Source organism: Papaver somniferum, chromosome 2 (assembly GCF_003573695.1).
Source record: "Papaver somniferum cultivar HN1 chromosome 2, ASM357369v1, whole genome shotgun sequence".
NCBI lineage: Eukaryota > Viridiplantae > Streptophyta > Magnoliopsida > Ranunculales > Papaveraceae > Papaver > Papaver somniferum.
Window position 1 is genome coordinate 203,151,851 of NC_039359.1, and position 144,179 is coordinate 203,296,029.

At 36.3% G+C, this 144,179-nt stretch overlaps 5 protein-coding genes and 2 long non-coding RNA genes across 7 annotated transcripts; 2 read left to right on the plus strand and 5 right to left on the minus strand.

Moving 5' to 3' along the window:
• Positions 1 to 7,085: 7,085 nt before the first annotated feature.
• LOC113352600 lies at positions 7,086 to 7,976 on the minus strand. Its single transcript, XM_026596407.1, has one exon. The coding sequence runs from the start codon at positions 7,974 to 7,976 to the stop codon at positions 7,086 to 7,088; it is 891 nt and encodes a 296-aa protein (XP_026452192.1).
• Positions 7,977 to 21,439: 13,463 nt separating this feature from the next.
• Positions 21,440 to 24,241, minus strand: LOC113350267. The gene is made up of 2 exons (XR_003360688.1): positions 22,888 to 24,241; positions 21,440 to 21,629 (listed from the first exon to the last, which is right to left on the minus strand). It is a non-coding gene; the product is annotated as an uncharacterized LOC113350267 (long non-coding RNA).
• An 11,999-nt stretch (positions 24,242 to 36,240) lies between these two features.
• LOC113354397 (nucleolar protein 16-like) lies at positions 36,241 to 38,083 on the plus strand. The gene is made up of 3 exons (XM_026597739.1): positions 36,241 to 36,604; positions 37,486 to 37,607; positions 37,699 to 38,083. Exons 1-3 carry the CDS (start codon positions 36,265 to 36,267, stop codon positions 37,813 to 37,815), a joined length of 579 nt encoding a protein of 192 aa, XP_026453524.1. The 5' UTR covers positions 36,241 to 36,264; the 3' UTR covers positions 37,816 to 38,083.
• A 931-nt stretch (positions 38,084 to 39,014) lies between these two features.
• On the minus strand, positions 39,015 to 41,480 carry LOC113352601 (purple acid phosphatase 17-like). Its single transcript, XM_026596408.1, has 7 exons — positions 41,306 to 41,480; positions 40,152 to 40,268; positions 39,956 to 40,063; positions 39,729 to 39,856; positions 39,506 to 39,634; positions 39,337 to 39,407; positions 39,015 to 39,231 (listed from the first exon to the last, which is right to left on the minus strand). The coding sequence occupies exons 1-7, from the start codon at positions 41,478 to 41,480 to the stop codon at positions 39,015 to 39,017; spliced, it is 945 nt and encodes a 314-aa protein (XP_026452193.1).
• Positions 41,481 to 41,860: 380 nt separating this feature from the next.
• On the plus strand, positions 41,861 to 44,780 carry LOC113352602. The gene is made up of 4 exons (XM_026596409.1): positions 41,861 to 41,993; positions 42,135 to 42,311; positions 42,393 to 42,758; positions 44,758 to 44,780. Exons 1-4 carry the CDS (start codon positions 41,861 to 41,863, stop codon positions 44,778 to 44,780), a joined length of 699 nt encoding a protein of 232 aa, XP_026452194.1.
• A 9,989-nt stretch (positions 44,781 to 54,769) lies between these two features.
• LOC113354398 lies at positions 54,770 to 56,072 on the minus strand. The gene is made up of 3 exons (XR_003361855.1): positions 55,806 to 56,072; positions 55,613 to 55,696; positions 54,770 to 55,514 (listed from the first exon to the last, which is right to left on the minus strand). It is a non-coding gene; the product is annotated as an uncharacterized LOC113354398 (long non-coding RNA).
• Positions 56,073 to 108,608: 52,536 nt separating this feature from the next.
• Positions 108,609 to 112,395, minus strand: LOC113350268 (purple acid phosphatase 7-like). Its single transcript, XM_026594387.1, has 7 exons — positions 112,135 to 112,395; positions 110,068 to 110,224; positions 109,863 to 109,970; positions 109,648 to 109,775; positions 109,425 to 109,553; positions 109,237 to 109,304; positions 108,609 to 109,146 (listed from the first exon to the last, which is right to left on the minus strand). Exons 1-7 carry the CDS (start codon positions 112,351 to 112,353, stop codon positions 108,924 to 108,926), a joined length of 1,032 nt encoding a protein of 343 aa, XP_026450172.1. The 5' UTR covers positions 112,354 to 112,395; the 3' UTR covers positions 108,609 to 108,923.
• Positions 112,396 to 144,179: the final 31,784 nt, after the last annotated feature.

The following is a 144,179-nucleotide window of genomic DNA, read 5'->3' on the forward strand; positions in this document are numbered from 1 at the left end:
TGTTCTGCTTTGTGTGATCTACCCATCTGTATCTACTATACCTTATAATCCATTGAATGAAAGCTATGCATATTGATCCGTAATTTGATATTGTTGATTTGTAATCAAGAGGTCGCATGATTTGAGAATGTAAAAAATAAAAAATATTCTATAAACATCGGAGGCGAAATTTAGATTTATGATTTAGAGTTTTTTATGATGATTATGATGAACAAACATAATTTTCAAAATAATATCTTAGAATGCAAATACATTTTCCCGGTCAATAAGGTTTTATATCGGGAATTGAGTGAAAGTTGTTGTCTTTGTAGGTAGTTGTCGCGAAACAACCCGACATTGATGGTCTTTTAGGAAAAAGAATGTAATAGTACTTGATAGAGCGATAATATTCTCTTACGCGGGTACATTAATTGCCTTTATATAATACGGATACCCTTTCGGTGATCCAACAGTCATGATCATATTGTCTTATACGTTCCGGGTATCATCCTCGAAATATCTTGTTTTTGTCCTTATAAAGCGTGCTAAAAACAATCAATTACATCTTTCACAATACAATGTTGCATGTTTTGTGAAGTTTATTTTTTTACTCGGTCAATAAAACTCACTAAAAAGCAAAAACTATTATTATCCACTACTATTACCAACACCCACCACCATAAAAACCATCCACCGCCACTATTTCTTCCATCAATAATAATGTTACCACCCCCACCATTTACAAACACCCGCCACCGTTTATACTAACCCTACTTCCACTACCACCATAAGAATTAATATAGTTTTTAGTAAAATTATTTATTAATAAAATTATGTATTTATTGTTAGATTATTAAAGGGACATTTATAATAGAAATTTAATTAATCATTATGAACAATCGATGAGACACTAATTAATAAAACATTTAAAAATGGTTAAGTTGAACAATTCCCAACGGTAAATTTATCTTTGCCAAGGACAAATCCTGACCATTCTTTACATAGACAAATCGATAATAAATAATTTCATATGTTATGATCTTGATTCGTGTCATTCGTTTAGTTATTACATAACATGGCAATTGATTGCACCAATTTTTTAAAATGGACATGTGTTTTATCGAGTTTATTTTAACATTAGAATGATCAACCATGTTTTATACTTATAATATATAATGTTACATATTTTGTGGCGTTACGAAATTAGCATTATATGTTTTTGTTCACCAATACCCGCCACCACCATAAAACCATATGAATCCATTTTTTTTATCCACCACGACCTAGTGGCAGAGCCAAAGGTTGACTAACCTGGCTCTAACCCCTTAAATTTTTAATAACTACATAAATTTTTTAGTTTATTTTATAAATAATACTTTGTCCATATATATTTATGGTTTAGTCCACCAAAGTTTACATGTTTCTTTAAAAAAAGAGAGTAGGCCTCCTCAATTTCAATTTTTGACTCCACCACTGCCACCATCACTGCCGCCCACCCCATGTAGGTTGTTGGATGTAATTCTAATTTTCAATCACAAATGCCATGTATGAGGTTTAGATTGAACAAAATGTCGTCAATTGATTAGTTTCATAAAACAAAATTCCGTGTATATATTCTTTTTTGTATTGCAGTCAATTTTATTTTAACATTAAAAAATCATGATTTATACGATATAGTACCAAAGATAACATGAGTGCCATTTGGGTGATCCAACTACGATCATGAAAATATTGTCTTGTACATCTTCCACACTACGATGTTATCGATGTTGTAACGACAACATAAAATTAATGTTGTCCATCACTACTCACCAGCACTCACCGTCACTACTTCTTCCACCACAAACCAGGGGCGGAGCCAGGATTTTGAGGAAAGAGGGAGAAAAATTCTTGGCAAGTTGGATACATGTGAAAAATGGACTTTGTATCCCATTTTACGATAAAAGAACAAAAATAAATATAATTGTGCTTGGCTCTGCCCTTAACCACCACTAATCTTTCGACCTCCACCTCTTCTACTACTTTTTCCACCACAAACCAAAGGCGGAGCCAGGATTTTGAGGAAAGAGGGAGAAAAAATTATTGGCAAGTTGGATACATGTGAAAAATGGACTTTGTATCCCATTTTACGATAAAAGAACAAAAATAAATATAATTGTGTTTGGCTCCGCCCTTAACCACCACTAATCTTTCGGCCTCCACCTCTTCTACTACTCATTGTCGCCAAAAATGTCTATTTATATTATTTATCAAAATTACTTATTAATAGAAATAAATATTATAATTAATTAAGAAAACATTTATAATTAAAAAATAATTAGTCATTTATTATGAGCAATTAGTGAACACTAATTGAAGAACGCTCGAATAGATTATTTATTATGTGAAATTAGTGAAACACTAATTAATAAAGCAATTATGATATTTAAGTTGAACAAACCACCACCGTTAATTAATCTTTTCTATTAATTCAAACCAAGGTGGAACACTTGTTAGAGGCCACTCTCATGACACAATAGGTCATGAGTTCGACCTCCCCATTATAATTTTTGAAAATCCATATCTTGACTTGAGTATTCATTTTTCATTCATAATATTGGAATTAATGCCACGTGTGCGAGTTGTAGGAGGTGATCAGGAGAATCACAACCCTTGATTTATCTTTGTCTGGACAAATCCTGACCACCACTAATAAAGGCAAACTTAGCCTAGCTTTGTTTTGTATTAATGATGAGAAACCAATGGTTCTGACGTCTATGTAGAGATACTAATAGATATAATTTAAAAAAAAATATTATACACAGCAAATCAGCAAACTAAATCATGAGAAAAAGTTTAGTTTTTAGTATTACGAGAAACCCCTACATGTTTCGCAAATCCAAGAGAAAAATCTCAAATCCTAGCAATAGCAATCCAAGCAGCACGTAATCCAAACAGGTGAAGCAGTCATTTTTTTTTTTGGTAAAGCGGCAGAGATGAAAAAGGAAGGAATAGATATAATGACATCTAGGTTTTTTTCTAGGGTTCTAGAAAATGACAACACAATATATATAATAATATCCTAAAAGTAAATCCAAAGAGAGAGAGGAAGACTTATTCTTCTTCTCACCCGTATTACCAAGAGGAAATCACATGCACTAATAGATAGTGACCCTACCATTCCATATACTAACCAATTGGTTATCTGCACCCAAAACACACAACTACTTGTATCAAAAGAGCAAAGATATGTACACCCCACAATGCACATTTTCAATATCCCATATTCATGGGTTGGGTACGGGTTAAACCCCGAATCCAAAATTTACGGGTATCACATTATCAACCACTAAGAAAAAGAATTTCTCCCGAAATTCAAAAATCTGAGTAAGATTATTTTATTTTAATTAAAAAAAATCAAAATTTACCTTGCACAGCCGCATCCTCTGTATGCACTTCATAAGTTTCCAAATGGTTTAGTTTTCCTTGCGACTGTTGTTGTCTAGGCGCAAATGATCGTAAATTGATATGGTTGTTTCTCACGATCATTCTGCCTTGGCCCAGTCTGGTATTGATGCTGGTTTGCATTCATATGCTGATAAACTCATGGCGTAGGACAGTCCTTGATAAAGTGATCGCTACTGCCACAACGGTGGCACACATAGTTTGCGTATGGTTTTGCAGGCAACCTTAAGGACAATCCCTAACAAAGTGACCCTCTACTCTGCAGTGATAGCATACCTTTGGTTCAACTATTTTCCCAATATCATCAATATGCCGACGCTTTTCGTTCCTCTCAATATCATCAATACGTTGACGTTTCTGGCTCCTCTTTTGATCTCTCGGCTCCCTTTTAATCTGGTTTTTATTCCAGTCTGCTTCTACATCTAATGCAGTGTCAAGAACATCATTGTAAGTGGTGAGGCGGCGTGGAACTAACCTAGCATGAATGGCAAGTTTCAGTGCATCCTGAAGTTTTCTTGATTTTCATAACGGCGTATTGATCAAGTTATCCCCAAAACATTCCAATTCACTGAACTTCTTGTCCAGTTGAGAAACCGTCATGTCTCCCTGAGTTAAGGTTGCAAATTCAGCACACATCTGAGCTTTGGCTATCTCCGTAAAATACTTTTCAAGGAACAATGTTTCAAACTCTGCCTAAACAGTAACATTTCGGACTCGTATTATCGAGTCCCACCCAAAGTCAGCAGCTCCACTAAATAGATATGTAGCAAAACGAACCTTGTCATTCTCTTCCACATGTAAGGCTATGAACTCCTTATGTATCCCCATTAACCACCTTTCAGCCTCAAGAGGTTCTTCAGTCCCCTTAAATTCTTTTCTTCCAACCACCTTTAAGAACTTTTCTAAGTCCACTCTACCCTCAAGTTGGGTCCCGACAACCTGGACCAGTGTCCCCAATGTCCCAGCAACTCGGTTTAGGGTAGCTTCCATGCGTTCCTTTCTGTCCTTTCCTTCTTCTCCATTTGATTGAGGACCGTTGGTGTTATCACGTCGAGGAGGCATCTTCAAAAGAAAGAGACACGTGCACTAAGGTTAATATCTAATTCGAATCCTAATTTAACTAATACACACAACATTTTATAGTATAAGTTTTTTTTTAGTTATTTACCCCAACCCCAATGTAAATTAAATATGTAAAAACTTGATAAAAACCAGATAAATTCAATTTTCCAAAAAGAATAAACAAAACATAACATAACACAATTTTCAAAATCATTTCGAATCATAAGTCGCAAAAATAAATTAGAGTGCAAACTTTTTTTTTAAAGACCAAACTTTCCACAACTAGTAAGTCCACACGATAGTCATAGTAAATCGGAACCATGCTCTGATACCAATTCTCACGACCGCAAAAATTCGGGCTTCTATTGAGCCGGATTTGACCTGATGGATCAAGTCCAACCAACTAGCAAGTCCGGATTCTTGAGTCATGACTATGGAACAGGCTAATTTTTTTTTTAGAATAATAATAAAACAAAATAAGAGTACAAGATGAATAAAGACGACATAACCAAATTAAATCCCAATAAAAGAGATTCCAAATAATATATCACCAAAAATATTTCAAAAGTCATAAAGTAAGAACAATTGTTTAAAACTGTTAAACTGAAATGATGTCTCTTAATAAAATAATTGAAGCAAAAACCAAGAAAATGATAAAATGATAATCAATAAAATACCCAACATCCCTGTGATATCATATAGTAGTGTCTTGCGAGAATACTAACATCTGAGTACTATGTTGTAAGCTTTCAAGTCTGCTTACTGCGTAACTGTTCCTCGAACTCTGTGGGGAGAGGAAAAGGAATTTGGGGTGAGCAACCACAACTCAGTAGGAATTTCAAAAAATAATATAGTGCATCAAAAAATTAAAGCATGCAGCAAAATAAAAAAAATAAATAATAATAAAACCCATGCAAGCCAAAATCTTCTGAAATTACTCGCACATCTTACTCACATAACCAACCTAAAATCTCAGGTTCCTAATCTAGTGTCAGAGTTATTCCGGTAACAAATCATATTGTTCCCCGAACAGTCTTTCCAAGGTACCCACCAGTGGTGGGATGCCATAAAGGCCTGACATTTCAGCAGCGGCAGAGATTGCATATCTAAATTTTATTTTCTTACTAGTACACCCAATTCCGTACAAAACTCAAATACGCCCATAATCCGATAAAATCATCAATGCATTTATATAATATATTATATATGATAACGGACAAAATGCAATTATACTCCAAAAACGAAAAGAACCATCCATATTCCCAGATCATTTGCGGCGTCTCCATACCTAACAGACAGATCATCAACGTAATCCCAAACACAGTGCCATAAAATTAATTCACTGAACACAATTAGGAATGAACAAAAATCATTTAATTTTTTTAATCATGTAGAACGAGGAGAAATGTTGATTCAATGTAAAACATTAGTAGTATCCAACCTTTCTTTTTTTTCTTTTTAAAATAAAAATAAGAGAAAGATGACTTAATTGATTAAATTTTTGGTATAAGGCAGACCATAACAAGATTATAAAATCATATAAAAGAATAAGAAAAGGAGCTTAATAATGACTGAGATGTGCAGTAAGAGATCAGGCATCTCATGGGAATAAGACTCTTAATTTCTAAAATGGAAGTATGATTACTCTTGGTTTCAAATGAGAAAACAGATAGAGGAGTGAATTTGGCTTTAATTTAAAAAGGAATCACCAGTACTCAATCAAAAGGAAGTAGTATAAATTAAGGGAGTGTGGATGTACTTAAAATTCCAAAAAGTAGTTGAATCTTTTAGGGGTCGGTAATCATTTTTCTTCTTTTCCAAATGTTTTCTTCCATGAAGCAGTGGACAAAGCAGTTATCATTTTTTTAAGGGTTTAAACATTAAAACACTGACTGGGTTCAGAAAACAGTGAACTTTGTTTATAAATGAGAAACCAATGGATCTGACATCTATGTACGAGATACTAATAGATATAATTTAAAAAAATAATATTATACAAAGCAAATCAGCAAACTAAATCATGAGAAAAAGTTTAGCTTTTAGTATTACGAGAAATCCCTGCCTGTTTCGCAAATCCAAGAGAAAAATCTCAAATCCTAGCAATAGCAATCCTAGCAGCACGCAATCCAAACAGGTGAAGCAGTAATATATATTATTTTTTTTGGTAAAGCGGCAGGGATGAAAGAGGAAGGAATAGATATAATGACGTCTAGGTTTTCTTCTAGGGTTCTAAAAAATGACAACACAATACATATAATAATATCCCTAAAAGTAAATCCAAAGAGAGAGGGGAAGACTTATTCTTCTTCTCACACGTATTACCAAGAGGAAATCACATGCACTAATAGATAGTGACCCTACAATTCCATATACTAACCAATTGGTTATTTGCACCCCAAAACACACAACTACTTGTATCAAAAGAGCAAAGATATGTACACCCATATGCCCATATTGTTATACCCCATATTTATTGGTCGGGAACGGGTTAGAGGCCGAATCCAAAATTTCCGGGTATCACACTATCAACCACTAAGAAAAAGAATTTCTCCCGAAATTCAAAAATCTAAGTATGATTATTTTATTTTATTTAAAAAAAATCAAAATTTACCTTGCACAACCGCATCCTCCTTACGCACTTCAGAAGTTTCCAAATGGTTTAGTTTCCCTTGCATCTGTTGTTGTCTATGCGCAAATAGTCGTAAATCGTTTCTCGGTTGATATGGTTCTTTCTCACGATAATTCTGCCTTGGTCCAGTCTGGTATTGAGGCTGGTTTGCATTCATATACTGATAAACTCGTGGCATAGGACAGTCCTTGATAAAGTGATCGCTACTGCCACAACGGTGGCACACATAATTTGCGTATGGTTTTGCAGGCAACCCTAAATTAGGACAATCCCTAACAAAGTGACACTCTACTCTGCAGTGATAGCATACCTTTGGTTCAACTATTTTCCCAATATCATCAATATGCTGACGCTTTTCGTTCCTCTCAATATCATCAATATGTTGACGTTTCTGGCTCCTCTTTTGATCTCTCGGCTCCCTTTTATTCTGGTTTTTATTCCAGTCTGCTTCTACAGCTAATGCAGTGTCAAGAACATCATTGTAAGTGGTGAGGCGACATGGAACTAACCTAGCACGAATGGCAGGTTTCAGTGCATTCTGAAGTTTTCTTGCTTTTCGTAATGGTGTATTTATCAAGTTATCCCCAAAACGTTCCAATTCACCGAAATTCTTGTCCAGTTGAGAAACCGTCATGTCTCCCTGAGTTAAGGTTGCAAATTCAGCACACATCTGATCTTTGGATGTCTTAAGAAAATACTTTTCAATGAACAATGTTTCATACTCTACCCAAACAGTAACATTTCGGAATCGTCTTATCGAGTCCCACCAAAAGTCAGCAGCTCCACTAAAAAGATATGTAGCAAAACGAACCTTGTCATTCTCTTCCGCACGTAAGGCTATGAACTCCTTATGTATCCCCATTAACCACCTTTCAGCCTCAAGAGGTTCTTGAGTCCTCTTAAATTATTTTCTTCCAACCACCTTTAAGAAATTTTCTAAGTCCACTCTACCCTCATGTTGGGTCCCTACAACCTGGACCAGTGTTCCCAATGTCCCAAAAACTCGGTCTAGGATAGCTTCCATGCGTTCCCTTTCTATCCTCTCCTTCTTCTCCATTTGGTTGAGGACCGTTGGTGTTACCACATCGAGGAGGCATCTTTAAAATAAAGAGACACGCGCACTAAGGATAATATCTAATTCGAATCCTAATTTAACTAATACACACAACATTTTATAGTATAAGTTTTTTTTTTAGTTATTTACCCCAACCCCAATGTAAATTAAATATGCAAAAACTTGATAAAAATTAGATAAATTCAATTTCCAAAAAGAATAAACAAAACATAACACAATTTTCAAAATCATTTCGAATCATAAGTCACAAAAATAAATTAGAGTGCAAACTTTTTTTTTTCGAATCATAAGTGACTTCATTTTGATATGAGTAACTGTACCTAAACGTGTGCACCTTGTTGGATCAACAATAGTGAACCGAAGTTAGCCATATGAACACTTTCATATCAAACTTATTCATCGTAACCATAACTAGTTCAAATAACTCAAATGAAACTAGTTCTAAAGTTGTTCAATTGTTTATATTCTCGTAGAAGTATACAAGACACACTTGAAGCAAAATCGATTTTGATTCACTATGGTTCCCGGACTTGGAATATCATGCAACAGTTTAGCATACAAGTACGCATACTGTATTATATCCAACCATGGTTAATTGTTCTAAACTCCTATTTCAATCATTGAAACATTCTTAGAAGACGGCAATAGTTGTCTCACACAAACTATTAGCTTCAAAGTATGCGTACTTGGAGGGTATGCGTACCCGTCCGCATACTGGTGAACCCAAACTTAGTCCAGGTACCTAGGTATGCGTATCGTATGCATACCAGAGTGGGTTAAGTTCTAAAATCGATTTGTTTATGAACTAATACATTTATATAATAAGGAATGCAATATTTTCCAAACAGTGACTATAATGTTCATGACTTGATTCGAATAAATCAAAATTGATTTTGCTTCAATTGTGTCTTGTATACTTTTATGAGAATATAAACAATTGAATAATTGTAGAACTAGTTTCATTTGAACTAGTTATGGTTAAGATGAATGAGGTTGATATGAAAGTGTTCATATGGCTAACTTCGTTTAACTATTGTTAAGCCAACAAGGTGTACACGTTTAGGTACGATTACTCATATCTAAATGAAGTCACTTTTCATTTGTGTATGTTGATGGTGGATTTTCAACAAAGGTCAAAACCGTAAAATCATGATATTTCATGTTTCTGACACGGCTTCAGGAATCCATGTGACGATTCATCTTTTACGAAGTATGATGCATATGTCGCTCAAAAGGCCTCTCTGGAGCGTTCGACACCGGGAATTTCATCATAGCCTCTATGTAGAATAACGTAATTGGGCGGTTCTCCATAAGATTGAGGTCTTAACGCCTTCAGGATGTCAGTGACACTCACTGTTCCCTGACTACATAGAGGAATTCACTCTACATAGAAGAACGATTGGGCGGTTCTCCGTACGATTGAGAGCAATAATGCCTTCAAGAGGCCGGCTACATTCACTGTTCTCTGACTATGTAGAGTGTCCGTGTATAGACTCAGGCAGTCCTCCATACATGAAATGTTTAGAGGGAAAAACATTTTCGGGCCATTGGCAACACTCGCTGATTCACTGACTATACGCAAGATATTAAATTCTACGTCATATTCACCATTGAATTCCTAGAAGATAATCTATCTTATCTTATTGCTCCTATTCCATGGTCAAACTCACGACTGTTTCTATGGAATGGTAATAGATAAATGTATTACTCTGATTTCATGATCGAATCCACGGCTGATCTCATGAAATGGTAATAGATATTACTCCGGTTTCATGGTCGAATTCACGGCTGATCTCATGAAATGGTAATATCACCACCTATCTTATTACTCAGATTTCATGGTTAAATCTACGATTCCATGAGATGGTAATAAAATTATCATTTTATTATTCCGAATCCATGGTTAAATCCACAGCTGATTCTATGGATTGATAATAAATGACCACTCACTTTATTGCTCAGTTTTATGAATCATTCTCCATTGAATTTCATAAATCAGTAATAAGTACTCAACAACCAGGCATCTGGACCATCATTGAGTAAGCCCCAATAAAATGGTGCAAGTGTACTCGACGATGATGCACGACCGAGCACCCGAATGCGCGAACGAGCATCCAAAATATGGACGAATGGGGAATCCTACACGGAATGGGAGAGATAAAATAATAACATTAAAATAATGAAGAGGCGCCCATGGGCCGGACCCACCGGCCGGCCGGCCGTGCCTTAGTCGTGGTCGGTCCCATGCCTCTTCCATTATTTTCCTTATTTTTGTTATTTTCATGAACTCATGAAAACTCCTCTATTCTAGCAACTTTCCTTGTTTGCACAAAACTCATGGTTTCTCCATATTTTCATGGTTTCATGAAAAACAATAATATAAAATAGGGAAAGGTGTCGCGGGACCGGGAAACTTAGCAGGACAACCATGCCCTAGCCATGGCCGGTCCCATACCTTGCAATCCATAATCTTTTATAAATTTTCATTTCTCTCATCTCATGAAACTTCCCTGTTTCAGCAAAAATCATGGTATCTCAAATATTGCGCAAACCATGAAAAGGCCAAAAGTCAATGTGGTCACATGACCGACTAGGCTACTCACGAAAATATATTAAAATATTATTATTTTAATATCCACGAAATTTTAATCAAGCGGGCAAGGTTCTACTTGCTCATTCGAGCAAAATCGAGAATTTCAGTCAAAGATCGAACTCTTCTGAAAATCCAAGATATTGCTCAAACGCACATCAAAAAATGCCGAAAACTCTCAGGACCGAGACACAGGCATTATGGCGACACGAGCATGCTCCCTTGACCGACCAAGGGCGGCTCTAAGGCTTGCAACGAGCCGGTCCCACACGTTTCCACATTTTTGACCTAATTTGTGCAATTGCTCATATTTAGTCCAAACTATTTCCAACCAACTTGGGATTTTCTCAACCGACCATCAGCTGGTCCCACACTCTCAAGGGCCGTTTCCATGCCTTCTTGGCCGGTCCCTCACTCCTCCATATATTAAGTTTTATTACCTAATGCTCAGACGAGCACTATTTCAGTAAATGATGAAACCAGCATTTAATCATCATTCTTTCACCAACTCTGGTGCACGCTCACTCAAGCGCTCGAGCACCACATGGACGTCCATAATTCCATGTGGTCAGTCCTCTCTCACTTGACCTATTTTCAGCGATCCACCAATTAACGAACAATTGATCAAAAATTAGGATTTTGAACAAACGCTCAACAAATCATCATTCTGAGCATGTTCACACACTGAATAAATTTATGCTGATCCAGCAAACAACACGCGGATTAATTATATAATATTTGGTAATCTACCAATATTTTACTGGGTCACGTCACCAATAAATAATTCGCCGAATTGAGCAATACTTGCTCAATTGCTCGAATATTGATCCAATTATCAATATTCAGTAATTTATCAGTAATCCGTCGAATTGAGCAATACTTGCTCAACTGCTCGAATTTTGATCCAACTATGAATATTCAGTAATTCGTCGAATTGAGCAATACTTTCTCAATTTCCCAACTATCAAGATTCAGTAATTCACAATACTTGCTCAATTGCTCCAATATTGATCCAACCATCGATATCCAGTAATTCGTCGAGCAATACTTGCTCAGTTACTCGAATGTTCCACTGAGCAATTCGTCATTCATGCTCAATTCAACAAAACCTAGACTCATTGTCTAAATCAGTAAACGTGACTAATTTAATACACGTCTATCATGCAGACTCCATGATTCGTGAGACATCAATCACGTCACAAATGGGGGATATCAATTAGGGTTTTGGTCTGGCGGCCTACAGCACGTGGATTCATCCACGATGATAATGTGAGTAAGTCGTGCAATGGTTGAAGGAGTTAGCAAAGTAGTGGGTGTACGGTTAACCAAGTCTCCGCACGACATGGAACTGGTTTCACCATGATCTTCCCCTTTCCCACTCTTTCGCTCGATAAACCGTCACACTTATAGGGATAAGAATGTTCCTCATTCTTGCAATATAAATAAGTCCAAATCGAGGACAACCGATCATTATCATCATTCGTCAATAACTCGATTAAAACTTATTCACATAACTCAACTTAAACAGTTCATCAATTTGCAGAAACCTTCAACACATCCAAAATCCTTGATCATCATTGATCCCACACAATTCTCAGCTTCCCTCCTACAGATCAACCCATATCCCTCTTTGTGACCGAATTGACTCTAGAACGGCCATTGACTTTGTTTAAGCCGGAGTCCTACAGATTGATCTCTCGAATCTAAGCACTCCCTTTGCAGTGCATCTATGTGAGGTTCAACAGTTTGATCGGTTGAGGAGTCTCGTCCACACGCTCGACTCCTCACTTTCCTAAAAAACCAGCAAACCGTTTTTCCCATCCACAGATTGGCGACCACAGTGGGAGATTAACCTCTCGGTTGCAATCTCATATTTTCGCAAAATGGTTGATCTTAGGTCAGGTTCAGTTACAAATCCTAACAAGAATATTGCTAGCGCCAGCAACAATGGTGGTATTCCAGAAACCATTCCTGCTTCCAACAATGGTGGTGACACTACTCCTCCTCGAACCAATGTCGAAAATCATCCTCTTTTCGGCCGACATCCCGAGGAAGTCATAGAAAATCCACCCACCATCGCTGATCTCATGAAAGTGCAAGAAACTCTTGCCAAAAATCAGACCGACATGGCCGCGACCCAGAAAGATCTATGCAACTATCTCAAAACCCTCACTGACAAAGAGATGTGCGTCTGGGGACTGCTCACCACTGTGCATCTCAAGGGAAATGAATTCAAGCGAGTATTGGTCGATGTTGGCACCGCTGTCAACATCATTCCTTTGAAAACTCTCAGAGCTGCAGACATCACCCGGCAAGAAGCCACTCATGCTCCGGTTTCAGTCAGAGACCATGAAGGGATCTCCAGGGATGCACACGATTACATTGTTCTCAAGACAAAAGCTGATTTAACTTGGACGGAAACCAAATTTCACATAATAAGAGAATATCCATGGTATGACATGATTCTTGGATGATCATGGATTCATGATGGAAAGGTAACTCCAACACATTCAATTACACATTTCTCTATTGAGGAAAGCTCTGATTCAGAAGAAAAGGAGTACGATCCATCGTTTGAACATCTGGAGAAAGACGAAGCCTTGATGGAGCTCACACAAAAACCTGAGAAGAGCGTACATAATTTCTTCAAGAGGTTCCGCACTCAGGAAAGTCTTATTCCTCCTCATGTGCTTGTATTATCAACTTTCAAACATGTTACCCTGGTCCGAGGACTCAATTATGCTCTTAACTTGGCTGTCACCAAACGCTATGAATGGATGGCTTCGCCTCAACAATATTACACCAAGTGATTAGATGTAGAGCCTCTACGGATCCAACATCTCACAAACACGATCATTGATAAAATAATGACCTAGTTTGACAACCAATATTCTGGGTACTCTCCCTTGCATGAGTGTCCACACATGTCGCAGAGAGATTCTCAGACCTGGGATCCTAACGTACGAGGAATCCTTAACCAGCAGAAGATATTCAAGGCACGAGCAACCTAACCCAACAAATTTCATGGAGGATATTTAGTTCTCAAAGCAGTTAAACTCAAAGAGCGTTCAAGGAGGAAGCCTAACTGGGAAGGGCCTTTCAGGATCACCAAATCCGTGATCGGTGGGTACTACAAGTTGATCGACATGGATGATAAAGCCATTGTACCAGTGATTCGTGAGAAATGGATCCAAGATTTTTGAAGCCTAAGACATGTACATTTGAGGTATTGGAGTTCAAGACATGAACGTCCAAAACATCTGGATTTGGCATTTAGGATTTTCTTTCATTGTCTTTTCAATCCCTCTAAAACATTTGCAATACTTGCATTCAGTATTTGAATTCAGCAACTTATCAAAGTTCTTTTACTTGAAGAAAAAATCCCTATCAAGTCCAAAAGAAAATCCTCAATCAATCACCTATCCAAAACCGATCAAAAAACCAAAACCAAAATAAAACTTCACATCTCTCAGAAGTTCAAAGTTCAAGAGATCATGGAAAATGAACTAAAGGAAGCCATCAAAGTAAGATTTCTTCTCCTCTGCAACTTTCAAGACTTGCAAAGCTGCCTTGGCCGACTTCAGCTCTTTCGTCAATATAGCAACCTCCATCTCCTGCTTTGTCACATAATCAATTGTCAGAGGTACATTCTCCTTGACTGCTGATTTGATAGCTTTCATTCTTTCACGAAGTCATCTCACGTTGAAGCCCATATTCTCAGCATGATCCAGATTGTGCTCCCAATCAAAGAGTACACCTGGAGTTACGGTATTTCTGGCCCTGGTTCGCATGTCATCTATAACTCGCAAAAGAGCTCATACCTGATTAGTGGAGAAATAAATCTTTTCTGGATCTATGGCGACGACAATGTGACCATACCTCTCCCATATTTATGTATACATGACCGCATATGCACTGGGAATGCTGAATCCACCGACAAATTCATGGTGTGGGAATGACTCACCAAATAGAGTAACAAGAACGACCCTTGAAGTAGGATACTTGTATAACACCATACGATTCTCAACAACTGCTACCGTTGCTGGAACGGTTTTTCCCATCTCTAGAATGATCTCTTTTACGCTGGAGAAACCTCTTCTATTTCCATTGAAGCAGTGGAGTCAATTTGGTCGTTTCTTCCGCGACTGGCATGGTTTCTTCTACCTCTGAAGTGGTGGAAATTGGAATCATCTCCTCCTCGACAACTTCAGTAGCAACATCCTCATGACTTTGAGGTGCAGAGATGGTAGCATCGTCATTTGGATTCACCATATTGCTCGAATCTTCGTCATTGGCTCTATCATTCCCAACTTCAATAATTGGCACCTATAATGAAGATTACATGAGATTAGACCAATCCAAGCAAAGGAAATAAAATCAATTGTAAACCTAAGGTGTAAGTAATCTAACATCATCAAGGTTCATTATTATGCATTCACAACATGATCAAATAAAATGGAAGTCATGAAAACACGTTTTACGGCGGAGCTCATCTGAAAAGTTTTCCACTGCCTTGTATAAGACGATGAACTGGGAACAATTGGTGACGAATCTAAGGTTGAGTTATAATTCTTTTAGTACGGATGTCCTCTACAGTATATCAAAATTTCATGGCATTTGGATAAACGAGCAAAACGATGTGGCCGAAACATCCAACCACATGCCAGCTGAGAAATTTCTGAAGGTCTCCTGAAAGTTCACTGTTTCGTCGATCTCGGCCTCTAAAAGTGCTCAAAACCCTAAAAGCTTTTGCGCTAAAGCTTGGAAATTTCCTGGAGATGAGGATTCATCGGTGGATTGCGAAAATCCGACATCAGATGAAGATTTTATGACGTTTTTGCTAAAATATGAGTTCTGAATTTTCTGATGACGTATTTCGGCAAAAAATTTCATTTATGCATTGGGATTCTCATTATTCATCAACAAATCAGCAATATTATACTTCTATGAAGAGAAAGAAGAGTGTATGCTTACTCTAGGATTTTCTAAAGTGCTCGGAAGATTAGTTTGGTCGACATCAACGTCAGAAGCATTATTACTTTTTTCCGATCCTGATACTTGGAAACTCTCTTGCACACTACCACTTGATGGAGAATGGATGGTATGACCGTGTTGATTCTCCAAAACAATGTCCTCCTGGATACATCCATGATTATTATTATTCTTACTCAAGAAATATCATGATCGATTATGTGAAGAAATACTTACATCGATTTCTTCATCACTAGATTCATGAGCCGCTTGCCCAGCAGCAGTAAATCAAAGACCGTCAATACTTGACGGAGCAAAATTCTGTAACGAAGTAACAAACATTTGTTTCATGATCCTGGTTTCACGGATAAGAAGAAATCACTGGGAAGGAAGTTTCGACATCTCACCAATGAAACGACTGGAGACTTGACAGCGTTGAACAACATTTTACAGTTTTCTCTCATGCCTTCTCCACCATCGAAAATTGCTTCTGTTTCCAAGAAATTTGCATCGATTCGAGGTCTCACAACACGACCATCATGTGAAAAATTCATGAAACAGTGTGAATGCAATTATTATAATTTTATGAAGGTTATGAAAAAGATACGTTCTCGTGAACACCCTGGAGGTGTTTTTCTCTTATCACTGTCAGGGAGAGGCTTCAATCTCGGTCGAGTGGCAATCATCTCAGCAGAAGGAGGATCTTCCAACGAAGTTTGGGTAGCCATAGCAAAATCATATAAACGTTCAAGCTGCTGAGACCAAAAGTCTATGTAACATAGAGTTACATATGTCATCGAGTAGAGCAAGGGAACCAGTAACTACTTCATTCTTCATGGGTACGATCTAAGCAAGTCCTAAGTTTCTCAACTGATGGTATATTACTTCGGAAAGTTGGAACACACTGATCCATACCCATTTTCCGAGTTGCTCTATCAATGTTATACTCTTCTATCGAAAGGTCTCCATGAATTGTTGATATCAAGTAACCAGGAGTGCAACTCAGTATAAAAGACCTTTCGTCGTTACTCAGTAAGAACATGGCGAGAATCAGCATTTGGCCCTTGTAAGATAGTACGAGGAACCGATGCATAATCTTGGAAGCGTTCCCACAATAAAGCTTGAATGAACATCATGTTAGCATAACACTCAATTTTCATGAAGCTGTTCGAGACACATGAATCCATAACCAAAGAATCCAGGTTCGAATATAAAGTTCCCATGAAAAGACTACCGATCGGGAGCTTCTCACCTTGGGCCATCTTAATAGCAAAAGGGATCACGAACGGCTTCAACAAATTTCCACTATCTTCAAAGACATCTCTGGACAACCACAAACACAAAAATGCGGCAATAGACAACGTACCGTCAGTAGGCCTGTCAGGATCAGCATCTCTCGGCCACTAGTGTGTCAACCAATGAGCATAACAACATTTACTGAACACCTTGTTAATTTCTTCCATCTTGGCTGCCAAGATGTTAGAAATTTCCATCTCTTCCGCTGAAATACCTTCGGGAAGATTGTCGGTAACTGGAAGGTGCAACAAAGCAACAACATCCTATAAGGTGATGGTGAACTCTCCTCATCTACATATGAAAGTGTGAGTTGGAATGTACCATCGATCCATCACAGCCACTATACCTCGCGCGTAATGATAAATAAACAGGTCTCCAGATGGCTGAATAGCTCTTGTCACTTGTGCACGGTCCAGCATACCTCGAACGTGGGGAAAACTCAGTATATGTCTTGCCCATCCAGAGAACTTTTCTAAGGGTCGACAAGAAATCTTAAATTCTATGATCGAGTGATGAGTGCTAAAAAGTGCATATTTCTATATATTTTTCTTGGCATTTAACTCATCTTTTGTGCATTAATTCTACATTTTATCCCATATTCTGTATTTTCATTGTTTTCAAGAATAAATACTTTTCTTAATTAATTTTGCATTTTTAGGTACTAAATAAAGCCTGGTTATCTCACGGAGCGAAAAGAGCAAAGGAACGGCAAAGACTCCCGCTAGGAGGAAGCGAAGAATGATGTTTGCAAGAGCCGGATCAACTAGAAGTGGGCTTGAAGAGGAAGAATTGTTCTTAAAGAAGATATGGGCTTGGCATACCCAAGGCCCAAAACCCTTACCCAAATCCATTTCCATTATCCATACCCATTTCCATGAGAGCCGTCAGATTGGATCCATCTTGTCATCCAACGGTCGCCTCATCATTGTGCATCAAAATCCAAAGCTCCTGTCAAACACCATAGTACCTAACTCCATCTGGAGCCGTCAGCTTCGTTGTATCACTTAATCCAACGGTCGCTCAAATCCTTCTTCTATCTTGCCGTTAGATTCAATCTGAAGTTGATGATCCAACGCCTTCCACTCGTTGTTCATCAAACTCCGCTGCACCTGACCAACACCTAAACATCAAACCCATCGACCCAAAACAAACACCCACCTTCTTCTTCCCCAAAATTCCATTCCCCCAAAAACCTCTTCCTCCCCCCACAGTTGCAGACCTCACCTCACCCATCGCCACCATCACCTCCCCAGCCGACCATCATCAGAACAACCATACCCTAGTTACTCTCCTTCTTGTTCTTAGCACCCACCACTCTTAGGTGCTACATCCAAGACAGAGATGGAACTAGGGTTTCACAGTGGAGAGAAGAAGGAAATTGGAGCATCGTTCGAGTAGCAGAAGAAAGTTGAAGCATGGGTCAGCGCTCAATTACAGAGGGGACAGCAAATTCAGAGGGTATGGTGAGTTTTTCCCAAATTCCTATAAACCCTAATTTTGTTAAATTTGGGGGTTTGGTGTAAAAACCCTAATTGGATGTTCTGATTATAAATAGGAAGTGAGGGTGTAATGTTTTGGGTATGCCTGGGCTAGCCAGAGCTTCACTCAAGAGGACTGGACTAGCCAGTTCCTCAACTGTGTTATCTTCAGTTCATGTTTTGTTTGAATGCAATGTTGTTTCAAGTGTAATTTCCATGTTCTAAGCTCATAGATAGGGTGATGAGGAAACCCTTTGAGCCATTGCTAAGTTTCATTCAGTTATAAACATAATTCTTGTTGTGCTTGAAATGTTTAGGATAGTCTTAATCAAAGCACTTTACATTTTGCTCTCACAGTGCATATCATGTATGCATTGTAGTTAGAACACCACTATGTGATTGTGCTACAGCTCATGCTTAATTGTCTATTATGAATCCTCTGACTAGTTGTACTCTAAATCAGACAATTAGTACTTAGGATGAATACTTTAGTTGTGATTAGAACATCCTTTAGGTTGTTAAAACATCTAAGTGGCTTCTCTGTGGGTAGTTGCATTGTGAGAAGGCAGCTACTACTAGGATTAGAATTATCTTAGTGACATTAACCTTCCTCCTGAAACCACCCTTTGATGAGCAGCAGGCATAGAACCTCCACTGCCATCTAGTTAGTCAGTTGAGCCAAGAAGCTCACTGATAACTATACAAGGGACAAGATTTATGTGGAACTAGGATAACTTAGTCTAGGTGAAATGGTGGAATCTAATCCCTAGTCTTCACCCAAAATCCCTCTTTCCTTTATTGTTTCTTGTTTTTATTTGATTCCCTTTACTTCCATTCCCACTGTTTTCATTTTCTTCACTACTTTTTCCACTGTCATTCTTAGTCACTTGCTTTGCTTCCTGCCAACATCTCACAGTTATCTTTTGTCACTGCCTTGCATATAGAATTAGCTAGGAAAACTTCATAACACCCCAAGTCCCTGTGGATTCGACCCGTACTTGTGCACTCACTGCAACAACACCGTGCACTTGCGGTATCACTGTAGGCATCCATTTATTCATCTTATTTACACATCTATATTCGCCTACCATCGAGGCAGAAAATTATCTCCGCTGAAGACAGAAACGAATAATTGCTAGAAGAGTCACCAATTTCTTCTGAGTAACACCCCTGGTATTTATCAAGACGAAATGTTGGGGACTGAAGACGTTTTTCACGATGAATATGCTGAATCACGAAGAAAGAAGCCTCTGTATTTGGAATGTTTTTGGTTCCAGGTGCTCCCTCCTCCCGTTCTTCATCAACGGAGACCTCATCCATACTTGCGTCGTCTCTGAAGGCATCATTATTCGGAGAACCAGGCATTCTTGCAAAATTGCTGCGACATCCACATTCAGATTTTGTTAACACAACAAAATCAAAGCATAGTTCAGATGCTCGCAATCACAAAAATGGTAATCCTCAACTCTTACCTATTTTACGATTTCACTAGACTTTATTGATCACTCTTTCAAACCTGCGAAGACGAGCAAAACTTATCATTCTAGAGTCAACACTGACTTTTCACAAAACTATGAACAGTTTACATAACTTCTTCGTGTGAACGTCCCATGATTTTATGTCACAAATTCATAAAATCATAGCATATAATTGTTTATCTCTAACAATTGCTCAAAATTGCTTTTTGATTTTTTATCAAAAAAAAAAAAAAACTCACGTGCGGTTCAAAAAAAAATAAAAAAAAATTTACGCGAGTTTTTCTATAAAAAAAAAACCTTTATTTTTGCTCAAACGAGCATTTTTCTATGAGACGAGCATCTTTTCTATTTTTGAGAAATTCCACATATTCCAAATAAGATTTCAAAGGTTCACAAATAAAAATTTTATTATAAGGTGGTATGTTCCAATAATCTCTTTTATACTATGGGTTATTGTTTATTGCTTTAAACTAGCGAACGCACGAGCATTCCTAAAATATTTGGAACCTTGTGCTTTGAAAAATAAATTTTGTTTTCATGAAAACTTCATAAACAAAATTTTATCTACTGCAATTAAACCTCATCTATTCACAATATATATATCTTTCATACTAGGGATTTTTGCTCGTTTCTTAAACTATCGAACGAACGTGCATACATATTTCCAAAACAAAAAATTCATAAAACCTACGCATGCATGCAAGTATGGGTCCCTGGAAACAACTCATCAAACATATAGCAAAAAAATATAATAAATTTTTTAGGGTTTTCTTCCCTTTTATATGAATTTATTTCCAAGAACCTAATAAGATAAGAATTTCCTTTTTTGGTCCCGGACCCGTAAATCCTAAACCGACCAAAACTAGACCTTCGGTCACTCAAATCAGCAGTACCTAATCTCTCCGTGCTCACGAAATGACGCTCTATCACATTACCAGGGTTTCCACCCGAACATTTGCTCGCATATGGCGTCATTGGACTAAATTGGAGATTATGAGAATGCCTTTGTAGACTGAGTTCAACCACTGATCTCTCGTCGATTGAAAATCACCATCTAGTGCTTACTGCGGAACATGATTGTCCCTCACGAAGCAGGGGACTTAATGTTGATGGTGGATTTTCAACAAAGGTCAAAATCGTAAAATCATGATACTGCGTGTTTCTGACACGGCTTCAGGAATCCATGTGACGTTTCGTGTTTTACGAAGTATGATGCGTACGTCGCTCGAAAGTCCTCTCCGGAGAGTTCGACACCGGGCATTTCATCAAAGCCTCTATATAGAATAACGTAATTGGGCGGTTCTCCGTAAGATTGACAGCTTAACTGTAGCTCCCCCAAAGCTAGCAGCTGACTAATCCAAAAGATTAACTATAAAAAGAATCACTAAGGATCTAAAACATCTGTTTAAACAACAAGAAAGAAGTTCTAACCAAAGATTAACCCGAATCTAAACCCGCTCTGAAATAAAAACAAGAACTCCTCTTAAATGATACATATTCAATAGTGAGTTGATTTACAAATAAAATATAAACACAAAATAAACATAGCGGAAGCAATCTAAATAACGTAATCAACTCCCCGAAGCTTTCGCTGCGCAACTCTACACATCTTGATCTGTCTCTGAAACTGAAAATGGGAATGGGTGAGCACATCATACCTAAAAGGAGTTCCCCGTAGGAATAACATTTAAATTTTAAGTAATCATTGAAAATGATTTGAAAACAATTCATATTTTCCCTAAACACTAAAACGCAACCAATTTCACATAGGTAAACAATCACGTATATGGAACTAACTCCTTTCAAACAATATATAATATGGTGACTCGTCCCGCACCTATTAAGCATAGCTCGAAAGTGAGTAGTATAAATGAAGGAGCAGTATCCTATATACCACAGATGGAAATTCTCATTTCCAAACCAATCAAATGGAAATTCTTATTTCCCAAACAATTCATAAAGACAAACAAAGCATTACAATTCCTTTCCAAGCAATGGAAAGATTAAAAGAAATAAAAGAACTTTCGGAAGTTAAAATAATCAATGCATGGAATACGCAATCAGATAATGCATGAGCTTGTTAAACATAAACTTTGGTAAAAGAAAACAACAATAATCACAAAAGAATCAAAAATATTCCCACCTTTTTTGCTGACAAGCCACGCCTACCTCGAGAACCATGATCCACCGGTTCATCCCTTGAATCGATCGTTGTTAATATAGTCTAACTGGTAATCATACAAGAAGTCTAAGAATCTAGTCAAAATGCTCACACAAGAATCATACAAGTCTAACTAATAGTTCTAAGCCCATTTATGATTCTACACCTTTTCATTCTCTATCCTTAGCATATTAAAGGTTAACTAATTGAATTAGGTTGGTTCTATAATACATCAGTTAAGTCTTATGAATATTTACAACTTTGTAAAAAGAAACAAAAGCTAAATCGGACCTTAAGGGTCCAATACATCAAAATAGGAACACTAAACCTAAGCCCAAGTTCAACAAACCCATTACAAAGGCCTGGTCCACTAGGGTCAATTAACGGTCTCTAACAGTCAAACTAACAACCAAAGTCAACTAATAGTCAATGTCAGTCAAAGGTCAACGCCCAGGGTCAATGGTCAAAGAAACCAACTCAGTCAAGGTTCACTGAGTCAAGTATGGTCAGGTCTAGTTACTGAGTTAACTCAGTCATTAACACTAAGTCAGCTAAACAATTGAGTTAGCTAAACTGACTGTGATGACTAATAGGTCTAACTATTGATTCAACAATGGACTCCCATTACCAGATTTGGTGTAACACTTTCACTAAACAAAACAACACTCAAACATTTATCTTAAATAAACTTCAGAACCCAATTACAATATTAAACTAAGCTTACCTGCAACATCAGATACAAGCCTTCATTGAAGCTTCCATCTACAACCATACAGTTACCACTATCTATATCTTTACTATCCCATTCTTCTTACACTAGTTCACTCACTACCCATCTCAGTTCAAGTCTAACTCCAACACCCATGCTCTGTACTTGCACCTCCCCTGCAACAACAAGATTCCACTAATATATGCAACAACTCATTTATATAAACTTACTCCATACACAACTTTCTTACAAGAAGTTCACCAGCACAATCAGACTTCAACAACTGCAACCCAGAATACAGTACATAATAATCTGCAACTCCATTTCACTGCATCACTGAATCCTCATTCACCACAGACCCAATAAACTTCAACACCAACAATCATAACATCCAACCATAACAACTCCAATTCTAACATACTGAACTTCAATTCAACATACATACATCCCGATTCTCAATTCAATTATCAAACACAAATATTCATACAATAAAACTTAACTGAGCTAAATCATCTAAGGAAATAATTACCTCAAATGTGTTACTCAGGCAATTGGAATTCATTTCCTTCTTTACTTGACTATGTTCATCCACTCATCTCAAGACTAACAACAGCCCAACAATCTTCATCACCCTAACTGGTTCTCTAGAACAAAACAATCTCCCTGGTTCTTAATCAATTCAACCTACCTCTTCCTCTGAGTTAACCTCAAAGCTCAAATCAACACCCATAACAACCTCATCACCTTCTCATAAACACAATCAAATAACTCCATTAACAACTTCAAACTATCAATCTCAAAACCATAACTATCGATTCGAGTTATATTTAAACCTTATCTCCAAACTCATAACAAACCCACCTTTAATCATACTTCCAAAGTATCAATTTCATCTTCTGGTTCTTCTTTGAACTCTTATGAACCCTAGTTTCCCATTTTCCAATTCATCATCAAAACGACTTCGCAACAACAATTTAACACCAACCCATATCCAATCTTTCCCTTAACACCTTAATTTCATCTTCTAATTCTTCTATGAGTCTCTTATTATGAAACCCTAACTCCTGATTCAATCCTCAAACAACTCTACAGGTTCAATCAAACCTCAAACCTTCCAATTTTCAACTAACAACATCCCAAATAACCCACAAATTCACCTGAGAACTCAATCGAATTCCAATTCCATTTACAGAAATCCTAATTTGATCTTCTTAAATCCCTGACAGTTTCCTTCCCCGATTGATAACAACACCACATATATCCTCGTTTAAACATCTTCACTGATTAATCTTACTCGATAAATCTTCATGCACGACTCACAAATTATCGGCAGAAAAGAAAACAGAGAAAAGGGAGAGAAGAAGAAAGAAAATAAGAAGAGTTTTATCTCCTCGAGTGGGAGATAAGGATGGCCAGATTTATAAAAGCACCCAGCAAATTGATAAGGGCAGCCAAGCGGTTGATAGCAAAAAGGTTACTTTGCCTTACATACCAATATGGAGATATCTTTTTCATCCGGTATCCGAACGACACGTTCGAGTAATCCATCTCGCATAACTTTTCAATATCTATCTAACGGTACTAGTTTCATTTCTAGATTATTGTTACATTAATTTCTAATAATTAACGTTCGTGTTAAACTAATCGAGTTATTATCGACTAATTCGTCACTTGACTGGTCTGATAGCATTGACAAGCTTGTGGTTCCTCACATTAAAGCTTTCAGGATATCAGTGACACTCACTGTTCCCTGACTACATAGAGGAATTCTCCTCTACATAGAAAAACGATTGGGCGGTTCTCCGTAAGATTGAGAGCAATAACGCCTTCAGGAAGCCGATGACATTCACTGTTCCCTGATTATGTAGAGTGTCCGTGTATAGACTCAGGCGGTCCTACATACATGAAATGTTGAGAGGGAAAAATGTCTTCGGGACATTGTCAACACTCGCTAATTCACTGACTATACGCAAGAGATTAAATTCTACGTCATGTTCACCACTGAATTCCTAGAAGATAATATATCTTATCTTATTGCTCTTATTCCATGGTCAAACTCACGACTGGTTCTATGCAATGGTAATAGATAAATGTATTACCCCGATTTCATGATCGAATCCACTGATGATCTCATGAAATGGTAATAGATATTACTCCGATTTCATGGTCGAATCCACGGCTGATCTCATGAAATGGTAATATCACCACCTATCTTATTACTCTGATTTCATGGTTAAATCTACGATTCCATGAGATGGTAATAAAATTATCGTTTTATTATTCCGAATCCATGGTCAAATCCACAGCTGATTCTATGGATTGATAATAAATGACTACTCACTTTATTGCTCAGTTTTATGAATCATTCTCCATTGAATTTCATAAATCAGTAATAAATACTCAACAACCGGGCATCTGGACCATCATTGAGTAATCCCCAATAAAATGGTGCAAGTGTACTCGACGATGATGCACGACTGAGCACCCGAATGCGCGTACGAGCATCCAAATATGGACGAATGGGGAATCCTACACGGAATGGGAGAGATAAAATAATGAAGAGGCGCCCATGGGTCGGGCCCACCGGCCGGCCGACCGTTCCTTAGCCGTGAACGGTCCCATGCCTCTTCCATTAGTTTCCTTATTTTTGTTATTTTCATGAACTCATGAAAACTCCTCTATTCTAGCAACTTTCCTTGTTTGCACAAAACTCATGGTTTCTCCATATTTTCATGGTTTCATGAAAAATAATAATATAAAATAGGGAAAGGTGTCGCGGGACCGGGAAACTTAGCCGGCCGGCCATCCCTAGCCATGGCCGGTCCCACACTTTGCAATCCATGATCTTTCATAAATTTTTATTTCTCTCATCTCATGAAACTTCCCTGTTTCAGCAAAAACCATATTTTCTCAAATATTGCGCAAACCATGAAAATGCCAAAAGTTAACGTGGTCACATGACCGACAAAGCTAATCACAAAAATATATTAAAATATTATTATTTTAATATCCACGAAATTTTAATCAAGCGGGCAAGGTTCTACTTGCTCATTCGAGCAAAATCGAGAATTTCAGTCAAAGATCGAACTCTTCTGAAAATCCAAGATATTGCTCGAAAACACATCAAAAAATGTCGAAAACTCTCAGGACTGAGACAAGGGTACTATGGTGACACGAGCATGCTCCCTTGACAGACCAAGGTCGGCTCTAAGGCTTGTAACGAGCCGGTCCCACACGTTTTCACAATTTTTACTTAATTTGTGCAATTGCTCATATTGGGTCCAAAATATTTCCAAACAACTTGGGATTTGCTCAATCGACCATCATCTGGTACCACACCCTCAAGGGACGGTTCCATGCCTTCTTGGCCGGTCCCTCACTCCTCCATAAATTAGGTTTTATTACCTAATGCTCATACGAGCACTATTTCACTAAATGATGAAACCATCATTTAATCATCATTATTTCACCAACTCTGTTGCATGCTCACTCAAGCGCTCGAGGACCACATGGACGTCCATAATTCCATGTGGTCGGTCCTCTCTCACTTGACCTATTTTCAGCGATCCACCAATTAACGAACAATTGATCAAAAACTAGGGTTTTGAACAAACGCTCAACAAATCATCATTCTGAGCATGTTCAAACACTGAATAAATTTATGCTGATCCAGCAAACAACACGCGGATTAATTATATAATATTTGGTGATATACCAATATTTTAATTAATATTTTATTGGGTCACGTCACCAATAAATAATTCGTCGAATTGAGCAATACTTGCTCAATTGCTCGAATATTGATCCAATTATCAATATTCAGTAATTTATCAGTAATCCGTCGAATTGAGCAATACTTGCTCAACAGCTCGAATATTGATCCAATTATGAATATTCAGTAATTCGTCGAATTGAGCAATACTTTCTCAATTTCCCAACTATCAATATTCAGTAATTCACAATACTTGCTCAATTGCTCCAATATTGATCCAACCATCGATATCCAGTAATTCGTCGAGCAATACTTGCTCAGTTACTCGAATGTTCCACTGAGCAATTCGTCATTCATGCTCAATTCAACAAAACCTAGACTCATTGTCTAAATCAGTCAACGTGGCTAATTTAATACACGTCTATCATGCAGACTCCACGATTCGTGGGACATCAATCACGTCACAAATGGGGGATATCAATTAGGATTTTGGTCTGGCGGCCTACAACACGTGGATTCATCCACGATGAGAATGTGAGTAAGTCGTGCAATGGTTGAAGGAGTTAGCAAAGTAGTGGGTGTACGGTTAACCAAGTCTTCACACGACATGTAACTGGTTTCACCACGATCTTCCACTTTCCCACTCTTTCACTCAAGAAACCGTCACACTTACAGGGATCAGGATGTTCATCATTCTTGCAATATAAATAAGTCCAAATCGAGGACAACCGATCATTATCATCATTCGTCAATAACTCGATTAAAACTTAATCACGGAACTCAACTTCAGCAGTTCATCAATTTGCAGAAACCTTCAACGCATCCACAATTCTTGATCATCATTGATCCATACAATTCTCAGCTTCCCTCCTACAGATCAACCAATCTCCCTCTTTGTGACCGAATTGACTCTGGAACATCCATTGACTTGGTTTAGGCCGGAGTCCTACAGATTGATCTCTCGAATCTAAGCACTCCCTTTGAAGTGCATCTGTGTGAGGTTCAACAGTTTGCTCGGCCGAGGAGTCACGTCCGCACGCTCGACTCTTCATTTTCCTAAAAAACCAGCAAACCGTTTTTCCTCATCCACAGTGTATAACAACCTAAGTTCGATCTAACAGTTGAAAGATATTAGCTTGAGTCTAATCATGTTTTCATATAACTGTGAGTATTGAATGCTTTATTACCAAGGTAGCATTTATTGCAAACCCTGATTTGAAGACTATATAAAGGAGAACTCTAGCAACTGAGAAACCTAATCTCCACACCTAGCTCCTATGTGATACTAGTTGCAACTATAGTCGATTTTCCTTTAACCTTAGGTTTTTCACGAAACCCTGTAGGTTAACGACTTAAAGACTTCATTGGGATTGTGAAGCCAGACCCAACTATTTTCTCTGTAGTTGCGTGATATGATCTTGTTGTTTTCTATCATGATTGAGTATAATCGTAAGATTGGCTTGAGATTTATATCTCTGATAGGCAAGATATAAAAGTAGTCACAAACACTTTTGTCTCATCGTTTGTGATTCCACAATATCTTGTTTCGTTAATCGATTAATATTATTGTGAGGTGATTGAAAATACTAGGATGTTCTTCGGGAATATAAGTCCGATATACCAATTGGTTCCTGTTCACATTTATTTATCAAAAGACGGAACAAAACTTATAGGTTTATCCGTGGGAGGCAAATTTATCTAATCAATAGACTTTTCTGTGTGAGACAGATTGGTTTATCAAGTCTTCGACTTTGGGTCGTAAAAACTCTTAGTTGTAGGTGAGATCAGCTAAGGGAATCAAGTGCGCATAATCCAGCATGGTTCTAGAGGCGTAAGGAACGCGATTGTACCTTGATCAGTGTGATATTAATTAGGGCTCAACTACATTCCAGTCTGAAGTTAACTTGGAGTAGGCTAGTGTCTGTAGCTGCTTAATACAGTGTGGTGTTCAAATCTGGACTAGATCCTAAGGTTTTTCTGCATTTGCGGTTCCTCGTTAACAAAACTTCTGGTGTCTGTGTTTTTTCTTTTTCGCATTATATTTGTTTATATAATTGAAATATCACAGGTTGTGTGTAAGTTCAATCAATTGTGAATCCAACCTTTGGTCAATCGGGCTCGCAAATTCCTATTTGTTTGATTGCAGATTGAATTGAGAAATGGAGATATAACTCTTTGATATACTTTTCTTAAGATGAGTCTGACTGACTAGTTGATTCTCTTGAAAGTATATTTGAGTTAGTCCATACAGATTGCTAAGAGAAATATTGAGTGTGGTTGATAGACCCTCACTTTTTCTAACTTGACATACAAAAAATTGTGAGTTTGACCGAGTGATGCTTTAATACTGTCTAAGATCCCTTATATGCTAAAATACCTCATCCGGAGAGCCATTCAAGAGAACAGAAGTTGAAATAGTAGAAACTCATTCATATATGATGTTGCACCAATCATCATGAAATCCAAACCTCCTAAGAATAATACCAGAAAATCCCATTAATTCTACCAAATATCTCTGACAGATCAACTCTGATACCCATAAGACATTTCTTAGCTTTAACCTTCCTCATATCCATAACTTCATGAGAAAGAATAATGTTATTTTTTATTTTCCTACAAGATAATAAGGAAACTTGACATAGGCTAATGATCATCCATTACTTTATAGTTTATTTGTTAAACGCTTAGTTATGATCTTGTAGGGTTCATTACTAAGGATAATAAAAAACACAAATGCAGTTCGTGGAATAATGAAAATTGCAACAATTTGTGAATAACAATTATTACAAAGGGAAAATTAAAATAATTTGTATTACTAGAGACCTGAATTGCAGCGCTCCTTTACTTACCAGGGTTAGGATCATGAGGTGCAAAAGCTCTATCTCCAGTCACGTCCGTCTCTACCCCTTATATATCCTTAGATGCGCGTATATTCAATGACCTTATTAATCATATTGGGAATATATTCAGTTTCCTTAAAAGAGCTCGCATCAAAATTATTGTGATACTTAGTAGAAATAAGATTCTGGGATTGGAAATTATTTTAGGAGTGGTATTTGGAATAAGATTCTGGGATTGGAAATTATTTTGGTAGTGGTATTTGTAATTGGAGAAAATTTGGTTTGATTCTGCATTACCATTAACATCTTGTTCTAGATTGCATAGTTTCCAATTAACTCCATAATCCCTAATTGAAAAAAATTATACTACTAGAGTACATATGAACTGCAACCTTCCTCTGATTACTAGGGTTAGGATCATGAGCTGCAATAGCTCTATCTTGAATCACATCAATCTCTACCCCTTTCATATCCTCAGACGCACATATATTTAGTGACCTTATTAATCAGATTGGGAAGATATCTAGTTTCCTGAGAAGAGTTCGCATCACAATTATTGTGATCCTTAACATGATTAAGATTTTGGGATTGGAAATTATTTTGGAAGTGATTTTGGGAGTTATGACAAAAATGATTTGACTCCCTGTTACCATTTATTAACATTCTTTCTTAATTTGTTCCCACTTGACTCATTAAGTCCAAATCATGAAGATTATTATTATTGGTATTTTTTAGAATCCTTTTACCATCAATATTACCATCCTCTCCTATATTGTCATGTGCTCTATTCAAAGCACTTTCCACTTTTTGATCACGGTCTAATTCGAAATTATCAGATTCCTACTTAGTCATTTCATCCAATCCAAGATGGTATGCGTCTTTTATAAGTATTATTATTATGGTTAATATAAAACCTTGAGTGTAATTTTGAAATGACATATTTTCAAAATAATATTCGAACGCATACCTCTTAGATCACATATGTTCATAATCATGCACCTCTTTTCAAAGTTGCAATTGATTTCAATTTATGGCTTTACCATTTTATTTATTTTTTATTTTATAGAGAATTTGTCTTTTTTTTTCTTCATAAAAGATGAAAAACCTAAAAGTGGTACACAATATAACTGATTTTGAAAATCGAAAAAACTTACAAGATCATTATACGATCATCAAATCCGTTGTATCTCAACCAATTATTGACTATCTATCCTAATTTTACAGAGTTACGAGTCATTCCATAATTTCGAGAGGACCATATCGTATCACATGGCCTAAATATTTTGAAACGAAACTAATTTGTCTGACTGCACAAAGCAGTGGTTGGAACAGATCCAACCTCAAGATTTCAGAAACATATTAGCCTAGCTTACATGAACTAAGGTTTTCATAGTAACAAATCCTTATAACTAAATCTGAAAAGCAGTATTTTGAGTAGTAGCTAGAGTAAAGTGGCTTTCTGAATCAGTCTCTTGTGGTCTGGATAGGGATGAAACTGTCTGAATTGACGTTGAAGTCTTTGTCACATTTGTTGTAGTTGATGTACTTGTTGATGATCTTGATGTTGATGTTGTTTCCTCCGTTTCCTTAGCTATGATTGATACTAGAATCAACCTCTTAATTATAGAACAAAACAAGTAAGTATTAATCCTAAAGCTAAAACAATTTTTTGAAATCTATCTGAAGAGATGCTAAATAACCAAATTTGCTCCAGAGTATACGTCATAACTTAATTACCCACCGGAAAAAGATATGGTCGAATTTGTTGTTACTAAGAGCATTACCAATGAGCAAAGATACACCACACCATAACAATACTAAAATATCATCGCTAGAGAAAGGATCACATGATATAGTTAACAGAGATTCATATCTAGACTCAACCTCCTATATTTGGTACTGAAAAGAGACGTTGCTAAAATTAGAACAAGTAGATAAACCTAATACATAAATATAGTTGAAATCAGAACAAATAGTTGCCGGAGAAGATGTTGTTGTTGTGACTTGGTAGGAAATCAGAACTGAAAAATATTTAATGCCTTAATTCCCTCTCTTCATCAGATCACAATGCATAAACTAATCATGCAAAGATGCAACCAACCAAACCTAGAAAATATAAGAACAATACCGACGATTAATAAAAACTAAGAAAAATTGCAAAAACAAGTGAAACAAGGTTATAAGGTATGAAATGGTGGTTGGTCTGCTCAGATCTGAGTTTAAGTTTTTTTGGGAGAAAGAAATTTCATTTTCTAAGGCGGGCATTAGGAGAATCACAAGAATTTTCTTACCAATATTAGGGTGAGCAGAGAATGGGTGGATGAGGATTCGGTATCAATGTCTAGTCCATCTAAATGACGAATTTGAGATTTTCACCCACGTCAAATACATTATTTATTGGGTTTGACACCCACGGATAAGCGAATGAGCGGATTGGATACAAGTGGATTTGTAGATTTAAGATAATAAAATAAGTAAATATTTAACAAGAGTAATGTAACTTAATTTTGAAACATAGATTACATAAGTTTAAGCAATTACAACTTAACAAGATTGTAAAGTAACCTCATTCTGACGATCGATAAAATATTCAAATTATAACGACGTTCGTCAATCCAAATTTGATACTTATAGTATATCTTCGAGGACTTCCAACGAAATAAATGAAGATCTAATATAGGATTAACAAAAAAAATCATAAAAAAAAGCATGGGAAGGAAATGGTGAATAAGGAAAGTAGAGAACAGAATAAAAGACTACGCCCTTATCAATAGGAAAGTATATGAATCAATAAATATAATACCAACAATATTTTTAGGGTTGAGTGTTCAACATATGGGTGATATTCCACTCTCCTCTAACCCGTTAAGACGACGGGTTTTAAAAATTCTCCCGCATCCACTCTTCTGTGAGTCGGATCGAGTGTCCTCCCGTCAAAATACAGGTTGGTCCAGGTAGAATTCACAGCTTTGGATGTTTTTCTCACCCCTGGTCAAATGTCCCGGATGTGACAGACATTTTGTTTGTCACATAGATTAGGGGTGAGAAAAAAGTCTGGAATCGCAGATTTCATCCGTAAAATTGCGGGTGAAACCCAATCCACAAGATCTATGGGCCGGACACGGGTGAAATTCTCAAATCCGCATTTTTAGGGGTTTGGTTGTGGTTGGACTTTGAAATACGCGGATTCACCCGTACCGTAGGGCAGTAAAAAAAATAGTAGAATTATTAAGGATAAATAGAACCTTGATGAAATGGTACTGGGTTCAAATGAGATACAAGAACATGGTACTACCTTATTGCCTCTATGAAAATTACGATTAGAAAATCTTACTATCACAACTACATGGAAGCATGTAATCTTCAGCCTTGGAAATTTGGTTTCAGTAGATCCGTTGTCATAAACAAAAATATTAATTTGTTTACTCCATCTAATGTGACTGCTCTTCAACAGTTAGAGACAATTCATGAATAATCATTTCCAAAGAGTATCGATATTCCCAACTATCGGGATTCAGGACCTTGAAAATCCAAAGTAGTTACATTCTGAAAAAGAAAATGTTAGTGCCAGAAGCAGAAGAAGAAGTTTATCGTGATGAGTTTTTTTCTTTTTTCTTTTTTGTGAACAAAGAAAATTTTATTAACAAAAGATCAGGAAACTGTTACATGATGAGCATCCCCGTACAGAGGAGGTAAAATTTCATATGGAAGATAGTCATCCCAAATCTGGTTAAGCTTATTTACTCTACCTAGCTTGGAAATTGCATCAGCTACGTTATTTCTTTCCTTTGGCACATAATAACATTGCCAGGAAGAATTTTCTTTAAAAAACAACCTAATATCTTTAACAAAATTTAGGAGTCTCCATTCTATGGAGTAGTCTTCCTTATTAACATCATCAGCTACAACTTTGCAATCCAATTCAAATAGCACTTTCTCCAGCTTTTGGTTTTCTGCCCACTTGACTGCCTCCCAAAGTCCATAGCATTCTTCTTGTTCCGCAATTTCCATCGCTCCTAGGTGGATTCACTTTGCTGAGAGATTGGTACCTGCACAATTTCGAAGAATTAAACCAATGCCACCAGTTTAATCAAAGTTTTGGAAATAGCCATCGCAGTTATCGTGATGAATTTCATTATGGTGGTTTTCCGAATGAATTTCATTATGGTGCCAGAAGTATAGGAAGAAGTTTATCCGCGATTAATCTCCCATCCGGTCCGTATCACCCGTTGATCAGCGAATGTCAAATCCGCGGGTGATTGGGCCGGACACGGTTGGATTTTTCAAATCCGCAACCTTAACGGATTGGACGCGGGTAACCCTAATTCGCATCCGTCCGTCCATTGCTCACCCCTACTTGATAGATATGAACAAGGGAAAATTAGGCGCAGGCCCAAAAAAAAAAAATTCTCATTGTCAGGCCCACAATTAATTTTTAGTTCCGTCACACCCACAATTATATGAAATTATTAAAAATGTCTGCATCACGGATTATGCATCCGCATGACGGGTTATGCATCAGGGGTATACTTGGCAACGCAACTTGGATATAATATATCTAAAAAACCGCGCCTTGGAATTCTACAAATTTTATATCGTTGGAAATCTTTTAAATAGGGCTACGCAACGAGTACAAACAACAATATCAAATTTTTGATTTTTCACGAAAAAATCGGAGGTGATCATCATTTTAGGCAAAATTTTCGAAAACTTGATACATAACCATTATGCTGCCACCAAAAAAGATGCATAACACATCCTGCAGACGCATAACGAATTATGCAACCATTTTCTAGGCTGCATAACAAAATTATGCATCTATAACAAGTTATGTAGCCATTGTTTTGGTCGATTTTAGTGCGTACATAAAAAATTGATGCATAATGCATTATGCATCCATATTTACGAATGCATATCAGATTATGCATCTGTTTTCTCGATGCATAAAAGATTGTGCAACAATTTTCTCGATGCATACTACATTATGCAGCCATCTTTTCGGATGCATAACAGGTTATGCATCCATTTTCACGACTGCATAACATGTTATGCTGATATTATTATAGGTGCATGACAAGTTATACAACCTTTTTTTTTGTTGGTTTCAATACTAACAAAAAAGTAGATGCATAACATGTTACGCAACCGTTCTTTGGACTACATAGCAAGTTATGCAAAAAAACAAATGCTGCATAACTTGTCGTACACCTACAATAATAACCGCATAACGTGTTATGCAACCATTTTCGGGACCCATCAACCCATTGAACAACACCACTGCCAATTATCGAGTATCTCTGTCATCCGACTCAAAACTCGCAGGCGTAAAATCTTGGCAACAAGAGCTTGCTTTACTGATTCCTTGGCTTGTTCTCTCCCATAGTGTCGTGTTCTTCTAAACTTGTAAATCGAGTCGTACCCTCCTAAAATACCTCACAGACTCTCCTAAATTCGATCACAAGAGCCCTGTCAAGCTTGGAGCAGTAGACCAGTCACGGCTGAACTTGCAGTGAAAAGTTGCTCGTTCAGGCATTCTGTCAAACAGTGGGTGTGCCATTTGCAATTTGATAATGGCTGTGTACTGGCTGTATATTGAAAATTGCACAATCTCCTTCCCTGCACAATTCAATTCCATATACAAACCACATTCATTCAAGACACTATATACTCCGTTCTTCCACAATCAATCAATGGCAGTGAACTCGTCTTCTTCACTGGCTTCTCTTGGCAGCATAAACGAATTCAAACCCGAACCAAACTCTCCAAAATCGACTACCAAATCTTCATTTCCTTCTCAGCTTCAATTTCTCTGTCTTAACCCTTCAGTCATCTCCTCCATTAAACTGATGAAAATGTCACCTGCGTGACTCAAAAAATTGTTGAACTTTAATAAAAAATGGATTCTGTATTTGATATGTGACAAAACACGAATACCAACGGACTCAGAGATGTTCTTAGACTTATAGGGTGGATCATTAGATGGATTCACCATCTTTAATCCTCCGGAGAAGATCAAAAAACGGTGAAACCAAAAAAGCTTTCTCAAGCCCTAGAAAAACCGTGAAAACTGGAGCTCTATGAGATACGAGAAGAAGGAGAAGAAGAAGAAGAAAAGAAATTCACAGTAGAGAAGAAGAAGAAAAAGAAAAGAAACCGAAGAAGAAATCGTGAAGAAATGTAATTTTATAAACTATCATGGTGTTAGTCTTCAAGGGAGTTTGGGGAGTTGGGTGTAGTTGAGTCTCCCAGACTCCCTAGAAAACCCTGTTAGTCGTGGGGGAGTTTGAAAGAAGTTCTTAAACTCCCTGTTAGTGGTAAAAAATAGAATGCTAGGGAGTTGGGTTTTTTTGGGGAGTTCTAAGAAGTTTACAGTGTATTTTTGCCTGACTTCAAATCTCTCGAAAGAGTAGAGATTTTGGGAGTCTCTCAAAACACCAAACTCTCTCAAACTCCCTAAACTCTCTTACACTCCCTCAAAATCCCCAAGATCTAAAATACATTAAACTCCCCCAAACTCACTCGTGGACTAACCCCTGTATGGGTTTGGGAGAAATTTTCTCACGAAAATTGAGTGCGTGTCTGAACTTTTCTGTGCGTGGGTTTCACGGTGAAGAAAAACTGAAAAATGGGTCTATATAGGTTTCACTATGAACAACCGAACCCCCTAAAAGATAATGCAGCCCAAGAAAGACGTTCTCGTTGAACTAACTGGGCTTTGATTTTAGTTTTATACTGTAATAAATCCACCCGGCCCGAATAATACTGTTCTTCTAACTAGGGTTTATAAAGATTTAGCAATTGAAGAGTGTGAAAAACCATAGAGAAAAACAGAAACGAAACATGGGAGGCTCAAGAAGAAAATTCAAAGCATCAAGAAAATCAAAAGTACGTGTTGGATTACCAAAGAAAAACCCAAATGTATTCAAACCAGCATTTAATTTACCACCAAAGTTACGGTCTATAATTGATTCAACCAATTCAAAGTGGGATGATAAAGCTAGTGTTATTAAGAATTACAAAGCTTTTGGGTTTGTATCAAACCCTAATATTTTAGGTAAACGTAGTCGTACACCTCATCAGATTCAAAGTTCTCAACTTCAACTGCCGATATCATTGAGAGATGAACCGTTGGATGAATTTGAGGTTCCTGTTGATACTGGTAGTGACCTTGAAGAAGATGGTCAGTTTTTTCTCTACTCTAATTTGATTATGATTTTTTATAATTAAATTAAATTAGGGTTTATGTTGATCAGTGAATGAGTAACTTATATATTGATTAGATAATGAAGTTTTGGTTATACGGACTTTTTTTTTTTAATTTAGTTGTCGGAAATTTGATGTCTTGGTTTAGGAGAGGTGAAATTTTGCTACTGTTGAATAATGGGTTTGATTGTTGAAGCTGATTTTATTTTACTTTGGACAGAACTTCGATTTGTATGCTGTTTTAGTAGTGCTAACAATAGGTAGCATTGTGTAGAGGTAGATAGGGTGTTGTATAGCATTGGTAAGTGATATAACTGTGTGCTAAGTACCAACGACGTAAACAATATGAAACTCTAAGCTTATTTGATTCATTGACATGAAAGCAACAACTGTAATGTAGGATATTTAACAATTAGTATTATAGAAGAAGGAAAAGTATTGTTGGATCCTATAGCAAGACTTCACCAGGTTCATTTATAAATGCAAGTTAGGTCTCGTGATGATGTAGTTGTTAGGCCAGTCATTTATTGTGGAATGTATCACACAGATGTGATTACTGGAAAATGAACACAATGGTTATGATACCTTGGTTTCAGAACTTGCATTTTTGTAACAAGTGTAATGGTTTGGATTAGACTTTAATGCACTTTTATTTTTCACAACAACATACATGCTCTGCCCATGTTGTAATGGTTACTGCAGTCATTTTGTGTGTTTTGGTAGGAAAAGATAGACTGATGTATGAGATGTTTCAATTTATGGGTCGATAGTTATTTTTACTTCTACTTCTGCAATCAGATTAGTTTGTTTTTCTCGTTAGTAGTTAATAACATTTGCTATATGGTTTATTCCTCACAGACTTGAAATCTGCACTAGGGAAGAAGCGTAGAGATGGAACATCTGGTCAGTTGCAGCCATTGACTAACATACAGAGGATTCATATTGGTCGGCTGATTGAGAAACATGGGGAGGACTACCAGGTATTATACAATTGTTCCTTATTATATACCCTTAGATTGTAATGATTATCACTCAAGTAATCTGCCCCTGATGAAACTTTGCATCTTACAGAGCATGTTCATGGATACGAAGTTGAACTCAATGCAGCACTCTGTTGCAACATTGGAGAAGTTATGCAAACGATATCACGTCTCTAAAGATAAGAATCCTAGGATCTTGACCCGCTGATAAAAATTTAAAATGGAGCAGAAAGTGTTTGGAAAAAATACTCTTGTAGCTGTGCCAGTTCCTCATATCATTGATGAGAAACAACTTCTGAGTAGGGAAAGAATGTATTGAAATTTTGTCCGAGTTACTTATGCTTCTAAATGTCATATGAATATGTATTATGATTATGATCATCAAGGCAATATATGCTAGTTTCTTTAATTGGATGCTTCATGTAAACTATTGAATTTATGAGCTGCCTCTAGCCGAACCGGATTTTTTTTTTGCACCATAAGAGCTAACCAGTCTGGAATTTTCACACTTAAAGATGCTTAGAGCATCCACAATCACCAAGTGCAAAAGCTATCTTGGTATATACCATTTTTGTGTTCACTGACTACAGTGGTTCTTCAACTAATGTCAGGAGGTATGTATACCATTTTAACATCATGATAGTGGATGCTCTTACTTACAATCTCATTGCTTATAATGCTCCTGTTGACTGGCCAAGTCTCATAAGCATCTAAAGGCTAGGAAAAAAAATGAGACGATGTGGTACTACCGGAAGGTCCATGTAATCCGAAACTCAGGATGCTTAACTGTTGGATTCCCCAAATGCTATGGCTATATGTCAAAAACAGGAATGTGTTTATCTTCAAAAATCAAGTGCAGGGAAACGCAATTGAAAGAAACCAGATGATGAACTCATGGTTGATTCTGTAGGGTCAAAATGAAATGACTCAGGGGGTTATGCAACCGTTATTTCGTAATGAGGTGGGTGATTGTTTAGCCGCTGCAGCTGTGTCCAGTTCTTCTGCCACTGTTCTTAAAATCAGCAGCCTAAAAACCACCGTGGAGTGTTGCTCACATGGAAGAGGATTATTACCCTTCAGAGGAAATTTTGATCGAATCAGGCCATCTCACATATATAAAGACACTAACAGGGATGCGGATCACTTATTAGCGGGCCTGCACCTAGATTGCCAACACAGAAAGTATGATCCTAGAGATTTTAGTCAGGATCTTAACCAAATTTCTATTGAAATTGAGGAGTATTTAAATATTGCGGAAAATTGTTTTTGTGGTTTGGATGTTCTTAACCTGGCTGATTGTTTTAAATTGAAATATATGAAATAACTGAAAAGTGCTTTCTGTAATATATTTTAGTAATTCCAATAGAAGAAGCAAGAGTTCTTGCTGGAATTTAGATGCTTAATTGATTAATGAATGGAGCTGTTGTTCTTTTCCATATTGAAGTGGTACATTACTTCTCCAAAGACATCATAGAAGTCTATCTTAGCCACAGTTGGTGTGAGTTCCACGGATATAAAACCCTGGCCATCATGGTAGAACTCCAAACCTTCTTTGTTTTTCTGAATATGGTTATTCCACGCTTTTGACCCTCCTCCACTTGTAACAAAATCTAGTCTCCCATCCCTGCATCAATATATTAGGCAAAGTTGGTATTAGAAGAAGAAATTAACTACATATTGTCTCATTGTCATGAGTTGGGTTTAAGCTGAATGTAAGTATGCTACTTGCCTTTTAGTAGTACTAGTGATGTGTTGTAAGCAATGATCATGTCCATTGATGTAAAGATCCACACTGTTTTCCTGAAGTATGTTTTCATGCCAAGATTAGATAATAATTCACAAAATAGTCCAAGCAAATGAATTCAGATTCTTTAGACAAATATGCTTGATTTTATTACCTCAAGAATTGGAAGAAGTTGTTCAACAAGCTCCCTGGTGTCACGATGTTGTCCAGCACTTCTCAATGTATGATGACCAACTACTATCTTCCATTTTCCATCCGATTCTTTCAGAACAGTTCTTAATTCCTAATCACAACAAGAAAACGAGATTCTTCAAAATGATACTTTCCAAAAAAAAAAAATTTAAAAAGAGAGCAATTGTTTGACAATAATTTTGTACTTCTAGATACTTTGGAATGTAATCGTTTCGTGATGTAAGGCCTCTCCAATCATATGTATGTGCTTCAGGTTCGCTGTGGTAGTTCTCCACAAATGGAGTTGTATCGATGAAGAAAAAATCCACGATTTCTAATATATCATCAAAAGAGAGAGTCATATGACTTGAAATATTGAAGAATGCTAGCAGACAGTTAATACAAGATATAGAATGAAAATTTTGGTTTTCACCTGCATCAACTATGTACGATTTCAAACAAAGCCATCTGCTATCCAATTTTTGAAGCATAGGTGATAATTGCGCTTCTACATCACCTTTATAATCATGGTTCCCCAACACTGCAATAACATTCAAAATTTAGAAATGAAAACAAAATGCAACATATGGTTTGGTCCTCATTTTTGGTTCTCATGAGAAGATGATTACCAAGATACCACTGCTTTTGCAAGCTTGGAGCTGTGTAGATGTTCATAAACGATTCTTTAAATGCAGGATCATCCACACTCTTTAGTCCATTGTCGTAAAAATTATGATTCTTCTTTCCTAGTTTTCTTCGTTTTTTTTTTCAGTTCCATATCTCGTTTAAATTCAAAGATTCGTCATCATCTTCTCCCAATTTCAATTCAAAGATTTAGAGATCAATTTTAGGTTAGATTGAAGAACCGGAAGAGAAGCTACAAGTTTTGAGATCTGTTTATTCGAGATACGTAGAAGAATCAAATTCAGTTGTTTATTCGAAAAGAGAAGATAAACATAGTTGTTTTATTCGAGATCTGGTTGCAATTCAGTTTAGCTGAAATCATATTTCCGCTTTTCAAGTTGAAATTGAATCTCGAATTTAAGAATCCAGCCGAACAATCAATCAACTTCGTGTTGATCATCTTCGTCTTCATATTAATTTGTGTGTAGTATTCGGATTATTCATCAAGGAATCAATCAACTTTTCGGGTATTCAATTCTCTTTTTTTTGTGTTGATTTTTGATTTGTTTTTGTGAATTTGCTAGTCACTCTTGTCGAGTAAACTGAATTGATGTTAGCATATGATTTTTTATGTTTGTGTTGATGTTCTTATGAAGGATTCCATCTCTTTGGAACTGTTTTTCAATTTTTTGTTGTTATTGTTGTTGATATTCACATCTAGTGAAACTGTTTTTGGTTGCATCATTTTTTTTTTCTGTAGATTATGGATTCTGTTCTTGTAGTTGTATGTCACAAAGAAGATTGTTTAAATTTTCGTATTGGCCTCCAAGAGTCTTTTCCTAATTTGAAGACTAGTATATGCTCAAGTTGGTGTGAATTCTCTCCTCCTTCAATGAAAATTTTTCACATGGTTGATGATCAGCAAAAGGTCATTCATTCTGATTTTGATCTTCAATCTTTGGCTCTATTTAGTCTGTATAATAAAGAAGGAATTATGGAATTACATGTAAGTCACAAAGCTGAGTGTTCTGGTTTAATAAGTTCAGGAATTATAGCTTTTGATGACCAGCCACGAAGTTCTGGAATTATACCTTTTGATAAGCCACGAATTGATTATGATGTTCCATATAAAATTAAGGAACCATTGAAATCTGCTCACTGGTTACATCTTTTTCAAGGAGTTGAACAGTTGTTTCTGGGAGGTGTTCAACAAGTTCGTTATGATTTACAGAAGTATCACGCAGCTGCCTTATGAATTCAAGATATACGGGAATGAGAAGTTGAGGATTGGTGCATGTTGTGCTAATAAGAAAGAGGAGAAACGTAACTGGCATTTATATGCTGTGTCTGTTGATGGTGTTGTAGGAAGTCCTTTATTATCAAGGAACTAAATAATCACCATACTTGTGTTGGTGGATTTGTTAACACACCACAGATATCGAAGAAACTATTTAGTAGCTTGATTATTAATGAAATTAAACAGGATCCTAATAAGAAAACTAAGCTTATTATGGAACAGTTTACGAGAGAATACGACTTTGACGTTAGTCGTTATTATGCATACTCAGGGAAGAAGCATGCACTGAATACTACATGGGGAGAGAACGATAAATCTTTTATGTTCTTGAACTGGTATAAAAACAAGTTGATTGAAACCAATCCTGGATCTCACGTGGTTTTGGAAGTTGAAGAAGGGACTCAAAAATTTCAAAGGATGTTTATCTGTTTTGAAGCTTGTAGTCGTGGATTCAACTTCTGTCGTCCTGTATTATTCGTTGATGCGGCCCACTTGAAAAGCAAGTACCTTGGTCATATGATGGCAGGAACAAGTCTAACCGGAAATGATGGTAAGCTTTTCATCATTTTTTTATGTTGGTTTCATCATTTTTTATTTTTGGTTTCATCATTTTTATGTTTGGTTTCATCATTTTTATTTTTGGTTTTCATCGCATCTTATGCTTGTGTTATGCTTTTTGTTCATGTTACAGAAATCTACCCTCTTGCTTATGGTGTGGTATCATCGGAGAATGAAGCCAACTGGAAATGGTTTTTGGAAAATTTGAAGAAAGTCCTTTCTCCTTTGCGACCAAAGCTTACTTTTGTGAGTGATCGAGGTATTGGATTGGTAACTCAAATTCCTGTTGTATTTTCTGAGGCTTTTCATGGTTGGTGCTACTGGCATATGGAATGCAATATCAACACATGCTTACCAAAGAATTGAAAAGTTTATAACAAATATGTATTAGGACTGTTTAAGAAATGTGCGTATGCTTCTACTCATAAAGAATTTACAGAGAATTGGGATAAGTTGAGGGAAGTTGAAAATCAGAAGTTACAAGACTATCTAAGTAGAGCTCCTGTTGATAAATGGGAAAGTTTTTTCTTCAAGGGTCGACGATATGGTAGGTTGTGTTCAAATATTTCTGAGAGTTTCAATGGTTCGGTCGTTGAAAAGAGAGAGAAGTCTATAGCCGTCATGGTTGATGAGTTCAGGGTGAAGCTAATGGACCAAATGTGTAAACGTCGCGAGGACTCTGCAAACTTAATGAATTTGCGTCAAACTCTATGTCCAGAATATGAAGATCTGCTCCACGACAACAAGATGCATGGATGTAACTACCCAGTCACCAAGTCGTCGGAATATGTGTTTGAAGTTCATGCTTCATTAAAACAGACGACCGATTTGAAAAGAAGAACATCTTCTTGCAACCGTTGGCGTATTGACGGTTTCCCATGTGCCCATGCTGTCAGTTGTATCATGGTGAATGGAGAAGATCCTTACAAGTATGTTTAACATTGCTTTACAGTAAAGTTCTATCGAGAATCATATAAACATGCAATCAATCCTGTTCCCATAGTTGAAAAGCCTGTGATAGTGTCGCCGAAATCGATGGTTTTTAGTCAGAATAATGGACCACGGCCAGGACGTCCATCGAAGAAGAAGAGGATTCCTAATACAGGTTCAGTTCCAAATAAGAAGATGAGAACATGTGGTTCCTGCAAGGTTTTGACCACCCATAATAACGGACATACCCTTCTCTTCAGATTTCATGAGAACTTGTAGTCATTTCGACTACAAGTCATCGAATTTCACTCTTAGTTTCGTTTTTAGACTACAATATGTGTTTCATCTACTATTTCAGATTTTTGTTTTAGAAGTTAATGTGTTGCAGGTGTTTTCATTTTATAATTTGTCTAAGAATAAATAAGTTTGATTAAGTTTGTCAGATTTTTTGTTTGATTAAGTTTATCGGGATTTTTGCAGGCCTTTATAGTTTGGTGCAACCGAATTAGGTTTCATCATTTTTTGATGGAACCAAAATAGGTTTCATCATATTTTGGTGGAAACCTTTTTGGTTTCACCATTGTTTTACTGTCACTTTTTCTTCTACATTTTTTGACAACACGGTAGATGGTGTTTTGTCTACTGTTTATTGGTGCCGCAAATATATGATACATCATTTATGGATATTGTTTTATAAAAATGAGACATCATATTTATGTAGACATAAGCTTTAAAGGGAACACAACTGAAATCGCACGAAATCGTTTTTTATATAAACTGTAACCATTTCACAAGTACTTTAAACTTCAACTAAAACTTGAATCTGCAAGAAGAATTGTATGTCAAGGAGTATCATCATTACAATAACCATTTCAAAAGTAATTTAAACTTCAACTAAAACTGAATGTTCAAGAGGACGGGCACGACATGCGAGTATTATTCTATATTGTCAAGGAGTATCTTCAATGCCAATTTTGGTTTCATATTATGCACCTTTTCTCGTATATCATCTGTAGACATGTTGCCTTTCAAGAGGCTCTTCATGTAATAGCAAACATGCAGGCCACAATCGTTCCTGAAAAACCAAAGTCTCAATTGTTACAAAGTGACTAGCTGAGAGTGTTCTGATATTAGTAGTTGTATGTAAAGCATTCGGTTTCCAACTGTTTACAAGTGATGTAATGATTTCAAGCATATGCATATGTAAACTATAAACTTCCAAACATAACTTACCCCATTTGTTCACAACATGTAGGGTTGTGCAAAGGGTATGTTGTTGGCTGACTTGTATGCTGATCACAGGGGAGCTTTGCGTCGTGCTGTGCAAATGCTGATACTATACGTTGTTTCATGCTTTCAGCAATTTTTCTGCATTCATATTCCGTGGATTCCAAGGATTTGTAGTGATAAAGTTCTCCGGTTTCAAAATCAAAATTAAGCAATGTCCAATGGTTTATATTTCCGAGTGATGTCAGCAACGGAACGAACAAAAACCGCACGCTATAATCCATGTTATCGATGAAACTTTCTATTACATCACCACATTTCTTTCCTGATGAGTGACATGTCTGAAGCAAAATACCAGATAACAACTCCTTAATGAGTTACAAACATGCAAGTTCGATGAAACCAAAATTGGTTCCATCAAAATTAACCATACAAACAACATTATTTTTTTATTTTCCACAACTATTTTTTCTGCCAAGAAAATTACATTAAAGAATTTCAGAGTAAACTTACATAGGCAAATATGCTTAGAAACACAGCTCTCTGGTACTTTGGAGAACCATCTTGTTTCAACTCATTTTTTTGATGTTGTTTTGCAGCTTCAAAATGTAGAACTCAATGATGTCTCCTGCGACATCACCCTTTCTCATCAAACTATCCATATTCTTTCCCGATATATGTAATTGAAGATTTAAATGCTCCCACGCCATTGACCTGTTAATTTTATTTTTAAAAAGCTAGTCAATGATGTATCAAAAAAGGAGAAACAATGCATAACTTGAAACAAAATTTTGATGAAACCAGTCTTGGTTTCATCAGTTATTTCCCACTTACCTTTCATTGTTCTTTCTGAAAAAATTGGTCACGACGGGTTTCTCATTTCTGTTGAGTACCTTCAAGATCTTCAAGTTATCAACTGGTTTCAACTTCACCCCTTGCACTTCATGCACCTCCTTGTTCTCCTTGCACTTACGAACTGTTACCGTTCTTCTTTTTTTCACACTGGTGTTGTAATCCTGCATTCTGATAGGTGGTCCCAAATTCCTTCTGTCTTCCCTCATTCTAGTAACCATGTTACTCATCCTTTGTTCAGCAGTGAGTTCTCCTGTCCTTGCTCTTGACTGTCACGCCGCGACAGTCGTAAATTAAATCCAGGTTGTTCATTTTCTAACTCAAGTAAATCCTTCGCCATTTTTACGGCTGAGTAGTAGTATACGCTTCCAACATTTGGCTTTGACGACGAACAAATTTTCTTATTGTATTCGGATTCCATTTCCCGAATGTCATCTTCATCAATTACAAATTGAGTTTCATTGTCTTCTTGCTCAATATTTATCTTCGATGAAGTAGCTTTCTCCATTTCAGATTCGACCCGCTCGGCCACCTTGATATCCTCGATAGTATTCGGAGTCAACTCAGCACCATCTCCTTCTTGTTCTTCCTCGGTGTCTGGCATCGACGAAGTAACTTTCTGCATTTCATATTCCACCTGCTCTGTCACCTTGATATCCTCGATAGTATTCGGAGTCAACTCAGTACCATCTCCTTCTTGTTCTTCCTCGGTGACTGGCTTCGATGAAGTAGCTTTTTGCATTTCAGATTCCACCTGCTCTGCCACCTTGATATCCCTGATAATATTCGGAGTCAACTCAGTACCATCTCCTTCTTGTTCTTCCTCGGTGACTGGCTTTGACGAAGAAGACCTTCTCTTTTACAGATTCGTGTTGATGTCCCGCATCTTGTTGTATTTCTCCATGGGTTGAATCCTTTTCTGGTTCCATCAGAAAATTTTCAAGAGTTTGAGCAGCATCTTCACGTATTTCAAAACTTTCTCCAGACAGCGAAACTGTTTCTTGTTATATCATGCGATCCACTGTCGCTGCATCTATCATGTTAACATCCCTTGTTATCACCTGCAATAGTAAGATATCTAAGTCATTTTATTTTTCATCTTCCTGTGTCAAAACCTAATGCTGTAAAAATCTAAAACTTCTGAAAGAAAAGAAAGAACTGGCCAATTCATCAAACAAACATTAACTTGAAATGATGAAACCAAATCTGGTTCCATCAAAAAAATGATGAAACCAAATCTGGTTGCATCAAAAAAAATGATGAAACAAACATTAACTTGAACTTATGAAACCAAATCTGGCGATAACAAACCAAATCTGGCAGAAATGGTACATAATACCACACAAGTTTATGAAAGACTACCAATAAACTGAAATTTATGAAAGAAGTTAGAAATTTAAACTTTCTCCTAAATTTAACTCATACAAGTTTCTTAAATTTAAGAGTCAACAATATTATGCATATGTAATGAAACTATTTTTGGTTCCATCAAAAAAGAATTTTCATAGCAAACAACGCTCAAAACAACCTAATAAAACTAGATTTAACATATTACCTCAACATCTTCTTCACGGTTCGAAACCGCTTCAGGTACTATTGGAACATCCGCGTGTTTTCTTTTACGTCTCAAGTAAGTGATTTATACCGGTGGTTGTTCCCTGTCCTCGGCATCATATTTTGCCATCAGTGATTCTTCTTATCCGGAAAGAACATTTTTAGTATTGGTCCTAAGCTTTTCAATCAATGCTCGCGCAAATTGGTATTTGGTTTTGTAGGAGTTAGCTTCACTGCAAGCACCAACATTTTCTTCAACTGGCACTTCATTTTCATTATCACCAACTGGCACTTCAGGTTGAACATTATCTTCAACAACAATTTCCACTTCATCTACGGGCTCAGACAAGTGCATTTTTGTTTTGTCATACTGAAGCAAGAATGATCCCTTTCGGTGACCAATATTCTCCTGCAGTACACAAGAAAAATTGGTTTCAGCTAAAAAATTTGATGAATCCAAAACTGGTTTCATCAAAAAAGTAAATCCAAAACTGGTTTCATCAGTGGAAATTTTGTAGGTTGAGTGGTGGATGATTGGCTGAGTCATAATATATGCTTCCCTACATTGGAAACATCATAAACTATACTAACCAAATTAATCAGTGCATAGACTGTACAAGATGAGGAGTTGCTACACTTGTGGTGTGAATCTTTATTGGTGGAACATGGAAAGATATATAATTGAGACATGGATGATATGTAAAACATAGAAGATTTCGAATATTGTCTAACAAACATAAAAGATTTCGAAGATTTCGAACATGGCATGATACACTAACCAAATTAATCATATAAGAACCTCGAAGTTATCTAAGAAACAAAAATTCAGCTAGAATTTTTGATGAAAACAAAATTGGTTTCATCATAAAAGTAAATCTTCCAAGTAAATATTTACCTCATACCAAAGTTATTTTTTGTCGTCAAGATCCTCGAAGCTAGACAATACTTGGTGACAGATGTTGCTAAGGTTCCATCTATAAAACCTCGGATACTTGTCGAGCCCATCCTTTCTTTGTGTGATCTTTGTCATCTCTGCCAACCAATACTGGAAAAACAAACAAACAAACCAGTATTCAAATTAATCATCAAAAACAAGTCGCTTATTAATCGACAACTAATACGGAAAAAAAAATACTAAACTTATGAAAAAAAGAACAAATCTTAACTTACCAGAGGGTATATGGCGCAACCAATAACGTTTTCTACGTCTGTTCTGTTTGTCATTATCGAATCAAGTAGATAGTCATGGGAGACTTCCGGCCAACACACCTTGTTCATATCGAACACCATGTACAAGTACTTTGCTGCCAGAGTTTGCCCACATTTGTTAGGGACAAATACTGAAACCAAAAGAAACATTACGAAAAACTTGAAAAAGTCATCCGCTCTGGCTTCATCCTTTGCGGCTTCCAGCATACAATTTTCAATACCGCTTTTTCTCGTCTTTTTATTTCCATTAAAATACGTAGCCACGAAGACGTTCACCTTTTTGAACAACTCTTCATCAATGTTGTCTGCTTCTACATAATTCACCATTTGTAGACCAAAAATCACAGCAAAATGTTCGGGAATGGTCCGCAGAGTCATTTCCCTTGATATTGTTACTTTGAAACAATACGAGCGCTTACGATCATATCTATTTTCAATTCTACTTAAAAACATCATTACTGCTTTTGTATTTTTGATGAGCTCTTCTTCGTTCATTACGCCATCATAGAACGGCTCAAAGAAACGCCAGAATGGACATGATTTAAGCGCTTTCAAATGCAGTTGCTTGTTTTTTATCAACTCCTTAATTTTCACTGCTAGCTTGCACAAATGATGCAATGAACACCTGTATGGTTCTGTATCTCTTTTTTTACCTATTGTGAAACCAAAAGTAAACCATAAGAGAATAATAAATAATAATGATGAAACCATAAGGTTGCACTTGAAAAATGATGAAACCATAAGCACGAACAAAGTGATGAAACTGTGCATAATTGAAAAGTGATGAAACCATAAGATATACACTTGAAAAATGATGAAACCATAATCAATTATAGGTGATGAAACCATAAGCATAATTAGGTCCACAAACAATAACTTTAGAAGTAAACCAATAACTAAAAAATGATGAAACCAATTTTGGTTTCATCAAGAAACAGAAAATGAAATGTGGTTTCATCAAACATTTGTTTACTCCAACAACAATAGAAAAATGTTTTTCACCATTAACTGAAGATGATGTAACTCGAATTTGGTTTCATTAAAAAGAAATAAGAAATAAACAAGGCCAACAGAATATACAAGAAATAAACACACCCAAAATTGAAATTAGTTTTCAATTGAAACCTAAACTTAACAAATGAAATCTAAAACTAACAGATGAAACCTAAAATCAAACTGAAAACCCAAAAAAACAAATGAAACCAAAACCCAAAAAATCTGGTTACATCAAAAAATTTAAGAATAATGATAAGATTTCTTACCTTTTGTAGCTGGTTTCGCAGTTTTAGTTCGTTTATCATCTTTCTTTTTCTCCTGTCGATTTTTTTTCTTCGCGATTTTTGTTGTTTTTAGACAATTTAGGTCAGAAAAATGAATTGATTTAGGTCATAGCTTCAATGGTTGAAATACATAACCATCGAAGAAGATAAGAAGTTGAAATCGAGAATCAGTTTTGAATTTCGCTACGGGATGAAGGAGTTATAGCAGATCTGAGAAATTTCTGGGTTGGTTTTGAAGGAGATACGGAAGAGAGCGGAAGTTTTTGTGTTTTTTTCCCGTTATGAAATGTTATAAAGCAATAAATCAATGGAATTGGTTTTGACGGTTCTTTTGGGTTGGGGTAGTTTAGACAGTTTATGATATTTGGGGTTCTTGTGTCATTTTTGTTTGGACGGGTTTTTTGTGGATGGGTTATAACCCTTTTGGGGTTATAACCCGCGCGCCGTTAAGTATTTTATGTATCCAAATTGTAACCAAATTTTGATTATTACAACCAATAGAGTTATGTCAAGTGTCCTCACCATAGCTTCTGCATTAGAAAAGGCATTTCTAGGCTAATAGGAAGCGAGGGGTTCATCACTGTTTAATGTGAGAGCTTTATTTGTCAAGGCCTTTAAGGGGGAAGATGAAAAAACGAATAAAACATATTAATATCAGATTTGGGCCCACCTTTAATGTTGTATATAAATAAAACACTCTTGAACGAGGAAGCAATCCTCGCCCATATCCTAATTACCCCCCTCACCACTAGACTACGTTACCCCAAGTCACGTAGCGGGACTGTAGAAATAACCCCTTGCCTCCTCCACTAAGACCAAGTCATTTGGAATGGTTCTAGGGAACGATAACAATGGTGCTACATCAGCTATTAACATTGGCTAGGTGTGTGGAAGAGTAAATACACAGGCGAGACTACAATTCTCGCTTTAAAATAAAAGCTAGATATCATCTCTCTTTAAGTAAACTAATTTTTCACCCGTGCAATGCACGGATCTGAATCTTGCTTGTGAAATATTAGATGCTTGTTATTAAATAACATTATGAAAAAGGGTAACAAATCAGGAGCTATAAGCATGATATTTTTCCTAATAAACTAATACTCCTAATAAAAACGAAGTATCTCAGTTGGTCTGCAAGAAAATAAAATGAACCAAAATAAACCAAAAAAAATATAAACTCCAACAGAGACAATGAAACAAAAAGGGACTTTTTCTAAAATATCATTCTTCAACATCCTCTTTTGTCCTACCTTAAAAATGATATATATGTTTATGTAAGGAACGATCGCCATCTTGGACGTAAAACATTCTTTTGTTTCCTCTTTCTTTTGGTAAAGTAACTGAGTTCCTTCATTTCCTCTTTGTCTTGGTAAAGAGTATTATAATTATTGACTTGCAAGACCATGAACCTGTTTGATCCATGTTCAATCCCACAAATTGTATATCGAAAAAATAAGTTTGCCAGCAAAGCATCAAACAATGTCAAGATTTCTTCGAGAATTCTCTTTGATATTACTCCATCAGTTTCACAAAAATAGACTAAATGGTTTCTTTTGTAAACATATCACTATAATAGATGAAGGTAGTAGTTATTAGGATAAATGATTTTTAACCCTTCTTATGGAGCTCCTCCTACCTAAAGACCATGAATTCTTTAATTGGCCTTCCCATAAGAACAAAGATTGCATCGGAAGTATGATATAACACTAATACTTTAACTTATAAATTTCCAATCAACTAATCATATACCATAATAGACAATATAAAAATCTGTACTGCGGGCGTTTCTTTATAGTCTTTGAGCAAATAAAATATGCGCAGTACAAAGTAACTGATTAGGACACGCTGGTCCCCAGCAAAAATCTGTAAAAGCTGTTTAATACCTTTACAATAATACCTCTGTTGTCCATGAGAGAAAATTGGTTCCGAAAAATATAGATTCCCACATGGTGGATGCTCTGACCTTGGCTCTTGTGTATAGTTTTTTTTTTTTTGATCGACTGCTCTTGTGTATAGTCATTGCAAAGAAAAATGCATGCTTCTCAAAGTAAAAGTTAGATTTGATTCCGTTGGATGTAGTATGATTTTTGGAATGTAAACATTATTACCAGCATATTTTTCTGTTATTATCTGCTCACCTAATGTCTTTTTTCCTATCTTGGTAACAACCTTGAGATGAAGCACATGGTTGGGACTTTCTCGAATTTCCTGTGTGTTAAGATATTCCTGAGTGAATACTACTCCGGTCGTGTTAAAATTACGTGACAATGAACCACTGAGTCTGAGATCGTAAAAGTGTACTCTTCACCTCGAAGCAACAATATTATGCGATCATTTATGTTCTCAACTGTGTTATTCTTTGAAGTTAAGATCCACCTTTCATTCAGATAATACATATCTTCAAATTTATGAATTGGATCAAGATAAGTGCTCTCAATAATCGAGCCAACATAATCTCCATTACCATGAATTAATAAGTCATCTGGCACTATCAAAGACTGCCAATGCCTCTTGTTGCTCTACCTTTAAAAAAAAATTACCACTGTTTTAGTTATATTGCATCAACTTCTCTGCCACTGCTCCCGCGACAGTAAAGATTTCGCTGGAATTCTTATTTGTTACCTTCAAGTGAGCCTCGTACCTACATGTACCACACTGTTCAATATCTACGAGAGCTTATAAATCATTTAATACGTACTGCGGTTTTTGTGATGCCAATAAAGTACTGCATTCTATATATAATGAGTAGGTGCTCTCACGAACGATCTTTCCATTGCATACATTATATATCATATAATCCCATGGATTTCTTAGCCAACTATTTTTGCAATGCCAGCTGATAACCATGAACATGAGATAATCTTCTTTTTTCCGGACTCTTACAGTTCATTATGGTTGGAAGAATAAGAATTCATTATAATTAATTAAATTAGATTGGATAGACCATAGGTAATGATAACATTACACTGTAACTAAAATTGGTACACCAATCTTACAAAAATAGAGGAGGATTTTGAATCAAGAAAAGTAAGAAAAGGAAGATGTAAAATTGCATATATATGAAACAGATAATAGGGTATGGTATGTGTTTGTGTTTGTGTTGCGTAGTGCATCTACCACCAACATTAATAGATATGAATTTTTTTGAAGGCTTATATTGAAGCTCAACGTCTACACACTATAATGACCTTTTAATCCTTTTGTTTATAAAGGCACACAACTCTAACATTATGCAATCGAAAACTTATCGTACTATTCGAATTTATTTATTTTTTGATAAAGAGGAAATTTATAAAAAGAGGGAGAAAGTACAGCCGTTTCTTATATCCATATTGCAAAAAGACATATAAGAAAGCAAAAAGACGGAAAAATAAATCCTAAGAAAAAAAAGGGGAAAATGACTATATGCGAGAGAACATGGTTAGGATAGGACAACTCAACTAAATATCCATATTGCAAACATCAATTTTGAAACTGATCGCAATAAACAAATGGTTGATGCTAATATTATTAACCAAACTGATCTAGTGATCAATTACTATCTGCATTTTCTAGAGTCTTCAAAGATCAGCTCATTGTAATTAAAATAACACAATCAACTTATAAACTCCCAAAACTTCATAACTGTTCTCAGATAACAAAATTGAGGGTAATAATTCTTATAGTGAGGTACCCTTCTCAATGAACCTATAAACACGAAAACAAAAATACAGTATATATAAGTATCTTAAAAAAAAACATTATTGAGCTTATAATTTATAATTTCAAAACAAAACTAGTCATAAAAACCCAAGGTGACCAAACTTGTGGTACAAAAACCCCACTCAAATGTTGGGACTTGGGATCCATTAAAACTCCATCGTAAACAAAATTGATAAAAAAGCCCCAATTTTTAAAAATTGATACAAAAACCCCAAATTTAAATGGTGTCATCAAATTTTATTTTAGTTTCATCATAAAATTTGATGAAACCAAAATAAAATTTGATGAAGCCAACATTTAAATTTGGGATTTTTGTGTTAATTTTGTTTTGATGGGATTTTTGTGCTACTTTTGTTTTGATGGGATTTTTGTGGAAAAATGTTGACACCTTTGGAGTTATAGCTCGCATACCGATTTCAAAACCCAAAATCTACATAAGCATAAAATAAGTACGGATATGAATGCATTCATTAGTTAGTCACAAAAACAAACTAACATTTCAATGACGAATTCTCACGCATAAATGCATAGTCATGATTAAAAAAATTCCAAATAGAAGTTCTGAAATTTTTCAAACAAAAATAAGCAATTTCCTAATAATTAAAAGTCTGTGGATTATAGAAGAATTTTGTTTGTAAATGCAATAGTCATACAAATTATTTTTTTACCAAATAGAAGTTCTGAAGTTGTTCAAATAAATGGAAGAAATTGTCTAATAATAAAAAAACCCGTAGATTATAGACACACTGGATTAAGAACTTGAGCAGAAACTGAATCGTAATACGTCACCTGCTGATAAGTTTTGGAAGAAAAATATAAAACATTTCCAAAATATGATGTATGTATTTTCGTTAATTATTATCATAGGAATTTTTGGAACATTTTGGATATAAGCCCATGCAATTTGCACGGGGTAGTTCATAAACTAACCCAAAGGAAGAAGCGGTTAGTGGCAATCCGTAATAAGGCGGTTAGGGTTGAGCCATTTATGCATGCTACTGCATCTACATAATCAAACTAAGTGCAACATCATCAACATAAAATATTTTGCCAGCGAAAACTTGAGGAAATCTCCTTTTACATCAAAGTTCTGCCCATCAACATAACATATTATGCCAGGGAAAACTAAAATGAACATAAAATTTCATATACTCGCTTTTGCGAACCTCAGATACTTTTTTCATGCTTCACGAAAATTTGCTGACTTCATACATGATAATGACAGAGGGTGCTCAAAGATAACAAAATTGAATAGTTCTAGGAGCCTATAAATTAGAAACGTTGATGGTTACTTGCGTGGTTGCGCCTACAAAATGCATGCATTACAGATATTATCTGCAAATGATTTGCTCATGCATCTCTAAAAAGTGAGACTTAAGCTGCATATAAAAGAAGAAAGAAATTATGCGAATATATTATATTTTCCATACAAAAATTACATAAGCAATATCAGATTCTATACCTTACACCAAAAAGCCACATTCATATACTATAGCACACAAATAGACATGCCACAAAAAGACTCCAACTCATATTTCTAGAATACCATTTCTTATTGTAGAAAACTTATATACCCAAAATTTTCTAAATTTTTTTCTATAATATTCACTCCGGGTAAGTAGTCCATCGTACAAACATGAGCAAAGCGCTAACCCAATTTCTGGTGATCTATTCCCGTAAGAATCAACGATTAGCAGCAACAAATAACACCAAAAAATGCACAATTGATTGATTGTAAATTCGTTTTTAACTTTCGCATGCACCTGATTGTAAATAACCTTTAGATTTAACCTATATCTCGTGTCAACACTACGTTTTTATTAAGGGATATATGTTTCAAGTTTCCGGAGTGAAAATGTTAGAAGGGAGAATGCTTACCAAAACTTGGATGGGAAATGATATTTCACCAAACATACAACCTTCAGTCTTTTCTTCACCGCCATTATAGCCACTTCCAAATCCATATAAGTACCGTGAGTAGTTCAGGCCAAGCCTAAAAGTGCCCAATTCCATATGAACATCAAATTGGTTAGTGATTCACATATACACATAAAATACCACCTTTACTGTAAAGAATCAAGCTTAACAACTAATGAATTATTTTTAACTCCAATCCGAATTATAGATGACATGATCGATTATCTCCTCAGTCTGCTCTGGCAATGCAGATGTTATGAAGTTTACACTTAATCAAGATATCGGGAAGTAAGCCAAAGGAAGATAATAGGTAGATTACTATATAGTGTTTCAACCGGAGGCAACCGGAGCCTCCTATACAGTATTTATATTCCAAAAAAAAAAAGTCCACCAAACTGTTATATCTTTGTAATCCCAGTACTGCCGTCCTTCACACTCAAAACAATTCTGGTTGTATCACTCATCTTTTCGATTCTTGTTTTCTCGAACAAAATGGTCAAATCTTTCCTTTTCTCAACAATCCCATTTCCAGCTTCCCTTTGAAAACCAAACAAAACAAAAGCTTTTAGAAGTAACAGTGCTTGTGGGTTAGAATCTCCGGTCAGATGAAAACACTCTTCCTATTCAAAGGTTTGACCTTGCAATGAGTGCTGAAACAACAGAAGAACGTCTTGCTGGTATATTCCAGTTTATGCACTTACTAACTCTGCTGATAATTAACCAACTGGCATTAGCCTAGTTGGCCATAATTTTGTATCAATCTCTGGTGTGTAAAAGACACTGCTTTATGGATATTGTGAAACATCTATATAGTCGTATAGATAAGGGAAGCCTGAAAAAAACTGTATAGATAACGAAAGCCGAAGAATTAACTTGCAACCAAGAATTAATCACGTAAAGGAAACTGGAAATGGGATTGTTGGGAAAATGAAAGATTTACCTTATGCAGCAATGCTTGAATTAATCAGCATACCCTTATTTCCTGATTTAGCAACAGGTTAAGCAGCGACGACCTAAAATTAATCTAAATTAAAAATAATAAGCTTTTTGTGCATCATTCAGACCTTGCAAAACCAAAACAATTATAGTGTTTGATTTGATATCGAACAATATTTGAAAGAGTGAGTTTATACCATGATACTGTTTGAGTATGTATAACAGCCACAAAAGTACATGATCCGAGGATACCTGAAACACAAACCGAAACATCGAAAGTAGATAGAAGGCCCGGTGGATAAAGGGAAGGGTAAAGCTACCGCATCTCCTTCCCGTGACTCTCCCGCTAATGTTTCATCTTCTTCAAACCCTCAATTGCAAGAAAATAGAAAAGAAACCAACAAACTGGTTGAAGAGAGACGCAACGTGGAAAACAGTGGGTTCTGGTTTTTGCACGAATGCTTTACAGTTTATATAGAGATAAAAAAACCCACAAACTCCATAAAAATTAACTTTTTTTTTGGAAATAATATTAATCAAATATCTAAATATTTCCATAATATTTATATTTCTGGATCGATGAATTTGATTGTTGCAATATATTTTGGACTTACAAAAATATCGAGTATGTTTTCACACGATCAAGGAAAGAATCAACACTTTTCTTTTCTCTCAAGTGATCAATATCAAGAAAAATAATATTACAAATTGTATATAATTCTAAATTTATGGATAGCAGTAATATTTTTGGTCAAAAAATATCGGATTATCTCCCCCATCAACCACTGAGAAAATTTTCGATGGGGGCGTTTTTTGAAGGGGGCACGGGACCAATGATATGTTCACACATATCTTTGATTCCCATGAATTATGTTTCCAAAAATACAAACACAAATTAAAATAACAAATTTTCTCTCCAAAAATACATTTCTTTTGCATTTTTGGAAACATAATTCATGGGAATCAAAGATATGTGTCAATATATCATTGGTCCCACATGCTCCCTTCAAAAAACACCCACATCAAAAATTTGCGATGATACATCATCAACAACACAAAATGTAAAAAAAAAGTATAATTCTTTCAGTGTGATTATTATTATGACCAAAACACCTCAAAATATAAACAAAAATTTAAAACTACAAAACACAAATATACCACACAACGAAATGATAAATTTATCACCTTATAAATCACACGGCATTAAATCATGCACTGAACAATCAACAAAGTGATAAGAGTACACCAGCACCTGCAGATCAAAAATCACCATTAATACATTGCTAAAAAGATTGAGAATAAAAAAAAAGCAAAACCCTGTAAAAAATTAACAGCACGAAAACATTGAGATCTTACCTTTGGTCGAGTGGTTTATATAGACAACATCAAGTTCAGAATTTCCAAATAAAAAATTCTCTGTCTAGAGGAAAAAGAATGTGGTTTAGGAAACAACATCCTATAAGTAAAGAAACCTTCCTGATTTTGGATAGCCACAACATTTTCATAACACCGTAATTAGTTGTTGGAGATATTATTGTATCAAAAATATATTACGTGATTCTCATATCACCGTTTTTAGCTGTCGCAGATAATTTTGTATAAAAAATATATTACATATCAAGACATTATTGATTAATTTTCTTTTAAATTTAGACGCTTTTTATTTTTAATTATGCAATGAACAAAATTAAAAATAGTAATATGAAAATAAAGTTTATTTTATTTTAATTATGGTATGAGCAAAACTAACAAAAATAATATGAAAATGAGGTTTATTATTTTTTTATGGCTTCAATTTGTATGTTTGTTTTTGTTGTGGCTCAAATCAGATTTGAATTCTTACACTAACAATTATGTATTTTTTCTAACAATTTATTTTTATATTATTCGACAGGATCACCAAAAACTTTACTTGCAAGAAAGCCACAACGTCGGATTCACAGGTTAGTACTCGCAATTAACTTGATCAATTTTTTTTTATTAATTTTCATCGGAAGTGTAACCTTATTCCTTAGCTAATGGATTTGTAATTAGAAAAAGAATGATTCTGAGAATTGTAAGCGGACATTGGATACTGAACATTTTTCTTATTTTTTAATTAAATTATTAGGTATACGATTGATTGATTATGTGATTGATGCATAATTGATTTAATTTTGATTTTTCCGATGAAATTGTGATTGTATGACTAATTTTTGATTGAATGTATTTTTGGCAACACAATATTTTTAGAGATAATTACTTTAGGCAACAGAAAATACGTTTTCCATTAAAAAAAAATCTTGTAAGACCATAAATTATTTTCCAGATTTGAGTATGCCACGTCAAATTAATTTCCTTTTAAAAGATTTGGTGGGGCCAGAATCAATAGAAGCTCTGGTTAACCACGTCGCTTACAAAACTCTGTCTTTATATAGAGAATTTATTATATATACTAAATACAAAAGATAGGTCCAGCTATTAGATTTTAATTATATTAAATTAGTGTGAACACATGTGTGACGTATGTGCTTGAACTTGACTCATTCAACAATGAAATTTTTGGCAAAAATAAAATTTATTATTTTTATTTGTACTCTTTACGTAGATAATTCAAAGAGCTTTTTAAATATATAAATTTTATAAAAATCCGGTGTATATTAAGTTTTTGAAAGATATTAAGTGTTTTAAAATTTGATTTATTTTTAAAACAATGACATTTATGTAAATATATACGTCTCTAGTGGCTTTTTTAATCCGGTGTTATTTAATATATGTTTCTACTCTTGAATTTTATTGAAATTATATGATATAATAGAGCTTAGCAATTTAAATGAGGGCAACTTAGTAATTTAGGGGGTCTCTTATCCAAAAGAGATATTTCTTTATATTAATATAAGATTGAAAAATGAAGAATATCTTGTTAAAGTTCTTTTTTTCCCCATAAGACATGGATTTTCTTTCCAAACACATTCCACACATCTAAGGAGGGCGATTATGACCACACTTTTTTTGCCACGGTTTTATCATGTCATTCCCTACATTTCATCTTTAAGACTTGGTCTAAGCTACTTGTTGGAACACTACTCGGTCGAACTGGCAAGCGTTGCTATCTCAAGCTTGTTTGTCAAATTTAGTTGCCAAAACTATAAGTCTTGATTTCTAGTCTACCTATAGCTATGTCTCAGATTAGGATAGAATATGTAGTCGAGCTTTAGACTTCATGACGTTCATCGATTGAAGACGAAGAACTACTAAGGGGAGCTTGTGAAACTTCATCAACAAAAGGTGTGTGGAGACTTGAAACTCATCCATCACTTAGAAGTCTATTTCTTTTCTATCTCCTATTGAGACAAAAGTCGTATAGCTATATAGACTTTATATACACATTTGATATCTCGAGCTGAGTTTAACTCGCTTACATATTTCTCGAAATATGTGTTGGCAAGCTTTCGCTTTAACCAAGTTCATCTTTATTCTTGACGAAAGTCAAAAGATGATCATATGAAAATCGCATGGTAAAATCTTGCATGATTTGTGTGAGACAGTCATTTGAAGTACACTTAGAATGCTTCGTATTGATCTATTGATCACTTGAAAATTGCTTTGAAGATAATACTTTGTGTGAGACAGCTATTCCCGTCTTCCAAGAATGTTTCAATGATTAACATAGGGTTTAGAAAGATTAACCATTGATTGGAAATAACACAATATGCGTACTTGTATGCTAACTGTTGCAAGTTATTCAAAGTCCGGGAACCATAGTATGCATACCCGTATGCGTACTGGTTTGATAGTTGAAGTCCGGGAACTTAGTATGCATACCCATATGTGTACCGACTGAAAAGTTCGCATACTGGCAAACCCAGATCAAGTTTGGAACTTTAAGTATGCATACCCGTTTGCATACTTGAGTGGGTTAAGTTCTAAAATCGGTTTGTTCATGAACAAATACATTTATATAATAATGAATGCAATCTTTTGAAAACTGTGAATATAATATTCATGAATTGATTCGAGTGAATCAAAATCGATTTTGCTTCAATTGTGTCTTGTACAACTCCATAACTAGTTTCATTTGAGTCATTTGAACTAGTTGTGATTAAGATGAACAAGGTTGATATGAAAGTGTTCATATGTCTAACTTCAGTTAACTATTGTTGAGCCAACCATGTGCATACGTTTGGGTACGGTTACTCATACCTAAATGAAGTCACATTTCATTTGTGTATAACAAGCTGAGTTCGATCTAACGGTTGAAAGATATTAGCTTAACTCTAATCAGGTTTTCATCTAACGGTGATATTGAATGCTTTGTAACTAAGGTAGCATTGATTGCACACCCTGATTTGAAGACTATATAAGGGAGAACTCTAGCAACTGAGAATCCTAATCCCCACACCTCCTGTGTGATACTAGTTGCGACTAGAGTCGATTCTCCTTTAACCTAGGTTTTTCCTAAAACCATTATAGGTTAACAACGTAAAGTCTTCGCTGGGATTCTGAAGCCAGACCAACTATTTTCTCCATAGTTGCATGTTCTGATCTTACTTTGTTCTATCGTATTGAGTACCATCTTCTCTAAGATTTGTTCGAGATTTAATCTCCGATAGGTAAGATAAAAAGTAGTCACAAACATCTTCATGTCATCGTTTGTGATTCCACAATATTTTGTTTTGCTTCCATACGATTAAGATTATTGTGAGGTGATTGATATTACTAGGTTGTTCTCCGGGAATATAAGTCTGGTGTATCAATTGGTTCATGTTCACCTTGATTTATCAAAATACAGAACAAAAAACTCTTAGGTATTACTGTGGGAGACAGAAGACTTTTTTGTGTGAGACAGATTTGTTTATCAAGTCTTCAACTTTGGGTCGTAGCAACTCTTAGTTGTGGGTGAGATCGGCTAAGGGAATCAAGTGCCCAGAATACGGCGTGGTTTAAGAGGCGTAAGGAACGCGACTGTACCTTAATCAGTGTGAGATTGGTTAGGACTCTACTACATTCCGGTCAGAAGTTAACTTGTAGTAGGCTAGAGTCTGTAGCGGCTTAATCTGGACTACGTCCCGGGGTTTTTATGCATGTGCGGTTTCCTTGTTAACAAAATTTCTGATGTCTGTGTTATTTCTTTTCCGCATTTTTTTTTATATAATTGAAATATCAGAGGTTGTGCGTAGTTCAATCAATTGGTGAATCCAACCTTTGGTTGTCGATTTAAATTAATTGACGCTTGGATATTGGTCTTTGGTACCATCCAAGTTATTTCTCATATTAATCCGGCTCACAGATTTGTATTTTTTCGATTGCAGATTGATTTGAGAAATTGATATATAACTCTTGGATGTATTTTCCTTGATTGAGTCTGAATGTCTAGTTGATTCTCTTGGAAATATGTTGGAGTTAATTAGTCCATACAGATTGCCTAAACGAAATATTGGGTGTGGTTGTTAGATCCCCGCTTTTTCAATTGGTATTAGAGCAGGCAAACACGTTTAAGACCTCATAAGTCGGTGTTTGTAGCAATTTGACTCTATCGACAGAAACGTTATCTCTAATAACGTACTAGTTCAGAAATTACCAGATGTTTTTCAAAGGTTAGATTCACCTGAGAGAATTGTCACAGCTACGTCAATATCTAAACATTCTCTTGATGTAAAAACTGTTGATAACTGGGAAATATGCCTAGAAGAACAGTTGGATGAACCTTCTGACGAAGGTGACTCATATGTTGATAGAGATGTTGATGAGGATTCTCAGAGTATGTTAAGATTTTGGATTCGGTGGAAAATAAGAAGATGAAAACTTCTCATGTTACACCCTTTCTGAATAATCTATGTCGACAAAACAAGAAGTTGAAAAGGATTTACGGAGGTCTTTATGTTTCTAATCGCTCTTGCGAATCGTTCCTCAAAAATTCTGAGGAAAACATGAGTACAAAATCACTTGAATGTGATAATGTTTATCAAAAATACTTCTTGTGGAAGAAAAACTTACAACAGCTGAAGCAAGGATTAACTCCCAGCAAACAAGTTTTGATAACAGAGAAAGCGCTTATCTCGCTCGAAAAAAACGCCTCTAGGCTGATTTAACTATTGCTCTTGATAAAATCAAGATGTTGGAAGATGACCTGAAAAAGTTCAATACTAGCTCAAGCAAATTATCCACAATGCTAGGAGAAAGTAAAAATCATCGTGATACAGGAGGACCGGGCTATAAGGGAATAGATGCTCCAAGTATTAGCAAAGAGGTAAAATTTGTCAAGGCTAGTGATTCTTCTGAACAAAAGGTTTCTACTGATGAAAAAAGTGAAATACCTTCACCGGAAGTTAAGGTTCGAAAGAGCAAAGTATATCAACCTCCAAAACCAGCACATATGAATCCGGGTAAGAACGTTCCTTATATTTTTCATTATTGCGGAAACAAAGGTCACCTGGAAAGGAGACGTCGTTTTCGTATAAGGAATGAAAAACTTCATGATATTCTTGTTTGGATGTCAAAAGAAGTGATTAAATCTAGATCATATGTTAAGGCTAACACCCTTGACATTACGGGTTGTAAACGTTCAACCTTTAGGCAAAGGAATCAGTGTTGTGATAAACCCGGATTTGCCTATAAACGTAATACGAAGCCTTTTCACAATCGTAATGATTATAAAAGGGGTAACTTGGTAGGCTAAGGAAATCCCTACAGTTTTATATTAAAATGCAAGTGCACAGTGTCGATATGCAACATAGGGCAAGAACAGGTCGATCCACAGGGACTTGGTGGGTGTAGAGTTGAATCTAGAAGAAAACTAAACTGATTTATATTGCAATGTAACAAAAGGGTGTTTGTTGTGTCGATAAGACAAGAAGATTGATTTTTATGCTAAGGAAACAAGATTAAAAAGCAATATAGATGACACAGGGCTTTGAATACACCACCTAAATGCATATAAATTTCTGATTTGAAAACTTGTTCTCTCTTTAATCAAAGAACTATAGAGGTACTAGCCTCAAGTACCCTTGAAGATGTTATAAATCACTACTAATATGTATGACTTAACCTTAGCTAATATGCCAATCCCTAGTATTACCCATCTTTAGGGAATAGATAATCACAGATTGAACTAAATAAATTTATATAGGCTTGAACATCCAATAGAGAATTAACCTAACTACCAAGGATGCATCACATACAAGGTGGGAGTAATCTATTGTAATTCAGAGATTAAGACATGTTTAACAATAAAATTCCATGAAGAACAAATAAATCAAACCAAGAAATTTCTAATTATCAAAGGGTTTCATCTCTCCCTAGCAGAGATTTTTAGAACATAAGAAGATTGAAATTAAAACCTAAATATTACTACTACATCTTGCACCGGCTACTCCGGGCTTCCTTTCAATATACATATGCCTCCCCTATTTATACAAAATTTTCCCAATTCACAATCTCATTTTCAATAAAGTACAATTAGAAAATTAGGGGTTTTATGTTTACAAAACCCACCACTGATGCATGTCTTCTGTACACAGCAACCCTATTGTCTATTGTCTAATGATGTTGATGCTGCAGAGAGCTTGAAATTCAGACCTTCAGTTGTCATTCTAGCAGCTTTTGGAGACAGAATTAGCCAGCCTATTTTTCCTCAAATAATAGCTATCTAGGGTTAGCTTAAATGGGTACAAAGAAGACATCTTGGAAAAGATGGTGATGTAGGTACTTGACAACTTGAAAGAGAAGGAGACAAAGAAGTCGGCAATGATGGTCTGGTACACATAAGATAAAGGAGTGGGTGTAGTTTTCGGGTGGAGTAAGAAAGAAGACTTTTTTTAGTTCTGATCTTGGAAGTAAAATTGGTAAAGGTGAGAAAAGAGTTCCTTTGGGGGTTAGGCACTAACACATGGCTTGAGTATATGAGGATAACTTAAAGTCATATGGGCTTCTTCTTTCCTAAACGTGTGTAGCATCTGTTACTTGAACTTAGGCCCATTCAATCATCCACTATCAATTGTTAGCCAACACCTCAACTCTGATCCATTCCTGTTGCTGCTCATGCATCCACTTATATATATTGCACTGAAATGTCTAGCTTAACATGGTGCAACAACTTCCCATTGTTCAACCCTTCTTTGTTGACTCTATTTAGTCTCCTGCCATTACAAAAATCAGACTATTACCACATTTTTACTCGCAACGAACAAGAGAAACAAAATATATAAAATTTGGCACAAATATAAGAAATTAGTGCAACAAGACACCATAAACACCTACAAAATGATAAGAATATATACAATATTAGGTGCCTATCAAATACCCCCAAACCTGCCTTTTGCTCGTCCGCGAGTAAAATACAAAACCAACAGAAAAGTTCTACCTACACCATTGTCGCTGGTCAAAATATACCCACAAAGTTCTAGGAGAAAATATAAGCTCAGATTCCATGAAAGTGATACCTACATTCATTTTTAGCTCACAACAATTGGATATGTCAATCTATCTTTCAAAGGCACAATTCTAGCACTGAAACAACTAAGGACATGTGATAAGAGTGTAAAGTGTATCTATCTTAGACATGCATAAAGAATGATTTACTCTAGGAAGTTCTGACTGCCAATTAATAAGAGATAGTTTTTAGGCTAAGAACTGAATTCAAAGCCAAGCTAGTTGTCCAGCTTTACGAGAATTGTAAATGTTCACCTAAGAGTTGGTGATATTTCAGTTTACCCGCGTTGTACATCGATGGATACACCCTCCTTGCATATTACAAGACGTTTTACAACACATAACAACAGAGAACCTTGACTGCAATATTTACATTGACTACTCTCATTTTGAGGCAAGAGAGAAACATTAGCCTTTTTTTATTGAAATAGACATAACAACAGATAATGGATTTTTTTTCCAACTTTTTTTTTCCAACTTTTTTTTTTTTTGAAATTGAATTTTCATCTGACTTTTCAATAATAAGAGATACAAACACAAGATGACGCAACAACTTTACACAAAAGCTCAAAAATACATTACATGACACTTTTAGCAAGAGGCAGCCCTTTTCGATGCACCCAGTCAAATTCAATGGTTGCTTTTCTTAATGTATCCTCCAACTTCTATCCTAGTCAACCAGAGAACAAGCTAGTCAAGTCTCATTCAGTATTCTAGATGATTGGCAGCATACTTAACCTATGAAACACCGACGCTATACACGCTTGGTTGATCGTGCATGTGCAAATTTCTAAATCACATGTGAATTGTGCTAGAATCAGGGGTGCCTCATCATCTAGAATAAGAATCCTAAGATTTCATACATGCACGGGTATCACAATTCAAGGTAAATGAGCTCACTTTTTCATTATTATTTTTTTTAATTTTATATTGCAGAGTTTAGTTTCAAAATATAGCATAGTGATAGTCAATGGTATCTACTCTCTACCCCCAAACCTAAACTAAACATTGTCCTCACTGTTTCTAAAGATGAACAAAATTGTACTACAACATACCAAGAGAACCATGCACAAGGTCCAATTCAAAATGGATTTTTCTAGGGACGGGCAGACATACACATTCAAACTGTGGCTCCTTAAACACATTATATTTAGATTCAAAATGGTTCAAAAGAACTTGAGAAGCACACAGATCTAACCCAACGCTTGGAGCTGTCCACAAAGTGGGTTTGACAACCTCTCGGCCGACATTAAGACAATCATGTTGTGACTTGAGCAGGGAATCAGATCCGTCTAAGTTATTTTCATTTGTATCATTACACGATTCAACTCTCCCTAAGTCAGAAACAAGCACAATATCATGCTCATGTTCATTGAACAAATTAACAAGACCAAAATCAGATTCATGATTATCCAAAGCACCCAAATTAGTATCAGAACAAGCAGTATATTGCGACCTAGGAAGGGAATCAGACACATCAAATATATTTTCATGCATAAGATCATTAGTGTCAACAGATAATTCAACATTTCCTAAGTCAGACACAAGTTGTGTAGCATGCTCATCATCACAAAACAATTGCACAAGCCCCAAATCAACATCAATTTTATGCATATATAAATACTGAGATGTATGAAGATCAAATGAACTATTAGTAGTGGAGGTTTCTATAATGTGGTCTAACGTTTCAGAGTTGCAAAACTCCAAAATTCTGCATTCATAATTAATAACCTCTTCTAATACCTGATAGGCACATTTTTGTGTCTTATATAATCTCAATTGTATATATTATTAGTGCTCGATTTTATATTTATTATGGCTTTTTATGTCCCTGTAGGTATTTTTGGAGAAATAAGCTTTTGCGGCGAAATTGGCTAAAAAAGTGGTTTTTGCGTTCGTGGGAGAAAATTACTATACGGACTCTCACTTTGGATAAGGGGTAACCTAATTAATAAGGGGTGACTCATTTCCAGGCATCTGCTAAAGGGAGACCGGGACTGGATAGAGGAAGGTCACATTTCTTCACGTTTTCAAAAATGCATTTTTGGCGGGAAAGCATGTTACAGAACTGGCAGATTTGGAGATCGGATTCTGACGTGATTCTAGGGATATTCAATAGTTAACTTTGGTTGGATTGGGTGTGATATGACTAAACAGACCTGTTACAAGCAATTTAACCCAATCAATTGGGCTGGATAAGCCGGAAGAAGAGATCAAAGCTCAAACAGGACACGTAAGTTCTGTTTAGCTTCAAATATTTTGTGAGAGATTTTTGGGAGACTTTCACGCTGGAAATACACACACTTGGTCATGTTAAAGTCCTAAGAATAGTTTGGTTGCTATTTCGTAGCTAACAGCACGCGTAGAGAGTCACAGGAGAGATTTTCTCTCAACTGCATGCGGAGAAGAATAAAAATAATGCTCGCTATTAGTAGAGATTTTTGGGGGATTTGAGGACTATATAAGAGTGGGTTTACGTCATAGAAAGTTTATCAAGTAGTTAGGGGTCGAGCAGAGCGAATAGGAGGCCACAAGAACGAAAGGAAGGAATTTGTACCTTCTGCTGCTGCTGCCATTGGAGGACCTTCAAGAATACGAAGAACATACGCTTTTGAAATGTCGTTCTTCAACAGTTCCAACAGCAGCAGCCTGTGTCGCTGTTTACGGCAGTAAGCTTTTATCGTTGATTTCTGACGCTTCTGTGGGTCGTAGATTCACTGCTTTGTATTCTTTTCACTCTTTTAATCATATTTTGAGCATCAACTATGTATTTTGAGAACATGATTAATATGAGTAGCTAAATCCCAATACTGGGATGATGGAGGAAGCCATTTTTCAAGCATGTGATAATTCTAATAATTCTTTATGACTATTTTCATGGATTTTTAATTGATTTATGATTTTTATTGAATGGGTGTAATTTCGTTTGATGATGTATGCTTGGTCTATGTATTTTTGATACATCATGCTTGTGGTTTACAGTCATTGCTTTTCAAAAATCTATATTTGGCAAAGAATAAGAGTTCGTATGTCTAATATTTGAGCTATAATTGATTGGAATTATAATTTGAATCACATGGAATTTGGTGGAATCCTGAGTCTCAGTCTCTTGATCTTGTGACATATCTTTTGTATATATTTTTGTTTTTAAATCTTTACAAGTCCGAGCAACGAACTCTTATTTACCGCACGAAAAATACTCCAACAATACCATATCATCATCATCATCACATATACATGAAAAGCTTACCCCGTACAAACCGTTAGTGTTCTCTTCCCATACATCTTCCTCTAAAATAGGCGAACATGCATTAACATTCTCAGCAATAAGGAAAGAAACACCATTTTCAGAATTAAGTTCATGGGGAAAAACAAACATTTCGCATTCATAGTCCACATGCTCATCACTTCTTTCATTTGAAACTGAGGCAATTTTGCTCACTGCAGGTTGTAAACCATGTGTAGGGTCATCAGTACATGAAAGATTCAGATTGTTTCTCTTTCCTAGTTCACAAGTTGACGAGTATAGGTTATTCTCATGCATTTGATGAAAAGTATTGGCACAATGCATTTTAGACTGCTTAATGGCATGCAATTCAGAGTAGTTTTCACCCAAATGGCCTAAGCTATCACACAAGATACAAAAAAAGAACTCAGTCTGGTTACATAAATTGGGTGCATCAAAATTTTAATCTGTCCACTTATCTAGAGCTTCAACTCCCCTAATTAAGAATTCTATATTTGTATCAGAGTCAAAATCAACATTTGACTCATGTAGATCACCCATATCATGTGACAGTGTCCTAGTTTCCCTATAGGATTCCCATTGATGGGTTTTATCTGCAACTTCAGCTAGAAATGACCATGCATTGTCCACAGTTTTATCAATGAAATCACCATTACACATAGACTCAACCAAGGCTCGAGAATTAAAGTCTAATCCTTCGTAAAGAATGGCGACTAGTCTTCACTTCTCAAAGCCATGGTGAGGACACTCAAACAAAAAATTATTAAACCGTTCAAAATAATGAAAAAGTGTCTCTCTATCTAACTGAACGAACAATTAATACTTTGACGAATGCTGATGGTTCTATGATATGGAAAGAATTTTCTGAAAAATAGATTGTGAGTTGGTCCCAAGTGATGACTGACTGTGGTCTCAAACTGTAAACCATGCTTTAGCCCTTTCTTTTAAGGAAAATGTAAACAGACGCAACTTTAGAGAGTCTTCGGACATAGTTTCAAATTGCATAGTCCGACAGATTTTCTCAAACTCTCTTACATGATGATAGGGGTTTTCAGATTCAACCCCTCGAAATATTGGAAGCATTTGTATCATGCTTGCATCCAATTCAAATGGGCCATCGGTCTGGGGTAAGACAATACATGAGGACATACTTATTCTCACAGGATACATGTACTCATGGAGAGTACGGGGTCTATTTATACAATCACTCATTGTCTCAACCTAGGAAGATTTAACAACAGCTGAAAATGGGATTTAACCTAGGTAGTTATAACAGGGATGGATGATGAGGACTATCTAGACCATCAGTTTGGTCACAAAAAGCAACAATCTTAGCCTAGATAGCAGAGAAAACAGAAATCTTAGTAATCAGGCAAGCATCAATACACATATCAGAAGATAATGTTCATGAGAATCAAACCTAATTCTTAGAGTTGTGAACGCAGAAACAGTATGCTGTAGAAAATATATAGCACACGATACACAACAGATTCAACAAGTAAACATGTTACTCGGATATCACAGATTTATGCACAAAGGTACCAATGCCACTAGTTCACAGACAGTCATGGTATATCGTTCATACACAGATAGGTTTTGAGAGTGATACCGCCAGGAGAGAACCGGGTTTAGGCACGATAAACAGGTTGTCCTGCTCCTTTTTTTCCACTTCTTTGGCTTGTTTAACAGCTTCACAAGTACCTGGTTTACTCAAAAGAGATTTTCAGGACATAGAATCACACAGGTGAAGAAAATTCAGAGAGTATCAACACTGATTAACAGTTGAGAGGAGTCTACAATCTAATAATGATTTGGAGTTATTATTCTTGTTAACTATGACAGGCTGAGTTATCAATGACAACACATTCACAGTATGACAGGGCAAAGATGCTTCAGAGTGAAATTACAGACAAGGTTCAAAAGAGAAAAAGAATTTATAAATTGATATATTACAGGTGATGAACTACTAAATGACGCAAATTATTGACCTACAGATGTGACTTATATGAACAAAGCTACAACAGTTGAGTTATGCTATGAAATGTTCACCCACTGAAGTAGTTCAAGTGGACTGGTAAGTTACAGATGCAGGATATTATGAGATGCAAACTAACAAGCAATTACATATTGTATTAAGTTAACCTATAAACTGAAAAGGTTCAAAACAACAGAAAACCAACTACAGATTTTACTGACCAAAATAGAAATTAAAAGCTACAGCTAACCATTACAACCCTACATGACTAAACTTACTAATGAATATCTACAGGTGGAATATGGTTTTAAACTACGAAACAAAAGAAACTAATAGAAGTGCAACTAAGCTACAGAATACCACTAGATGCGACTGACTTGACTTACAGAACTCATATGATACAGGACCAAGGAACAAACTGAGAGGCAATTATGTTACAGAGAATGACGAACTTGAAAATGAGAAGTTACAGCTAATAATGCAAACTAAAATGCAGATTATAACTGAAATGAAGATGATAGGTGTAGAATACACCGTATTTACTATCTAGAGTTTTTGTTATTTTTCTTGTAAATTATGTATTTTACGTGTGTTTTGAGTTTTATAGCTACTTTGGAGTCATGCGGAAGAAAAGAAGAAGAAATCATCCAAAATTGAGAAAGAAGGATAAATTTATCATTTCATTGGCGAATACTATTGGGAGCCCAGCCAGCTGATGTTAAGGGGTGGCCACATGTTATAGGATATCCACTGGGGTGTCTTCCTAGCCTGCAGTGGGGCACCGTTATCCATCCCCAAACCACCTAACCCTAAAACCGAGAGTTTATTCTCTCGTTCCTCATTTTCTCAGTCATTATTTACTCCTAAAACAGAGACGAGAGAAACAACAGCCGTTGTATATCTGATTGATCGAAAAAGGGGATCTGTTATTGAATTAATGAGATCGACAGAGATGTTGTTAATGTGAGAAGAGATTGACGAGTTCTGCTGAATTGAGATGACAAGAAGGAGATTTAAGGGTTTTTAACTGAGAATGAAATCAAGAAATTGTGGTTGCTGACATTGAAGATTGATGATGGTCTGCAACTGAAATTGAATCATGGAAGATGAGCGTGATGCTGTCAATGAAATGGGTTTGTGGTTATGTATAAGGATTAGAATTGATTGAGGTTGAATCTGAGATGAAATTGATAATGGGTTCGATCTGAAGAATGAAAATGGGTTCTTGCTGCAATGGGGTTTATGGTGGAACTGAATTTGAGAGATGCTGATGTTGTTGGTGACGCTCAAGGGTTGGCTGAAATTGATGTTGCTTTGAGTTTTGAACAAACACGAAATCGAACAAAGCTGGAACTGATGTTGCGGCTGATTTGAGAATTCAGGGGCTGATAGAAGATGGGTTTGATCTGTGTTGAGTAAATCCGAGAATTGCTAAGATGGGATTTGTTTCCTCTGCCAAGAACAACGAGAAATTGAGTTGTTGCTGCTAAGAAGAAAATGGGTTTGATTTACTGAGATTGGTGTTGAGCTGATGAGTGAAGCTCTGCTGCAGGAATGAAGACTATAATTGTTAGATGTATGCTAGGAATGTCACAGGTATGGAGCTGAAAGAATGGCCCGAACTTGGCCTGGGAATACACCTGAAACAGAAGAAACTCTGTCTAATTTTTCCCTCTGATGAGTCAACTCAGTGACCGATCCAGCTCACTTGTCTCAGACCAGTCATCCGAGTTAGAACCTGACTCGGCTGACATCCCTTCCTTTGACCCGATTGACTGGCGATGACCGTTAGTTTGACTGTTAACTTAAATGGCACCGTGACGGAATATTCCGTCGACAGAGAAGTATATCCAGTGACCGTCGGCGACTTTTCAGACCGATTTTCGGTGATCCCGAGGACTTTTCCAGCGACCCAAAAATTATAGCTTTTTGTGTAGATTCTTCTCATGTGTGTGAATACTTAGATTTGGAAGTTGGATGGAAACTGGAAGATTTGGAGAATTGGACTTAAAATTGGAATTAGGCTCAAATTGGGAAAGTGGTGTTATTATGGAATGAGGATTCTATTCCTAAGAGGATTGCTAGGAAATTGAAGCCTATAAATAGAGAAGTTCTCTACACAACTTTGACACACCTCTACACACACAACACTTCTCTTTTCTTAATTCTTTGTGTGAACTCCTTAGCATGTGTAGCTAATTTTCTTATTGATTGAGGATGAATTCCTAGTTCTTGACATGTTTTGAGTTTTGTTTTAAATCTACTTTGAAGTTTTCACATGATTATCGTTTGTTTTTACTAATAGAAATGTTTATACATTCATGGTATATTGATAGGTCGTTTAGGATGTATACTAAATTGATTTGTTAAATAATCTAAAGCTAGTGAATGTTAGGGGATAAGTAATCGTTTCTTGACTCTTTACACAAGTGGCAAACACGAGATCTTGCGGAGGGATTCCGTGGAGAAATTGTGTGTGGAAACAACGTTAGCAAGTAGACCTTGAGCTAAGAGTCTAACTACTAATATCAACCTAATAAATTCATAAATCTTAATGCATTTAACTAAATTACATCTTGAGTGAGCTACTACTAGGTGGTTTGGTGAATAGAATCCGGTAGTCGAGAACTTCTGTATCTGGTGATACTAGGGATTTAGGGGTTTAACACTAAGCTAGATGCTTTACCTACGATTGGCGATAATCTGTGACTAATAAAAAGTGGAAAAGAACATAACTTGAATTATTGTTTTGCAACGAAGAAGGATTCCCTGATCTAATCTCTCTTATTGATTTCAACTTTATCTTTTTAATTGCTTTGTTTATTCTTTTACTTTATAAAATATAAAACCCCCCCTTTTTTGTGACATTATAAGACAACTAAAACCTCTTGCTCCTCGTGGGAACAATCCTTACTATCGCTATATTACTTGTTAATTAGTGAGAAAAATATTAATTAATTTGTTGTGGTTACGACACGCATCAGAAGACTACTCTACAATATGTTGACACAGTACAAAAAACAAATTTTTACACCAATACAACTGCTATATAGCACTTATTTCCACTCATGATTCAGTCAGTACAATGAAAAGTGCAAAAAATCCAGGATGGATGCACTAGATGTTAACTAAACTACAGATGTGGTATGATGCAAGACAATGATGCAAATGATTATGACAGAAGATACTGAAAGAAACTTACCTAGATGCAAAGTACAGAATGCAAGATATGGAACAAATGGATTATACTAAGTTACGCTATAATACCAGAAAAATAATAATCTAACACATATGTACAAACAATAAACTAAAAAATCAGTAAGTAAAGACATAAATTTAGCTACACCGCTACCGAGTCCCGGCAACGGCGCCAAAAACTTGGTAGGCTAAGGAAATGCCTACAATTTTATATTAAACTGCAAGTGCACAATGTCGATATGCAACATAGGGCAAGCACAGGTCGATCCACAGGGACTTGGTGGGTGTAAAGTTGAAGCTAGAAGAAAACTAAACTGATTTATATCGCAATGTAACAAAAGGGTGTTTGTTGTGTCGATAAGACAAGAAGATTGATTGTTATGCTAAGGAAACAAGATTAAAAAGCAATATAGATGAACTAGGGCTTTGAATCCACCACCTAAATGCATAGAAATTTCTTATTTGAAAACTTGTTCTCTATTTAATCAAAGAACTACAGAGGTACTAGCCTCAAGTACCCTTGAAGATGTGATAAATCACTACTAATATGTATGACTTAACCTTAGATAATATGCCAATCCCTAGTATTACCCATCTTTTCAGGGCATAGATAATCACAGATTTAACTAAATCAATTTATATAGGCTTGAACATCCAATAGAGAATTAACCTAACTACCAAGGATGCATCACATACAAGGTGGGAGTAATCTATTGTAATTCAGATATTAAGACATGTTTAACAATAAAATTCCATGAAAAACAAATAAATCAAACCAAGAAATTTTTAATTATCAAAGGATTTCATCTCTGCCCTAGCAGAGATTTTTATAACATAAGAAGATTGAAATTAAAACCTAAATATTACTACTACAGCTTGCACTGGCTACTCCGGGCTTCCTTTCAATATACATCTGCCTCCCCTATTTATACAAAATTTTCCCAATTCTCAATCTCATTTTCAATAAAGTACAATTAGAAAATTAGGGATTTGATGTTTACAAAACTCACCACTGATGCGTGTCTTCTGTACACATCCACCCTATTGTCTAATGATTTTGATGTTGCAGAGAGCTTGATATTCAGACCTTCAGTTGTCATTCTAGCAGCTCTTGGAGACAGAATTAGCCAGCCTATTTTTCCTCAAATAATGGCTATCTAGGGTTAGCTTAAATGGGTACAAAGAAGACATCTTGGAAAAGATGGTTGTGTAGGTACTTGACAACTTGAAAGAGAAGGAGACAGAGAAGTCGGCAGTGATGGTCTGGTACACAGAAGATAAAGGAGTGGGTGCAGTTGTCAGGTGGAGTAAGAAAGAAGACTTTTTTTAGTTCTAATCTTGGAAGTAAAATTGGTAAATGTGATAAAAAAAAGTTATTTGGGTGTTAGGCACTAGCACATGGCTTGAGTATATGAGGCTAGCTTAAAGTCATATGGGCTTCTTCTTTCCCAAACGTGTATAACATCTGTTACTTGAACTTAGGCCCATTCAGTCATCCACTATCAATTGTTAGCCAACACCTCAACTCTGATCCCTTCCTGTTGCTGCTCATGCATCCACTTATATATATTGCAATGAAATGTCTAGATTAACATGGTGCGACAACTTCCCATCGTTCAACCCTTCTTTGCTGACTCTATTTAGTCTCCTGCCATTACAAAAATCAGAGTATTACCACATTTTTACTCGCAACGAACAAGAGAAACAAAATATATAAAATTTGGCACAAATATAAGAAATTAGTGCAACAAGATACCATAAACACCTATAAAATGATAAGAATATATACAATATTAGGTGCCTATCATAACTTTGTAGAGACGAAGACGAGATTCGACGCTCCCAACTGGAGAAAGACTAATTTTCAAAAGAATAGTCAATCCAATTCTCTTTCTAGAAATATAGAAGAGAGTGATGAGAAGAAGGTTCCGATTGTTCTTAAACACACTCAGAAGTGGATACCAAAGAAATTCAATGATGCTTTAAGTGTGAAAAGGAATGATCACCCAGAAAATTCCATGATTATGGAGAAAGCAGTATCCATGATGTTGGAAGTTAAAAGATACTTTGGAAAAATGAATTTGGATATGAAAGGTTCTAAAAGTGATCTCTTTCATGATAATTAAAAAGTGGAACACAAAAATTGGTGGAAGAAGAAACGAAATAAGCTAAAAACTATAGATTGTGAAAATCCATGGTTGAGGAAAAATCGGTTTGTTTCACCTGTGGTGAGCAAGACATTGTTCACCTCAACATAACTTGTTTATGTTGAAAGTGCATCCTCACCAAGAATTGCCCTGTTATGTATACGGTGAGGGAAGCACAAGAATTGGGGCACACATATTATGTTGGGTAAGATTTTTAATATTTTTTGTAACGTTTTGGTAACAGTGTGGAATTCGATTGGATTCTTCTAAAAGGTATGTTTCTAAACTTGAGCAAGATTTATATTTTTATTATTTGCTTAAATTAATTATAATGACCCATGTACCTTGTGCTTCGTTCATGTCCACCTAACTTGATTTGTGTTTAAGGTTCTTAATATTTCCGGTTTGAAAATAGTTGTTCGGGATGTTTTTGGCTTCACGGTACACTTCAGGTATGCATAACAGTTTGCAAACTGATTTTTTGTATTAAAATCCAAGGAAATTCGTTTGCATACCCGTTTGCAAACTGAAATTTCAGTTATTCCCGTTTGCATACCAGTTTGCGTCATGGCCAGTAGATGTCGTTTTTCGGTAAACTTGTTTTGGCCGTAACTTCTTCGTCCGAACTCGGAACGACCTCATTCTTTTTGCATTCTCTTCCTCTTTGAATTCTCTTCAAAGAGATGTCGTTTTTCGGTAAACTTGTTTTGGTCGTAACTTCTTCCTCTTTGGTCTTTATCCCATCTCTTGTGTTTTGAGTGTTTTGCTCCGTTTTGTCGCAGTTGTGCCACTTCTCTTGGACTTAGGCACTTGGATTCTTGGAATACCTCTCTTATAAGCTTTGTTGTAGCTATTTTAAGAATGTTGTCGGTGAGAAGGAAGTGATTTCATATAGCGATTGCCAACGGATTTTCATCTTACAATGTTTTTAGATTTAATTAATTTAAATTCTAAAGTTTATTTGGAAGATGATTTTGAAATATTAATCTTTATTGGTTTTATATATTTTAAATAATGTTATGGGATATGTGTGTTTGCGTCCGTGAACTATGATTGTCCCATATATGTCAAAAGTTAAGTCTATTATGTCATTATGCAAATATTGATGGAGAATAAAGTGAACTTTTGATGACAAAGATTAAGTCTATGGTATCATTATGCCAATATTGATGAAAAATAGAATGAATCTTTGTATATTCCGCAGTATTGATGTTTACTTGATCCACTTATATATGAAAGTACTGTATGGTTCCGTAAGTTTTCCTATGTTGAGCATTTCCGATTAAATTAATCATGGGTTCTCTTGTGGTTAATTTTGTTAGAGCACTGCTCGGTCGAACTCGCATGCGTTGCTATCTCAAACATGTTTGTCAATGTTAGTGATCAAAATTATAAGTCTTGATTTCTAGTCTACTTATAGCTAAGTCTCGGACTAGGATAGAAAGTGTAGTTGAGCACAAGACGCCATGGCGATCATCATACAAAGACGAAGAACTACTCAAGGAACTGGTGGAACTTCATCGACTAAAAGGTATGTGGAGACTTGAACTTATCTATCACTCAAAAGTCTATCTACTCTGGCTGGGTTTGGTAATGCTTTTATTTTTCCAAAAGCACTTTCAAAATTTATATATGTCAATAATTTTTGAAATTAGCGTTTGCTAAAAAAAAATAAAGTGCTTTTTATCAAAAGCACTTCCCAAATTCCTCAACTTTTAAAAGCTGGGAAGGACGAAGGAGCTTTTAAAAGCTAGAAAAGCATAAGCTGTGGTCCCACCAAAATTTAATGCTTGATTTATCATTTTTATCCCTACTTTATTTTATAAATGACAAAAATTACCCTTATAACTTTTTTATTTCTTGTATTTTATTCTTTAAATATTATTGTTTTTTATTCTCAAATTATTTTATATACCAATTCTTTTAATTTCTCACTAATACAAATAAATTTTTTATTTATTGGTCACTAGTAAAAATAAAAATAAATTAATTTTACTTTGATTTTCTGTTTGAAAATTATATATATATTAAAAAGGTGGAAATTTCTGAGGAGCCTAAACTTGGTTCCTCTCTCTTCCAAAAACCCATTATTAAGATGGTACATATATGTAGCCCAAAAGATAAAATGTACGGTTAAGATTAGTAGCTTAGATTAAATTTGTATTTTCATATTTTTTGGAGGACTAAATTAACCTTCATGCAAACCGTATTATTATCTAAATTAATTTTAAAAAATTGGTTGATTAATAATGGGAGATTTTTATGGGAAGATAGCGTGTTGCCACAACTATATTTATGGCTGGTTAAAATTTGTTAGATCTAAAATTCCGCCTTACCTTCCTTTTCGTCCTTTTTTTTCTTTCATCATTGGCTACACGACTCCATTATTAGTCCGGACTCTTAAATCTCCGGCGTTTTTCAACTGTTACGAATCCTTTCTTTTTTCCTCAAATATTCACTCCTCACATATTTGGTTTGAATTTGGTACATAGATAAGCGCTACAATGTGAAACGCTATTGGCTTGGGAGATAATAGTCACCTACTTGCATATAGTTGGGTTTGGAAATTAATTCAAATAGGGTGGGTGTGGGTTTAGGATGTTTGTCTTTTCTTGTGGAAGAAAATTCGAGATCTTGATTTATTTTTGTGGATCTTGATTATTGATTCTTTCTTCTTCTCTCTTTTTTTCTTTTTTTGGGATTTTTCTTGATAAATAGGTGATAAGTATAATTATCTCAACATGTGATAATTGCGATTTTCAACATGTGATAAATACGATTTTCGCTAATGATAATTACACTTGTGATAACTGGGATTTTTACGAGTGATAAATACATGTTTCACGATAATGAAAAAGAAAAACAATGGTTTTCCTATTAATAAACTGTGATAATTTCATCTATCACAAGAATGATATGTGAAAAGTCCATTTTTCATGATACGTGAAAATTTCATTCTTCACAGCAGTGAATCATCGGTTATCTAGAATCCGAAGAAACTACAATGATAATATATGTGATGATGGGGATTTTCTCATTGGCTGTAAAACAAAAGAAAAATAGAATAACGTAAAAGATAAGTTATACCAAAATATGCAAGGTCTAATATTTGATGGAAAATACGGAAAAGATTGTAGGAGAAATTGGCGGTAATTGAGTTAATTTAGGGATCTTTCTTGTTTTATCTTATTTTGACTTTTCAAAACTGTGTATTTTCTAAAATAAAATAAAATTGGGTTTATTATTCTAATTCAGTTAAAGGTTATTCATGTAATCTAGTCAAACAATTACTAATTTTGGGTTCTATATATTTAGTATCTTAATGGTGGGTTTCTAATACGCAAAAATAACAAAATGGGCTACAAATATTTTCCCCGGTTAAGTAAAGTAATATTTTTAACAATCATAATAATAGTGACCATTAGTAAATTTAATATTATATATTTATATTTAATAAGAAAAAAATAAATTATTTTTAAGCCTAATAAAATTAAGTAAAACTATTTTCAGAGTCTGTTTTTGTAATTTGCTACAACAACAATGGTTGGATTAGATATTTTACCAAACACACTTCAATAAAAATATTAATCATCTTTAACAACAATGGTTGGATTCGATATTGACTAAGGGGGAGTGACACATATCACCATAGTTTTGTTGTCGAAGTTGTGATACAATTGAACTTTGATGTTGTGTAATAATAACATGACACTGTATAACAATGATTGAGAATTCTTGTTTTCTCATTGTTATGACTACGAATTTTCAACAACGGTGATACTAAACTTACAACCTTTGGGATCATTGGAGTACTTGGAAGTGACGAAGATTTCGAGTAATGTTGAAGAACCAAGAAGATCAGGCATGTGAAAGAGAAGCTACAAAAGTTTATTTATCTATTTTTTTATTCCATATGTATTGATAGTTTTGTCACTAAAATTTACAAAGGGGGAGATTGTTATAGCACTGTTCGGTCGAACTCGCATGGTTGCTATCTCAAGCATGTTTGTCAACGTTAATGTAGTTGAGCTCAAGACTTGATTTCTAGTCTGCTTATAGAGAAGTCTCGGACTAGGATAGAAAGTGTATTTGAGCTCAAGACTCCATGGCGATCATCATACAAAGATGAAGAACTACTCAAGGAACTGGTGGGACTTCATCGACTAAAAGGTATGCGGAGACTTGAACTTATCTATCACTCAAAAGTCTATCTACTCTATCTTCTATCTTGAGACAAAAGTCGTTTTGCTATATAGACTTTGATTATACACATTTGCTATTTCGAGCTGAGTTTATCTCGCTTATCTATTTCTCGAAATATGTGTTATTAAGCTTTCGCTTTGGCCAAGTTCATCTTTACTAGTGACGAAAGTCATATTAAGTTTCAATTACTTGAAAATTGCTTTGACGAAAAATAGTGTGTGAACAACAATTATATAACGTCCTCTAAGAATGTTTCAATGATTGAAATGAGAGTTTAGATTATATAACCATGGTTGGATATAAATATTGTGTGGTAAATCATACATGTATAAGTCCTTATTCCTTGAACCAAAGTATGCGTACTTTGCTGCTCAGGAAAACCGGAACTAGAGTATGCATACCCAGTCCGCGTACCAACTAGAGTCCGCATACCCGGAAAACCGGAATTTCTGCTGGAGTTTGTGAATTGAAAACAAACTTATTCCGGGTACTTAAGTCCGCGTACCAGTCCGCGTACTTGAGTTGGTTATTTTATAAAAACGATTATTCGTGAACTTAAACTTATATTAACTAAGGAATGCAATTTTGCAAACCGTGGCTATAAAGTTCATGAAATCGATTCGAGTGAATCAAATCGTTTTTGCTTCGACTGTGTCTTGTATACTTCTATAAGATCTAAGCAATTGAACAACTCTCTAACTAGTTCATTTGAGTCATTTGAACCAGCTATGGTAAAGAAGAATATGGTTGATATGAGAGTGCTCACATGGCTAACCATTTGGTTAACTACTGTTGAACCAAATAGATGCACATGTTTGGGTACGGTTACACAAACCTAAATGAACGTGCATTTCATTTGTGTGTAACAATCTAAGTTCCGATCTAACGGTTGAAAGATATTAGCTTGAATCTAATCAGGTTTTCATCTGACGATGAATATTGAATGCCTTGTTACTAAGATAACATTGATTGCAAACCCTGATTTGAAAGACTATAGAACTCTGGAAACTGGGAAACCTAATCCCTACACCACCTTTGTGATACTAGTTGTATTAGCTAGAGTCGATTCTCCTTTAACCTTAGGTTTCTACCGAGACCCTGTAGGTTAACGACTTGAAGACTTCATTGGGATTGTGAATCCAGAACGATACTACTTTTCTTGTAGTTGTGTGACCTGATCTTGCTGTTTATATCGTACTAAGTACAATCGTAAGATTGGCTTGAGATTGATTTCTCCGATAGGCAAGATATAAAAGAAGTCAAAAACATCTTCGTCTCATCGTTTGTGATTCCACAATATCTTCTTTCGCTAGTCGATTAAGATTATTGTGAGGTGATTGATAATACTGAGCTGTTCTTCGAGAATATAAGCCTAGTTTATCAATTGGTTCATATTCACCTTGATTTATCAAAAGACGGAACAAAAACTCGTAGGTATTTCTGTGGGAGACAGATTTATCTATTACCGTAGACTTTTCTGTGTGATACAGATTTGTTTATTAAAGTCTTCGACTTTGGTCGTAACAACTCTTAGTTGTGGGTGAGATCATCTAAGAGAATCAAGTGCGTAGTATCCATCTGGGATCAGAGACGTAAGGAGCGCAACTGTACCTTGAATCAGTATGAGATTGATTGGGGTTCAACTACAGTCTAGATCGAAGTTAGTTTGTAGTAGGCTAGTGTCTGTAGCGGCTTAATACAGTGTGTGTGTTCAATCCGGACTAGGTCTAGGGGTTTTTCTTCATTTGCGGTTTTCTCGTTAACAAAACTTCTGGTATCCGTGTTATTTCTTTTCTGCATTATATTTTGTTATATAATTGAAATATCATAGGTTGTGCGTTAAATCAATCAATTGGGAAATCCAACCTTTGGTTGTTGATTGAAATTGATTGATACTTGAACATTGGTCTTTGGTACTGTTCAAGTGATTTATCTTGTATTCAATTAGACTCGCAGTTTTTCATTTTCTTGAGTAAGTATTGAATCGAGAAAGAGAGATATAACTCTTTGATATACTTTTATTAAGATTGAATCTGACTGTCTAGTTGATTCTCTTAAAAGTATATTGGAGTTAGTCCATACAGATTGCTAAGCGAAATATTGGGTGTGGTTGTTAGACCCCCGCTTTTTCAATTGGTATCAGAGCAGGCAAACACGTTTAAAGACTTTAAAAGTCTGTGCTTGTAGCTATTTGACTCTATGGAAAGGAATTCTATATCTATAAACGTACCACCAGTCTTCGATGACTCAAACTACCTATGGTGGAAAATTGCTATGCGTGCTTTTCTTAAACTCGTGATTTTCAAACATGGGTACGTGTTGTTAATGGCTATGATCCTCCGGTTAATACAGAAGGCGATTTATCTATACCTAAGGATATTGGTAGATATAGTCCAGAAGAAATCCTTGCTGCAAAGCAAATTTTGATGGCTTTAATGCTATCATACATGTTATTACCCAAGATCCTCAGCACCATGTGACTACGTGCACCAAGTCTAAAGAAGCCTGGGATATCTTATAAACCGTATTTGAAGGAAATACCAGTGAGAAAGAAGCTAGGCTTCAAAACCTAAATTCTGATTGGGAAAACCTTCGTATGGCAGATGAAGAAACATTTGATGATTTTAATCACAAAGTGTCTGAAACTGTTACTGCATCTTTTGCATTGGGTAAGACCATTCCTGAAAAGGACATTGTGATGAAAATTCTCAGATCATTGCCATCTAGATACAATTCTAATAAGCATGTAATCGTTGAAGGAAATAATCTCGCAACGCTGTTGTTGATGGTGGTTTTTAGTTCAAGGTTAAAATTGTAAAACCTCACATTTAATGTGTCATCACTCTGCAAAGAAACGGAGCCATGTAAGGTGATGAGTGTTCAACCTCTCCACTGACGCATTTGTTGAGCAACTCAATATGTTCACATGAATTTTATCCAGACTGGTGCATGTAGCAACAATCCCAGACTAAGCAATTGATCCGCCATGGATTAGTAGGTGCAAAGTCCTACCCAAAATCATAAAGCAAAGAATAAAGGAGCCGTGGAGTAGGAGCAACAATGAAAGGAAGCGTGGCCAAGTGGCGCTGGCGCCACTTGGCCACGCCCCATGCTACCCAACCGTCTCTTACTCCTTTGTCGACCAATCAGATCTCTTTAAACCTGCTACACTCCCATGAGTTGTGGCGGACCCATACTTGCCGTCTCTATTCCCCATCGACCAATCAGGTCGCATTAAACCTACCATGCGCACCAGAAGTGTGGATGCACTCGTACTTGGCCGGCCCCCTCTTTTTATTGACCAATCAGGTTTTTCTAAACCTGCCACAATATTAAAAGAGGTGGAATTGCGTCAAGTGGTCACCATGCCAAATTGGCTTCCCAAAGATTGTACAAACAACTGGGAACGTTTGGTAAACAACTTTAGTATGAGCTACATGCCAAAAGTTTCGTATGGATATCTAGAATAACATACTAACAATTCAGGAGTGACGAGCTAAGAGATACAACATAAAAGGCGAGCTAAGTCATGGCTGAAAACTGACAGAATCCCTCATGAATTCTTCCTGAGTTTTACTGTCGGGTTGTTTTCACCTCCTAAACAAGCTCAAAACCTAAATATTCCCTCCCGGTGATATAGGAAATTCTTTTCTGATCAGAATGGATGGGCGGACCGTCAAAATCCGAGTTCGTACGAGAATTCTACAATGATTTTAGTGAGGGTCCCACATCTGAATTTTCTGATTACGAAATTTCATGAGTTAACAGAAATTTATGTAAATCATCTCGGCCATCCAACTTGTCTAGCCAACTCAAATGGTTTATATTGAATTTGGGCCAATCATCTCATCCATCCACGGTCACATGTCGCATGCCTTATGCGCTAATTAGGGTTTTGACATGTCAAACCGTAATTTAGGCAAAGTTGCCAGGCGCCAACAGAAGGTAGCCATAATCAACGACTACCCTTCTTCATGAGATGCAATCTCAGCCATCCAAGTTTTCCACCGAACTGACACACTTTTGGCAACTTTTAGGCGACCAGCCACCTAAGTCTAGTGGCCACGACTACGCCAGGAGCCTCTTGCACCACCGTGCCACTGGAATGCATGAGCTATGCCATCCATGCCGCAATGCGGCTGGCGTACCCTAAAGCGCCACTGTGTCATTATCAGGCGCCAATAGAAGGTATCCATAATCAACAACTACCTCATGAGATGCAATCTCAGCCATCCAAGTTCGCCACCGAGCTGACAGGCTTGTGGAAAGTTTTAGGCGACCAGCCGCCTAAATCTAGTGGTCGTGGCTACGCCAGGCGCCACTTGCACCACCGTTCCACTGGCATGCACGATCCATGCCAAGCCATGCTGCATTGCCACTGGCATACACCAAAGCGCCACTGTGCCATCATCAGGCGCCAACAGAAGGTAGCCATAATCAACGGCTACCCTTCCTCATGAGATGCAATCTCAGCCATCCAAGCTCGCCACCGAACTGGCAGACTTGTGACAAGTTTTAGGCGACCAACCAAGACGAGCCTACTAGCATCACATGTTATTTTCCTGCGGCAAGCCTCTTGATTTTAACTTGGCGCACGTAGCAAAGTGCTACATGTTTTTCACGAAAACACTCGAGACATCAAACATGTCACAAACTGGGGGATACTCATCAGGGTATTGGTCTGGCGGTTTACTGCGTGCGGCGTGCAATACGCCCGTTACAAGAAAGTGTCATAAATAGGGGAGGTTAGTAATGACTAGAAGTAATGGTGTAAACGGATCCTTCATTATGGAAACATAATTCCTGACATTACACGTTACACGTTACTCCACTCTTCCACTACTAAATCGTTTCCACTTCCTACGAGACCAGGCTACGTTTTATTACGACTTGTATAAATAGGTTTCACCTATTTCCACCAGACAACAAGTTTTGGTCGGAGAACAACACAGTATCCAGAAATCACCTGGTAGCTTTCCATTCTGCTAGCCAGTTCTACTTTCTGATACAAGTCATAAACAACCACACCTTCAGAATAAACTATTATGGTATCAACACTTTCTTCGTTTCCCTCCCTAAGACCAACCCTTCTCCCTTCACTTTGTGACCGAAGCAAGCCTGGAACGGCCATTTCTTGGTTTAGGCCAGGATTGTACAAATTGATCTCTCAAATCATAGTACTCCTGTGCAGTGCATTGTTTAGGGTCTAGACTCGTTTCTCACCCACACACACAAAATTACCAAAATCGGCAGAAGCAGTTTTCACCCTCAAACAATTGGAGACCACGGTGGGATATTAATCTCTCGATTGCAATATCAATTTCCAATTTCCAATTTCATTTTTCAATCCCGATCTCAAGATGGTAGAACTCAAGTCCGGATCAGCAACAAACCCTGAAAACACTAGCGCTGAAATCATCCTCGGTATTAACGTTCCTTCTAGTGGCATTAATACGCCACCTGTAAACACCAGCGGCGCGGAAAATGTTCCTTCAGGCGTTACACCTCCGATCACCAGAATCAGAGCCTCTGCTGCCACCCCCAACGTTTCTTCAAGTGTGACACCTCCAACCGTCACCAGCACCGCTGCTACTCCACCATCAGGACGAGAGACTGGATGAACCAGAGGAAGCCGGTCTCCTCTTACCACTATTGATTTGATGGAAAGACAAAAGGTTCTCGTAAGTATCAGACATACATGGCTACAACTCAGAAAGAAATACCTATTTTCCTCAAGACACTAACGGAGTGGCCACCACAAGAGTCACGTCAACCCCAGATGGAGCTGACAAGGAATACTTTTAACATCCGGCGCAGGCACTTCAGCAGGACGCGCATTTATAGATGAAGAGGCTCGCGTTGCTCTTGAATGCCCAGTAGAAGAGAATCAGCAATCCAATTTCATCACACGTGAAGATCAGGAATGACTTCTCCAAAATCGAGGCAAAGAAAATCAGCAACCTTCCTGAGTTCACAGAGACCCTTTTCCCGTCAGGAAATGTATGATTTCTGGGAACTTCGCCCACAAAATTGTGCAGTCTATGATGAAACATTTATGTGAGATTCTGTATTTCTCCAAGGCGCAACGTCAAGACATATTTGCAGCCCTCAACCGCACTGCATCAGGAAAGCATATGTTTCCAGCCAAGGAAGTCGTTCCCAAACCCTAACCTCTCATGAAAAGCACAATTTATAGATGGAACTGGGGACTCCTAACCACTGTTCACTTGAAGGATGTCGAGTTTGACGGCACGCTGATTGACGCGGCCTCCGACTTCAACATTGTAACCGTCAAGGCTCTGAGAGTTGCAAGGTAAAATCAAACAGAAGAAGCGTATTCTTTCCCATGAGGATAAAAACACGACTTGCCGACCAGCACTATTTGTGTCGTCTTCCCATATGATATATCGTATCAAGTCGTTTTTCGAAGTCAAGGGTTAATAGCGCCCTCACTAGAGTTTTGTCTAGGAGACGCTTCAGCATTTCTCTCCAAGAGCCGCTTCAACGTTCTCTCCAGAAGTCGCTTCGCTTCAACGTTCTCCAGCAGCGGCTCCGCTTCAACGTTCGCTCCAGAATCCGCTCCGCTTCAGCGTTCTCTCCGTAAGTTGTTCCAGGATCCAAAGCCGAAGCTTCAGCGTTTTGCTCCATAAGCTTCGACGTCCTCTCCAAGAGCCGAAGCCGCTTCAACGCCTCCCTCCTGCCAAAGATCGTGTCGTGTCCGCCACTTCTTCCCACCAAGGATCGTGCCGTAGCCGCCACTTCTTCCTTCCAAGGATCGTGCCGTATCTGCCACTTCTTCCTGCCAAAGATCGTGTCGTAGTCGCCACACTCCTCCCCGCCAAGGATCGTGATCGCATCCAGCCAAGGTTCATAGTTGTGGCCACCTTTTGTTTCATTCCATCAAAGACCTGGGGACTTTTGTCCTTCTATCAACTCGTCATCATCCTGATGTCATCACTAACGCCTGATGTTGCTCGCTCATGGGGGAGCCTAAAATACCCATAGCCCAATCATGCGCGAAGGACATGCCTAGCGGAGACAGAGATAAATAACTATCCTTAAACTTAATGTTTTATATCTATTAGGCATATTCAATAAATTTTAATATCTTAGTGTTGAGACGTGCAAATTCCTCAACACCACTATTGTGTTGCCAGGCATGCTACCTGAACACACCTTTCCTATTCGTGTTGAGACGTGTAAATTCCTAAACACTCACTATTGTGTTGCCAGGCATGCTGCCTCAACACATCCTTTCTCTTAGTGTTGAGACGTGCAAATTCCTCAACACTCACTACTGTGTTGCTAGGCATGCTTCCTCAAAAAATTCTTTCTCTTCGTGTTGAGACGTGCAAATTCCTCAACACTCACTAATGTGTTGCTAAGCATGCTTCCACAACACATTCTTCCTCTTAGTGTTGATACGTGCAAATTCCTCAACACTCAATACTGTGTTGCTAGGCATGCTTCCTCAACACACCCTTCCTCTTAGTGTTGAGACGTGTAAATTCCTCAACAGTCACTATTGTGTTGCTAGGCATGCTTCCTCAACACATTCTTCCTCTTAGTGTTGAGACGTGCAAATTCCTCAACACTCACTACTGTGTTTCTAGGCATGCTTCCTCAACACATTCTTCTTCTTAGTGTTGAGACATGCAAATTCCTCAACACTCACTACTGTGTTGCTAGGAATGCTTCTTCAACACACCCTTCCTCTTAGTGTTGAGACGTGCAACTTCCTCAACACTCACTACTGTGTTTCTAGGCATGCTTCCTCAACACATTCTTCTTCTTAGTGTTGAGACGTGCAAATTCCTCAACACTCACTACTATGTTGCTAGGAATGCTTCTTCAACACACCCTTCTGATGAGTGCCAAATAATGTATATATTTATCCCTTTTTGTTGGCATTTTAACTCATCTTTTGTGCATTAATTCTACATTTTATCCCATATTCTGTATTTTCATTGTTTTCAAGAATAAATATTTTTCTTACTTAATTTTGCATTTTTAGGTAATAAATAAAGTCTGGATGAATTGCGGAGCGGAATAGAGCAGAAAAGTAGTGAAAAGCCGGGAGGAATTACGCAAGGAAGCCGCAAAGAATGGAGCGCACGTCCAAGAAGCTGGAAGTGGGCTCAAGAAGAAGAAAGTTGTTCTTAAAGAAGAAGTGGGCTCAAGGTTTTCCAAGCCCAAAACCCTTACCCAAACCCATTTTCTATAACCAAAACCGCCTCCATCTTCAGCCGTCGGATTGGATCCATCTCATCATCCGATGGTCGCTCCTTCATCGCGCATCAAAATCTGAAGCTCCTGCAAAACACCATAGTGCCTAAATTCCAAGCCTTCAGATTAGATCATATTTAGATCCTACGGTCGCTTCTCTGCCTGTTCATCAAATATCGATACTTCCGGTTAACACTACAACACCTAACCTCGATCTTCGCCGTTGATTTTGTTGTATCAAAGCATCCGACGGTCGCTACCAGCCTCTTCAGGGGTAGCCATCCGATTCACCTACCAGCTTCGCATCCAGTGACTCAGATTCGCCAACATCGAAATTTGATATCCCGCTTCACACACTAGCAACCTATACCTATACCCTAAACTATCGACCCATTCTTCTCCTCTTTCTTTCTTCTTCTTCCCCTCTCCTGCAACAGTGACCCTTCCCCCAAATCACTCCACCATCTTCTCCCCCAAATCACTCCACCATCCTTTCCCCAAATCATTCAACCATCACCATAACCTCCACCATCACCCGACAGAACAAACCCCCAAACAATCCCCCTAAACCTAGCTGTTTTATCCTCTCTCACCAACTGTCCTAGGTGAGGTTGATAAAACATCTCGATTTAGGGAAATTAATGATAGCAGAAGATTCAGGAGGGAGCATAAGGACGATTCAAAGCATGGGTGCTCGATTTCAAGGCTCAATTTTCAACAAATTAGGTAACCCTAATTTCTGATTTTTGGGGAAAAGGGGGAAGAACCCTAATTTTAATCTGTGGGTATAAATATGTACTGTTGGGTTGTGTTATAGACTATCTCTGGGCTAGCCAGTGAACAATTTATTGAATCAATTCTCAATTTCCCAATTTCTGTTTAACAACAGTTGAATGTGTGTTTCTTGTATGTATGTTGCATTTGAATTTAGTCTGTTGGATGAATGCTTTGGTTATACTCATGTCTAGCATGAGCTAATTCACTGCAAATAGGGCTCTGATGAAGCCTAGTGCACTGTTGGATGATGCATGGTTAGGATAGTATTCTTATTGCCTGTTTGCTTGAGCAATGAGAAGTACTCAGTGCTCTGGCATGCCTGTGATTGATTGTGCTGTCAAAAGACAATCAATTCTAGGGGCATATCAGTGAGCAAGCTGATTTTCATCTCATTCTAGATGTATGCATAGGAACTCCAACTAAACCTAGATTGCATTGCTTGATTAGGGCACAAGGTGGATTCAATTGCCTTAGTTACTTCACACAATTCTGCATTTTGCTCTTTGTCAGTCACTATTACTCAATACCCTTGCCTTAGGCTGCTGCCTTTGTTTCACTTCTACTCTAGAAACTTGTCACTGTCACTATAGTCACTGCCATTAGCTCACTGTGAACTTAGCTAGGAAGACTTCTTGTATGCTCCTCTCCCTGTGGACAAACCCCCACTCATCACTATATTATAAATCTTGACCTTGTATACTTGCAAGTGTTTTGTGTGCTCCCCATTTTCACACTAAGTTTTTGGCGCCGCTGCCGGGGAGCTGGCTGCCATATTTTTGAAGTTTTCATAGCTGTTGTGGCCTTGTTGTGCTTGCATAGTTGTGTGTGTTCATTGCTATCTTGTTCACTTGCTAACTGCTGCTGGAGCTGTGCATTATTTGTTGTTGCTGCCAAGCCTGCTGCCAAGCCTGCTGCAAAGCCAAGCTGTGCTGTGCTGTTGCTGCTGCTGTTGCTGTTGCTGCTGGTGCTGGTGCCTTCTCTGCCAAGCTGTGATGTGTTGTTGCTGCCAAGCCAAAGTCTGCTGCTGCTGTTGCTGTTGCTGCTGCTGGTGAACCAAAGCAACTGCTGCTGCCAAGTGAAGCTGCTGGGCTGCCAACTGAAGTGAAGCTGCTGGGCTCTGCCCTCTTCTAGTGGGCTTGTACTTTTCTGAATTGGGATTCACCAAGTGCTGCTGGGCTCTGCCTCCTTTTGTTGCTGGGCTCGTGGTCTTCTGTGAGCTGGGCTTCGTTGCTGCTGCTGCTGGGCTCTGCTCCACCTGTTGCTGCTGGGCTTGAACATGAGCTGCTTAGGACGATCATAAAGCCCAACTGGGCTTTGCAACTAAAAGCCTATTTTTGGGCTTCCCTCCAAAAAAACAAGTAAGCCTAACCCATGAGTTAACCCACTTGGGCCTCATTTAAATTCAAATTCGGGCTTGTAATAATTAATTTAATTATTTATTTGGGATTGTAATAATTTTTATTTATTTTCTTTCTTTTTTCTTTTTTTTATTTGGGACTGTAATTATTTTTTTTTTTTTTTTTGTGTTTTTTTTTTTTTTTTTTTTTTCTTTTTCTTTTATGGGCTTGTCTTAATTATTATTATTGTTTTTATTTTCTTTTATGAGTTGTGCTAATTTATGCTAGGTTTAGTTCAAAATTTTTTTTTCAAAGCCCAAATTTTTAAACCAAAAAAAAATCCCTTTTACCAAAACCCATTCAAAACCAAAATCTTCATAACCCTTGTGGGCCAAACTGTTTCCGATTGCTCTGTCTGACCAACATGTTAGTTAAGGTACCTACTAGGACATGATTGTGACCTACAGAGACCAGACAAACAGACTTGTTAGAATTAACCCAGACGAACCTATCGAAATTCTAAGTTCTGAGGGAGACAGTCCAGATCAACCAGAAACAATGGGAGAACCCCGTACCCTCAAGGATTATATGTACCCAACTAGAGCCAGTCAACCTTCTTGTATTTGCTGCCCGAGGCTAATGGCCATTATGAGCTGAAATCAAGCACAATACAGATGCTTCCTATTTTTAGAGGTGTTGAGAATGAAAACCCGTACCACCACGTGAGAGAATTCGAGGAAATTTGTGGAACTCTGCGTTTCACTCAAATGACCGACGAAACCCTGAAGTTAAGGCTTTTTCCTTTCTCCCTGAAAGATAAGGCAAAGGCCTGGCTCTATGCTTTACAGCCTCAATCCATCATGACATGGGATGACCTCATAAAGGAGTTTTTCAAAAAGTTTTTCCCGAACCACAAGACTGCGACAATTCGTCAAAGTCTGAATAGCTTTGTGCAATTAGAAGGTGAGACCTTAGCTAGATACCTGGAGAGATTCAATGAATTATTGCTCCAATGTCCCCATCATGGTTTTGAAAAATGGAGACTTGTGCAAATTTTGTATGAAGGTCTAGATGTGTCCACCCGAACAACGGTTGAGTCGATGTGTAATGGTCTATTCGTAGATAAAACTGCTGACGCGTCTTGGGACTTCTTGATTGAAGTAGCTGAAAAGACGCAACAGTGGGAATCCATCCGTGAAACCAGAAAGACTACATCGAAGCAAAGGCTTTTAGGATTTGTTTTGAAGCGGATTTTATTTTGAGGGAAGAGAGCAAACAAAAATGGCATCACATCAATAGTTAGGAGATTAGAAGAGTTAGAACTACATAAAAATTCAAAACCTTCCACCACTACTCTCCGAGAACATGTCGCTTCGTCTGTTTGTGCTGCTTGTAACGACCCCAACCATCAATTCCAAAATTGTCCAGATTTGCTTGCAGTCCAGGAGTCTAGGCTTGAAACAGGCACATGCCATGTTTCAAAAAACCAGAGCAATAACCCTTATTCACAGACCTACATCCAGGATGGAGAAACCACCCTAACTTTTCATGGTCAAAAGGACCCATCAAGGAAGGACCATCTCAACCCAATCAGAGTATCAAAACAATCAGGGATATCAGAACAATCAAGGTTAAAAACACGAGAAACCCTCAACAACAATCAAAACTCTCAAAACACAATCATATCCTCAACACAATACCGACAAGAGATTATCCACCCTAGACGGAAATGTTCCAGAGTTGATGCAAAGTCAGAAAAATCTAGATCAAAAGATGGATCAAATATGTGAGAGAGAAAAGGGTAAACTTCCGAGCCAACCCCAACAAAATCCAAAGAGGATATTTCAAACAGGCACAACATCCTGCACTGAAACCTCACCTGATCAAATCCATGCCATTACCACCCTCCGAAGTGGTAAAGTCATCGAGAACAACGTGGGCGAACCTAATGAATCTGATACAAATTCCACTGTCTCCACAACCCCAGAAAACCAAAGAATCTGAGCAAGTTGGAAAATCTGACAATTCTACTGCTGTGAATGTCCCTTTGCCAACTCATCTTCCTGTTGCCCCATTTCCTCAAAGATTGATCTATCAACAGAAAAGTACCCATTACAATGAGATGTTAGATCTGTTCAAGAGAGTCAACATCAACATTCCTTTTCTTGAAGCAATCAAGCAAATCCCTGCTTATGCCAAATTCCTCAAAGACTTGTGTACTCAAAAGCGCAAGCTCAATGTGCAAAAACGTGCTTTCTTAGCTGAGCAGGTGAGTTCCATCATTCTGAACAAAACTCCACCCAAGTTTAGGGATCCAGGATGTCCAACAATTTCTTGCACTATAGGAGAACACACGGTCAATAAAGCGTTATTAGACCTAGGTGCAAGTGTTAACCTACTGCCATATTCTGTTTATGAGCAGTTAGGTCTTGGGGAGTTGAAACCAACATCTATCACTCTACAACTGGCAGACCGATCTGTCAAGATTCCTCGTGGAGTGGTCGAAGACGTTTTGATCAAGGTTGACAAATTCTATTTTCCCGTAGACTTCATTGTCTTAGACACTCAACCTGTACAAAACCCAGACTGTCACATTCCTGTCATCTTAGGACGTCCTTTCTTGGCTACGTCCAACGCGATCATAATTGTCGGAATGGAGTGTTGAAACTGTCTTTTGGTAACATGACGGTAGAATTGAATGTGTTCGATATTAGTCAACAACCTGTGAATCTTGATGATGATGATGTGCATGAAGTTAATATGATTGAAGGATTAATGCAAGATTCGTTGACTAACATTCTATCCGTCGACCCCTTTCAAGCATGTATGGAGAACTTTAACCCTAGATTCCTATGATGATGCATACTGTAGTGACGTCCTATCTCTGCTCGAATCTGTACCTCAAATGGACGTCACTGAAAGGAAATATGAAGTGGAACCACCCTACTCTCTGATTCCAAGCTTATTCCATCCATTGTTGAGCCACCCAAGCTTGAATTGAAAACATTGCCTAGTACGTTGAAGTACGCATTCCTAGGTTCTTCTGATACTTTACCTGTCATTATTTCATCATGTTTAGACACGGAACAGGAAAGTAAGCTTTTAGAAGTACTTAAGGAACACAAAGAGGCCTTAGGATGGACCATCTCAGATCTCAAAGGAATTAGTCCCACCATTTGCATGCACCACATTAACCTTGAAGAGAATGCCAAACCATCGAGGGAAATGCAAAGGAGACTTAATCCTAACATGAGAGATGTAGTCAAAGGAGAGATCCTGAAACTACTTGATGCGGGTATCATATACCCAATTCCCGATAGCAAATGGGTTAGTCCCATTCAAGTTGTGCCTAAGAAGTCAGGCATTACTGTTGTTCAGAACGACAAGAATGAATTAGTCCCTACTCGTACAACCACAGGATGGCGAGTATGCATCGACTACAGGAAGTTGAACACAGTAACAAGGAAGGATCACTTCCCGCTCCCTTTCATTGACCAAATGCTAGAACGTGTGTCTGGACACAGTCACTACTGTTTTCTAGATGGCTTTTCCGGTTATAACCAAATTCACATTGCTCCAGAAGATCAGGAAAAAACTACATTCACGTGTCCATTTGGGACGTTTGCTTATAGACGTATGCCCTTCGGGTTGTGTAATGCACCTGCTACTTTTCAGCGTTGCATGATGAGCATTTTTTCTGACATGATAGATAGTTTTCTCGAGATCTTTATGGATGATTTCTCGTTTTTGGTTCCTCGTTTGACGAATGTTTGAAGCATCTTGCCCTCGTGATATCCAGATGTAAAGAAAAGAACCTTGTTCTAAATTGGGAAAAATGCCATTTTATGGTGAATTCAGGAATAGTTCTAGGACACATCATCTCAGAAAAAGGAATTGAAGTGGATAAAGCTAAAGTTGACCTCATTCAACATCTACCACAACCTTGCTCTGTGAAGGAGATCAGATCATTTCTAGGTCATGCTGGTTTTTACCGGCGATTCATCAAAGATTTCAGCAAAATCTCCAGACCTCTGTGCAGTCTTCTCTCCAAAGATGTTGCCTTCAATTTCGATGCTGCTTGTGTGAAGGCATGGGAGGAATTAAAAACCCTTCTCACCACCGCTCCTATAGTCCGACCACCCGATTGGAAGCTTCCGTTCGAACTTATGTGTGATGCCTCTGATTATGCTGTTGGTGCTGTTTTAGGACAGCGAGTTGATAGACTACCATATGTGATATACTATGCTAGCAAAACCCTTAATGATGCCCAACTCAATTATTCAACTACCGAGAAGGAATTGCTTGCCGTCGTTTTCGCATTAGACAAGTTTAGATCTTATCTGATAGGGTCTAAGATCATCATATACACAGACCATGCGGCTTTGAAGTATCTTCTTTCCAAGAAGGATGCTAAAGCTCGCCTTATTCGATGGATACTCTTATTACAGGAATTCGATCTCGAAATCCGTGATAAGAAAGGTTGTGAGAATGTGGTTGCTGATCATTTGTCTAGATTAACTTTAGAGTCTATTGATGAATGTGAGCTGATTAGAGAATCATTCCCAGATGAACAGCTGATGTCTATCTCAGACCTTCCTTGGTTTGCTGATATTGTTAACTACCTCGCTACAGGTAGGATGCCCTCACGTTGGTCGAGACAAGACCGCTCTAAATTCCTGGCTGAAGTCAAACATTTCCTTTGGGATGACCCATATTTGTTTAAGTACTGTCCAGACCAAATCATTAGGAGATGTGTCCCCAACACTGAACAGAAAGATGTGATATCTTTCTGTCATGACCAAGCATGTGGAGGCCATTTCAGTGCCAAGAAAACCGCTGCAAAGATCTTGCAGTGTGGATTCTATTGGCCATCATTGTTCAAGGATTGCCATGATTATTGTGTTGCTTGTGAACGCTGTCAAAAGCTAGGAAGCATTTCGAGGAGAAACATGATGCCATTGAACCCCATTTTGATTGTGGAGATTTTTGATGTTTGGGGGATAGACTTCATGGGTCCATTTCCCATGTCTGACAGCAAGTTGTACATCCTAGTCGCAGTTGATTACGTTTCTAAGTGGGTAGAAGCCATAGCAACCAGAACAAATGACCACAAGGTGGTACTTTCATTTCTAAAGGAGAACATATTTCACGTTTTGGTACCCCTAGAGCTATCATCAGTGACGGCGGTTCACATTTTCGTAACAAGTACTTTGAGTCTTTAGTACGCAAGTATGGCATAACTCACAAGGTTGCTACTCCGTACCACCCTCAGACTAGTGGACAAGTGGAAGTGTCTAATAGGGAAATTAAGCACATTCTGGAGAAGACGGTCAACCCGTCCAGGAAAGATTGGTCATTGAGATTGAATGATGCTTTGTGGGCCTATAGAACAGCTTATAAGACACCAATTGGCATGTCCCCCTATCGTCTAGTGTATGGAAAGCCGTGCCATCTACCTGTGGAATTAGAACATCGTGCCTACTGGGCAATCAAAGAGCTGAACTTTCTCTGGACGAAGCTGGAATTCAAAGGAAACTTCAACTCAACGAGTTGGAAGAATTGAGAAATGAGGCTTATGACAGTGCCAAGTTATACAAGCAGAAGATGAAGATGTTTCATGACAAGCGTATTCTGCGCAAATCCTTCACTCCTGGTCAGAAAGTCTTGCTGTATGACTCCCGATTACATCTTTTTCCAGGAAAACTGCGTTCCAGATGGAAGGGTCCGTACCTAGTACGCACAGTTTTTCCTCATGGAGCTGTAGAGCTGGAGGATGTCTCCAACAAGAACGTTTTCAAAGTCAACGGGCAGAGATTAAAGCCATTCCTTGAGCCATTTCCACCCGACATTGAAACAACCAACCTGGAGGACCCAGTCTATGTGGACTAAACTGGTCCACTCTTTCCCTAAATAACCAAAAAGTTTTCCAAATCTTTCCCTAAAAACCAAAATTTTTCGTTTTCCCATCAAAACCAAATGTCCCAACAAAACCAAATTTTTCCAAAAAGTCCAATCCCATTAAAAACCAAATTTTCTTGTAGATAATGTGTTAGTTAAATTTCCTTTTGTATATATTTTGTGCTCATCCATTGTGACTCCTAATATGATGGATTTTTGCCTTGAATAACGGAGTTTTAATCGAGCTGCCGCCGTACAATCGGGTATTCTCTCTCCTTTTACTCTACTCAGCATGTTCCTCTTCATATATTGTTTTATAATTCTTTCCATATTTTGAAACATTGAGGACAATGTTTAGTTTAGGTTTGGGGGTATAGAGTAGATACCATGATAATTTGCCATAATTGAAAACGAACTCTTTTTTTGAAAAAATTGAAAAATTCCAAAAAAAATTGAAAAATCAAAATTAAAAAAAAAATTAAAAAATGAAAAATCATAAAAATGGAGCTCATTTACCTTGAAATGTTGACTCTTGTGCAAATATGTATTTTATTAGGAGTCTTAGTCTAGATATTTAGGCACCCTGATTCTAGCACAATTCACATAGTGATAAGAAATTTGCACGCGCACGATCTACCAATACATGTATGGCCTCGATCTTCAAGGTGTTTGATAGGAAGTTACGATTGCCAATCACTTTAGAATACTGAACGAAACTTGACTAGCTTGTTCTTTGGTTGGTTGGGATAGAAGGTGGAGGTTACATTAAGAAAGACAACCATCGAATTTAACTGGGTGCATCAAAAAGGGCTACCTCTTGCAAAGTGTCATGTAATCTTTTGTTTCCTTTTGTATGTATCAAAAGTGTTTCCTTTCAAAAAAAAAAAAAAAAAAAAAAAAAAAAAAAAAAAAAAAAAAAATATCAGAAAAATACAAAAAAAAAATCAAGTATTTATCAATTCCATCATCTCTTGTTCCAAAAATAAAAGAGAATAGTCAATGTAAATAAGAGTCATGTAAATAGTCATTTTGTTGTTTTGTAATAAGCAAGGAGGGTGTATGCCATTGATGTACAACGCGAGTAATTGTGAAATACCTCCAACTCATTCACAATTCTCGTAAAGTCCGGACAGCTAGCTAGATTTCGACCTCAGTTCTTAGCCTGAGAAACTATCTCTTGGTGATTAGTAGTCATAACTTCAGATCTTTCTTTACACATGTGTAGATACACTTTACACTCTTATCACATGTCTTTTTTGTTATCAGTGCTAGGATTGTGCCTTCGATAGCTAGATTGACATCTCCATTTTGCTGTGAGCTTAAACTGTTTTGCACATGTCACATTTGATGGAATCTGAGCTTATATTTTGACCTAGAACTTTGTAGGTACGTTCTAAGCAAACCTTCACGAGACTTCAACTCGTCCACTAGGGACACTTAGTGGTTTAAAAGGCTTAGTGCATACGCTAAATGCATTCGAGAGACCAGCGACAGTGGTATAGTTAGGATTTCCTTAGTTTTGTTTTACTTGAGGACAAGTAAAATTCAGGTTTGGGGGTATTTGATGAGTGCCAAATAATGTATATATTTATCCCTTTTTGTTGGCATTTAACTCATCTTTTGTGCATTAATTCTACATTTTATCCCATATTCTGTATTTTCATTGTTTTCAAGAATAAATATTTTTCTTACTTAATTTTTTGCATTTTTAGGTAATAAATAAAGTCTGGATGAATTGCGGAGCGGAATAGAGCAGAAAAGTAGTGAAAAGCCGGGAGGAATTACGCAAGGAAGCCGCAAAGAATGGAGCGCACGTCCAAAAAGCTGGAATGGGCTCAAGAAGAAGAAAGTTGTTCTTAAAGAAGAAGTGGGCTCAAGGTTTTCCAAGCCCAAAACCCTTACCCAAACCCATTTTCTATAACCAAAACCGCCTCCATCTTCAGCCGTCGGATTGGATCCATCTCATCATCCGATGGTCGCTCCTTCATCGCGCATCAAAATCTGAAGCTCCTGCAAAACACCATAGTGCCTAAATTCCAAGCCTTCAGATTAGATCATATTTAGATCCTACGGTCGCTTCTCTGCCTGTTCATCAAATATCGATACTTCCGGTTAACACTACAACACCTAACCTCGATCTTCGCCGTTGATTTTGTTGTATCAAAGCATCCGACGGTCGCTACCAGCCTCTTCAGGGGTAGCCATCCGATTCACCTACCAGCTTCGCATCCAGTGACTCAGATTCGCCAACATCGAAATTTGATATCCCGCTTCACACACTAGCAACCTATACCTATACCCTAAACTATCGACCCATTCTTCTCCTCTTTCTTTCTTCTTCTTCCCCTCTCCTGCAACAGTGACCCTTCCCCCAAATCACTCCACCATCTTCTCCCCCAAATCACTCCACCATCCTTTCCCCAAATCATTCAACCATCACCATAACCTCCACCATCACCCGACAGAACAAACCCCCAAACAATCCCCCTAAACCTAGCTGTTTTATCCTCTCTCACCAACTGTCCTAGGTGAGGTTGATAAAACATCTCGATTTAGGGAAATTAATGATAGCAGAAGATTCAGGAGGGAGCATAAGGACGATTCAAAGCATGGGTGCTCGATTTCAAGGCTCAATTTTCAACAAATTAGGTAACCCTAATTTCTGATTTTTGGGGAAAAGGGGGAAGAACCCTAATTTTAATCTGTGGGTATAAATATGTACTGTTGGGTTGTGTTATAGACTATCTCTGGGCTAGCCAGTGAACAATTTATTGAATCAATTCTCAATTTCCCAATTTCTGTTTAACAACAGTTGAATGTGTGTTTCTTGTATGTATGTTGCATTTGAATTTAGTCTGTTGGATGAATGCTTTGGTTATACTCATGTCTAGCATGAGCTAATTCACTGCAAATAGGGCTCTGATGAAGCCTAGTGCACTGTTGGATGATGCATGGTTAGGATAGTATTCTTATTGCCTGTTTGCTTGAGCAATGAGAAGTACTCAGTGCTCTGGCATGCCTGTGATTGATTGTGCTGTCAAAAGACAATCAATTCTAGGGGCATATCAGTGAGCAAGCTGATTTTCATCTCATTCTAGATGTATGCATAGGAACTCCAACTAAACCTAGATTGCATTGCTTGATTAGGGCACAAGGTGGATTCAATTGCCTTAGTTACTTCACACAATTCTGCATTTTGCTCTTTGTCAGTCACTATTACTCAATACCCTTGCCTTAGGCTGCTGCCTTTGTTTCACTTCTACTCTAGAAACTTGTCACTGTCACTATAGTCACTGCCATTAGCTCACTGTGAACTTAGCTAAGAAGACTTCTTGTATGCTCCTCTCCCTGTGGACAAACCCCCACTCATCACTATATTATAAATCTTGACCTTGTATACTTTCAAGTGTTTTGTGTGCTCCCCATTTTCACACCACCTTCCTCTTAGTATTGAGACGTGCAAATTCCTCAACACTCACTACTGTGTTGCTAGGCATGTTTCCACAACACATTCTTTCTCTTAGTGTTGAGACTTGTAAATTCCTCAACACTCATTATTGTGTTGCTAGGCATACTTCCTCAACACATTCTTCGTCTTAGTGTTGAGACGTGTAAATTCCTGAACACTCACTACTGTGTTGCTAGACATGCTTCCTCTTAGTGTGGAGACGTGTAAATTCCTCAACACTCACTACGGTGTTGCCAGACATGCTGCCTCAACACACCTTTCATATTCATGTTGAGACGTGTAAATTCATCAACACTCACTATTGTGTTGCCAGGCATGCTGCCTTAACACATCCTTCCTCTTAATGTTGAGACGTGCAAATTCCTAAACACTCACTACTGTGTTGCCAGGCATGCTGCCTCAACACACCCTCCTCTTGGTGTTGAGACGTGCAAATTCCTCAACACCACTATTGTGTTGCCAGGCATGCTGCCTCAACACATCCTTTCTCTTAGTGTTGAGACGTGTAAATTCCTCAACACTCACTGCTGTGTTGTCAGGCATGCTGCCTCAACACACCTTTCCTATTCGTGTTGAGACGTGTAAATTCCTCAACACTCACTATTGTGTTGCCATGAAAGCTACCTAAACACATCCTTCCTCTTGGTGTTGAGACGTGCAAATTACTCAACAATCACTACTGTGTTGCTAGGCATGCTTCCTCAAACACATTCTTCCTCTTAATGTTGAGACGTGTAAATTCCTCAACACTCACTACTGTGTTTCTAGGCATGCTTCCTCAACACATTCTTTCTCTTAATGTTGAGACATGCAAATTCCTCAACACTCATTACTGTGTTGCTAGGCATGCTTCCTCAACACATTCTTCCTCTTAGTGTTGAGACGTGCAAATTCCTCAACACTCACTACTGTGTTTCTAGGCATGCTTCCTCAACACACCCTTCCTATTAGTGTTGAGACGTGAAAATTCCTCATAACTCATTACTGTGTTGCTAGGCATGCTTCCTCAACACATTCTTCCTCTTAGTGTTGAGGCGTGCAAATTCCTCAACACTCACTACTGTGTTGCTATGCATGCTTCCTCAACACATTCTTCTTCTTAGTGTTGAGACGTGCAAATTCCTCAACACTCACTACTTTGTTGCTAGGCATGCTTTCTCAACACACCCTTCCTCTTAGTGTTGAGACGTGCAAATTCCTCAACACTCGCTACTGTGTTGCTAGGCATGTTTCTTCAACACATTCTTCCTCTTAGTGTTGATATGTGTAAATTCCTCAACACTCACTATTGTGTTGCTAGGTATGCGTCCTCAACACATTCTTCCTCTTAGTGTTGAGACGTGTAAATTCCTCAATACTCACTGTTGTGTTGCTAGGCATGCTTCCTCAACACATTCTTCTTCTTAGTGTTGAGACGTGTAAATTCCTCAACACTCACTAAATAACAACTATATAACGTCCTCTAAGAATGTTTCAATGATTGAAATGAGAGTTTAGAATATATAACCAATGTTGGGTAACACATATATGTATAAGTCCTTATTTCTTGAACCAAAGTATGCGTACTTTGTTGATCAGGAAAATCGGAAAACCAGTCCGCGAACTCAGTCTGTGAACTGTCGGAGGTTCTCGACCCGAGAAAATATGCTGGAGTTTGTAAACTCTTCCCGGGAACTTAAGTCCGCGTACTTTAGTTGGTTATTTCTAAAGACGATTATTCATGAACTTAAACTTATATAAACTAAGGAATGCAAGTTTGCAAACCGTGGATATAAAGTTCATGAATCGATTCGAGTGAATCAAATCGTTTTTGGTTCGACTGTGTCTTGTATACTTCTATAAGATCTAAGCAATTGAAAAACTCTGTAATTAGTTCATTTGAGTCATTTGAACTAGTTATGGTAAATAAGAATATGGTTAATATGAAAGTGATCATATGGCTAACAATTTGGTTAATTATTGTTGAACCAACGAATGTACATGTTTGGGTACGGTAACATAAACCTAAAATCGTGCATTTGATTTGTGTGTAACAAGCTAGGTTTTCATCTAACAGTGAATATTGAATGCTTTGTTACTAAGATAACATTGATTGCAAACCCTGATTTCAAAGATTATATAAGGGATAACTCTAGCAACTGGGAAACCTAATCCCCACACCTCCTGTGTGATACTAGTTGTATTAGCTAGATTCGATTCTCCTTTAACCTTAGATTTCTTCTTGTAAACCAGGTTAACGACTTAAAGACTTCATTGGGATTATGAAGCCAAACCGATACTACTTTCTGGTAGTTGTGTGATCTGATCTTGCATATTCTATCGTACGATTACAATCGTAAATATTGGCTTGAGATTGATATCTCCTATAGGCAAGACATAAAAGTAATCACAAACATATTCGTCTCATCGTTTGTGATTCCACAATATCTTCTTTCGCCGCGTCAATTAAGATTATTATGAGGTGATTGATAATACTAGGCTGTTCTTCGAGAATATTCCGGGTTATCAATTGGTTCCTGTTCACCTTGATTTATCAAAAGGCATAACAAAACTCGTAGGTATTTCTGTGAGAGACATATTTATCTATTACTGTAGACTTTTTCTGCGTGATACATATTTGTCTATTGAAGTCTTCGACTTTGGGTCGTAGCAACTCTTAGTTGTGAGTGAGATCATCTAAGAGAATCGAGTGCGTAGTATCTTGCTAGGATCGGAGACGTAAGGAGCGCAACTGTACCTTGGATCAGTGTGAGATTTATTGGGGTTCAACTACATTCCAGACCGAAGTTAGTTTGTAGTAGGCTAGTGTCTGTAGTGGCTTAATACAATGTGTGTTCAATCCGGACTAGGTCCCGGGGTTTTTCTGCATTTGCAGTTTCCTCGTTAACAAAATTCTGGTGTCTGTGTTATTTCTTTTCCGCATTATATTTTGTTATATAATTGAAATTTCATAGGTTGTGCGTTAGTTCAATCAATTAGAATATCCGACCTTTGGTTGTTGATTTACATTGATTGACACTTGGATATTGGTCTTTGGTACAATCCATGTTATCTCTCTTATATTTAATCAGACTCGCGGATTTCTATTTGCTTGAGTAAGAATTAAATCGAGAGATCGAGATATTATAACTCTTTGATATACTTTTTTAAGATTGAGTCTGGTTGATTCTCTTGAAATTGTATTGGAGTTAGTCCATACAGATTGCTAAGCGAAATATTGGGTGTGGTTGTTGTACCCCCGCTTTTTCAGTATGTTCAGATACCAAGAGGTAGAGGAATCTTTTGTTGTATAAGTGCTGCATAAATACTTTCGTCTTCTAATGATCTCCCATGACTTTTTTCTGAAATGCTTGGTTCTCCTAAAAGTTCAGAATATTCTTCTTAAAGTGAATGTTGTATGATTTTCACCACCGTCCACATACTCTCTCACAAAATTCTTCTCTATCATGAAACCTCTAGGAAAATTTTTTGTCATAAATCTTGGAGCATTCCACATCAAAAAAAAAAAGCAATCTTACTAGGTGTTTGATTACTTGATTTTCCTTTTTCATTAAGGGTGATTTCATTTTGTGAAGAGACCATAGCCATTTACTTAGGTTTCTTAAGATGCCATTTGATTCTAACCATACTTTACCAAAAGTATTAAATAGAGAAGGAGAGGAAAGAAAAACCTACTTGAATCAAGCTAATAACGAGTAATCACCTCAATTATATACAATCGTTGTTGAATATTTTTTAAAAAGGTCCTTTTTAAGGGATTTTTTCTCGAAATTTTATCGATAAGAAAAATTAGTTGCTATCACTGATACTCACAAACAAGTCTTAACTGAAGAGTGTAAACTTAACAAAATTTTGATAAAATTGGTTAATTGATACATAATCCCTCAATAGAATGTATTATACCAAGATGAACAATTTTACCTAAAATATTTCTGATCGATTTTCTATGGGGATAACATTAAGTTAGTTGGTTTTATTTCAAATACAAACCTATGTTTAGATATCAACATGATGATTAGATAAAATATTTTACAGTATGCCATATCTTAGCTTGTTAACAAAAACTTTCATGGGTCCTATTCTCATCTATTGCCTAAGAGTCAAATAGGTATGGAGCATTATTATTAAGAGTATAAGACCTAGTGATACCCACATCGAGTCATTTCATTTTGGATTTATTGTTAGCAACGTGGTAGCACCCAAGTCAGTGTTGACTTTCCCAAGTAGATACAAGTGCGTAGGAGACGGACAAAATACCTCACGGAGATTTATTTCATAGACTCACATCTTTATGGATCATGGCTCAACATGACAAGAAGTAATTTTTAATGTCTTCAAGAATTTACTCGTGTTCTTTATTATCCTAGCGTAGATAATCAAGAACTACCTGGATCCCACCAGAACACCTGATAAAACATAAAAGAGGATTGATCACAACAATCCAACAATAAGCACAAAAAATAAATAAGAACTACTTATATGTTACTTGCATCATCTCAAGATATATACATGATGGGGTAGGCGAAACTCTTGTTACCAAGAAGTTGGCTAAGAAAGAAGATGCTCATTAACCATCTCGGAATGATAGTCTTCGTCTCTCGTGCTTGGAGCATGATGAATTGGGTAATATTTCTTGACCAGGCTTGATATTCTCCGTTCGCTCTCCTTTTTATTAAAGATGTGATCAAACGATTGAGTTTCATATCCTATTAGATTAGTTATTATATTTGCAGTTTTCTTTTTAGGCATTGTGCAAGACTTCTCAACATGTCCAATTTGGCCACACTAATAACAAAATTTATCAGTGTCAGAACTTTGCAAGGATTTACCTTGCTCTTGAGCAAAGTAAGACATTGCAAGAATTAAAGAGTATCTTTAACGGCATTGAAGAGATCTTCGTCTATAAACCATACTTTACCGCATTCCTTAAGAAGATTGTGTGACAACCTTTTATGAAACCTAATACTCTTGACGGATAGGTTCATGACTTTTGTCATTTCTAAGTGAACTTTTCTTTTTCCTTTAGGTTCCTTTTTATCATCTATTAGATCAGAAACCTTAGTTGAGTTAAGAGCATCTAGAAGGACTAAAAAAATAGTTGGTACCATGGGTAAAAGACTTTGAACAATCTTTAAAGAGTTATGGTGTACGTCACAGGTGAACGAAACAAGCCGCCCAAAACCGTTAGCCATAGGGATAGTACTTTAAGAACCTACAAACACATACTTATTAGGTAGAACAGCGTTTATTGGCTCTAATACCAATTGAAAAGGGAGAGGGTACCAAGTACACCACCAACTTTAAGTTCGAAAACCTGAATTGACAAAACCTAATACAATCACAAGTAGGTCGAATCAAATACCTTTGAAGAAGATTGTATATATAGAGTTTTTATTTTATTTTTCTTCTACAATACTATGTATATACAAAAGGTACATGTACCTAATTGTGTAGAAGAGTTCTTGGATGATCTCAAAATTAATATCCATCATCAATGTAGTTGTACCCGAATTAAGAGGATTCCAATGTTAACAGGTATCAAACTTGTTTTCTAAATTTCAAGATATGAATTCAACAAGAACAAGTCTTGTTTTTTATCTCATATAATAAGGAATTAAAATATCTAGATTGATTCACGTACTATTTATGTTATCCATGTGACGAAGATAACAATATAATACGGAAAAGAAAAAACATAAGATACCAGAAACTTTGTTAACGATGAAAAATGCACCGACAGAAAATCCCCAGGACCTCGTCCAACTTTGGACACCATACTGTATTAAATCTCTACAGACACTAGCCTACTATCAGACTTCGAACAGGAATACAGTTGAGACAAAATTAACCCTTCAAGAAATTCAGCTTCAATTAATCGTGTTCCTTACGTCACTTAACCACACAATTTTTTACGTATTTAATTCCTTAGCTAACGTCCTTTACAACCTGAGAGTTGGTTCAACCTCAGTGAAGAATTTTGATACCTATGTGCCTCTAACATACAAGTATATTTGATTTCTCTTTTGATATGTTTCAATCTAGGTTTGGGAATTTATTTGCAGCAGACAAATTTCAGCAAACCTCATGAATCCAGAACACTTACATTTTGTTAGTGGATAAGCTTGGATCACTAATCACCTCTCAAGAAAAAACCAAACAAATCTAAGAAAAATTGAGATATCTATCTTGAGGAATCATAAAGTATGATAAAAATGGAAAATTTTTAACTTATATCTATCTTGTTTCTGATCTAAGGTTATGAACTTCAATATCCAGTAGAACAAGATCCATATACAAGAACTACCAGGTGAAAAGATAGTATGACCCGGCTTCACGAATCTCTCAGTGCAATCTTCAAAATCGTAACTTACAATTCTGTGAAGAACCTATGTTATAGAGGAATACTCTAGCTTTGCAACCAAGACACAAGAGTGCCACAAATTAAGAGATCTTGATGTAAGAGTATCTCTTTTTATATATTTTCAAGGCCATATATAGATTTGAATTCAAGCTAAGGTTTGCTTGATATTCAAGCAAACACTATCTCAATTAAGATGAAATTCTTATTATGAATTCATGTAAGATGCGAAAATTACTCCTTGAAATTATACAGAAGAATATGCACTATGGTCCAAGGTTCTGTAACCGTGCACAATGATAGTCCAAAGCAGCAACTACACCTTTGAACTTACAAGCACATGGCGATATTCAATAACACTCAAGACTAAATGATAAGTGCATAATTTTCATGTTTTGAGTGTCAATTTCATACTTGTTTTGGTTAGATTTCTTACACATTATCCTTGTATTATTCTTTTTTTTCTATTTTATTTGATTATTTAGCGAATTATTCAAAGTCAATGTAATCGGGGTTAAAATATCTAAGAAAAGAAAATGATTCATTCCAGCACAAGAATGAGGATGTAGAGCTTAACAAGACACTTTCAGAGCGAAAATCCAGAAGTACCTACAGTTTGAAAGTGCTAAAAACCTGACCGCAGAACTGGGAAGATATCATCAATTATGTCAAATTTATGGTTGGGAAATCATTTCAACCCAACCATAGAAGAATCCAGGCTCGAGAAAATTTTCAGAGTCAGAGTTACAATTAGGAATTATTCTAAAGTAAGTCGTAGACAATTCCAGGTCCCTTAAGGTTTGGAAATCACTCCTAACCTAACCGCGAGAAGATATTAACAATTTGAAAATGCCATTTTATAGAGGACAACGATATAAAGTCAACACAAAAAGAATGATATCAATCGGACGCCGTATGAAGAAGTTATGAGCAAAATGGTGAAACCTGTTTGGATTTGGTTTCTGTTGGGCCTATTTTGGGCTTACACTGTAAAAGCTATTTATGGACTGATTTTGTTCCTAAAGGGATTATAAACCCTTGAATAAGAGGATACTTAATGACCAAGTATTGGAGGTTATAAAAGGATAAACCTAAGGCTTAAACAAGATATCTATAATCTCGTATACAAACCTAGGTTACCCCTTTTGGGGGAACCATTCTTATTTTCCGTATTATTCTTATTTATAATATGAATAGCTAAACTTTTATTTATTAAGGGTGAATTCAACGTTCTAAGCATGAAGTTTTATTATTTATACAAGTTATTTGAAGTTTTTATCATCTTATCGTTTGTTTTCACTATATCTAGGGTTTATGATTGATTTATAAATTGTTCAAGTGTACAATTGGATTATTATATTGATCATTTTAATACTAGTAGAAAGTTGATCGTTCCATTATTATAGAGTATCTCCTACACAAGTAGAAATGTGAGACCTAGCAGAGGGATTTTGTGGAGAAATTGCGAGTGAAGACAACACCAGTAAGTGAACCGGGTGTACTGAGTTTAACTAATGGGATCAACCTAAATTCACAATCACTTACGTGTTCGATTGCGTTACATCTTGTAAGCGTACCTCAAGGTGGTTCAGTTAGATAGAATCTGGTGACTAAACGTACCTATTTCCCTGTGATACAAAGATTTTTGGGGATAGCTAAGCGTGCATGCTATTTTATGGTTGGTGATATATGATTCTTATGAAAGATAAATACATATACTGATTCAGTTAATGTTTGGGAATGGCGAAGGATTCCTTAATCATCTCTTTCTTCTTATTACGCTTATGACACGTATCACTAAAGAATAATCCTCAATCCAAAAGTGATTTTGTGAGTAAAGTTTTCTTAGAAATGTCTATGAGAGTTTTAGGAAAATCAGTTAACGTTTTCAAACTATTGGCAGTCCGCGAAGTCAAATTCAGGGGGTTCTTAGAGAAGGGTTTGCAAACCGGGTTTTCAAACCTTGGCAGTTCGCAAAGTTAGATTCAAAGGGTTTGCAAATCGGGTTTGCAAACCTATCCCCCGTTTCCGAACTCAGGTATGAAGGGTTCGACCGGGTTTGCAAACCTCTACAGTCCGCGGGGTTTAGACTGACGTAGGTAATACATACAAGTATGTGTACCTTGGGCCAAGAAGTTATAAATATCTCATAGTTTTAACATATTGTCAATAACCACTGATAATATGCATCATTGCTTCAGAAATTTCCAAATGATCAACTTGTAATAAAACATAGTTTGTGAACAATAAATTATTCTAACTAAGATTGTTAAGGATCTATGAACATCTATTGCATGAATAATATTTCGAGAGTTTATCCAAGACAAGCTTGAACTCAGAATATCTTCTTTGCAATATTAAATCTACTAAAATCATTCGACAAGGTATCATGAGATAGAATGGTATATGCCATGACTAAATATGACATATCAGTCTTCACATACCTCTTTGGTGATGAAGTTCTCGCAAATGCTTTCATTTGCTCTTCGGTCTTCAATCTTCGAGAGTTATTCAATGATGTCTGATACTCAACTACGTGTTCTAATCCTAATCTGAGACTTGACTTCAGTAGAAATCAAGATAACAAGCTTGTGATAAGAAAACCTATGAGTTTGTCCGAGCGATCTTCTAACAATAACCGAATATTACAGGTAATAAAGCACACGTTGTATTAAAATATCCATAAACTCTTCAGTTTCCAAAAAGGGGTGAATGAAACCAACCTAAAATTTTTGAGTTCCGACAAGGGTGAAGATTATACCATGTGTGAAAACTCTTGCTAATAATTAGCAGCAGTAACTTTGTTATCCTTTTTTGAATTAACGACTAATATTCTTTAAGGGAATATTATTTAGTGTAAAATTTTGACAAGTATCGCATGATCAACAAAGATGAAGAGATGAAAATCTAGTATCTTTATAAAAAGATACTCCTTATTTTGGGGGAAATAGCCAAGTATACTCGATCATAACAAACATGAAATACCCAATAACTATGTTGTATGGTCATATATTATCTCGATGAGTTGTTATAGAATATCTTTGAGCTGAGATGTTAAAGTCTAAAAGACTAAACCAAGTTTAAATAAACTACAGTTTAAAGAATACATTTAGATAAACTAGGGCCAAATATATAGGTGACAGAATATAGCATCTACCAAACAACTGACAGCTGTAAGATCCTGGAGTTCAGCGCTAAGGTAGAGCTCAGGTCGAGATACAGATAACAAGTCTTCGTCTCGAGCACAACCTGAAAATAACAACATAACCACATGCGAGGAAAGATAACTAATATTGCGTCACATGGAAGACATGAGTTCTGGAGCAAGAATCGAAGACCAGAGCAAGGGATGTCATGAGTCACGATCTGGAGATCGAGAACTAATAAAGAGACCAGGTCGAGAAGGTAACTTAACATCAAAGTAAAGTAAAGTCTGAATGGATCGTGACAATATCTCCACGTAAACATAAGTGGTTCCTCATTGGATATACATTTATCGTGATTCATAAGCTTGTAACTGTATATAAGCCAAAAAGGTTAATCTTGTAAACTAAGACGTTGTATTTGGTCAAACTTGATCGGTAAGAATTATACTTTTCTTTATTCTCTCATAATTTTTTGAGATGTAATTGTGTTAACCGACCTAAAAGATTATTGGTAAACCCGAATTGGACAAGAGCTAAATAATCGACAAAAAAAGATCAATAATTGGATCAAGTAAGGAGATTAAATCAATCAAGTAACTAGATCATGATATTTAACCAGAAAATTACCGGACATGATAAATAAATTACATAGGAATAGCTGCACATCACTCTCATACCAGACCAAACAACGAATCTATGATAATCGAAGCTTAATATTTATATATAATTACATAGTAATTATATATTTATGTTCCTCAAGTCAGGATATGGTAATAGTGCTAGGTAGTTTAATAGTTTATTTAATTTAATTTTCCATGACCTATAATCGAAGCTTAAGTAAGCGCCCAGCACAATATTACAAAATATAGTACAATAGGAAGGTTCCTTTAACAATGTGCTAGGTACACTCGCATCTGTTTTCAACTTAAGTGAATGAGTGGAGTTGTTGTTCCTTGTACATACTGAATTGGTACATTACGTGTCCAGTAACATCATAGTATACAATCTTAGCCATAATTGGTGTGAGTTCTATGGATACAAAACCTTGCCCATCATGATAGAATTCCAAACCCTCTTTTTCTTTCTGAACATCACCATTCCACGCTTTTGAACCTCCTCCACTTGTTATGAATTCCATTCTCCCATTCCTGCATCAATGTATACAAATCTCATCAGTTTTGTTTCTTACATTTAGATGACACTTACGGATGCTCATCATATACGGATTTTTCACTTGCCTTTTAGTACTAGTGATGTGTTGTATGCAATGATCATGTCCATTAATGTAAAGATCCACATTGTTTTCCTACACAAAGAAAATGTCACTATGAAATTAGATGATAATTCAGTTGGTATACAAGAAGAAAAATAAATACTACTTTTATTTCTGAAAAAGTGATAAATTGTAAAATATTTATTCTATTACCTCGAGGATTGGAAGAAGTTGTTCTGCAAGTTCTTCGGTGTCTCGATGGTGTCCAGCAGTTCTAATTGGATGATGAGCAACTACGATTTTCCACTTTGCATTTGATTCTTTGAGGGCAGTTTGTACTTCCTAATCACAGTAAGATTTCAAAATCCTCAAATTAAAACTTTTCGAGAAGCACTAAAGAACAAATGGAAATAAGAATTGCCAAAACATATTTTACCTCGAGATGTTTTGCGATATAACTCTTTCGTGGTGATGTGCCACTCCAGTCATATGTATGTTCTCCAGGCTCAGTGAAGTACTTGTCGACAAATGGTGTTGTGTCGACAAAGAAAAAGTCCACAATATCTAATACATTACCGAAAAAGAGAATTATAATGTGATAAATGTTGATTAAGATACTCTTTAAAACTTCCATGAAAATTTGAGTTTTACCTGCGTCAAGTACATATGATCTCAAGCAAACCCATCTGCTGTCAAGTTGTTGAAGTATTGGTGATAGTTGTGCTTCCACGTTACCTCTATAATCATGATTTCCCAACACTGCAATAATATTCAAAAAATTAGGAAACACATTACCTTTATCTTTTTCTTTTTGTCAATGTTCATGTTGATTAGTCATGGAAAGATAATTACGTACCATTATACCACTTCTTTTGCAAGCTTGGAGCTGTATAGATGTTCATAAAAGATTCTTCAAATACAGGATCATTTGCACTCTTCAGTCCGTTGTCGTAAAAGTTATCACCAGTAGAAATCACAAATTCTATGTCTAGCTTTTCTCCAATCTTCCCCATCTATAATTAATCAAAGCAAAATTTATCAATCCATAAACTAAAGAATCAATTCATCCTAATGACATGGTACAAAGTTTTGGTCTACATGTGGCAAAAATAAACAACCTTGGATTTGTCTGTTAAATACTTCATTAATACCGTCTCCCATATTTTCTTTATCATTTTTTACATCCTTTAATACAATGATGGGCTATTATCTGAAATCAAACATTAAACTCCCTCAATAAATTATTGCTGTTAAATGTCATCATGATCTGATTGGACCTTCTCTGTTTGTATTAGTCATTTCAATTGTTGTAAATGAATCGCACAAATTTTGGACAAAGTAAAAACCTCATACTCACGTACCAGCGTTTTTTGGGATTTGTAGGGGTGCTGTTTTTCGGGGTCCATTTATGTGTGAACAACGTTTTTTGGCTTGTCCAGAAACACGATTGACCTAGAATTTTCGTAGTCATTTTAGAGGTCGTCCAACAGCTATGAAAAATTAATTTTGGCCTGATTGACTCTTTCTATAAAATATTACGTGGCTGGAAACTCAAAATATCTTGTCGTAGACGTGTAAGGCACCACATAAAATAAAAAACAAGGGCAGGTAGTATTTTAAGAAAGGAAACTAAACAGGGCGTACTTTGTTTTCTCACGGGAGCTTTTCATCTGATCTGATCTGATTTTATGTATCTGCTGTAATATGACAATGATATGCACCTAAAACTGCTAAACTACAAGAAACAATACAAGTAAACTCGTAAAGTTGAGAAGACCCAACTTCTATTTATGAATATGCTGCGGGATGACAATAGAATAAGCGACACAAAAAACCCTACCACGTTCCAACCAATCAGCCAGCATCACTTCATCATAATCCATCCACGTGTGTCGTGTTGGATTCGGCCAACAGAACCCTTATATTATTGGTCTGACGTGGGTCCCACAGATATAGATATTCTGTTGGTTACTTCCTGTTCCTAATCACAAATTGGCATGTTTTTCTACAGTTGCCTGGGGGTGGTATTGACATTTTGGAGACCAGTCTAATCTAATGACATGATGAAAGTAGTAACGGCGTTAACAACGTATTTGAAACTCGGTCTTAGAAACAAGTGATAAAGGATATTCTCAATATAAACTGAGAAGATACAGCCAAAGATACGGTCATGCTTACTATCCCTCCGTTTTAAAAAAATAGGATTGTTTTGTTTTCACAAAAATTAAGAAAACTAATCATTTGAATCACTTTTTCATGTTTTTTCCTAATTTATCCTTCGGTCCCCACTCATCTCTTATTAGAGAAAGAGGAGAGAGAGGTGGTCCCATTTTTATATTACGAGAAAAAATGGAGAGAGAGAAGTGGTCACTTTATGGATATAGTAGTAAAATCATAACATTTGACTTTCCACATATGAAAACAAGCCTATTTTTTTATGACATATCTAAAAAAAGAAACCTGACTATTTTTTAGAAACAGAGGGAGTATGTTGCTTACCAAGCGAGACGCTGACGGTATCAATCAGGCGTGTAACGTTCAGGAAAAAACAATGTTTTTGAAGGAAGTAGGATCAGAATTCGTTTATCACTTAAAAAGAAAAAGAACTCCAAAAGCAAAAGAAACGGGAAAGTAGTGCGAACATGTCCAAATTGTGTTGGGTGACTTTTCTGTTTAGATCGATTGTGCGTAAACAAACGACGGAAAATGTTTGAACGAAAAGAAAAAACGGTAGGATTCTTAATTGAATTACACATATGGCGATCTTCATATATATGCTCTTTGATTCATTAAAACGTTTAAGTGTGGTGGTGTATAATTAAAGTATTCTCATCATCTAGCTAGTTGGTTAGTATGTGATCTCGATAAGGCTCTTCAGAAAAAAAAGTTATAAGAAAATAATCCTGCAATGAATTATGATTACCTGATGTGCAACATGAGACTGGTTATATAAACCTTTTCTTCCCCAGTCGCCAACCACCAAAAAATTAAGGGAACCACCTTCCTTTATTGGATGCTCAAATCTCTGAAGCTCACCAAAGCTACCAGAGACTAGACATGTTAACAGAAAAATTATGCTCAACGAGTAGAGAGTAAGGCATGATGATATAGTAGCCATGGACAAGTTACTAAGAACAGCCATGGTTTGCTAGAGAGACGAGAGAGATTTCTTTTTTTGAAAGGACAATCAGCCATATATATATATATACATGTAGTATAGACTAATGACTGATGAGGTAAATGCATAAATGGAAAAAATTGTGGGTATAGACACTCATAAAATGGACATACGGGAGTCTCCTCTCGCCCAAATGACACCTCGTCGACTTCTCGTATTTAAATTACAGTCCTACCCTTGGTCAAGTTGCTGTAGTTGAAACTTGGAAGAACAATTAACAAAACGCCTCTCGAAAATATTTTAAAGTTACTGATTTCGGATCCCATCGCCGGAGAATCGGATCACAGCAGAAGATAGTCAGTATAGTAAAATAAGTAGAAGTAGGTTATTGATGGCTGGATGAGCAGACATAACTTTGTCCAACACTTAAATTATGTGTGTACATGTGCGTGTAGGTCCACAATGAGATAACGGAAGAGTTTAGAGCTGCTCTGGATAATATTTTATATTCTTTTGTGAGGTTGCCTTGCTTCCATTCCATGTTCTGTGACTGAGGATGCTTCCATTCCATGAAATTGGGTATTATAATGAGAGAACCACGTTCTTTTTAATAACGTACAGCATGTTAGGTCTCTTGTAGAGAAATGATAGAGAAATGATACGGGAAGATGATAAAGTTTCTTATTCGGTCTTTAAGAGTACGAGACAAAATACAGCCAAACTAACTAATTAACACCCAAACAACTACAACCAACTCACTTTATATCTTGGTTATATCATTATTAGTCCCCTAATCTCAACACATAGAATGGTCAGATAGTGAGTAAAATAGAATGGTTCGATCTTCACATATCTGATACATAAGTTTTCCAAATGTCTTCGTCGATCTTCAATCTCCGATGGTTACTCAACTATCAAATTCTAACCTAATCCGAGACTTGACATAGTAGACTAGAAATCAAGATATAGTTTTAATCATTTAACATTAATAACAAACTTGAGATAGCAAAACTTGTGGGTTCAACCGAGCATTGCTCTAACAATCTCCTACGTTGTCAAATTTAGTGGCAAAACTATTCAATACATATGGATTCAAAATAAATAAACTTTTCAACTCAATATCCGCTATGCTTGATTTCCTTGGTTCTTCAACAAACGTCTTAAATTCTTCGTACTTCAAGTTCTTCTATGGTTCTGCATGTGTTCGTTCAGCACCTTTGTTGTTGAAGATCTGTAGCAATAACAACTTATGAGAATACTCACAAAGAGCTTTGTTAGAATGAAAATTCACTCTACTCATTGGTTGTCATACAGAAACATAGTATTGATACCTTCCTCAAACTTCAATTGTACCGTAACTTTGAAGCAATACAATGGTGATATGTTCTTCCCATAGTTACTTATTATTAGTTTTCTATTGATTTTATTGACTAACGGTTGTTGAACTTTGATTGCACCTAGTTTGTTTATGCTTGAGAATCTTCTCTTCCGATATAAGATTAACTCAAACTAGATCAAAGTTTCGACGGGGATCTTTATAATGTTTGTAGATCTAAAGATGTCTTGTGATAATCCATTGTTAACAGACTCCAATCTGTGTGTGATTGATCACAAGAGATTCAATTTGATTGTGTGCAGGTGTTTATTGAAGATCTAAGAGGATTTGAAGACAAAGAAGATTTCTGATTTGGGTTCATAATCTTTGGTGTGCACAAAACTTGATCGACTGGGGATCCAATTATAATCGGTTTATATTTGTGATAACCTTGATTGATTAGTTGAGTAGATCGGCATCGATACGTTTCTTTGTGATTCAAAGTATTGATTGCAAATTCTTGACAATTACTTTGGTAGTTGTTATTGGATAGATCTAAGAACCTGACAAAGGAGTTTATTGGGATAAACAGAAGAGCCTTTTGTCAAACTCATATCACATTGTTTGAAAAGAGTTGTTACCAAACAAATTTGTTGTTCCTTTACTGTTTGGAATACGAACCAAAGGAATTGTTCCAAGTGTGTGACTTATTGCAAGTTGGAGGCGCATGGATACATACGGAACTAGGTGAACTATAGGTTTAGTTGCTTGGTCTCAACTATACGAAGTTGGTTTAAATTTTGTATGGAGGCTTAATCCTGAGAGTATTCAATTCTGGACAAGGTCCCAGGGTTTTTCTGCATTTGTTGTTTCCTCGTTAATAAAATCTTGTTGTGTATTTTACTTGTCTATTTCCGCAATTATAATTGTTTTTATTATAATTAGAAGTAAAATACACAAACGTTAATTCCTATTTACTTGATAGCAATCTTATTGTGTTTGGTTACGTCTGAACCTATTATCAAGTAAACATACTTCGTTATTGTATTGTCTCGATCTGGTATCCATAGTCAATCACACAAGTTATTTTGTTGTCGTATTTTCTCGATCTCGTATCCATAGACGATCACACGAAATATGAACCGATTAGTTGTATTGTCTCGTCTCAGTCCATAGACAATCACTTTCGGAGAAAGGAATTATAGGTGGGAAGTCTTAGATTGAGGTATATTTTGGTACCCTCGTCTTTTCAATTGGTATCAGAGTAGGCAAACACGAAAAGATCTAACAATCTGTGTTTGGTGCGATCCAACCTATAAGGATTGAATCACATGAACGATTCGATTAACGTTTCAAAGATTTCAGATGGTCTTAAAGAAGACACTGAAGAATATTTCTCAGCCCTTGTTAAGATGTTAGAAGAAGATATCAAACAAAACAAGTCACATACTATGAGATCAGTAATATCATGATTGACAGAGAACTGGTGAAAAACATGGAAGACCCTAAAACGAGATATTCTCAAAGATATTCAATTATAACATCCCGACATCTTGAACAGACTAATAAGAGACTGCCCATGAAGCTTTTTCAAAAAGGATGGAATTGTTTAATTCAGAGGATTTGTTTTACAAAACGTCTGATTGAACGTATTAAGAAACTTTATAAGAACTTAACGAATCATCCTAAATCTGGTGAACAATGTCTTGGAGTATTTGCACTTAAAACAACTTCATCATTCCAATGGTTTCTAGATAGTGGGTGTAGTAGACATATGACATGTGATCTTTCTTGGTTGACAAAGACAGAAGACTACAAGGGAGGATCGGTAACCTTCGAAGACGGAAGCAGCTGTATGATTAGCAAAAAGGGGTACTATCAAACTTCCAGGTATTCTTGAAATTCATGATGTTGTTTATGTTGAAGGAATGAAAGCAAATATTCTGTCAGTTAGTCAAATTTGTGATAAAGGTCACAAAGTTATCTTCAATATGAGAGGTTGTGATATTGAAGATAAGTCCGGAAAAATAATTTTTCGAGGACGTAGAAGTATGAACAATTGTTATCTACTTGATATACAGTCCAATTTGTATTGTAACTTGACTTAGGTTGAGTCAACTCATTTGTGGCGTGAACGCTTTGGTCATATCAACTACCGAATTCTAGGAAAGCTCATTAATCGTGAACTTGTCAAAGGCGTTCCAAAAATAAATACTAAAGTAGAAGGTGTTTGTGGTGCATGCCAAAAGGGTAGGCAAGGAAAAATTCCACACAAACTTTCTCGAGACATAGCCACTCGTACTCCTCTCGATCTAATTCATATCTATTTGGTCCAATCCAACAAGCAACTGTTGGAGGAAATAAGTATGCTTTAGTAATGGTAGATGAATACACACGTTTCACATGGGTTGCTTTTCTGAAGCACAAGAATGACACTCTTGAGGAGTTCAAAATTATTGTGAATAGAATTCAAAATAAACAAGGTCACAAACTTAAGAAGACAAGAAGCAATCGTGGTGCAGAATTCAAGGATACGAAAGTATATGAATACTGCAGTACTCTTGGAATTATTCATCAATTCTCTGCTCCTATTACACCTCAGGCAAATGGTGTAGCTGAGAGAAAGAATAGAAATATTCAATAAATGGAAAGAGTAATGCTTTACAATAAAAACCTATCATTAACCTTCTGGGGGGAAGCCGTATTTACAGCTTGTTATATTATAAACAGAGTTTATTTAAGATCCAAAACTCTAAATACCCCATATGAATTATGGTATGGAAGAAAACCCAATCTGAGCTATTTAAGGGTTTTCGGAAGGAAATGCTATATTCTCAAAGACAGAGAACATAAAGTAAAATTTGATTCCAAAAGTGATGAAGGAATTTTTCTTGGATATGCTTCTGAAAGTCGTGCCTTCTGGGTATACAATCTCAGAACCAAAGTCATGATGGAATCAACTAACGCAGTTATTGATGACATTAGCGACTTTTGTCAAGACAATAACACTGCAGCAGAGTTTCCTCCCTCTGAAACCGTTATTAAAGAAAAACATACTGAAGAAGAACCATCAGTTGTTCCTTTAATTAGTAACACAGATGATAAAGACGATAATGAAAGTATTGTTGAACAACCCAATGATACTGAAAATATTGTCCAAAAACCTGCTAATTGGGTACATCAAAGACACTCTACTGAAGACATCATTGGAGATGCCAATGCTAGAGTTATGACTCGAAGAGAACTTCAGAATGTCTGTCACTATTCATGTTTTATCTCTTCAATAGAACCGAAAAATACTGAGGAAGCACTCAGTGAACCTGCTTGGGTAAACTCAATGAATGAAGAACTCAACCAGTTTAAAAGACAAGAAGTATGGGAACTCGTTCCTAAGCCGACAGGAGTAAACATTGTTGGAAAAAAATGGATCTATAAGAACAAATCAGACGAATTCGGAACAATTGTCAGAAACAAAGCTAGGATCGTTGCTCAAGAATATTCTCAAATTGAAGGTATTGATTTTGATGAAACTTTTGCTCATGTTGCTCATTTAGAATCAATAAGACTTTTACTTGCTTATGCCTGCTATTTTAAGATAAAAATCTTTCAAATAGATATTAAATCTGCATTTCTGAATGGGGATTTAAAAGAAGAGGTATTTGTTTCTCAACCCAAAGGATTTGAAGATCCATTATTCCCATATTATTTCTTTAAACTCAAAAAGGCCCTGTATGGTTTAAAACAAGCTCCAAGAGCTTGGTACGATAAGCTGACATCCTTCTTACTTCAAAAAGGATTCTCTAGAGGTGGTGCTGATATGACACTCTTCACCAAATGGAGTGGAAAAAATGTTCTTGTAGCACAAATATATGTAGATGACATCATCTATGGATCCACCTCAAAATCTCTAACAGATGAATTTCTGAATCTTATGAGTAGATAATTCGAAATGAGCAGTGTTGGAGAATTATCATATTTTCTTGGTTTGCAAATACAGCAACAGAAAGACAATATTCTTCTTTCTCAAGAAAAATATGCAAGGAATTTAGTTGAAAAATTCGAACTAAAAAGTGCAACACCTATGGCAACTCCGATGCCAACTACCGGAAAATTTCAGCCAAATCCAGGAGAAAAATCAGTTGATCAGAAATTATACAGATCTATGATAGGAAGTTTGTTGTACTTAACTGCAACAAGACCAGACATTTCTTTTAGTGTGGGATATTGTGCAAGATTTCAAGCGGATCCTAGAGAATCACATCTAAAAGCTGTAAAACGAATCATAAGATACGTTAATAGTACCTTAGATTATGGTTTATAATACTCTATGGATACGAACAACAGCCTTGTTGCATATTCAGATGCGGACTGGGCAGGTTGTGTAGAAGATCGGAAAAGCACCTCTGGTGGATGCTTCTATGTTGGTCAAAATCTTGTAGCTTGGCACAACAAGAAACAAAATTCACAATCTTTGTCAACTTGTGAAGCAGAATATATTGCTGCTGGTACATGTTGTACTCAACTTTTGTGGATGAAACAAATACTCATTGACTACGGAATAAACATTTTAACTATGAGCATCCTTTGTGATAACTCAAGTGTTATTCTCTTGACTGAAAATCCAGTTGAACATTCTCGTACTAAACACATAGATATTAGATATCACTTTATTAGAGATTTATATGAGAATGGAGTTATCAAACTGGAATTTGTGCCATCTGAACGTCAACTTGCTGATATTCTCACTAAACCCTTAGACAGGGAAACATTCGAAAATTTAAGGAAGTCTATTGGCATTGTCAAGGTACATTAGTACCTTGTGTTCCAGGGTTTCAACTTTTGCATTGCATTAGTTAAAACCAGTTTTCAACCTTTGTTTGATACTCAACTACCAAATTATAACATAGTCTGAGACTTGACTTAGTAGACTAGAAATCATGATATAGTTTTGATCATTTAACATTGACAACAAGCTTGAGATAGCAAAACTTGTGGGTTCAACCGAGCATTGCTCTAATAATCTCCCTCGTTGTCAAATTTAATAGCAAAACTATTCAATACATATGGATTCAAAATAAATAAACTTTTCAACTCAGTATCCCTTATGCTTGATTTCCTTGGTTCTTCAACAAACGTCTTAAATTCTTCGTACTTCAAGTTCTTCTATGGTTCTGCATGTGTTCGTTCAGCACCTTTGTTGTTGAAGATCTGTAGCAATAACAACTTATGAGAATACTCACAAAGATCTTAGTTAGAATGAAAATTCACTCTACTCATTGGTTGTCACACAGAAACATATTATTGATAACTTTCTCAAAGTTCAATTGTACCGCAACTTTGAAGCAATACTACGGTGATATGTTCTCCCCCATAGTCAATACTTGCATCTTCTAAAAAATAGGTAAAACCTATAAGATGATAATCCACTCCCCCTTACATAGTGCACCGAGAAGCCATAAATTATAGTGAGATACTATATAATGATTCTCCCCCTTTTTGTTAACAAAATTGGCAAAGGCGAAAAATAAGGATTATAATGAATTAAACAATAGATTATTAAAGACTAGAGAACACATACCATCTTTTAGTTTAGACGATTCCACCAAGTACAAGTATCTCCTATAATTCCACATCCGCTCTCCCCACGACGATATAACGTATAAGCACAAGTTTAAAAGAACTCTCCCTTACACTAGTACAAATCTTCACATAGGCCACACTTGTCCATATCCTTTTGTTCATTGATTTTTTTTCACTCAGAAAATGTGGCATCAGGTGTCGTGACAAAGAGGTACCTTTATGGCTACATAAACTTTGAGTGACTATAAAATATGATTTACCATGGCCATACCTCCATAATCGTGTCCATATGGTACTCATTACTTTTTTGGATATGAAGATGATCTGATGCGTCTCCTTCTTTCCAAATTTGCAAGCCTACACCATGGATTTGCAATGTACTACTCATTTGTCGACGAAGTTTTTAAAGAAAATGCTTTACAGGTATATCAGTTCTGCTTTTCTAGGTTGCTCTATAAGTTCTTGGTATTTCAATTTGAGTCCATTGGCATTTGGTTTGAATCAGATTCATGATTCATGAGCTGAGAAAACCTTTTACGGTATGAAACTTGCAGGTTCTTATATGTGTTGAACCCTGCACCACGTCATACACAATATAATACATTCAACCCTAATAACCCATTTTCCAAATCTCATCATAAGTTTTCTAAATTCAGTTTCTTCATGCACAATCTTTATTTTGTTTTGCATTGTTTACATAGCTGGTAAAGGAGGAGAAGCAGCAATTGATATTGATTTTGGTGTATATATTCATGTTTAGGAGTACGGAAACATGATTGTGTTGAGATTAATGCTAATGATCACGGGAATAGGATGACACCATCATAGAAAAGATGTACCAACAGGTTGCTGGTCCTATATGAGGGTGTTGCTAGCTGCTAGTGGGATGGATGCCGACAGTCCTGCACCAGGAGCTGGTGGTGCTGGACCTAAGATTGAGGAAGTCGACTAAAGCGGGTTTCTTAAATTATTGATTTTAGTGGATTTTATTTGCAGCCTTCTTCATTTCACATTTCATATTTTCCGTAAACTTCACTTTATTATCTATAGTAGTCGAGGGTAGTGAGTGTGACCCCCTTCATAAGAAGAAAAATAAGAGTTGCGAGTGTTTGTTTTATTTAAAAAAATTAAACCGCTAAATTGGGATTGAAATTTCGTGGAAAGTTACTGCAATGTATAAACTTGTCTTCTGTTTCAAAAAATGAACTAAATGTAGTTTGAGCCTATGAAATTGAAAATTATTTAATGAAACATAATTGTGATGTCTTTTGTAATGGTTCACTATTGCATTCCATAAAAAGATTGTTTTCTAGTCTTCATTTTTTCATGAAATCTAAGCCTTGTCAAGAACGTATTTTGGAGATTGCAGAGGTCATACGCTTGGGTAAAACTATGCTAGGAGGTGTTTTGTAACTCTCGACAAAAATGTCTTATATCTAGAAAATACCCAGTTGCACTTGCAGTTCCTTTGCTAGACAAAATTTCTTATTATGTATCCTTCCAAAAACCACCACTTGTGTTCACTTTATTACAGTGAGAACAGAGAATCTAGTGGCATATGTTAGCTAGAAAATAAGCATTCTAGGAACATTAAGCCTAGAATTAGTTGGCAAGAAAAGGCTCATTAGCAACCAACGTTCTGGTCACATAAGCAAAATCATTATGTGGCCACATAATAATCCCGCGAAAATAAAATAAACAAATCAGATTTCTTTCCGTCACGAGTTAATAGGGGTGTCTATAGGCAACTTATGAATCCGACAGACACATAATTGTTTAATGTGGCCATATTCTCACCTACGGCTACATGTGATGGGTTTAGACTTAAATCCATGACTAAAAGGTGCCTTATGGCCACAGGTGATGAGTTTAGGTTTAAACCCATGACCAATTGGTGCTCTATGGCTACAGGGTATTATAAAACATGGCTACAGTTAAACCTATGACCAGTAGCCACGCAAATAATCCGAAACGTGGCTAGGATGTAAACCAAAAAACGCGGCCTATGTGAAGGTTTGTATTAGTGTCATTTGATATCATTCCCGAAAAAACAACATGAGTGATCCTGACTAATTACAAGAGAAGAATTTTAACCAACTTACTCGCCAGTTACGAACAAAGTAAATTTGTATCCCAATATTTCTCTCTCTTCTCACCAGTTACGAACAAGGAACTTAAAAATAACGATATTAATGTTAGAGGCACTAAAATACAAGATTTTCGTGAGAAAAATAATCACTGACAAAAACTATTCTCTACGCCAGTTACGAACAAGAGAACAATTAGTGTGATATGACTCAACATAAGAATTACAACTTCTCTAACCGTGTAAGAATGTAGAGATTAAAGTTCACCGCTTGTCCCCTGGCGGTTATGCAATCAAGGAAGTAAGCAGATTCCTAGATAATATTTTACGGAATCCAGTACCAGTACATTCACAAAAAGTGTAATCGTGGAGAGATCAATATTGTCATTCTCAAAATAGTTTACTCTTTTTTTGCAAGAGTTAAGAGCATAACCTATGAGAAAATATGAGATATGTGTTCTAATCACCAGGATATGATAGAAAATAACAAATCTCACGGAATAAGCATCCATAAATATTAGGTATTGCAAGCCATCTTCCAAAATAAAATTTAATTAAATAAACTTTAAACATAAGAGATGGTAGTATTTGGAATAATTAATGTAACACATAAAAAGTACTCCAAAAGCTAGTGTTCCTCCTTAAACAATAACAATAAATTCATACAAGGAGTTAACTAGTAAAAAGATAATATGAAAGCATCCAAACCTAGCAAACTGAATCAAACTTCATTGATCTCCTCGTACCTTTCAAGCACGCCATCATAGAACGAGCCACTGAGACCCTTGATACGTTTAACGGTGGAGAGACCATATTCATGAGTTAAGATTCCTACCTTGCGATTAATAATTCGAACAAACTCCCTAGCTTTCTTGCATTCTATAATGAGCTTCTTCTGGTTTCCGATCATGAACTTTTGTTTTTCAAGAATTTTAGTTTGACCATCTACCAGGTAATTCAATTGCAGTTGAAGATTTGCAATTTCAACTTTAATATCATTACAAGAATTTTTTTTATATCCTTTATTGATTCTGTATACCAAGAATATTCTTTCATTATAACCACTCTTTTCCTTAAGGCACCTTGCAATGAGCTTTGTTCTTTGATGTCTTATTCATCAATGATGATAGTTTCATGAGGTATCTTTGAGCTTCCAATTATTCTTATAAACATAGTTGAAGGCATCTAACAACTATGTATATTATTCATGACAAGAGTTAGAAGAAGATTAGGAAACCACTTACTTACTCGAAAACGCATCTACTAGGGTTACTATTCACGTGAAATGATAGGTTCGCGGACCATACAGGGAATGTAATGCAATATAGGGATTTAGAGTGTAAGGCTCATTCTAAGATAAACTTAGTGAACCTAAGGTACATCATTGTACATGAATGGACTCCTTCAGATTCACATATGACACCGTTGATGGGTAAAAACGATTTACTGGTTTTTGAGGAAAAGTGGAGAGTTGTGCGTATTAGAGAATCCTTGATTAAGAAAATTTCCTAAACCTTTAACAGATGCGCAACACGGAATGCTTTGAGTTCGATAGATCAATCTGTGTATGACTCTGGCCTAAACCAAGACAATGACAGTTCCAGAATCGATTCTGCCACAAAGAGGGATGAGGTCTGTAGGAGGGAAGCTGATAATTGTGTGAGATCAATGATGATTGAAGGATTGTGGATGTGGTGGAGACTTCTGCAAGTTTGATGATCTGTCAATGAATTTTTATCAGATTCAGTAGGTTTCAACTTAAGTTTTTTGAATTGAGTTAAGTTGTCTTATCCTAGGTTGATAAACCTATTTATATTATATTCCAGAAATAGTTAACACATTGATATCCAGTAAGTTTGATGGTTGCAGAGGAGTGGAAGAATGGGGAGGTGGGAAATCGTGATTGAACCAGTTCCATGTTGCACGGAGATTTGGTTGATTGTCCATACACTACTTTTCTAACTCCTTCAACTGCTTGCACGACTTACTGATATTTCTTATCGTGGATGTACTGTTACATCGCACATGTTGTAGGCCTCCAAACCAAAACCATAATATACCCCCATGTGACATGATTGATTCTCATGTGTCTATAAGGCAGACGTGTATTTAATTTGTCAACTGTGGACTTGATATGCTCTGTGACATAAGGTGTCTGCTGGGATAACAATAATGCACAGACGTCTAGTCTGATGAATTGTGGCATATCATTGTACCAGTAGAGGTAGAAACGATGCTCGGGTGATTTAGATTGACGAACGTCGGTCTAATGAGATTGCTCGATGATGCACCTATTCTGATATGTCGAGCATTTGACAGGAAATCCGATATTGCTGAATTATATAAAATACTCATTCCTGATCTACTATGTCATGAATTGTTCAATAACAAAGTAGGAATTAGAGTATTGGTAAATATTAGATGATTGATGGTTGTCCGATGAAATATTGGATGGTCGACCAAGTGGATGGCTGTCCAATGTCATGTTGTTTCTCGGACAGTACAACAACAAAAATGTTGGTAGCAGGACCAAACATTAAGCACTAATTAAAATATTGATATCTAGATCAATCATGAAAATTATTGTCGTTTATCAGAATTATCACAAGTATGAAACCCTAATTTTAGGAAGCTTTGGTGTTTTTTTTGTTGGACGTTTGTGCAATATTTTGTATTCTCAAATGAGTTTGATCTTGACTAAAACTCTCAATTTTTGCATCAATGAACAAGCAGGATTTTTCTCACACGTACAATATTTTAGAATACTAAAATAATGATACTTTGATAAATATTGGTGAAAAAGACCTAGTAGTCGTGGTTCTAGGATTTTTGGAGAATTGAGCAATATTTGAAGAAATATGTAAAATTCAGGGTTTGCATGAATGTGGAAGTCAAGAGTTGTGGAACCATAATAATAACTGTTAGAGCATTTCTCGGTCGAACTCGTATGCGTTGCTATCTCAAGCATGTTTGCCAATTTTAGTGATCAAATCTATTAAGTCTTGATTTCTAGTCTACTATAGATAAGTCTCGGACTAGGATAGAAAGTGTAGTTGAGCTCAAGGAATTCATGGTGATTCATCATACAAGAAGAAGATCTACTCAAGGAACCGGTGGAACTTCTCGACAAAAAGGTATGTGAAGACTTGAACTTATCTGTCACTCAAAAGTCTATCTACTCTATATCCTACTTCTTGAGACAAAAAGTCATATGCTATATATAGACTTAGATTATACACATTTGGTATTTCGAGCCGAGTATACCTCGTCTATCTATACCTCGAAATATATGTTGGTAAGCGTTTATCTTCGATCATGTTTATCTTTACCTAGTGACGACAGACATGATATGTTTCAATCACTTTGAAAATTGCTTTGACGAGAAATGGTGAAACAACTATATAATGTCCTCTAAGAATGTTACAGTGGTTGGAATGAGAGTTTAGATTACATAACCAATGATGGACATAAGTATTGTTGTGGAAACACATATGTGCATAAGTCCTATTCCTTGAACCAAAGTTTGCGAACTTTGTTGATCAAGAGAAACCGGAAGAATGTCTTGTTGCCAAGGCCGCGAACTCAGTCCCCGAACTGCCGAACTTCTCATCCCGAGAAATTCTGCTGGAGTTGACAAACTTGTTACGTGAGTACCAGTCCGTGAAACCAGTACGCGAACCGGCGGAAAGTCTTTTCCGAGATTTTCTGCTGGAGTTTGTAAACTCTGCCCGGTTGCTTAAGTTCGCGAACCTGGTGTGCGCACTTAAGAAGGTTATATATCTGAAGATGATTTCTGAACTTAAACTTATAAAGACTAAGGAATGCAAATTGCAAACCGTGGCTATAAAGTTCATGAACCGATTCAAGTGAATCAAATCATCTTTGCTTCAATTATGTCTTGTGTAGTACATAAGATTTCCTTTCAATTGAACAACTCTCTAACTAGTTCATTTGAGTCACTTGAACTAGTTATGGTGAAGAAGAATATAGTTGGTATGAAATGCTCATATGGCTAACCGTTTGGTTAACTATTGTTGAACCAACAATGTACACGTTTGGGTACGGTTAACAAACCTAGAAACGTACATTTCATGTGTGTATAACAAGCTAAGTTTTCGATCTAACGATTGAGAAATATTATCTTGAATCTAAATCAGGTTTTTATCTAACGGTGGATAATGTTTGCTTTGTGACCAAGGCGAAACCTTGATTTGAAAGACTATATAAGGGGACATCTAGCAACTCTGCAAAACTAATCCCCATACCTCACATGTGATACAAGTTTTCATGCTAGAGTCGTTCCTCCTTTAACCTTTGGTTTTCTTCTTCTAAAACCAGGTTAACGACTTAAATACTTCATTGGGATTGTGAAGCCAGACCAATACTACTTTTATCGTAGTTGTGTGATCTGATCTTGCATCTTCTATCGTACGAGTACAATCAGATTGATTAGCTTGAGATTAATGTCTCCGATAGACAAGATATAAAAAGTAGTCATAAACATCTTCGTCTCATTGTTTGTGATTCCGAAACATCTTGTTTCGCTACCACTAAGATTGTTGTGAGGTGATTGATTTATTTTGGTTGTTCTTCGGGAATATAAGACTGGATTATCAATTGGTTCCTGTTCACCTTGATTATTATCAAAAGACGGAACAAGAACTTTAGGGTTTTTCTGTGGGAGACAGATTGATTCTTTGATAGACTTGTCTGTGTGAGACATATTTGTTTATTGTTAAAGCCTGTGATTTTGGGTCGTAGAAACTCTTAGTTGTGGGTGAGATCAGCTAAGGGAATCAAGTGCGCAGTATCCTGCTGGGATCAGAGTCGTAAGGAGTACAATTGTACCTTGGATCAGTGGGAGACTGATTGGGGTTCAACTGCAGTCCAGTCCGAATTTAAATTGGAGTAGGCTAGTGTCTGTAGCGGCTTAATACAGTGTGTGTGTTCAATCTGTACTAGGTCCCGGGGTTTTTCTGCATTTGAGGTTTCCTCGTTAACAAAATTTCTGGTGTCTGTGTTATTTCAGTTTCCGCATTATATTGTTTTATCTTTATAATTGAAATAATACAGGTTGTGCGTTAGATCATCAATTAGAGTAATCCAACCTTTGGTTATTGATTGTCATTGATTGATCCTTGGATATTGGTCTTTGGTACCATCCAAGTTATTCCTTGTATTTGATTAGTACTCGCAGTTTCTGTTTGAGGAAATCAAATCAAGAGAGAGAAATATAAACTCGTTGATATACTTTTAATTGATTGAGTCTTGTTGATTCTCTTAAAAGTATATTCGAGTTTGTCCATACATATTGCTAAGAAAAATATTGGGTGGTGTTGTTAGACCCTCGCTTTTTCAATAATAATAAAAGAAGTGGAGAGGCATGAGACCGGCCGGTGGGCCTATCACGTGCGCCTCTTTTCTTTCTTTCTTTATTTATTTTATTTTATTTTCCTTTCCTATTTTGCATAGATCTCCATATATCCACATTCGTCCATATTTTTGGGTACTCGTGCATTATTACACTTGCAAAATTTTCTCGGGGCTTACTCGGTGGTGCCCCATATGCCCGAAAGGTAGATATTTATTACTAATCAATGGAATTCAGCTGAGAAAAGCCGTGAATTAAAGTAATAATTATGATAAAAATAGAATATTTTTTAGGAATTCAATTGATGGCTCTATACTACCAGGCAATCTTTCTTGGAGCATTACATTTATTCGAGAATCGAGATATGAGATATTGAAAGCATCATACTTGTTCTAAACATTTATTCTGCATAGTCAGACGACATTTGCGACATCCCGAAGACATTATTTCTATATGATAGTGGTCTATCCATCTAGGATCCGTCCAATCATTTTGGATTCTATACAAAAGTGTGTACTGGAATTTCTCAGTATAAATGATGAAATATGAAGAATATCGAAAGCTCATCTGAGAGGATTTAATAATTACATATTCATGCATGCTCTGAAGAGGCAACACACTCAGTTAGAGGTCATCGTGACATGAGCTTTCATGTCTAAATTCGAAAATATGAATTTCATATATTCATCCGAAGCTAGGTACGATTTTATCCTTCGGCAAAAATCCACCATCAATGTACAAGAACTATGAAAATGGAGCAGGCTCAATATCATAAGTTCTTTGAAGTCTTTATCATAAATGAAGAATCAAGCATTAACAAAGATACACTTATTCAGTACTTGAGATATCTCATCATTAGAATTGTAATTACAGTTCTGATAGTTTCGTGCAATCCTCATAACTTTCAAGATACTTTTAAGGATGCACCTGCTAAATACTAATTAGTGACATGGTGAAAAAGCAACTCACTATTTGTATCTAAGATAGATACATTGAGATTGTGTATCTTGTTGTAAGAGTAACTCTCACCTTTTGCACTTCTTCTTATAGTGCGCGTTTTTGGAGGAGTTTTAATTCGTTCATCTTCTTCCAAAGATGACTTGATAATCTTTCATGTCTTTTGGGCCTGTTAAGATCACATGATTGTTTGTCAGACAGTCTGGAAAAAGTGAGTCGAGGTTCTCGTGAGATCCGATTTAAAGAACGGAAGTTATCAGAACTTCAATTCTCAATTTTGGAGTTTCCGAGTGTTATAGTTTTGAAAGTGGTAGTAAAAGTTCATTGCTCGGACTTGTAAAGATTTAAAAATAAAAATATATACAAAAAATATTAATAATATGGGCAAGAGTACTGGGACTAATGATTCGGCCAATCTTCATAAAATAGGGCTCAATGAATTATTCTCGAGAATAATCGCTCAAAACATAAGTTATATGGACTCTTCTTTTGCCAAAGTAGATTCTCAAAAAATTGATTGTAAATGTTAAGCATGGAACATCAAATCACCTAAGCTAAGCATGACCCATCTAATCAAATAACACCCAATTTAATCAAATCATATTTCAATTAATTTTTAATGCAAAAGTCTTAAAAAGAATTAATTACATTACCCATGTATGAAGCTCGGTCTCCTCCGCCGTCCCAGTGTTGGGTTTAGCTCATCATGATAAAAACACGCTCAAAATATTTATTTATTGCTCAAATGGTGTTTACAATGAAGAGAAAAGGAGAAAATGGTGTAAAACTGTAATCTGCGACCCAAAGTAAGCGTCACAAATGAACGATAAAAGAGAAGTGCTATTGTCGTTGTGGTTCTAAGACCCACACCTACGACCCACGCTTGTGAGTCTTTCTCACTGTTGATAAACCACTGCCCTTGCGAGTCCGTTCTTCATGTTCTTCATCTTCATCACGAACAGCAGCAGCAGCAGAGAGAATTCGTGATTCTTCCTCTGCAGCTTCCTCTCTTCTCCTCCCAACTCTCGACACCCTCTATTCTAACCCAAGAGTTATATTTATACACCTTTGGACCAAGAATAACTTCTCATTAATCCAAAAAATCTTCCCATTACTCGGCAGTGAATGAAAATATTACCAAGAAATTTTCTTTCCATGCACGCGTCTGCTGGCTTGTATTAACCTCTCCAAATCTTCATAGGATGTATTCAAATCAAACAGGATAACTTCTTACCCATTTGGTCACGTAACTTCCATATAAACAAGAAAATGCCGACAATAACTCAACTTCCCTGTTTTCGCATCCCACGATTATCCAACCCAATCTAACTCGATTTGTACACCCATACCAGCTCTGTCTAGGCCCTAGGAACAAACCCAATCAATTTGGGTCGTTGAGTCTCCTTTAATCCCGTCCAAACTTCCAACCCTAAATCTGCCAGTTGATAACAATTTTTCCCGCCAATTTTGGTTTTTAAATTTGGGAAGAAGATGTCCTCCCCCTAACCAGAACTGGGGTGCGAATAGCATCTGCCTTGGGGTGACCTGGGGTGCCCCTTAGTAATTAGGTTACCCCTTATCCAAAAGCGAGAGTCCGAATAACACTTGTCCTCCGGGTGACAAAATCAACTTTTCGAGCCGAATTATCCAAAAATGTTTATTTCCTAAAAATACATAAAAACACAATATTAGTACAAAAATAGAGTTCCAACAATACAGACATTGAGGACAAATTAGACACAAAAATGTGTCTATCACCGAGCGAACTCTGTTTATCAGTAGGAAGTATGATATTGGAAATATCCTTGTTAGTGGATATTTTACCATGAGAGTTTCTGACTTATAAAATATTTGAGTAGAATCTTGAATATTTCTATCACAATTTTTTTGGATAATGTTTCGCTTGGGATCAATTAGATATGTGGACAAACTTTTCACCTCCTTAATTGCAAAAGAAAACAACTTTTGAAGATTACTAATTTGTTTCTTCCTACGGAAACAATCTAATATGAGATGACCCTTTTTACCGCAATGAGAACAGAATTTCAAGGTATCATATGATACACTTGGATCATAACTTAGATCAACAGTTCCCTTCGAAGTTGTTTTCCGATGCGAGATACTCCATTGTTTCTCAACTAGAGTAGGAGTAACTTTCTCGACATTATACGTTGTTCTTGAATCAAGAACAATGTTAGTTGTTGGAGATAAATTACACTTCAAAGCGGTATTCAAGAACAATGTTAGTTGTTGGAGATAAATTACACTTCAAAGAGGTATTTTCCTCTCTCAAGAATTTACATTCCTCCTAAGATATGAGAAGATTTGACTCAGCTTTATCTTTTAGTATGAGAAGCTTATCCATCTCAGATGCATGAGACTCAATAATATGTTTTTCTTGATCAGTTGCTTTTATGACTGTATCCTCAAGAATATCAACCTTTTCTTTTCTAAGTTTTAGTTCTGGAACAAGTTTATTGATATTTCCACAACAGGATTTAACATCTTCACGGAGCTCACATTCTTTGTTAAGAGATTGATTGAGCTCATCAGCATATTGGTCGTACTTCTCTTGAAGATTATCTTGGAAGATTGATATTCAATGAAATTAGAAGAGTCATCGCAGCTTTTGGTAAGATCCTTTTCTGATTTTAATTTTGTAACATTAACAGCTTCTGGAACTATACCCCTGGATTCGGAAGAATCAACTAAGGAGTGATATTTTGAGGTAATTCCCAAGCACTTGGCATAATCCAAACCATTTGATGTCATCATGTCGTACGTGGATACAAGTGTTAGACCGTTTACAAACATAGACTTGTTAGGTCTAAAGGTGTTTGACTGCTCTGATACCAATTGAAAACGTGGTGGTACCAAGTATACTACCTTCTTTTTGTTTGGAAACTTGTATGGACAAAACCTAATGCAATTGAAATCATACCAACTTAATGATCCTTGATAATATGTATATAGAGTTTATATCTCTACTTCTTCTCAATCAATATGTACAATACAATGAGTCCGTAAACCTGATTGTTAAGAGAGTACTCTGACGATCTCAAAAATCAATATTCAGGATCAATCTAGTCGTATCCAAATAATCCAATCAGAATTCTGCCAAGTAATTAAACTTGTTATCTATCAAGATACGAATTATACAAGAAATAAGTCCCTTAATCTATCACAGTTATATGGAGTTATGTACTAAGATTGAATATGTACAATTTACGTAAACCCAATTATAAAGATAAGCAATATAATGCGGAAAGGAAAACTCAAGACCCTAGAAGTTTTGTTAACGAGGAAACCACAATTGCATAAAAACCCCAGGACCTCGTTCAGATTTGAATACCAAACTGTATTAATCATCTATAGAAACTAGCCTATTATCAGACTTCGAACTAGAATCTAGTCGAAACCGAATCCACCCTCCAAGAAATTCAATTGCAGTCGCGCTCTGTATGTCTTTTGAACCTCGTAAGGCTCTAAGCAATTGTTTCCCTTGGCTGGCGTCCTTTATATCTTAAGAGTTTTTTCTGCCGCGGTGAAGACTTTTGATACCAATTTTCCTCTAACTGATAAGCCTATTTGATTTCCATTTAGAATAAAGATCAAGGCTTGGAAATCTGTTTGTAATAGACAAGGGTAACAAACATCACAAACCGGAATGCTTACTCTCACTTAGATGAGAAGCCTGGATCTTTAACCACCTCTCAAGAACAATCTTCAAAAGATCAGTTAAGATCAATTTCCAGATATCTATCTTGAGGAATCACAAAGTCTAAGATGAATAGAATTTTGTGATTTCTGTATATCTTTCCTGAAAGAGATTACAAGAACCTCGATAAAAGAAAAGAAAGATCAGAATACATGAACTATGAAAGTAAAAAATAGTCGGACCTGGCTTCACGGATCCCCAAAGTGAAGTCTTTTGGGTTTAAACCTTATTGTGTTTCTTAGAGGAAACCTAGGTTCATAGAGGACGACTGTAGATATAAAATAGGACACAAAGTGTCAGGGATTAAATTTCTTAGTTGAAAGAGCATCTCTAGTTATAGATATTCAAGACTGAGAGTTGCTTAAAATTCAAGTTAAGATAACTTGGGAATGAAGCAAACAATTTTAGTTCTTGAAAATACAAAAGAAGAATATACACTATAGTCCAGTTACGGAACCGTGTATAATGCTTCGTTTTGTTTGGAGTATATGCCATGTGAGCAGTAAATAATTTGATGTTCATTTAAACACCTAAGAGTTTGATCATGATGTACAAACATAAGTGTGTAAGTGATCAATGAAGTCTTAGAAGTTCTTAAGATAGTCATAATAATACCAAACATATTTTTAAAAAAATAAGTGAAAAGGTGAGGGTACCCAAATATACCTCAAGACAAAACTTTTCCTACCTATAAGTTCTTTCTCCGAAAGTGATTGTCTATGGACTGATTCGAGACAATACAACTAATCGGCTTACACTTCGTGTGATCGTCTATGGATACGAGATCGAGACAATACAACAACGAAGTATGTTACTTGATAAAAAGGTTCGGACTTAACCAAACACAATAGGATTCACTTATCAAGTAAATATGAATTAACGTTTGTGTGATTTACTTTAATTATAATAAAACAATTATAATGTGGAAATATAAAGTAAATGACACAGCAAGATTTTGTTAGTGAGGAAACCGCTAATGCATAAAAACCCCGAGACCTTGTCCAGAATTGAATACTCTCAGGATTAAGCCGCTACACAAAATTTACACCTAACTTCGTATAGTTGAGACCAAGCAACTAAACCTATAGTTCACCTAGTTTCGTCTGTATTCCCGCGCCTCCAACTTATAAATAAGTCATGTACTTGGAACAATTCATTTGTTTCGTATTCCAAACAGTAAAGGAACAACAAATCTGTTTGGTATCAACTCTACTCAACCAAGTGATATGAGTCGGACAAAGGCTCTTTTGTTTATCCTAACATAAACTCCTTCGTCAGATCCTTAGATCTATCTTATGTTCAATTACCGAAGTAATCTTTTAAGATTAAGCCAACAACACTATTAATCCAAAGAATTGTGTTGATGCCGATCTACTCAATTAATCAATCCAATCTATTATAAGGATAAACCGATTATTAATTGGATCCGCTTTTACCGAAACAAGTATTGTGCACACCAAAGATTATTAACCCATAAATCAGAAATCTTCAATATCTTCTTTGTCTTCAAATCTTCTTAGATCTTTAATAATAACCTGCACACAATCAATTGAATCTCTTGTGATCAATCACGCACAGAACGAAGTATGTTAACAATGGATTATCACAAGATCGTCTTCAGAACTAACAACATTCTAAAGATCCATGTCGAAACTATGAACTAGTTTGAGTGAATCTTATATCAGAAGAGAAGATTCTCAAGCATAAACAAACTAGGTGCAATCAAAGTTCAACTACCGTTAGTTAATCAAATCGATGAAAACAAAAGATAAACTGTAATTATCTAGTTTCCCACAAACGGTACACGCTAGAGCTTCTCAATCCCAAAGAAGACTTTAAACTGAGTGGTCGTAAGACATTTCGCCTAATTAGGTTACTCTCCTCTCCGAATAGGCGGCTACACCAGTATCAACACAATAAAGAGGAAGCTTGTTGTTACGAAGGATTAGTTTGCTAGAAAGGCAAACTTCAAGTATTTATAGACAAGGAAGTTTGGACACCAAGGAATTTCCATAACCGAAAATATTCTCAAGATATTCATTAAAGCACAAATTCGGTTTCGTAATTCCTGGAAATGCTCTGTCCAAAAATAATGATCGAAATCTCTCGAAAAATCTCTAATTAGTAAATGCACATTATTAATTCTTATTTCCCTACAAAATGAAATTAATAACCTTATTTAAAAGTTAACTTATTTATGTTTCGATCCTAGGATTCTCTTAGCTATTAAGGAATAACTTTGAACAATTAAAGAAATAAACATTCATAGCACGTGTTCAAAGTATGTCGACATCCTTACTTTGTAATTTCTCTTTCACACTTACAATCTTGAAATCGGTTTGCTACACTTCCAAACAAGTTTATAATTGGTTCATCTGACTTTCAAGAACTATGCAATTGATCAAATAACATTCAATCACAATCATGGGTTTAACGGTTCTACCAAAACAAGTTTCAGTTCTACCTTCCATGTGAGTATTGTGCATAGTCACATTAGCTTTCCAAAATTCGGTTGACTAGGTACTAGGATTGGTTCCCCACATATATATGGTATCTAACTTATATGTGTTGCACATGTCCATAGGATCGGTTCCCCTTTGCCTAAAAACGTGTTTCACATGTTCATAGGATCGGTTCCCCTTTCTGTTATAAACCTTGCTGCACCTCATACAAGGATCGGTTCTCCTTTGTGATGTACTGCACCTCTTACTAGGATCGGTTCCCCTTTCCCGTATTTGGTCAGACATAAAATCACAAACCCGATCATACCATCTCAGGTGATTACTTAAGATCGGTTTCACTAATAAAAGTCATACCAATACATAAGTCAGGTCTTTGTGAATAGTTATACCAAGAACACAACAAGTCGTGAACGGTTATACTCAATCACACATATTGGTTGTTCATAAGATATGAAATGAATAACAAAACCAATAACGCCTGGAGATTTCCTTTTCGATTCACAAACAAGTTTATGAACTTACTTCCTTAGAACACATGTAAAACATTGTTCCCTAGGATGAAATCCTCACCTCATACTCATACATAATCACAATAGCATTCAAATGATTATGGCGATGTCTTATCTACAAAGTTTAATGGTTAAGCAATAAACCTCGTATTGTGTTCCTTAATACTATGTCTATCTAGAGTTCAGATATGCTTCGCAATTTTGTTTTCAATATCCACGACTTGGAAGATAGGTTAGGGAATGAAACAGTTCAAGTCAAATATCACTAACCTCAAGTGGAAGGATGATTGTTGTCGTTGTAGATCCTTGATTCTTCACATCTTCAAGTCTTCGCAATACTTGTAATGTCTCACATCCTAATACTTTAAAGCTTACCTCTACGAAGTTGACTCTAGCACATAATCAAGCGACTCTTAACATGAGTTTTGATTCACTAAAATATGACAACCAAACTTGACATACCAATGCTTGGTGGGTTCAACCGAGCAATTCTCTAACAATAAGTATTTAAGCATCTGCTAGATTCTATTGGGACAGTTGGTGAAACGGTTCGTAAACCATCGGGCTAGTTCACGAGTCAGGGTGCTATGGTTCGTAAATCGGACTCGCCAACCCTACTCGGCTCGAGAACTCATATGTACATTGTTCGCGAACCGGGTTCTCTAACCGTACTTGGTTTGTGAACTCATACGGACACGGTTCGTGAATTGGGTTCTCCAACCTTAAACCTTTTATACCAACTCCAAAAGTTCAGATCACCACGGTTCGTGAACTGTTTCCAACTGAACTTGCAGTTTGCGAACTGGTTCTCCAACCTTCCCTGTATTTATGAAATCAGATATATACGGTTTGCAAACTGGTTTGCCAACCTACCCTGAGCAGAAATATCAGAAGTTCATGAATTTCTCTCTTATGATGTTTGAAACATTCCCGAATGATAAAATCACTTATATGGGCGGTTTTCAAATGATCCACAAGTAATTCTCAAACAATAAATTGTTTTGAACTAATATTATTACGGACCGTTGAGCATCTTTGCTAGAATCATCTTTCGAGATTTTTAATAAGACAAGCTTGACTCGAAATTTCTTCTTTGTAAATCTAGTAGAAGTCATACCACATAGTCTCAACAGATAGAATGGTAAGATAGTGAGTAAAATATAATGGTTCAGTCTTCACATACCTGATATAGAAATTATCCAAATGTATTCACCGATCTTCAGTCTTCGAGGGTGATGTCTAATACTCAACTACCAAATTCCAACCTAGTCCGAGACTTGACTTGGCAGACTAGAAATCAAGATATATTTTTGATCTTCTAATATTGACAACAAGCTTGAGATAGCAAAACTAATGAGTTCAACCGAGTATTGCTCTAACAGTTTCATTAATTACGTTTGAGTGAGTAAAAGATTGATTAATTTCTCATAGTAAATGGTGATAAGCAGTGGTGGTCATTATGTAATTTTGTATCATTAGGGCACGAAAAATGTTATCTTGAAGAGGATGTGGGTGACATGGGGCGTTGGTATAATGTCCGCCTGGATGGGGCGTTGGTATAATCAACGCCGGACACCACATAAGCCATGGGGCGTTGATAAAGTCTTGAACCCAAATTTGAAAAGTTTACAAAACTTTGGTTGGGGCGTTGTCTTTATCAACGCCCCATTTTTTTTTTTTTTTTGAACCCGGGCGAACGTATAATCTCCGTCCCACACACCAGGCGTTGCTATAGTTCACGCCCCATACAGGCGTTGTCTTTATCAACGCCCCATACCAGGCGTTATCTTTATCAACGCCCCATGCCAGGTGTAATCTTTATCTACGCTGGACGATGAAGCGGACTTTATATCAACGCGCGACCAAATTTACTCTTCACCCGCTACGTCACAGGACGGACTAAACCCAAATTTGATCTTTTTTTTTAGTCTTTGGTCTTTAGTTATGCTCGCACCACTGTGGACGCTCTAAGTAACACAATATCATCCCCAAAAGTTAGCCCTACCCTTTTGGAAGATTTTTATCAACCCTCTATTGGTTATCAGTAATACAAAGACGGACATATACGAATTAAATCTATTGTAGCCTTATTCCCTGTCCTCCACTTTTCTTCCAAACCGTTAATTTTCTGTTAAATTTTAGCCACAGATAGTCATAAATGGTTATTGGTGGATATTATCATGTGATGTTATTAGGTCGGAAATGTATCAAAACCAGCGTTCTTAAAGCGTGCTCCGTTACTAAGAACGTGAACTGTGGGAAGCAATTTCATGAGATTGTGTTTATCACTGGGTTTAAACTTGATGTGTTTGATGAAAATAGTTTCATTTTTTATGTACGAGAATTATGGTGTTTGTAGATTCAAGGAAACTCTTTGATGAGATGTGGGCTCTTTAAGGTTTTAGCGGTGGTACATCTATGCATATATGGAACTAATACAGTAGAGCAGAAAATTCATTAAAAAAAAGGGGTCTCAGCTGTCAAATTTAGATTATTCTAGTCAGAAATTCGTGGGGTATTTTTGACTTTTTATAACTACACGTGGTTGCAGAAACGGGGAATTAATTATTTGTATGAAAATGAGGGTTATAGTAGATATCATTTGCGTGGATGGGGTTCTTCACATTACATAGAATTGGGTGTGTGTGGTTAATGGAAACGGTCTAGAAGGATAAGACTGACTTTTGTGGGTGGTGACGTGTTACTTACCTAATAAATTAATGGTGTTGAAGGAAAACGACCGTTTGAAAAACACCTGTTTTTATCTAAAAAACGACTGTTAAAACGGTCACACCCATATACCGTGGCTGTGAGGGTCCGCGAACCTCGTGCTTTTATAATGTCGATAAATAGGAAATAACGACAGTTTTTTGGTACCGTTCTTCAGTTTTCATACACGTTATAACCTTTTTTATAAAATTAGTTTGAATGTTTTTTTCTTCTAAATAACATTTTAACGTGTGTTTTTTAAAACTGTTTTTCCATTATCACGCACCTTATAACCGTGTAAATAACTTTCTTACCATTTTTTTTGAGTTTTTTTTTCTTTGGATTGAAAGCTGAAAACTTCGAATTAAATTAATTTTTTTTAAATGATATAAGGAAAGTAACTATAGAATTAAAAACTTCAAATTTAAAAAACATAAGATTGTTAAACTAGTATTCATCATTTAAAAAGCTACCCGAACCAACTACGACCACCACCTTTTTTTGATTTATTTATATATTCTTCATTTTCTCGACGGTTCCTTTCCACATCATAGTCATCGTTGTGGGGGTACTGGCTATCTTCATTTGCATAAGTATCATCATCATAATAACCTTCATTATCTTTATCATAACCTCCTTCAGTATCATCATTATTGTTACCTACTTCATTATTGTTATCAATATTAGAATTATATCCTTCGTTCATATGTTGAACACCATGGTCAGAGCGATCATAAGTGTAACGAGAATCATATGTTGGATTTGCATTCTCATAACCTTGTGTATTGTCTCCAAATGAAAGATTACCAAAGTCATAAACAAAGTCACTCACCGATAACCTTTCATATGGCGTTTGAACTTCAGGATCATGCCAGTTGTATGGTAGAGGGACATGCTCTGGATTATTAATGGCCTCTTCTTCCAGCATATTTAACCATTTTTCTTCTTGAGGTAAAACCGGTGTTTCATCTTCCCCCGCTATCCAGTCAAGCATATTGTCATCCCTCAGTAGACTATGAACGTCGTGAATATCAATGTTATGTTGCCTTGCTTTACCTTTAATTCTTTGTTGCTCCAACTTCAAATTATACTGGACATACACCAGATCCTTTATTCTCGATGAAAGTAAACGATTGCGTAGTTTGGTGTGGATTCTTTCAAACACACTCCAATTCCTCTCTGATCCAGACGATGCATTGTTTGACTTAATATCTTTACTGCAATCTTTTGGAGGGATGGATACTCAGCATCATAAGATAACCACCAACTTACAGGATCACCATGTTGAGCTGCAATATGTGTTGATGGTGATGCAAATTGACCTTGCGTCATTCACATTCTTCCCGCCTACAAAGAAAAGTACAATTTTTACTGGAAATTCAAATTACTTAATTATACATATTTGGAGATAGTATTAGTAATTTTTTACCTATAGCATGCATTTTGCTTGTTCTTCCGGGCCACTAACCATTTTTGATATAACTTCAGTAAGACAAATTTGCGGCTCAGAAATTTCATTATCGATGAGATTAGTTGCTGGGTTAAAGATGTAATAAGGATTGAGAAAATACGATGCAGCATGAAGAGGAGAACTCAACTAGACTTCATTATTGCTTTATGTGATCCAAAGTTGGATGATCAAAAATAAAAAAACTGATATACTGTTATAGGTGTAATAAAAAAAGAGCTTTTATTTCTTCTTCTTTTTTGTATATAATTAAGCAGGACGCAAATATTAAACAGAAAATGGGCTATATAGCCAAAAGGGTACTTTTTCTGGGTCAAATGGACGGGTAAACATTTGCTCTGGGTCAAATGGACATGAAATATTTTTAATTGGAACAGACATAATTACCCTTATCCTATCTTCTCAAAAGGAAACTACTTCGACAATATCGATCTCCCTCTCTCCACAGCGTTCTTCAGCTGCTCTCCTCCATCTCAACACCGTTCGTCATCTTCTCTCCACCATCTCCAGAAGAAATGGGTTCTCCACCGTCAAACACTATCAAAATACAATCACTAACACCTACGTCATCTATTATAATCACAACCACCACCCCCATCAACAATAACTACAATCATTGGCACCATCGCCGACAACACCACCACCATCAAAAAAACATCATCTTTCTCCACCATCATCAACAGAACCACCACCATCGACAATGAACTTTTTAATGCCCTAATTTAACTGAATTTCTCAAATTCATATGTTAAAAATTAGGGTTTTGTGCTAAATCAATTTCACGGGATGAGAAATGAAGGGCGTGGTCAAATTGGTTAGTTTGGAAACCCTAATTGCACTTTTGATTATCTTGAGTTCGAATTGGTTGTATTTTAGTTAAAAATTAATCCACTTGTGTGCATATTTTTTAGATTAGATTATGAATGTGAATTTGCAGTTGTTTTAGAAAAGTTTTTTATGTTTATTTTGATCGGTAGGTTGAACATGATTTCATTCAGTTTTATATCATAATGAAATTGGTTTCATCTTGTTTTAAATGTGTATAATTATTCTTATCATTGAACTGATGAATTTTTTATAATTGAAGAGGATGAAACTGGTTTCGTCCTTTGATTCATCTTGTTTTAGATTAGTTGAGATTTTTCTGCCCATGTATAACATGGATGCAACTTGTATCATCCTGTTATAAATTGTGTTGAAATTGTTTTTATACAAGTTTAAGCATAGATGAAACTGGATTCACCCTGTTTTATGTTTGGTTGGGTTTCATTATTCTCTAAAATAGTCATATTTATGCTATGAAGAAGATGTGCGTGAAAAGAGTAAATATTTATGTGAGAATGTGCAGGATGAAACCAAATACATCTTAATGGAAAATATATTTTTTTCCTAATATACAGGATGAAACTGGTTTCATTCAGTTTTAGGCTGTGATGTACCTAGATTTTCTTTTAAATTTGCAGGATGAAACTAGTTCCATCCGGTTTTAACTGTAATGTGCCTGGATTATCGTCAGAATATGCATAATGAAACTGGTTTCACTCAGTTGCAGACAGTAATGTATCTAGATTTTCCTTAAAATTTGCAGTTTTAATGTGACGTATCTGGATTTTTGTCAGAATAAGTAGAATAAAACTGGTTTCATTCAGTTTTAGACTGAGTTTCTATGGGCTTGCAGTGATGTGGAATCTTATAGTGTATGTCAATGCATGGGCTTAAATTTATTATATTAATGTTTGGGTTGTTATACTAAAACTAGTTTGTACGAATCTCATTGTCTATGCTAGATATCGACGTAAATTCAATCATTTTATATATGAGTCACGTCTTTGTTTCTTCCGACCATGTTAATATGTGTTAATGCCATTATTGTTGAGTCATCAAAGCTGAGATGTAGAAACTGGGTTTCATCTAGCTCTAATATATAGGATGTATCTGGTTTTCATCTGATACCTGCAGAAACTGGTTTTCATCCATCTTTAAAAGATATGATGAATCTGATTTTCATCCAACTTTAAAATAGGATTTAACTGGTTTTGATTTAAATTTTTGCAGGAAGCAATATCAAGAAAGGTATTGGTGCTAAAAGAAGTACCAACAATAGGCATGATGTGAACATGGGTGGTGAATCAAGCACAAGGAATATAGATGATGTGAATGTGGATGGTGAAATGGATGATGTGAATGTGGATGGCAAACAGATCTCGCATATGAAATCCTCAGTGATGAGAATAGTTTCTGGAAAGTTTGATGTATTTAGGTTGTTTAGAAAAATAGGTCGTTAGAAATTTTTTATTAATGTAGTTCATTTAGAAGTACTTTTTTTTTGAACTCTGTCTTCGCATACATTTATGATCCGGGATTCGTCTATATCTTAATTGCAGGTTAATTAAATATGATTTTTTTACTAAAAATTGCGTATACTTCAATTTCCTGATAGTTTCATGTAATGTTGTGATGGAATATGCATGATGAAACCAGAATGATTGCATTTTTTTGTCAGAATATACAAGATGAAACTGGTTTCATCATATATAAAACTATTTTCAGAGTGTGCAGGTTGAAAATATTTTTTTTTATTAGAATATGAAGGATGAAACCAGTTTTAACCTGGCCAAAAATCTCATTTTTTCCAGAATATGCAGGATGAAACTGGTTACATCCTAGTCTAATCTGTGTTATACCTGACTGCATTCAAGTTTTACAGTGAAAACTGAAAGGGGATTCGTCTATATCTTAATTGCATGTTAATTAAATATGATTTTTTTACTGAAAATTGCCTATACTTCAATTTTAGTAAAAATTAAAATCTCATTTGACTTGTAATTCACACAAACACAAAACATAAACTTCAATACCAGCAACCACCACCAGCAAACTCATGGCCTGTAAACATCACCATAAACTCCTCCATAACATACAGGTTCTTCTCGGATTCAACATCAAGTCTAAATTCTTCTCTTCCGTCAATCAACGGACAACATCACCAACTGGTTCACCATCTCAGTTCTCCTTTCAAAACCCATGTCTCAGCACCTCATTCCATTGTATTCTCGCACCGTTTCTGCAGTTCCAAAACTATCTCAGGTCATACTCTCAGCTGCAACACAACAACAAAATCATCTCTGCGATTCAGCTCACTAACATACATTCCGTAATACTAAGCACCTGCAACTTCATTTCCCTACCCGCTTCAGTTCATCCCCATACTGCAACACTCAGTTCATCAAACCTTCTCTGTAATTCAAACATGGATTCATTGCACCTGTAATTTCTCTAACACCTGAACAACAGCAACACCACCATTCTTCCACACCTAAACTGCAAACCTTTCCAGCAGACCCTGCCATCTCCTGCGAATACGAACCAACAACAACTCCATCTCAGGCTTAGCTTCAGCTGCATCACAACTACAAGCTTACAAACGCCACCAACACCATCTCCATATCAGGTTCACCACCATACGCTTAACACCACCAGCTCCAGTTCCTCCTGCAATCACCTGCAACCGTTGTCTTCCTCAATCTCAACATCAACAGCATAATCCCAGCTTTCTTTGTTCATCACTACAACAGCAGTGCCAAATCTCAAAACCACAATTCTGCTTTCTTCTTGTTCTCAAATCGAGCTCAATCCCTAAATTCATCCACAACAAAACAGATCTCCTAATTTCTTCTTCGTCTTCTTCCCATCTTGGATATTACATCAGAATCATTCCTAGAAATCCAATTCAAACAGAACCCATCATTCCTGATCTGTTTAGAACTCCAATTCATTGTGAATCCTACGTTAAATCGAAACTTCAACCATCAACAGACCTTTATCTCATTAACTTCTCGACTTCATAACCAACATCTTTAATCAGTTATTGCAACCCATTCAAACTCATGAATTCACTGAAACAACAATCCCATAATGAATCAAAGACGTACACGCAACAAGATGTTTCTTCTGCTTACAGTTAGACCAAAACCAAATTCACCCGTTTAAACGTATTGGAAAAATTGATGAAATACTTGATCTAATTGAAACTTAAACTCACCCGTTTAAATGTACGAGAATATTTTGATAAGAGAATATCTTAAACTTGATTGTGTTCATCACCATCACAGATCTGAAGAAGAAAAAATTGAAGAAGAAGAAGTTGTTTGTGTCGACATCTTCTGTAGAAAGAAAATTGTGTCGACTGAGAATTGTTTAAAAAACCTGATTTAAAAGATTAAGGTTATTTTAGGTAAAACATATCATTTTATTTTATTTTTCCTTGGTGAAATATCCAAATCGTCTAATTGAACAGTATATTTCTGATTTTTGGCTATATAAACAGTATAAAAAGCTAGAAATCTATTTCACCCAGGAATTGTTTGTTTTGGTCTTTTTGACCAATTTTGTGAATATTAAACCAGAAATTAAAAAATATAAATCAAAGTTTAATGTCAATTCATTTTTTTTTTCTTTTTTGCATAGATTTTATTGACTAGATTTAATTGTGTCTTGATTTTTTCTTCCTCTAATCTTGATTTGAACTTTTATTATTTCCTTGAAACTCTATTATAAAGTTATGGCAACATCCTAAATTACAAAATATATATATGTACAACATGAAGAAAATGATGAAAACATTACAAAAAAAAGGCAACTACTAACTTAAATGTTGATATAAGAGAGTACCTGTATAGTTAAAATTTATAGTTCAAAGACAACATTCGACATCCGCATCATCATCTGGTATCATGAAGAAAAAAAAATCAAATTTTCTATAAATAAACTACATAGAAACAAACAATAAATTTAGCGGTAAATACTTATTTTAATAAAATATTAAAATTACCTCTTAAACTTGTAGTTGGAAATTGAAACTTGGAAACTTCAAAACACAGAGGAAGGAAGAATTTCTCCGTGGAAGAAGCAGAGTTATAGAATATTTGTCTACTACAACAATATGTCTTCTTGTGTTTTTAAAGGTGAACATAAATAAGAGAAAGGAAAATAAATAGTGTGATCATGATTTTGTTTTCTAAAAGAGGGGAAATGAAAGAAAAAAGTGACGCGACATATTATTTGTTGCCTCCCCCAATTGGACCAACTTGAATCTTCAATTCATGAACCAAGTTCTCTGCTTTAGTTCTTTGTTAAAACTTAAAATGAGATAAAAAAAACTATATATGCATCATCATACAGTGGCGGTGGGTACATGATTTGGAAGTAATAATCATATCATCTTATAAGTAGTGCAATTTTAGATCGAATCTGATAATGGGTTGATTGACTCTACCCTAACTCACCATGCAATTCCTACTTTATAGAGTTTTTTTAAGCATTCAATAATTAAATTTTAGAAACTAGTACTCTAGACTCTAGTACCATATAGACTTGTTAAAACCCTGCCTACTTCTTGGCATTTGATGGAAATTCTGCAATCTAATAAAGGGACAAGTATACCTAGCTAATTGTTGCCGATGAAACTTTAGTGGCTATAATTTACCGACACGAATTTTATCAAAATTTCGTAAATTGTATAGTGAAAAGCATTTTAAAACACCTATATAAGGAATATAAACATGACTATCGAATTATACATATTTCTTATACTAATAATAATCAAATAAAATGGTAGTATTATAATTTCTTAATGATATAGATCATCTATTAGTTGGACAAAATTTAAAAATTAA

Bases quoted from the DNA above. Each gene is read 5' to 3' on its own strand.
- LOC113354397 (XM_026597739.1), top strand. From the start codon at position 36,265: ATGGGAGGCTCAAGAAGAAAATTCAAAGCATCAAGAAAATCAAAAGTA. The intron at 36,605-37,485 runs GTCAGTTTTTTC...TATTCCTCACAG, and splicing joins TAGTGACCTTGAAGAAGATG to ACTTGAAATCTGCACTAGGG. The intron at 37,608-37,698 runs GTATTATACAAT...TGCATCTTACAG, and splicing joins AACATGGGGAGGACTACCAG to AGCATGTTCATGGATACGAA.
- LOC113352600 (XM_026596407.1), bottom strand. From the start codon at position 7,976: ATGGGGATACATAAGGAGTTCATAGCCTTACGTGCGGAAGAGAATGAC.
- LOC113352601 (XM_026596408.1), bottom strand. From the start codon at position 41,480: ATGCCAGTTACGTTTCTCCTCTTTCTTATTAGCACAACATGCACCAAT. The intron at 40,064-40,151 runs GTAATCATCTTC...ATGTTATTGCAG, and splicing joins GCAAAAGCAGTGGTATCTTG to TGTTGGGGAACCATGATTAT. The intron at 39,232-39,336 runs GCAAGTAGCATA...ATATTGATGCAG, and splicing joins ATCACTAGTACTACTAAAAG to GGATGGGAGACTAGATTTTG.
- LOC113350268 (XM_026594387.1), bottom strand. From the start codon at position 112,353: ATGGCTGTTCTTAGTAACTTGTCCATGGCTACTATATCATCATGCCTT. The intron at 109,971-110,067 runs GTACGTAATTAT...ATATTATTGCAG, and splicing joins GCAAAAGAAGTGGTATAATG to TGTTGGGAAATCATGATTAT. The intron at 109,305-109,424 runs GTAATAGAATAA...TTCTTTGTGTAG, and splicing joins AACTTCTTCCAATCCTCGAG to GAAAACAATGTGGATCTTTA.
- LOC113352602 (XM_026596409.1), top strand. From the start codon at position 41,861: ATGTTTATCTGTTTTGAAGCTTGTAGTCGTGGATTCAACTTCTGTCGT. The intron at 41,994-42,134 runs GTAAGCTTTTCA...TTCATGTTACAG, and splicing joins AAGTCTAACCGGAAATGATG to AAATCTACCCTCTTGCTTAT. The intron at 42,312-42,392 runs GTTGGTGCTACT...AATATGTATTAG, and splicing joins ATTTTCTGAGGCTTTTCATG to GACTGTTTAAGAAATGTGCG.